This window comes from Pelobates fuscus, chromosome 2, assembly GCF_036172605.1.
Source record: "Pelobates fuscus isolate aPelFus1 chromosome 2, aPelFus1.pri, whole genome shotgun sequence".
NCBI lineage: Eukaryota > Metazoa > Chordata > Amphibia > Anura > Pelobatidae > Pelobates > Pelobates fuscus.
In genome coordinates, this window is record NC_086318.1 from 17,722,573 (window position 1) to 17,858,816 (window position 136,244).

The 136,244-nt window shown below is 42.3% G+C and overlaps 46 non-coding genes across 46 annotated transcripts; all 46 read left to right on the top strand.

Moving 5' to 3' along the window:
* The first annotated feature begins 26,633 nt into the window (after positions 1-26,633).
* TRNAN-GUU (transfer RNA asparagine (anticodon GUU)) lies at positions 26,634-26,707 on the top strand. Its single transcript has one exon. It is a non-coding gene; the product is annotated as a tRNA-Asn (tRNA).
* A 1,470-nt stretch (positions 26,708-28,177) lies between these two features.
* TRNAT-GGU (transfer RNA threonine (anticodon GGU)) lies at positions 28,178-28,251 on the top strand. The gene has a single exon. It is a non-coding gene; the product is annotated as a tRNA-Thr (tRNA).
* A 1,470-nt stretch (positions 28,252-29,721) lies between these two features.
* TRNAN-GUU (transfer RNA asparagine (anticodon GUU)) lies at positions 29,722-29,795 on the top strand. The gene has a single exon. It is a non-coding gene; the product is annotated as a tRNA-Asn (tRNA).
* A 1,470-nt stretch (positions 29,796-31,265) lies between these two features.
* On the top strand, positions 31,266-31,339 carry TRNAN-GUU (transfer RNA asparagine (anticodon GUU)). The gene has a single exon. It is a non-coding gene; the product is annotated as a tRNA-Asn (tRNA).
* Positions 31,340-32,808: 1,469 nt separating this feature from the next.
* On the top strand, positions 32,809-32,882 carry TRNAN-GUU (transfer RNA asparagine (anticodon GUU)). The gene has a single exon. It is a non-coding gene; the product is annotated as a tRNA-Asn (tRNA).
* A 1,470-nt stretch (positions 32,883-34,352) lies between these two features.
* On the top strand, positions 34,353-34,426 carry TRNAN-GUU (transfer RNA asparagine (anticodon GUU)). Its single transcript has one exon. It is a non-coding gene; the product is annotated as a tRNA-Asn (tRNA).
* A 1,469-nt stretch (positions 34,427-35,895) lies between these two features.
* TRNAN-GUU (transfer RNA asparagine (anticodon GUU)) lies at positions 35,896-35,969 on the top strand. The gene has a single exon. It is a non-coding gene; the product is annotated as a tRNA-Asn (tRNA).
* A 6,633-nt stretch (positions 35,970-42,602) lies between these two features.
* TRNAN-GUU (transfer RNA asparagine (anticodon GUU)) lies at positions 42,603-42,676 on the top strand. The gene has a single exon. It is a non-coding gene; the product is annotated as a tRNA-Asn (tRNA).
* A 1,469-nt stretch (positions 42,677-44,145) lies between these two features.
* On the top strand, positions 44,146-44,219 carry TRNAN-GUU (transfer RNA asparagine (anticodon GUU)). The gene has a single exon. It is a non-coding gene; the product is annotated as a tRNA-Asn (tRNA).
* Positions 44,220-45,688: 1,469 nt separating this feature from the next.
* Positions 45,689-45,762, top strand: TRNAN-GUU (transfer RNA asparagine (anticodon GUU)). The gene has a single exon. It is a non-coding gene; the product is annotated as a tRNA-Asn (tRNA).
* Positions 45,763-47,231: 1,469 nt separating this feature from the next.
* TRNAN-GUU (transfer RNA asparagine (anticodon GUU)) lies at positions 47,232-47,305 on the top strand. The gene has a single exon. It is a non-coding gene; the product is annotated as a tRNA-Asn (tRNA).
* Positions 47,306-50,318: 3,013 nt separating this feature from the next.
* Positions 50,319-50,392, top strand: TRNAN-GUU (transfer RNA asparagine (anticodon GUU)). Its single transcript has one exon. It is a non-coding gene; the product is annotated as a tRNA-Asn (tRNA).
* Positions 50,393-51,861: 1,469 nt separating this feature from the next.
* Positions 51,862-51,935, top strand: TRNAN-GUU (transfer RNA asparagine (anticodon GUU)). Its single transcript has one exon. It is a non-coding gene; the product is annotated as a tRNA-Asn (tRNA).
* A 1,469-nt stretch (positions 51,936-53,404) lies between these two features.
* TRNAN-GUU (transfer RNA asparagine (anticodon GUU)) lies at positions 53,405-53,478 on the top strand. The gene has a single exon. It is a non-coding gene; the product is annotated as a tRNA-Asn (tRNA).
* Positions 53,479-54,947: 1,469 nt separating this feature from the next.
* On the top strand, positions 54,948-55,021 carry TRNAN-GUU (transfer RNA asparagine (anticodon GUU)). The gene has a single exon. It is a non-coding gene; the product is annotated as a tRNA-Asn (tRNA).
* Positions 55,022-56,490: 1,469 nt separating this feature from the next.
* On the top strand, positions 56,491-56,564 carry TRNAN-GUU (transfer RNA asparagine (anticodon GUU)). The gene has a single exon. It is a non-coding gene; the product is annotated as a tRNA-Asn (tRNA).
* A 1,469-nt stretch (positions 56,565-58,033) lies between these two features.
* On the top strand, positions 58,034-58,107 carry TRNAN-GUU (transfer RNA asparagine (anticodon GUU)). Its single transcript has one exon. It is a non-coding gene; the product is annotated as a tRNA-Asn (tRNA).
* Positions 58,108-59,576: 1,469 nt separating this feature from the next.
* Positions 59,577-59,650, top strand: TRNAN-GUU (transfer RNA asparagine (anticodon GUU)). The gene has a single exon. It is a non-coding gene; the product is annotated as a tRNA-Asn (tRNA).
* A 1,469-nt stretch (positions 59,651-61,119) lies between these two features.
* On the top strand, positions 61,120-61,193 carry TRNAN-GUU (transfer RNA asparagine (anticodon GUU)). Its single transcript has one exon. It is a non-coding gene; the product is annotated as a tRNA-Asn (tRNA).
* A 1,469-nt stretch (positions 61,194-62,662) lies between these two features.
* TRNAN-GUU (transfer RNA asparagine (anticodon GUU)) lies at positions 62,663-62,736 on the top strand. The gene has a single exon. It is a non-coding gene; the product is annotated as a tRNA-Asn (tRNA).
* Positions 62,737-64,206: 1,470 nt separating this feature from the next.
* TRNAN-GUU (transfer RNA asparagine (anticodon GUU)) lies at positions 64,207-64,280 on the top strand. The gene has a single exon. It is a non-coding gene; the product is annotated as a tRNA-Asn (tRNA).
* A 1,470-nt stretch (positions 64,281-65,750) lies between these two features.
* Positions 65,751-65,824, top strand: TRNAN-GUU (transfer RNA asparagine (anticodon GUU)). Its single transcript has one exon. It is a non-coding gene; the product is annotated as a tRNA-Asn (tRNA).
* A 1,469-nt stretch (positions 65,825-67,293) lies between these two features.
* On the top strand, positions 67,294-67,367 carry TRNAN-GUU (transfer RNA asparagine (anticodon GUU)). The gene has a single exon. It is a non-coding gene; the product is annotated as a tRNA-Asn (tRNA).
* A 1,470-nt stretch (positions 67,368-68,837) lies between these two features.
* Positions 68,838-68,911, top strand: TRNAN-GUU (transfer RNA asparagine (anticodon GUU)). The gene has a single exon. It is a non-coding gene; the product is annotated as a tRNA-Asn (tRNA).
* A 1,469-nt stretch (positions 68,912-70,380) lies between these two features.
* On the top strand, positions 70,381-70,454 carry TRNAN-GUU (transfer RNA asparagine (anticodon GUU)). The gene has a single exon. It is a non-coding gene; the product is annotated as a tRNA-Asn (tRNA).
* A 1,470-nt stretch (positions 70,455-71,924) lies between these two features.
* Positions 71,925-71,998, top strand: TRNAN-GUU (transfer RNA asparagine (anticodon GUU)). The gene has a single exon. It is a non-coding gene; the product is annotated as a tRNA-Asn (tRNA).
* A 3,013-nt stretch (positions 71,999-75,011) lies between these two features.
* Positions 75,012-75,085, top strand: TRNAN-GUU (transfer RNA asparagine (anticodon GUU)). The gene has a single exon. It is a non-coding gene; the product is annotated as a tRNA-Asn (tRNA).
* A 1,470-nt stretch (positions 75,086-76,555) lies between these two features.
* Positions 76,556-76,629, top strand: TRNAN-GUU (transfer RNA asparagine (anticodon GUU)). The gene has a single exon. It is a non-coding gene; the product is annotated as a tRNA-Asn (tRNA).
* Positions 76,630-79,642: 3,013 nt separating this feature from the next.
* Positions 79,643-79,716, top strand: TRNAN-GUU (transfer RNA asparagine (anticodon GUU)). Its single transcript has one exon. It is a non-coding gene; the product is annotated as a tRNA-Asn (tRNA).
* A 1,469-nt stretch (positions 79,717-81,185) lies between these two features.
* TRNAN-GUU (transfer RNA asparagine (anticodon GUU)) lies at positions 81,186-81,259 on the top strand. Its single transcript has one exon. It is a non-coding gene; the product is annotated as a tRNA-Asn (tRNA).
* Positions 81,260-82,728: 1,469 nt separating this feature from the next.
* Positions 82,729-82,802, top strand: TRNAN-GUU (transfer RNA asparagine (anticodon GUU)). The gene has a single exon. It is a non-coding gene; the product is annotated as a tRNA-Asn (tRNA).
* A 1,470-nt stretch (positions 82,803-84,272) lies between these two features.
* TRNAN-GUU (transfer RNA asparagine (anticodon GUU)) lies at positions 84,273-84,346 on the top strand. The gene has a single exon. It is a non-coding gene; the product is annotated as a tRNA-Asn (tRNA).
* A 1,469-nt stretch (positions 84,347-85,815) lies between these two features.
* TRNAN-GUU (transfer RNA asparagine (anticodon GUU)) lies at positions 85,816-85,889 on the top strand. The gene has a single exon. It is a non-coding gene; the product is annotated as a tRNA-Asn (tRNA).
* Positions 85,890-87,359: 1,470 nt separating this feature from the next.
* On the top strand, positions 87,360-87,433 carry TRNAN-GUU (transfer RNA asparagine (anticodon GUU)). Its single transcript has one exon. It is a non-coding gene; the product is annotated as a tRNA-Asn (tRNA).
* Positions 87,434-88,902: 1,469 nt separating this feature from the next.
* TRNAN-GUU (transfer RNA asparagine (anticodon GUU)) lies at positions 88,903-88,976 on the top strand. The gene has a single exon. It is a non-coding gene; the product is annotated as a tRNA-Asn (tRNA).
* A 1,470-nt stretch (positions 88,977-90,446) lies between these two features.
* TRNAN-GUU (transfer RNA asparagine (anticodon GUU)) lies at positions 90,447-90,520 on the top strand. Its single transcript has one exon. It is a non-coding gene; the product is annotated as a tRNA-Asn (tRNA).
* A 3,013-nt stretch (positions 90,521-93,533) lies between these two features.
* On the top strand, positions 93,534-93,607 carry TRNAN-GUU (transfer RNA asparagine (anticodon GUU)). Its single transcript has one exon. It is a non-coding gene; the product is annotated as a tRNA-Asn (tRNA).
* A 1,469-nt stretch (positions 93,608-95,076) lies between these two features.
* Positions 95,077-95,150, top strand: TRNAN-GUU (transfer RNA asparagine (anticodon GUU)). Its single transcript has one exon. It is a non-coding gene; the product is annotated as a tRNA-Asn (tRNA).
* A 1,469-nt stretch (positions 95,151-96,619) lies between these two features.
* On the top strand, positions 96,620-96,693 carry TRNAN-GUU (transfer RNA asparagine (anticodon GUU)). The gene has a single exon. It is a non-coding gene; the product is annotated as a tRNA-Asn (tRNA).
* A 1,469-nt stretch (positions 96,694-98,162) lies between these two features.
* TRNAN-GUU (transfer RNA asparagine (anticodon GUU)) lies at positions 98,163-98,236 on the top strand. The gene has a single exon. It is a non-coding gene; the product is annotated as a tRNA-Asn (tRNA).
* A 3,013-nt stretch (positions 98,237-101,249) lies between these two features.
* On the top strand, positions 101,250-101,323 carry TRNAN-GUU (transfer RNA asparagine (anticodon GUU)). Its single transcript has one exon. It is a non-coding gene; the product is annotated as a tRNA-Asn (tRNA).
* Positions 101,324-102,792: 1,469 nt separating this feature from the next.
* TRNAN-GUU (transfer RNA asparagine (anticodon GUU)) lies at positions 102,793-102,866 on the top strand. The gene has a single exon. It is a non-coding gene; the product is annotated as a tRNA-Asn (tRNA).
* A 4,704-nt stretch (positions 102,867-107,570) lies between these two features.
* Positions 107,571-107,644, top strand: TRNAN-GUU (transfer RNA asparagine (anticodon GUU)). The gene has a single exon. It is a non-coding gene; the product is annotated as a tRNA-Asn (tRNA).
* A 2,623-nt stretch (positions 107,645-110,267) lies between these two features.
* TRNAN-GUU (transfer RNA asparagine (anticodon GUU)) lies at positions 110,268-110,341 on the top strand. The gene has a single exon. It is a non-coding gene; the product is annotated as a tRNA-Asn (tRNA).
* A 2,623-nt stretch (positions 110,342-112,964) lies between these two features.
* On the top strand, positions 112,965-113,038 carry TRNAN-GUU (transfer RNA asparagine (anticodon GUU)). Its single transcript has one exon. It is a non-coding gene; the product is annotated as a tRNA-Asn (tRNA).
* Positions 113,039-114,508: 1,470 nt separating this feature from the next.
* On the top strand, positions 114,509-114,582 carry TRNAN-GUU (transfer RNA asparagine (anticodon GUU)). The gene has a single exon. It is a non-coding gene; the product is annotated as a tRNA-Asn (tRNA).
* The last annotated feature ends 21,662 nt before the right edge of the window (positions 114,583-136,244 follow it).

A 136,244-nucleotide genomic window follows, 5' to 3' on the forward strand; every position in this document is an offset into this window, starting at 1 on the left:
AATACTCCCCCCAGACACTCTGTATTACTGCAGATACTCCCCCCAGACACTCTGTGTTACTGCAGATACTCCCTCCAGACACTCTGTGTTACTGCAGATACTCCCCCCAGACATTCTGTGTTACTGCAGATACTCCCTCCAGACACCCTGTGTTACTGCAGATACTCCCTCCAGACACTCTGTATTACTGAAGATACTCCCCCCAGACACTGACACAGAGCAGAATAGGGACTGTTCCTCCAACATAGGGTCACTTGGCAGATATGGATTGACACCTATCCTAAGGATCCCTGATACACACTGACACAGAGCAGAATAGGGACTGTTCCCCCTACATAGGGTCACTTGGCAGATATGGATTGACACCTATCCTAAGGATCCCTAATACACACTGACACAGAGCAGAATAGGGACTGTTCACCCTACATAGGGTCACTTGGCAGATATGGATTGACACCTGTCCTCAGAGACCCTGATACACACTGGGGGGGAACCTACTGTCCTCCCCCCCGCCCCATCCCTGCGCGGTGGGTGGGGGCCATAAAAATAATGAGGGGGGGACCTACTGTCCTCCCCCCGGCCCCCACCCCTGCGCGGTGGGTGGGGGCCATAAATCACAATGGGGGGGACCTACTGTCCTCCCCCCGCACCCACCCCTGCGCTGTGTAAAATGACAAAGAGCACTCTAATTGGTGGGCTTGGAATCTAACCTATCAGAGTGCTCTGTGTCATTTTACACAGTGTGGGAAAGTTCTTTGGAATTTTACCACGCTGTGTAAAATGACAAAGAGCACTCTGATTGGTGGGCTTGGAATCTAACCAATCAGAGTGCTCTGTGTCATTTTACACAGCGTGGGAAAGTTCTTTAGAATTTTCCCACGCTGTGTAAAATGACAAAGAGCACTCTGATTGGCTTAAACCAGTCAATCAGAGTGTTGTTAGCCTAATTGCAGTTTGTGGCAAGGCTTTATAAGCCTTCCCCCGCCCTGCAGAGCTCAGTCTGCGCGGAGCCCTCCATAGGTGAAGATGGATTTTTTTTTTTGGCGCTCGTTTTTTTTTTTTTTTGAATTGCGTCGGTTCTTATGGCTTTTTATTTGGCCTTTTTTGGGGCTGAAAAAAGAAGATTTTAGAAAAAAGAAGACATCAAATGGTAAGTTGAATTTTTCTTTACAGGTTAGTTATTTTATTCCCCCCTCACTATTTTTTAGGGTGAGGGGGGTAGGTAGGGGGTAACTTCTTTTTGGGTGGGGGGTGGGTGACTAGGGGCTTGGGGAACCCTAGTCACCTTTGATTAGGGGGGATTTTTATTTAGGGCCCCCACCCACCACTTAGGGGTGGGGGCAAGAGGGGACAGTAGGCCCCCCCCTTATTGTTTTTTTTAGGGCCCCCACCCACTGCTCAGGGGTGGGGGCCGGGGGGAGGACAGTAGGTCCCACCCTCATTATTTTTATGGCCACCACCCACCGTGCAGGGATGGAGCGGGGGGAGGACAGTAGGTCTTCTACCCATTGTGATTTATGGCCCCCAACCACCGCGCAGGGGTGGGGGCTGGGGGGGAGGGCAGTAGGTCCCCCTCCTCATTATTTTTATGGCCCCCACCCACCGCGCAGGGGTGGGGGCCGGGGTGGGGAGGACAGTAGGTCCCCCCTCATTAAGTGTTCTTGCATAGCAAGACCACTTACTGTTATCTCACATATATATTATTGTAGCCAAATTTGCCACCCTAACTCCTCCCACAGTTTTTGCACTACATAGACAAAAATTTACCAAAACGTGCAGATTGTTCCCGATCGGATTGCTATTACTTTGTGGAACGTTTCACCGAATGGTTCACGGAATATCGTCGTTCTTGTGCCGAAAATTGTCCCATAGGAATGAATGGCAAAGCTAGAGTGGGAGCTGGCAAAAGCTGAAAAATCAGGACATAGAAACATAGAAACATAGAATGTGATGGCAGATAAGAACCATTCGGCCCATCTAGTCTGCCCAGTTTTCTAAATACTTTCATTAGTCCCTGGCCTTATCTTATAGTTAGGATAGCCTTATGCCTATCCCACGCATGCTTAAACTCCTTTACTGTGTTAACCTCTACCACTTCTGCTGGAAGGCTATTCCATGCATCCACTACCCTCTCAGTAAAGTAATACTTCCTGATATTATTTTTAAACCTTTGTCCCTCTAATTTAAGACTATGTCCTCTTGTTGTGGTAGTTTTTCTTCTTTTAAATATAGTCTCCTCCTTTACTGTGTTGATTCCCTTTATGTATTTAAATGTTTCTATCATATCCCCCCTGTCTCGTCTTTCATCCATGCTATACATGTTAAGATCCTTTAACCTTTCCTGGTAAGTTTTATCCTGCAATCCATGAACCAGTTTAGTAGCCCTTCTTTGAACTCTCTCTAAGGTATCAATATCCTTCTGAAGATATGCTCTCCAGTACTGTGTACAGTACTCCAAGTGAGGTCTCACCAGTGTTCTGTACAATGGCATGAGCACTTCCTTCTTTCTACTGCTAATACCTCTCCCTATACAACCAAGCATTCTGCTAGCATTTCCTGCTGCTCTATTACATTGTCTGCCTACCTTTAAGTCATCAGAAATAATCACCCCTAAATCCCTTTCCTCAGATGTTGAGGTTAGGACTCTGCCCTTGGGTTTTTACGTCCAAGATGCATTATCTTGCACTTATCCACATTAAATGTCAGTTGCCACAACTCTGACCATTTTTCTAGTTTACCTAAATCATTAGCCATTTGGCTTATCCCTCCTGGAACATCAACCCTGTTACATATCTTAGTATCATCCGCAAAAAGACACACCTTACCATCAAGACCTTCTGCAATATCACTAATAAAAATATTAAAGAGAATGGGTCCAAGTACAGATCCCTGAGGTACCCCACTGGTGACAAGCCCAAGCTTCGAATATACTCCATTGACTACAACCCTCTGTTGCCTGTCACTCAGCCACTGCCTTACCCATTTAACAATATTGGAATCCAAACTCAAAGATTGTAGTTTATTGATAAGCCTTCTATGTACAACAGTGTCAAAAGCCTTACTGAAATCTAGGTAAGCAATGTCTACTGCACCACCCTGATCTATAATTTTAGTTACCCAATCAAAAAAATCAATAAGATTAGTTTGGCATGATCTCCCTGAGGTAAACCCATGTTGTCTCTGATCTTGAAATCCATGTGTTTTTAGATGTTCAACAATCCTATCCTTTAACATGGTTTCCATCACTTTCCCTACTACTGAAGTAAGGCTTACTGGCCTATAGTTGCCCGACTCCTCCCTATTACCTTTCTTGTGAATGGGCACAACATTCGCTAACTTCCAATCTTCTGGGACTACTCCTGTTATCAATGATTGGTTAAATAAATCTGTTAATGGTTTTGCTAGTACACCACTAAGCTCTTTTAATAGCTTTGGGTGTATTCCATCAGGTCCCATTGACTTATTTGTCTTTACTTTTGACAGTTGAAATAGAACCTCTTCCTCTGTAAACTCACGTGTAATAAATGACTAATTTATCCTTTTTCTTAACTTAGGTCCCTTTCCTTCATTTTCATCTGTAAATACCGAACAAACATATTCATTGAGGCAGTCAGCTAGACCTTTATCCTCATCTACATACCTTCCTTCTTTTGTTTTTAATCTAACTAATCCTTGTTTTACTTTTCTTTTCTCATTTATGTATCTAAAAAAAGTTTTGTCCCCCTTTTTTACTGACTGTGCTATTTTCTCTTCTGTGTGGGATTTGGAAGCTCTTATAACTTGCTTAGCCTCTTTCTGCCTAATCTTATAGGTCATTCTGTCTTCCTCACTCTGTTTTTTTTATAATTACTAAATGCTAACTTTTTGTTTTTTACTATTTTGGCCACATCTGCGGAGTACCACAGTGGTTTCTTGAATTTTTTGCTTTTACTGACAAGCCTAATGCAATTTTCTGTTGCCTTCAGTAGTGCAACTTTTAAATAATCCCATTTCTTTTGGACTCCATATAAATTGCTCCAGTCTGATAATGACTCCTTTACACATATTCTAATTTTAGAAAAGTCTGTTTTTCTAAAGTCTAAAACTTTTGTTTTTGTGTGGTGTGACTCAGTCACTGTTCTTATATTAAACCACACTGACTGATGATCACTGGATCCTAAACTTTCACCTATAGTAATATCTGATACCAAATCTCCATTTGTTAACACTAAATCCAGTATGGCCTCTTTACGAGTTGGCTCCTTAACGACTTGTTTAAGAGACAATTCCAGTAGGGAGTTTAGAATATGTGTGCTCCTGGCACAAGTAGCTATTTTTGTTTTCCAATTCACATCAGGAAGATTAAAGTCACCCATGATGATAACTTCCCCCTTCATTGTCATTTTAGCTATTTCTTCAACTAGTAGATTATCTAACTCTTCAATTTGTCCTGGGGGCCTATAAATCACACCTACACGAGTTACTGTGTGATTACCAAATTCTAACGTAACCCAAACGGACTCTATGTTCGCCTCACTAACCTTTATTAGGCTAGATTTTATGCTATCCTTTACATACAGGGCCACCCCTCCCCCTTTCTTGCCTTCCCTGTCTTTTCTATATAAAGAGTACCCTGGTATTGCTATGTTACAGTCATTTTTCTCATTATACCATGTCTCAGTAACAGCGACTAAATCTACACTATCAGTTGCCATTATTGCCACAAGTTCATGGATCTTATTCCCTAAACTGTGAGCATTTGTAGACATGACTCTAAGCTTATCATTTTTTAACACACTTGCTACAGGCACCTTCTGTCCTTGTTTTGGGGGACAATTGGATTGATGTTTTATCACCCTTTTGCCCCCCCCCCCTCCTAGTTTAAATACATCCTAGCAAAACCTCTGAACTGCTCACTGAGAACATTTGTTCCCTTTTGAGAAAGATGCAAACCATCTTTTTGTACAGTTTATTTCCATTCCAAATAGAGCTACCATGAGCAATAAAGCCAAATCCTTGCTCCCGACACCATTCACCAAGCCACAAGTTAAAGTCCCTAATACGCATCCGCCTGTCGTTCTGAGTGTTATGCACAGGCAGAACTTCAGAGAATGACAGTGTGGAAGCAACCTGCCGTATATCATTGGCAAAAACACTAAAAACTTCCTTAACCTCTGAAACCTCATTGCAAGCCAAGTCATTTGTCCCTAAATGGACAAGTACATCCAATTCCCCTTCCTGCTTTGCTTGCTTAACAATATTAATGATACGTCTCCTGTCTCTGTGAGCAGTAGCTCCGGGAAGACACCTCACAAGACCACCATTGTCCATCTCCACACCTCTTATGATGGAATCCCCCAACAACAACTGCTTTCTATTAGGCCTCATCATAGTCTTCAAGCCTCTCTGCACAACACCACTAGCCTCAGTGCCTCTCTGCACAACACCACTAGCCTCAGTGCCTCTCTGCACAACACCACTAGCCTCAGTGCCTCTCTGCACAACACCACTAGCCTCAGTGCCTCTCTCCACAACACCACTAGCCTCAATGCCTCTCTTCACAACACCACTAGCCTCAATGCCTCTCTTCACAACACCACTAGCCTCAATGCCTCTCTTCACAACACCACTAGCCTCAGTGCCTCTCTTCCCAACACCACTAGCCTCAGTGCCTCTCTGCACAACACCACTAGCCTCAGTGCCTCTCTGCACAACACCACTAGCCTCAGTGCCTCTCTGCACAACACCACTAGCCTTAGTGCCTCTCTGCACAGCACCACTAGCCTCAGTGCCTCTCTGCACAACACCACTAGCCTCAGTGCCTCTCTGCACAACACAACTACACTCTGAAAGTGCAGAAAATGAATTATGTAGAGCAACAGACTGTGCAATATGCCTTTTATCCACAACTCCAAGTCTACCAGATCCTACAGTAATCCATCTGCCATTCCTAGTATGTCTCTGCGGCAGTGGCTTTGCAGCAGTTCCAGCCTGAGTTTGTTTACCAGATAATTTACAAATCTCAGACTTCAAAAATACAATCTCCTGACATGATTTCTAAACTGCCACCACCCTCATTTTCAGGCCCACCTACACAAATCAAAACGCTCACCTCTTAGATCAAAACGTTCAGCTATCCCTGCTGCCACTAAAAATGTCCACGGCTAAGCCATAGTCCTGATAGTCTTCCTAATATAACCATTTGTTTACAACTCACGCCATCCATTGACATTCATTGAAACTCCACTCTGCAAAGTTCACATTTGAAGGGCAATTTCTAAACTGCGACTGTGCCTTCATTGTTAATATTGCAGAGACATAATATGCATCAAAATGTAGGTCTGGGTCTTGTGATTCTCACAATATAAAGCTCTTCGCTGTAGGATTTATAGTTTTTAAAATACGACCGTTTGAAGATGGCAACCGCCAAAATACTCTGACCTGTGCCAGGCTGCAGCAGCAAGTGATGTCATAGACAAAGCCTTTTGTACACCTGCTAAAGTTTTTATAAATGTATGTTTTAATGTAACTGTGCAACAACGTTGCAATTAAATGTGCTATATAAATGATAACAGTTACTCCGCCCACTCCAGTTGTAGACTACTGATGGAGGCAAGAACACTTCACACAATTTCCCCAGAAATTGTAGCTTTTCTAGTTATTTTTATGGCCCCCACCCAACGCTCATGGGTGGGGGCGGGGGGGGAGGACAGTAGGTCTTCTACCCATTGTGATTTATGGCCCCCACCCACCGCGCAGGGGTGGGGGCCGGGGGGGAGGACAGTAGGTCCCCCCTCATTATTTTTATGGCCCCCACACAATGCTCATGGGTGGGGGCGGGGGGGAGGACAGTAGGTCCCCCCAACCCATTGTGATTTATGGCCCCCACCCACCGCGCAGCGGTGGGGGCCGGGGTGGGGAGGACAGTAGGTCCCCCCCTCATTATTTTTATGGCCCCCACCCAACACTCATGCGTGGGGGCGGGGGGGAGGATAGTAGGTCCCCCCAACCCATTGTGATTTATGGCCCCCACCCACCGCGCAGGAGTGGGCGCCGGGGGGAGGACAGTAGGTCCCCCCCTCATTATTTTTATGGCCCCCACCCACCACGCAGGGGTGGGGGCAGGGGGAGGACAGTAGGTCCCCCTAAAGTGTGTATCAGGGTCCCTGAGGACAGGTGTCAATCCATATCTGCCAAGTGACCCTATGTAGGGCTAACAGTCCCTATTCTGCTCTGTGTCAGTGTGTATCAGGGTCCCTGAGGACAGGTGTCAATCCATATCTGCCAAGTGACCCTATGTAGGGGGAACAGTCCCTATTCTGCTCTGTGTCAGTGTGTATCATGGTCTCTGAGGACAGGTGTCAATCCATATCTGCCAAGTGACCCTATGTAGGGGGAACAGTCTATATTCTGCTCTGTGTCAGTGTGTATCATGATCTCTGAGGACAGGTGTCAATCCATATCTGCAAAGTGACCCTATGTAGGGGGAACAGTCCCTATTCTGCTCTGTTTCAGTGTGTATCAGGGATCCTTAGGATAGGTGTCAATCCATATCTGCCAAGTGACCCTATGTAGGGGGAACAGTCCCTATCCTGCTCTGTGTCAGTGTGTATCAGGGTCTCTGAGGACAGGTGTCAATCCATATGTCAAGGTGTCAATATGTCATATGTCAGGTTTCAATCCATATCCATTGTGATTTAGGAATGTTAGGTGATTTATGCCCTTTATGGATTAAAACCAGACTCTGCATCAACTGTGTAATTTTCCATTGGAGTTTTGCCATGGATCCCCCTCCGGCATGCCACAGTCCAGGTTTTAGTCCTCTTGAAACAACTTTTCCATCACTATTGTGGCCAGAAAGAGTCCCTGTGGGTTTTAAAATTCGCCTGCCCATTGAAGTCTATGGTGGTTCGCGAACGTTTGCGGAAGTTCACGTTCGCCGTTCGCGAACCGAAAATGTTATGTTCGCGACATCACTATTCTTCACATGGTTAGACCTGGATGAGTAGCTTTGCAAGGTTCCATTGTATCCAAGCACTTTGTGTAGGAAATCTTTCAGTGTTACTAGTAGTTCAAACTGCCATACCGACAAGCCCTATACTAACCTCACCACCATGCCCTCTTCCCATTCTTGGTTCAAATGTTGAAAGGTATGGTTTATCACAGGCTTCCCCAAACTCCTGCCCTCCAGATGTTGATGAACTACAACTCCCATTATTCTCAGGCTATCTATTTCATTCATAGAAACATGGGAGTTGTAGTTCAGCAGCATCTGGAGGGCCGGAGTTTGGGGAAGCCTGGTTTATCATAATATGAAGTAAAAGACAACTAGCTTTTTGATTACATACAAAAAAAATCTAAGAAAAATTAAATTCTAAGTAACGTAGTTAAATGTACAGAGTTATTTATAGAGTAAGAATTGTCAGGAATTTAAATTGAACTTCAAACGCAAGACCAAATAGCCGAATGGGAAGCATAGATGAGAAATGTTCTAGTTTGTCTATTTTGCTTTCAGTTTGAAATTTACTTTGAATTCACTTTGAACAATTCTTCCTTTAGTGAATAACCATGTTTGACTTAAAAATGTAAAAATATAATCCGGTATGCTCTCTTAATGACCTCATCTTTTCTCAATATTCTGTTTTTTGTGCTTGAAGAAGTGATTACATTTTAGAGGGGGATAAAATTATAAAAGGTTTACGCACAGTTTCCAATTCCCATGACCATGACCATGGCCAATACATTAACCAACTGCTATCACTCACACCCATGTGACAGAGCTTCCAGTATTTATCGAGTGCCACTCAGAGTGAGAGGATACTAATAATTATGTAACATACAATTCTGAATTCACCAATGGTCGATCACAGTGACAAGTCATTGGTCACCATGTGTTAAAAGGACACTTTAATCAGAAAATGAAACAGTGTTTTAATCATTTATACAAATAACGCATTAAAATAGCAATTATTCAGACAGAATGATATATAACTAGGTGTAATGATACAAGGCAGTAGGCCCACTGTCTACTTTAAAATATCACAGATGTTTGTAAATGACACAATATAAACATTTACTCTCAAATTGTATTTAGTTCCTTGTTTTTTCTTTTTTCCGTTTCTTAAAAGGACATGTGTAGCTAGTACTATCCATCATTTTTTTTTTAGCAATTATCACTGGGTTAGTAAATTAATTAAAGGCATCCTATAGTGCTCGGGAAACACACCCATTTTCCTGGCACTATAGGCTCCTGGAGTGCCCCCCTCCCTTGCGCCACTTACCCCTTCAGCCACTTACCTGAATCCAGGCTCCGCCCATGCTTCTCCCCCACCGATGGCAGCCGGTAGGGAGACTTAATGCACATGCGCAGCAATGGTCACGCGCGCATTAGACCTCTGACCTTCTTCAATGCTTTCCTATGGGGAAAATCTGATGCTGGAGGTAAGTGAGGACGTCCGGTGTCAGATAATGGACCAACAGTCTGTTTGGATTCCGGAAGCCCTCTAGTGGCTTTCTGGTAGACAGACACAGAGGGCAGACTTAGAGCTGCAATGTTAATATTGCAGTTCTCTGTAGTTGCAATGTTTTACATTGCAGCACTAAGTGCAAAAGGGACACAGCACCCAGATTACTTCAATAAGCTGAAGTGGTCTGGGTGTCTACAGTGTCACTTTAATATTAAAGTTGAATAGACCAACATCTATTCCAAGATGATGTTCTATATGCTTTTGAATATATGGGTTTTTTGCATTTTAGGCTTATGTTCATTAACGTTTTTCGATCTTTAGAGTTTTTTCATTTCTGTCATCTAATAGACCTCTCTGATATTTTTCTTTCAAACAATCTTTTCATACATAGTTACAAAGTTATACAGGTTGGAAAGAGGCTTGTGTCAGCCTTTTTAACATTAGTGATGTACCGAACGGTTCGCTGGCGAATAGTTCCTGGCAAACATATGCACGGTTCGATCCAGCCCCTATTTGTCATCATTGAGTAAACTTTGACCCTGTGCCTCACAGTCAGCAGACACATTCCAGCCAATCAGCAGCAGACCCTCCCTTCCAGAGCCTCCCACCTCCTGTACAGCATCCATTTTAGATTCATTCTGAAGCTGCATTCTTAGATAGAGGAGGGAAAGTGTAGCTGCTGCTCATTTAATAGGGAAATGGATAGCTAGGCTAGTGTAGTCAGTGTCCACTACAGTCCTAAAGGACTCATCTGATCTCTGTTGTAAGGACAGCAACCCAAAAAGCCCTTTTTAGGGCTAGAACATCAGTCTGCTTTTTTTTCCTGTGTAATCTAATTGCAGTTGCCTGCCTGCCAGCTTCTGTGTCAGGCTCACAGTGGATACTGTGCCCACTTGCCCAGTGCCACCACTCATATCTGGTGTCACAATAGCTTGCATTTAAAAACAAAACATTTTTTTCACTGTTATAGATTGAATAGCAGTTAGAGTCTGTGTGTCAGGCCTACGGCGTGTACTCTGCCAACCTCTGCCAGTGCACAGTGCCACTCATATCTGGTGTTACAATAGCGTGCATTGAAAAACAAAAGAAAAATTCACTGTTATAAATTGAATAGCAGTTAGTTGTCTGCAAGCGTCTGTGTGTCAGGCCAACAGTGTGTACTCTTCCAACCTCTGCCAGTGCACAGTGCAACTCATATCTGGTGTCACAATAGCGTGCATTTAAAAACCCAAAAACTGTTTTCACTGTTATAGATTGAATAGCAGTTAGTTGTCTTCAAGTGGGTGTCAGGCCTACAGAGTGTACTCTGCCAACCTCTGCCAGTGCACATTGCAACTCATATTTGGTGTCACAATAGCGTGCATTTAAAACCCCATTTTTTTTACACTGTTATAGATTGAATAGCAGTTAGTTGTCTTCAAGCGTGTGTGTCAAGCCTACAGCGTGTACTCTGCCAACCTCTGCCAGTGCACAGTGCCACTCATATCTGGTCTCACAGTAGCTTGCATGCATAGTACCATTATTCCCAAAAAAATGACAGGCAGAGGCAGGCCACCCCGTAGGGGCCATCGTGGTCGTGGTGCTGTGAATCCCTTTTGCCCTAGAATAATGCCCAGTTTTCAGAGGCCACGTACCCTAAACTTGAAAAGTTCTGAGGACATAGTTGACTGGCTAACACAGGACACCCAATCTTCTACAGCTTCCGCTCGGAACCTTGACGCACCATCCTCCTCCAGCTTAGCTTCGGGCACCTCTCAAGATACCACTCACCCACCTGCCGCCACCACCAACACTAGCACCACAGCCGCTTCATTTTAACTGTCAGAGGAGTTATTTACACATCCGTTTGAAGAAATGAGTGATGCGCAACCATTATTGCCAGAGGATGTAGATAACAGGGATATGTCTCAGTCAGGCAGCATTACACACATGGACATACGGTGTGATGATGATGATGTTGTACACGCTGCTGCTTCCTTTGCTGAGTTGTCAGATACAAGTGAAGTGGTTGATGATGACGATGCGTCCATGGATGTCACGTGGGTGCCCGCTCGGCAAGAAGAAGAACAGGGCGAAAGTTCAGATGGGGAGAGACGAGAGGAGGAGGAGACGAGTTGGAAGCAGGGGGAGGTCGTCGCAAGGAGCTAGTGGCACAGTCAGACAGCATGCATCGGCACCCGGGTTCAGCCCGACAGCACGCCAATCAATGCATGCTGTGTCCACCACCAGAATGCCGTCATTGCAGAGCTCAGCAGTGTGGAATTTTTTTGTGTGTCTGCCTCTGACAACAGCGATGCCATTTGCAACCTGTGCCAAAAGAAACTGAGTCGTGGGAAGTCCAACACCCACCTAGGTACAACTGCTTTGCGTAGGCACATGATCGCACATCACAAACGCCTATGGGATCAACACATGAGTACAAGCAGCACACAAACTTATAGCCGCCATCCTCCTCCTGGTCCAGCATCTTCAGCCACATCAACCACTGCTGTCCTCCTTGCCCCCTCTCAACCATCCGCCACTCCGTCTCTCGCCTTGAGCAGTTCCCACTCATCTGCCCACAGTCAGGTGTCTGTCAAGGACATGTTTGAGCGTAAGAAGCCAATGTCAGAAAGTCACCCCCTTGCCCAGCGTCTGACAGCTGGCTTGTCTGAACTATTAGCCTGCCAGCTTTTACCATACAAGCTGGTGGAGTCTGAGGCGTTCAAAAAATTTGTAGCTATTGGGACACCGCAGTCTAAGGTACCCGGACGAAATGTCTTTTTACAAAAGGCAATCCCCAACCTGTACTCAATTGTGCAAAAGGAAGTAATGTCATGTCTGGCACACAGTGTTGGGGCAAGGGTCCATCTGACCACTGATGCCTGGTCTGCAAAGCATGGTCAGGGCAGGTATATCACCTACACTGCGCATTGGGTAAACCTGCTGACGGCTGCCAAGCATGGAATGCGTGGCTCTGCAGAGGAATTGGTGACACCGCCACGACTTGCAGGCAGGCCTGCTGCCACCTCCTCTACTCCTCCTACTCCATCCTCTTCCATAACCTCCTCGGCTGAGTCCTCTTCTGCTGCTGTGTCTTGCTCCACATCAACGGCACCCCCCCTGCTCCCCAAGTACTGTTCCACATCCTGGATACGGCAGTGTCACGCCGTCTTGGGGTTGACTTGCCTGAAAGCAGAGAGTCACACCGGACAAGCACTCCTGTCTGCCCTGAATGCACAGGTGGATCAGTGGCTGACTCCGCACCAACTGGAGATCAGCAAAGTGGTTTGTGACAATGGAAGAAATTTGTTGGCAGCATTGCATTTGGGCAAGTTGACACATGTGCCGTGCATGGCACATGTGTGTAATATGATCGTACAACGCTTTGTGCATAAGTACCCAGGCTTACAGGATGTCCTTAATCAGGCCAGGAAGGTGTGTGGCCATTTCAGGCGTTCCTACACGGCCATGACGCACTTTTCCGATATCCAGCGGCGAAACAACATGCCAGTGAGGCGCTTGATTTGCGACAGCCCGACACTTTGGAATTCAACACTTCTAATGTTCGACCGCCTGCTCCAACAAGAAAAAGCCGTTAACAAGTATTTGTATGCGTCCTTTTGAGGAGGTGACAAACCTAGTCAGTCGCACCGACGGCACTATCAGCGACATCATACCATTTGTTTTCTTCCTGGAGCGTGCCCTGCGAAGAGTGCTGGATCAGGCCATAGATGAGCGTGAAGAGGAAGAGTTGTGGTCACCATCACCACCAGAAACAGCCTTATCAGCATCGCTTGCTGGACCTGCGGCAACGCTGGAAGAGGATTGTGAGGAAGAGGAGTCAGAGGAGGAATGTGGCTTTGAGGAGGAGGAGGAAGACCAACCACAACAGGCATCCCAGGGTGCTCGTTGTCACCTATCTGGTGGTGTTGTACGTGGCTGGGGGGAAGAACATACCTTCTGAGAGATCACTGAGGATGAGGAACAGGACATAAGTAGCTCGGCATCCAACCTTGTGCAAATGGGGTCTTTCATGCTGTCGTGCCTGTTGAGGGACCCTCGTATAAAAAGGCTGAAGGAGAACGACCTGTACTGGGTGTCCATGCTACTAGACCCCCGGTATAAGCAGAAAGTGCCTGAAATGTTACCGAATTATGGCAAGTTGGAAAGGATGCAGCAGTTCCGAAATCAATTAAAAAGTATGCTTTACACAGCGTATAAGTGTGATGTCACAGCACAACGGGAATCTAACAGGGGAAGAGGTGAAAGTAATCCTCCTCCTCCCATGACCACCAGGGCCGCCATCAGGGGGTGACAACCGTGACAGTTGTCACGGGCCCGGCGGCCCTGGGGGGCCCGGACTGCTCTGGCAGTCCTGGGCCCCACTTTCCCTCCCTGCACACATAGATCGCGAATATCGCGATCTATGTGTGCAGCCGCGGGCCCCCGGCTCCCTGTTACCGCAGAGGGGGCCCAGGCCTCCAGCCTCTTCTCTTCTCCTCCCTGCTAATAACTCTCGCGAGACCCGGTTGCCATGGCAACGCTCCGCGGGTCTCGCGAGAGTTATTGGAGGAGAGAAGAGGAGAAGCTGGAGGCCTGGGCCCCCTCTGCGGTAACAGGGAGCCGGGGGGCCCCACCATGCCACCGGACCACCGGGGATGGAATCTCCCCCCTCCCTAGACACAGGTAAGCAGGGAGGGGGGAGAAACAATTTAATTAATTAATTTTTTTATTTTTTTTTAAATAATGTTAAAATGACCCCCCCTCTCCCTCCTCATTGCAAATTTACACACACACACACTACATACACTGACACAACACACACACACTGCATACACTGACACAACACACACACACACACACTACATACACTAACACACACTACATACACTGACACAACACACACACTGCACATACCAACACAACACACACTGCATACACTAACACAACACACACTCTGCATACACTGACACAACACACTCTGCATGCACTGACACAACACACACTGCATACACTTACACAACCCACACTTTGCATACATTGACACAACACACTCACCGCATACACTAACACAACACACACTCTGCATACACTGACACAACACACACACCGCATACACTAACACAACACACACACACCGCATACACTGACACAACACACACACCGCATACACTAACACAACACACACACACTGCATACACTGACACAACACACACTCTGCATACACTGACACAACACACTGCATACACTAACACAACACACACTGCATACACTAACACAACACACTCTGCATACACTGACACAACACACACTGCATACACAAACACACACACTGCATACACTAATACAACACACACTGCATACACTAACACACACAGTGCATACACTAATACAATACACACACTGCATTCACTAATACAACATGCACTCTGCATACACTACACACTAACACACTCACTGCATCCACTATACTGACACACACTCTGCATTCGCTACACATTACCACACTCTGCATTCACTACACTAACACACACTCTGCATCCGCTACACACTAACACACTCTGCATTCACTACACTAACACACACTGTGCATCCGCTACACACTAACACACTCTCTGCATTCACTACACTAACACAGACTCTGCATCCGCTACACACTAACACACTCTCTGCATTCACTACACATTAACACACTCTCTGCATTCACTACACATTAACACACTCTCTGCATTCACTACACTAACACACTCTCTGCATTCACTACACATTAACACACTCTCTGCATTCACTACACATTAACACACTCTCTGCATTCACTACACTAACACACTCTCTGCATTCACTACACTAACACACTCTCTGCATTCACTACACTAAGACACTCTCTGCATTCACTACACATTAACACACACTCTGCATTCACTACAAATTTACACACACACTACATTCATTACACTGACACACTCTGCATTCACTACACCCTAACACACACTCTGCATTTATTACACACTAACACACACTCTGCATTCACTAAACTATGCACACACTCTGGATTCACTATACTGACACACACTCTGCATTCACTACACTAACATACACTCTGCATCACCTGTACACACAGCATCCACTACACAAACATCCTGTATTCACAGTACACACACTACATCCACCACAAATTGAAACATTCTGCATTCACTATACACAGACACTGTGTCTAATACACACACTACATCCACTACATACACTGCATCCACTAAACACATTTCATCTAGTACATACAAACACTACATCCACTACACAAACACACACTACATCACTGTACACACACTACATCCACTACTCAAACACTCTCTGCATTCACTACACATTAACACTCTGCATTCACTACACTAACACACACTCTGCATCCGCTACACACTAACACACCCTCTGCATTCACTACACATTAACACACACTCTGCATTCACTACACATTTACAAACACTCTGCATTCGCTGCACTAACACACACACACTACATTCATTACACTGACACACTCTGCATTCACTACACACTAACACACACTCTGCATTCATTACACACTAACACACACTCTGCATTCACTAAACTATGCACACACTCTGCATTCACTAAACTATGCACACACTCTGGATTCACTATACGACACACACTCTGCATTAACTGTACACACAGCATCCACTACACAAACATCCTGTATTCACAGTACACACACTACATCCACCACAAATTGAAACACTCTGCATTCACTATACACAGACACTGCGTCTAATACACACACTACATCAACTACAGACACTGCATCCACTAAACACATTTCATCTAGTACATACAAACACTACATCCACTACACAAACACACACTACATCACTGTACACACACTACATCCACTACTCAAACACACTCTGCGTTCACTATACACACTGCATCTGCTACACTAACACACTCTGCATTCACTGCACAAACAGTATCTAATACACACAAACACTACATCCATTACACACATTCTAATTCACTTACACTATACACACCACATTCAGTCCCGCATCATTGTCAGCGGACTAGGTAGGGCGTGGGCGGGCCCGGGAGGGAGGGGTCGGGTGGGGGGGGCCCAGACCTTGTGCTTTGTCAGGGGCCCCAAAATTTCTGATGGCAGCCCTGATGACCACGCCGGCAAGGACAGGACGCTTTTACATACCTGTTGTTGATGGAGGACATGCGGAGCTTTTTAAGTCCTACGCATCGCCACAGCCCTTAGGGGTCCACCCTCAGAGAACGACTCGACCGACAGGTAGCAGACTACCTCGCCTTAACTGCAGATATCGACACTCTGAGGAGCGATGAACCCCTTGACTACTGGGTGTGCAGGCTTGACCTGTGGCCTGAGCTATCCCAATTTGCGATAGAACTTCTGGCCTGCCCCGCTTCAAGTGTCCTGTCAGAAAAGACCTTCAGTGCAGCAGGAGGTATTGTCACTGAGAATACCTAAGTCGCCTAGGTCAAAAAAGTCTAGATTACCTCACCTTTATTAAGATGAATGAGGGATGGATCCCGAAGGGACTGACAGTGGGCGATACATTTGACTAAAAAAGGCCTGATGAGGGGGACTGCTTAACACACCACTCCTATCTGGTGGCACATTAGATTGCACGCGCAGTGCCCCAAGTTTGAAGTAGGAGGACAGACCAAGCATGTATTTCCATCTCCCGCTTCCTAAAATCGATGCCTTATATGCACGTCCCCTGAAAGGGGACGTAACAAGGATTAAACTGATAAGAATAGTACTACTTAACACACCACTCCTATCTGGTGGCACATTAGATTGCACGCGCAGTGCCCCAAATTTAAAGTAGGAAGACCGACCAAGCATCTTTTTCCATCGCCCACTTCCTAAATTCGATGCCTTATATACACGTCCCCTGATGGTGGACGTAACTGGGATTAAATTGATTGGAATAGTACTACTTAACACACCACTCCTATCCGGTGGCACATTAGATTGCACGCGCAGTGCCCCAAATTTGAAGTAGGAGGACCGACCAAGCATCTTTTTCCATCTCCCGCTTCCTAAAATTGATGCCTTATATACACGTCCCCTGATAGGGGACGTAGCAGGGATTAAACTGATAGGAATAGTACTACTTAACACACCACTCCTATCTGGTGACACATTAGATTGCACGTGCAGTGCCCCAAATTTGAAGTAGGAGGACTGACCAAGCATCTTTTTCCATCTCCCGCTTTCTAAAATCGATGCCTTATATACACGTCCCCTGATAGGGGACGTAACAGGGATTAAACTGATAGGAATAATACTACTTAACACACCTAATAATAACGCAGAGAGAGGCAACGCAGAGAGAGGAGTCTGAAGAAGAGGAGTCAGAGGAGGAAGGTGGCTTTGAGGAGGTGGAAGACCAAAACACAGCAGGCGTCCCAGGGGGCTTGTTGTCACCTTTCGGGGACCCTTGGTGTAGTACGTGGCTGGGTGGAGGAAGAGACCTTCAATTACATCAGTGAGGACAAGGAACGGGACATGGCTAGCTTTGGTATCCAACCTTGTGCAAATGGGGAGTTTGCGGTTGTGCAAATGGACTGTTTGCAGTTGTTTGCAGTGCGTTAAACGGGGAGTTTGATCTGTCACTGTGAAGCAGGCGTAACCCTTACACTACCTGATCGATACAACATCATACCTGATGTTTTAAAGCTGGTTATTCCAAACAATTTAGGAATGTTAGGTGATTTATGCCCTTTATGGATTAAAACCAGACTCTGCATCAACTGTGTAATTTTCCATGGGAGTTTTGCCATGGATCCCCGTCCGGCATGCCACAGTCCAGGTGTTAGTCCCCTTGAAACAACTTTTCCATCACTATTGTGGCCAGAAAGAGTCCCTGTGGGTTTTAAAATTCGCCTGCCCATTGAAGTCTATTGCAGTTTGCCTGGTTCGCCCGTTCGCGAGCATTTGCGGAAGTTCGCAATTTTATTTTCGCAACATCACTAGTGACCAGACGGCAGGCTAGTTGTGATAGCACAAAGAGACTGAGAAAGGAAAACAACATTACATTCCATTTACTTTACTTCTTGCTGACTTACGGAGCCACATTGTTTTTACGTGTGTTCCAGGGAGAGAGATAGAGAGATAAGGGGGAGAGAGAGTGCGATTTGCTTTTTTTTTTCTGCAATCTGTCTGTATTCTGTTTTTCTTTTTCTTTTTTTAAGAGGGGGTGAGAGAGTGTGTGTCTTTGCAAGCCAGCCTGAATGCCAGAGTCAGTGTCTCTCTGCTGCACTGTGATTTTACTGAAGTAATTAATTTTGTGTTTTTAGCTGTTGGCAGGTAGCCTGATTGATTGCCAGGGTGTCTCTTTGTTGCATTGTGACTTTGCTACAGTGATACATTTTGTATTTATCTTTTTTCTGTGATTTAATTTAAATAAAAAATTCATAACAGAAAATAAATCAGAATGGACTGTCCACGTCCTCCAAGTCCTCACATTCTCCCCTCAAGCAAAGTGACTGAGGAAACTGGTAGCCGCCACATCGCTGCTGGTAGTACCACTAATAGCTCCTCCACCAGTACAGGTAGTGGTACACTTGCTTCCTCTTCAACTCACCTGAAGCGGAGGCAAATGAAACAGCAGGAGCTGCTAGTGCTTCCGATTCCTGCAACCAAAGCCAGCAGTAGCACTAGAAAGAGTTCAAGCCGAGTTAGCCCACCTATGAAACTGAAGAGGGCAGAGAGGGAAACTGCAGGTCTCAATGTTCAGCCATTTGGCACCAAAAATCAGCAGCAGATGCCTTCCAGTGGCAGGGTTGAGAGGTCCCCTAGGTCCACAAAGCAGCCACCATCCAAATCTCGTAGACAGCTGTTTACTCCTCTCACAACCACCAGCATTGCTAGTAGTGACAGTAGTACCTCTACCTACACTACTGCCAGCTCCACTGCTATGTTTTACAGCAGCTTGGCAGTTTCAACACAGCCTGTTACCGCTACTCATCCATTTAGGCAGCCTAAGAGGGAGATATTGGAGTTAGAGGAGGAAAGAAATGCAAGTGCAACTCATGCCACTACCACTACTACCCCTGCTACTGCCACCATCTCTCATAGCAGCAGCAGCACAATAATTGATGACATAATACAAGAAGATATTGTAGTTCCCAGTAGCCAGAGAGAAGAGGGAATTGATCAGTTTGCCCCAATTTCAGCTGCTGGTGACATATCTTTGTTTCTCAGCAGCAGAGATATGGACCAAGGCTCTGGTCTAGGAAATGAGCAACTAGACTATGATGATGAGCCTGAGGATCTCTCTTTTGAAGATAGTCCACCACTTTCCACTCAATCTCCCCTATGATATCTGCCCCCCAGCAGTGCCAACTGCCTCTCCAGTTGATTGTGAAATTGCACAGTCTTCCCCACCCATAACTAGTAGTGGCACTCGTCGTTCCACAGTGTGGGAACATTTTTCAACAATTGGAGATGGCCGTCTGGCAAAATTTAAACTGTGCGGCAGGGGGCCGTGGGAAGGTGTTGGGTCATCTTACTAACTCTGGGATGAACCAACATCTTCGTACACACCACAAGGCCATCTTGCTAAGGCAAGAAAGCAGTGTGGCTCCTCCATCTAGCAGTACTAGGAGAAGTAGTAGTGCCACTACCACTAGCCATATCAAGAGGAAGGGGGATCATCGAACTTCTGCTGCAGGGCATAGTGCCACCAGTCATCCAATTCATGCTGCACAGCCTACCCTAGAAAGTTTTTGTGGGGTTCACTCTAGGAGGATGTCCAGGCAGCAATCCAGGAAAATTACTCGGCTCATTGCTGAGCTGATAGTCATTGGAGGTGCCCCTTTTAACATGGTAGAAAAGGGAACCCTTCAAGCATCTTATGGCGGCTGTTTCACCGCAATATGTAATTCCATCGTGCACAACTTTTAGCAGGAACATAGTGCCCTCACTCTACCGTTCCTGTGTTGCAGTGTTGAAGGAGCATCTGGCAAAGGCTGTTGGCCAGTCAGTGCACTTCACAACTGATTTGTGGAGTGCTCCTAGTGGACAGCATGCTTTCCTGTCCTAGACAGGACATTGGTGGCAGCCCAAGGTGTCAGGAGATGTCACCACGTCATGCACAGAGAGCAAGCACTGCTCCTTCCTCCTGCTCCTTCCTCCTCCATGCTGAGATGATGGACGAAGAACATACCTCAGCAAATATTTTGCAGGCACTAAAAAAGATGGTGGTTCACTGGTTAGGACAGCAGTCAAACACACAGATGGGTTTTGTGGTGACTGACGGAGCAGCAAACATGGTGAAGGCTCTCCGTGCGTTGCTCAGCTCATATCCTTCATTTAGTAGTGAAGGCTGCTATTGAAAACGAACGTATTGGACGGTTGGAAACCCTGCTTGAGAAATGCAGAAAGATTGCTGGCCACTTCCACCGTAGCGTGAAGGATAGCCAGCTCCTGAGAAATGAGCAAAAGAAGACAGGCATTGAACAGCATCGTCTCAAGCAAGATGTAGGGACTAGATGGAACTCCACTTTGGAGATGCTGGAGCGCATCCTGGAGCAGCAGAAAGCAATCAATGCCATGTCCTATGAGCATTACATCGGGATCGATAGCCCCTTAGTCAGGGAGGATTGGTTAATGATTGGGCAGCTAGTGGCAGTCCTTAGGCCATTCAGGGATGTTACAGAGAATTTAAGCCAAGAAAATGCGAGCCTTGGTCAAGTAATTCCCTTGTTCACCCACCTCTCAAATAAGCTGAGTCACTTAATTTCTAAAAAGGAATTGGTACCTGGTGGCCAACTACTTGGTGATGTTGCTGCACTTGTTAGGAGGCTCGAGCAGCTTCTAACACGTAGGTTCAATGAGCCCATGGAGTCCTGCCAAGAGTTGATGCTTGCGTGTATGTGTGACCCAAGAATAAAGGGCAAGATGGCACTCCACATGAATTCCCTAAACGCTTGGAGGGATAAATTGATTGACAGGGTGCTTGATGTGCAAAGAAAGAGGATAAGGTTGTTTGAGGAAGAAGAACTGGAGGAGCCTGATAGTGTAGCACCATTATCTACCAGTGTAAGCAGCACTGCTCAATCCACTGGAGCATCTGCGTTTTGGGCTGAAGCCCTGGATACTTTTGTGGGACCCCCTACGGTTCCCTCAAGAAAAGGAAGTAGTGCTGAAGAGATGGTGAAGGCTTTCCTTGGTAAACCACCTATGCCCTCTACTACAGATCTTTTGAGCTTTTGGGATGAGAAAATGGATGTGTGGCCTGCTCTCTCTCTTTTATCCCAGGAGCTCCTTTCTTGTCCCCCAACCACTGTCCAGAGTGAACGTGTGTTTTCTGTTACGGGAAACATACTTTGCCCTCAGCGGTCCCAACTGGCACCGCGGCTCATTGAGCAAATGGCTTTCCTAAAAGTCAATCTGCCCAAGTTGGGTTACCCCACTCTTAGCTTTGACACAGATTAAACTACTTTGTCTATACCCTCTGTCTGTTTTTCTCTCTTTTGTCATTATTCTATACTTCTAAATTAAGCCCCGCCACTCTAAGGACCGGTAATACGTTTACTATCTTTCCTTAGTAGATATCTGTGTCTCAGGTTTGCGTGTTGGGATATACCTTCATTGATAGTGATGTCGCGAACATAACATTTTCGGTTTGCGAACGGCGAATGCGAACTTCCGCAAATGTTCGTGAACAGGCGAACCGGGCGAACCGCCATAGACTTCAATGGGCAGGTGAATTTTAAAACCCACAGGGACTCTTTCTGGCCACAAAAGTGATGGAAAAGTTGTTTCAAGGGGACTAACACCTGGACTGTGGCATGCCGGAGGGGGATCCATGGCAAAACTCCCATGGAAAATTACACAGTTGATGCAGAGTCTGGTTTTAATCCATAAAGGGCATAAATCACCTAACATTCCTAAATCACAATGGATATGGATTGACACCTGACATATGACATATTGACACCTTGACATATGGATTGACACCTGTCCTCAGAGACCCTGATACACACTGACACAGAACAGAATAGGGACTGTTCCCCCTACATAGGGTCACTTGGCAGATATGGATTGACACCTGTCCTCAGGGACCCTGATACACACTGACACAGAGCAGAATAGGGACTGTTCCCCCTACATATGGTCATTTGGCATATATGGATTGACACCTATCCTAAGGATCCCTGATACACACTGACACAGAGCAGAATAGAGACTGTTCCCCCTACATAGGGTCACTTGGCAGATATGGATTGACACCTGTCCTCAGGGACCGTGATACACACTGACACAGAGCAAAATAGGGACTGTTCCCCCTACATAGGGTCACTTGGCAGATATGGATTGACACCTGTCCTCAGAGACCCTGATACACACTGACACAGAGCCGAATAGGGACTGTTCCCCCTACATAGGGTCACTTGGCAGATATGGATTGACACCTGTCCTCAGGGACTCTGATACACACTGACACAGATCAGAATAGGGACTGTTCCCCCTACATAGGGTCACTTGGCAGATATGGATTGACACCTGTCCTCAGGGACCCTGATACACACTGACACAGAGCAGAATAGGGAATATTCACTAAATGCCAAACATTGTTATACAGGGGAATAGTAAGTAAATAAGGATAAGGGGGGGACCTACTGTCCACCCCCCGGCCCCCACCACTGCGTGGTGGGTGGGGGCCATAAATCACAATGGGGGGACCTACTGTCCTCCCGCCCGCCCCCACCCGTGAGCGGTGGGTGGGGGCCATAAAAATAATGAAGGGGGGGCCTACTGTATGATGTTGTATCGATCAGGTAGTGTAAGGGTTACGCCCGCTTCACAGTGACAGACCAAACTCCACGTTTAACGCACCGCAAAAAAACGCAAACAGTCCATTTGCACAACCGTAAACTCCCCATTTGCACAAGGTTGGATACCAAGCTAGCCATGTCCGTTCCTTGTCCTCACTGATGTCATTGAAGGTCTCTTCCTCCACCCAGCCACGTAAAACACCAAGGGTCCCCGAAAGGTGACAACAAGCCCCGTGGGACGCCTGCTGTGTTTGGTCTTCCACCTCCTCAAAGCCACCTTCCTCCTCTGACTCCTCTTCTTCAGGCTCCTCTCTCTGCGTTGCCTCTCTCTGCGTTATTATTAGGTGTTTTAAGTAGTACTATTCTAATCAGTTTAATCCCTGTTACGAGTAGAGGACTATTTCCTTGTTTCGCCAAACCCCTTCAAAGATGGAAAAAGCGGTATGAGTGGAAGAAACGAGGAAATGTGGTCAGGTGGTGGTGCCAGCCCCACCGAGGGCTTGTACCCAGGTATGCTAATAAACTGAAAAAAGAAAAAATCTCCCAAGAAGGAGATCTAAAACTGGCATAGGAAAAGGTTAGACAACTATAATAAAGTTATACATACAGATCCTAGAGAGCATATGTGTATAATAGAGGGAGAAAGGGAAAGCAGAGTAATGCTTCCTAATACCCTTTACTCTAATACCCTTTGTTAAAGTAAATTGAGTAATGGACAAAAGTCTTTATTGTATCATTTATAAATAACAAAGGGATACTATACTCATTCCCTTATAGTGTCTAATTGTGTAATAATGGTAATACTATTACCTATTATATAATATTGCCAGGGGCAAGGGAATTCCCTCTAAATAGATGGGTATAGGCAGAGAGTATGGAGACCGGAGTGATGCTATCATAAAAAGTGTCAATAAGGTGATATAAAGTTAAATGTATCACAGACACACAGCCACCCTTTCTCTTAGCTAGTTTCCAGAAATGCTGGATAGGTAGAAGGGCTATAAAGACTCAGAGAGGTCTAAGAAGAATCCTCTAAACTAGCCCTAATCTCCTTAACCCCTTAAGAACCAAACTTCTGGAATAACAGGGAATCATGACATGCCACACATGTCATGTGTCCTTAAGGGGTTAAACACCTTCAAGGGTGTTCTATGCTAAAGCTCAATCTAAAAGTTTAGATGACTGCCTGATTTCCCATCCCATCACGGATGCTGGCTAGGAATAACAGTGTGCAAGACAAAGAGTGGGTCTAAGTGCCCATAGTGCAGTAAAGTGTCCCTAGTGAAGTGAAAAAGAGAATAATGAGCTGGCGCCCAAGAGAATAACGAGCTGGCGCCCTATCAGGGGACGTGTATATGGCATCGATTTTAGGAACCGGGAGATGGAAAAAGATGCTTGGTCGGTCCTCCTACTTCAAATTTGGGGCACTGCGCGTGCAATCTAATGTGCCACCAGAGGAGTGGTGTGTTAAGTAGTACTATTCCTATCAGTTTAATCCCTGTTCTGTGCCTTTTTTTGGGTTTGGTTTTTGAAGCCACAGTGCAGCACCAGAGGCCCGAAAAATTAGGCATGTACACATGCCTGAAAAATTAGGTATTGTTGCAGCCGCTGCTGTAGCAGCGGCCAGAAAAATTGATGTTTGTTTCCCAGGCAGAAAGTGCCCTAAAACATTGCGGCTTGAACCCTAGTTGGTGGCGGATAAGTCACGCAAGTCAACTTGCATTCAGAGCTAAAATACAGCAGCGTGTGGACCATTTTTAGCCCAAGGCAGCTCATCTCATCAGGCCTTGAGCTACGTGGATTAACAAGATTTTGCTCTCACGATGTCTAAATGCTTTTTCAGAGGTTACGACATCCTCTGCTTTCAAATGCAGCTATCTTTCTTTATCTGCATGCAAATGGACGTGGAGCCAGCTTCTCCCTACAGATTGTATAGAAGAAAACAAATAACAACCCCAAAGACATTCATTAAACATGTTAAGTGAGGATGTAAAGGAGATCTCTATAGAAATGTTTGGAAATCTGTTACGTCACACAGACATGTTGACAGAGTGGTCAGAAAGTGCAATTTTTCTTGAAATTAACAGGCAAGCTATCATCGATTGACTTAAAACCAATAAAACCTAAGATGTGGATGGTAATGTAACGAAAAGCAGTGAAAACCCATGGAAAAGTGAATTTCTCTTAAGAAGGTGTGACAGACCCATCCGTCTGGACTAAACATACTGGGTTCTTCTGATTTGCCCAGTGCTTATGGTCCCTGGGAGATAATGTGAAGGATTGGTACTTTTTGTAAATGACACTTCGGACACAGTCGAAGCTGTCGAAGTGCCAAAGTTACCGAAGCTGTCGAAGTGCCGAAGTTACCGGAGTGGCCGGCATCAGACAAAGGACCACGTGGCGGTGGGCATTTTAACTTCGAACACGCCGACCGGTACCATCGACTTCACTTCGACACTTCGACTAAAGTCGAAGTACCGGCCACACTTCGAACGGGACTTAGCCGATTTTATGCCAGAAAGTGACCGACCGCACAGCCCGAATCCATGGAACTGTTTTGGGCAAGAAAAGGTGCTTGCGGTCGGTCATCAAAGGACTTCCGTGTAACTTTTTATTTACTGAAGGGATTGGTATGATTTTTGAGAGTGTTTATGTTTAAAGTATGCTGAGTCTGAATATGTGATGTTTATGTGAATATGATGTATGGTTTTAAAGTTATGAAAGTTGTGTAAAAGTATATTTCAAACTGTATGCATAATGGGATTATGTGTCACACCAAGGGGAGGGGATGTGTGGGATGTAACATCTATGTCATTATTTTATGCCTCCCCCTGGGTGTGGCCTGTATGTGTGAGATGGAAATAAAAGCCAGGCTGGATGAGCCACTCCTCAGTTCATGTTTTACCCTCATAATGGAGCTTGGTCTCGTTATTGGGGAAAACGGTATTACCAGCGACTAAAGACTGCTTATGGGGATTATATGCCGCTTAGGTCCTATTGCTGTTCGGCTGTAAGTGGCGATTCGTACGATTGGAGCTCGGAAGACGGTACCGTAACAGAAGGTTTGAGGATTTGATTGCCAACGGAATTACAAACTTGGACAAAAAACAAGCAACTCGCTTAGCAGAGGATGGTTTCGATCCATCGACCTCTGGGTTATGGGCCCAGCACGCTTCCGCTGCGCCACTCTGCTGCTGTCACACCTTTCTCTGTGCATTTTGAAAGGGAGAAGCTGGCTCCACCTACATTTGCATGCAGATAAAGAACCATAGCTGCATTTGAAAGCAGAGGATGCCGTAACCTCTGAAAAAGCATTTAGACATTGTGAGAGCAAAATCTTGTTAGTCCACGTAGCTCTCTCGACTCACGTGCTTAGTCTCTGTGGCGCAATTGGTTAGCGCGTTCGGCTGTTAACCGAAAGGTTGGTGGTTCAAGCCCACCCAGGGACGTTTTGAGACACTTGAGTTTTTTTTAACCGAAAAGCAAAAAAGGAGCCAGAAATAGTTACCTTTCAAACGCAAATACGGTGACTGCAAATTGATTAACATAGGTGGAGACCCTTCACAAAACCATGCTTAAAAGGAAGGGTGACGTCATATCTATGACGGTGCTTTCCAATTGAAACTTCATCAAAAGCACGTAAAACATCATCAGAAGTGAACAGGAAGTTCATTCTTCATTCCGTTGTCAACCGATTGGCCAGAAAATTGGGCTCGATCAAAGGGAACCTGAACAGGGGACTGCTCCTATCCATCGTCATTCATTGGGAAAGTGTCTGCAATTTCAAACACATTGCATTTCTCATATCAGCATGTGATGAGCGCCCGAAGCGTGCTGTTGAAACCCCACTCCGGGACCATTCCTTTTTCAATGCAGGAGGGGCAAAGCATTTGCTAACCAATAAGCAAAAAAATATGAAAATCCTCATCTTTCCCACAAAAACATCAAAAACAACAGCAAAAACATTGAAGACGGCTGGCTGCAAACGGAATAGAGAAATATCATACAAGCATGTTAAAAGCGTTGGAAGACAATTTTTTAAGGAAAGTGTTTTGAAACTTGAAGACACGCACGGACGTGCCAGATGATCAGAAAGTGCCATTTCACTCGGAGTTAACAGTCCAAATACAAGCAATCGACTTTAATGCCTCACTGCATCAAGCTTAGCAACGTTTGATGGGCACGGAAAGTTTGGTGATCAACTCCACTCTGGGATGATTCATTTTTAACATGGAATGGGCAAAGCATGCGCTAACCAAACAGAAAAAAAAGGAAAGAAAAACAGCAGCAAAGAGTAAAATTAGCTTTAATGTTTCTGCAACAACACATTACATTCAAACGGAGGCTACAGATTGTATAGAAGAAAACAAATAACAACCCCAAAGACATTCATTAAACATGTTAAGTGAGGACGTAAAGGAGATCTCTATAGAAATGTTTGGAAATCTGTTACGTCACACAGACATGTTGACAGAGTGGTCAGAAAGTGCAATTTTTCTTGAAATTAACAGGCAAGCTATCATCGATTGACTTAAAACCAATAAAACCTCAGATGTGGATGGTAACATAACGAAAGCAGTGAAAACCCATGGAAAAGTGAATTTCTCTTAAGGTTTGGGGATTTGATTGCCATGGAATTACAAATTTGAACAAAAACAAATTGCTTAGCAGAGGATGGTTTCGATCCATCGACCTCTGGGTTATGGGCCCAGCACGCTTCCGCTGCGCCACTCTGCTGCTGTCACACCTTTCTCTGTGCATTTTGAAAGGGAGAAGCTGGCTCCACCTACATTTGCATGCAGATAAAGAACCATAGCTGCATTTGAAAGCAGAGGATGCCGTAACCTCTGAAAAAGCATTTAGACATTGTGAGAGCAAAATCTTGTTAGTCCACGTAGCTCTCTCGCCTCACGTGCTTAGTCTCTGTGGCGCAATTGGTTTGCGCGTTCGGCTGGTAACCGAAAGGTTGGTGGTTCAAGCCCACCCAGGGACGTTTTGAGACACTTGAGTTTTTTTTAACCGAGAAGCAAAAAAGGAGCCCAAAATAGTTACCTTTCAAACGCAAATACGGTGACTGCAAATTGATTAACATAGGTGGAGACCCTTCACAAAACCATGTTTAAAAGGAAGGGTGACGTCATATCTATGACGGTGCTTTCCAATTGAAACTTCATCAAAAGCACGTAAAACATCATCAGAAGTGAACAGGAAGTTCATTCTTCATTCCGTTGTCAACCGATTGGCCAGAAAATTGGGCTCGATCAAAGGGAACCTGAACAGGGGACTGCTCCTATCCATCGTCATTCATTGGGAAAGTGTCTGCAATTTCAAACACATTGCATTTCTCATATCAGCATGTGATGAGCGCCCGAAGCGTGCTGTTGAAACCCCACTCCGGGACCATTCCTTTTTCAATGCAGGAGGGGCAAAGCATTTGCTAACCAATAAGCAAAAAAATATGAAAATCCTCATCTTTCCCACAAAAACATCAAAAACAACAGCAAAAACATTGAAGACGGCTGGCTGCAAACGGAATAGAGAAATATCATACAAGCATGTTAAAAGCGTTGGAAGACAATTTTTTAAGGAAAGTGTTTTGAAACTTGAAGACACGCACGGACGTGCCAGATGATCAGAAAGTGCCATTTCACTCGGAGTTAACAGTCCAAATACAAGCAATCGACTTTAATGCCTCACTGCATCAAGCTTAGCAACGTTTGATGGGCACGGAAAGTTTGGTGATCAACTCCACTCTGGGATGATTCATTTTTAACATGGAATGGGCAAAGCATGCGCTAACCAAACAGAAAAAAAAGGAAAGAAAAACAGCAGCAAAGTGTAAAATTAGCTTTAATGTTTCTGCAACAACACATTACATTCAAACGGAGGCTACAGATTGTATAGAAGAAAACAAATAACAACCCCAAAGACATTCATTAAACATGTTAAGTGAGGACGTAAAGGAGATCTCTATAGAAATGTTTGGAAATCTGTTACGTCACACAGACATGTTGACAGAGTGGTCAGAAAGTGCAATTTTTCTTGAAATTAACAGGCAAGCTATCATCGATTGACTTAAAACCAATAAAACCTCAGATGTGGATGGTAACATAACGAAAGCAGTGAAAACCCATGGAAAAGTGAATTTCTCTTAAGGTTTGGGGATTTGATTGCCATGGAATTACAAATTTGAACAAAAACAAATTGCTTAGCAGAGGATGGTTTCGATCCATCGACCTCTGGGTTATGGGCCCAGCACGATTCCGCTGCGCCACTCTGCTGCTGTCACACCTTTCTCTGTGCATTTTGAAAGGGAGAAGCTGGCTCCACCTACATTTGCATGCAGATAAAGAACCATAGCTGCATTTGAAAGCAGAGGATGCCGTAACCTCTGAAAAAGCATTTAGACATTGTGAGAGCAAAATCTTGTTAGTCCACGTAGCTCTCTCGCCTCACGTGCTTAGTCTCTGTGGCGCAATTGGTTAGCGCGTTCGGCTGTTAACCGAAAGGTTGGTGGTTCAAGCCCACCCAGGGACGTTTTGAGACACTTGAGTTTTTTTTAACCGAAAAGCAAAAAAGGAGCCAGAAATAGTTACCTTTCAAACGCAAATACGGTGACTGCAAATTGATTAACATAGGTGGAGACCCTTCACAAAACCATGCTTAAAAGGAAGGGTGACGTCATATCTATGACGGTGCTTTCCAATTGAAACTTCATCAAAAGCACGTAAAACATCATCAGAAGTGAACAGGAAGTTCATTCTTCATTCCGTTGTCAACCGATTGGCCAGAAAATTGGGCTCGATCAAAGGGAACCTGAACAGGGGACTGCTCCTATCCATCGTCATTCATTGGGAAAGTGTCTGCAATTTCAAACACATTGCATTTCTCATATCAGCATGTGATGAGCGCCCGAAGCGTGCTGTTGAAACCCCACTCCGGGACCATTCCTTTTTCAATGCAGGAGGGGCAAAGCATTTGCTAACCAATAAGCAAAAAAATATGAAAATCCTCATCTTTCCCACAAAAACATCAAAAACAACAGCAAAAACATTGAAGACGGCTGGCTGCAAACGGAATAGAGAAATATCATACAAGCATGTTAAAAGCGTTGGAAGACAATTTTTTAAGGAAAGTGTTTTGAAACTTGAAGACACGCACGGACGTGCCAGATGATCAGAAAGTGCCATTTCACTCGGAGTTAACAGTCCAAATACAAGCAATCGACTTTAATGCCTCACTGCATCAAGCTTAGCAACGTTTGATGGGCACGGAAAGTTTGGTGATCAACTCCACTCTGGGATGATTCATTTTTAACATGGAATGGGCAAAGCATGCGCTAACCAAACAGAAAAAAAAGGAAAGAAAAACAGCAGCAAAGAGTAAAATTAGCTTTAATGTTTCTGCAACAACACATTACATTCAAACGGAGGCTACAGATTGTATAGAAGAAAACAAATAACAACCCCAAAGACATTCATTAAACATGTTAAGTGAGGACGTAAAGGAGATCTCTATAGAAATGTTTGGAAATCTGTTACGTCACACAGACATGTTGACAGAGTGGTCAGAAAGTGCAATTTTTCTTGAAATTAACAGGCAAGCTATCATCGATTGACTTAAAACCAATAAAACCTCAGATGTGGATGGTAACATAACGAAAGCAGTGAAAACCCATGGAAAAGTGAATTTCTCTTAAGGTTTGGGGATTTGATTGCCATGGAATTACAAATTTGAACAAAAACAAATTGCTTAGCAGAGGATGGTTTCGATCCATCGACCTCTGGGTTATGGGCCCAGCACGCTTCCGCTGCGCCACTCTGCTGCTGTCACACCTTTCTCTGTGCATTTTGAAAGGGAGAAGCTGGCTCCACCTACATTTGCATGCAGATAAAGAACCATAGCTGCATTTGAAAGCAGAGGATGCCGTAACCTCTGAAAAAGCATTTAGACATTGTGAGAGCAAAATCTTGTTAGTCCACGTAGCTCTCTCGCCTGACGTGCTTAGTCTCTGTGGCGCAATTGGTTAGCGCGTTCGGCTGTTAACCGAAAGGTTGGTGGTTCAAGCCCACCCAGGGACGTTTTGAGACACTTGAGTTTTTTTAACCGAAAAGCAAAAAAGGAGCCCAAAATAGTTACCTTTCAAACGCAAATACGGTGACTGCAAATTGATTAACATAGGTGGAGACCCTTCACAAAACCATGCTTAAAAGGAAGGGTGACGTCATATCTATGACGGTGCTTTCCAATTGAAACTTCATCAAAAGCACGTAAAACATCATCAGAAGTGAACAGGAAGTTCATTCTTCATTCCGTTGTCAACCGATTGGCCAGAAAATTGGGCTCGATCAAAGGGAACGTGAACAGGGGACTGCTCCTATCCATCGTCATTCATTGGGAAAGTGTCTGCAATTTCAAACACATTGCATTTCTCATATCAGCATGTGATGAGCGCCCGAAGCGTGCTGTTGAAACCCCACTCCGGGACCATTCCTTTTTCAATGCAGGAGGGGCAAAGCATTTGCTAACCAATAAGCAAAAAAATATGAAAATCCTCATCTTTCCCACAAAAACATCAAAAACAACAGCAAAAACATTGAAGACGGCTGGCTGCAAACGGAATAGAGAAATATCATACAAGCATGTTAAAAGCGTTGGAAGACAATTTTTTAAGGAAAGTGTTTTGAAACTTGAAGACACGCACGGACGTGCCAGATGATCAGAAAGTGCCATTTCACTCGGAGTTAACAGTCCAAATACAAGCAATCGACTTTAATGCCTCACTGCATCAAGCTTAGCAACGTTTGATGGGCACGGAAAGTTTGGTGATCAACTCCACTCTGGGATGATTCATTTTTAACATGGAATGGGCAAAGCATGCGCTAACCAAACAGAAAAAAAAGGAAAGAAAAACAGCAGCAAAGTGTAAAATTAGCTTTAATGTTTCTGCAACAACACATTACATTCAAACGGAGGCTACAGATTGTATAGAAGAAAACAAATAACAACCCCAAAGACATTCATTAAACATGTTAAGTGAGGACGTAAAGGAGATCTCTATAGAAATGTTTGGAAATCTGTTACGTCACACAGACATGTTGACAGAGTGGTCAGAAAGTGCAATTTTTCTTGAAATTAACAGGCAAGCTATCATCGATTGACTTAAAACCAATAAAACCTCAGATGTGGATGGTAACATAACGAAAGCAGTGAAAACCCATGGAAAAGTGAATTTCTCTTAAGGTTTGGGGATTTGATTGCCATGGAATTACAAATTTGAACAAAAACAAATTGCTTAGCAGAGGATGGTTTCGATCCATCAACCTCTGGGTTATGGGCCCAGCACGCTTCCGCTGCGCCACTCTGCTGCTGTCACACCTTTCTCTGTGCATTTTGAAAGGGAGAAGCTGGCTCCACCTACATTTGCATGCAGATAAAGAACCATAGCTGCATTTGAAAGCAGAGGATGCCGTAACCTCTGAAAAAGCATTTAGACATTGTGAGAGCAAAATCTTGTTAGTCCACGTAGCTCTCTCGCCTCACGTGCTTAGTCTCTGTGGCGCAATTGGTTAGCGCGTTCGGCTGTTAACCGAAAGGTTGGTGGTTCAAGCCCACCCAGGGACGTTTTGAGACACTTGAGTTTTTTTAACCGAAAAGCAAAAAAGGAGCCCAAAATAGTTACCTTTCAAACGCAAATACGGTGACTGCAAATTGATTAACATAGGTGGAGACCCTTCACAAAACCATGCTTAAAAGGAAGGGTGACGTCATATCTATGACGGTGCTTTCCAATTGAAACTTCATCAAAAGCACGTAAAACATCATCAGAAGTGAACAGGAAGTTCATTCTTCATTCCGTTGTCAACCGATTGGCCAGAAAATTGGGCTCGATCAAAGGGAACCTGAACAGGGGACTGCTCCTATCCATCGTCATTCATTGGGAAAGTGTCTGCAATTTCAAACACATTGCATTTCTCATATCAGCATGTGATGAGCGCCCGAAGCGTGCTGTTGAAACCCCACTCCGGGACCATTCCTTTTTCAATGCAGGAGGGGCAAAGCATTTGCTAACCAATAAGCAAAAAAATATGAAAATCCTCATCTTTCCCACAAAAACATCAAAAACAACAGCAAAAACATTGAAGACGGCTGGCTGCAAACGGAATAGAGAAATATCATACAAGCATGTTAAAAGCGTTGGAAGACAATTTTTTAAGGAAAGTGTTTTGAAACTTGAAGACACGCACGGACGTGCCAGATGATCAGAAAGTGCCATTTCACTCGGAGTTAACAGTCCAAATACAAGCAATCGACTTTAATGCCTCACTGCATCAAGCTTAGCAACGTTTGATGGGCACGGAAAGTTTGGTGATCAACTCCACTCTGGGATGATTCATTTTTAACATGGAATGGGCAAAGCATGCGCTAACCAAACAGAAAAAAAAGGAAAGAAAAACAGCAGCAAAGTGTAAAATTAGCTTTAATGTTTCTGCAACAACACATTACATTCAAACGGAGGCTACAGATTGTATAGAAGAAAACAAATAACAACCCCAAAGACATTCATTAAACATGTTAAGTGAGGACGTAAAGGAGATCTCTATAGAAATGTTTGGAAATCTGTTACGTCACACAGACATGTTGACAGAGTGGTCAGAAAGTGCAATTTTTCTTGAAATTAACAGGCAAGCTATCATCGATTGACTTAAAACCAATAAAACCTCAGATGTGGATGGTAACATAACGAAAGCAGTGAAAACCCATGGAAAAGTGAATTTCTCTTAAGGTTTGGGGATTTGATTGCCAACGGAATTACAAATTTGAACAAAAACAAATTGCTTATCAGAGGATGGTTTCGATCCATCGACCTCTGGGTTATGGGCCCAGCACGCTTCCGCTGCGCCACTCTGCTGCTGTCACACCTTTCTCTGTGCATTTTGAAAGGGAGAAGCTGGCTCCACCTACATTTGCATGCAGATAAAGAACCATAGCTGCATTTGAAAGCAGAGGATGCCGTAACCTCTGAAAAAGCATTTAGACATTGTGAGAGCAAAATCTTGTTAGTCCACGTAGCTCTCTCGCCTCACGTGCTTAGTCTCTGTGGCGCAATTGGTTAGCGCGTTCGGCTGTTAACCGAAAGGTTGGTGGTTCAAGCCCACCCAGGGACGTTTTGAGACACTTGAGTTTTTTTAACCGAAAAGCAAAAAAGGAGCCCAAAATAGTTACCTTTCAAACGCAAATACGGTGACTGCAAATTGATTAACATAGGTGGAGACCCTTCACAAAACCATGCTTAAAAGGAAGGGTGACGTCATATCTATGACGGTGCTTTCCAATTGAAACTTCATCAAAAGCACGTAAAACATCATCAGAAGTGAACAGGAAGTTCATTCTTCATTCCGTTGTCAACCGATTGGCCAGAAAATTGGGCTCGATCAAAGGGAACCTGAACAGGGGACTGCTCCTATCCATCGTCATTCATTGGGAAAGTGTCTGCAATTTCAAACACATTGCATTTCTCATATCAGCATGTGATGAGCGCCCGAAGCGTGCTGTTGAAACCCCACTCCGGGACCATTCCTTTTTCAATGCAGGAGGGGCAAAGCATTTGCTAACCAATAAGCAAAAAAATATGAAAATCCTCATCTTTCCCACAAAAACATCAAAAACAACAGCAAAAACATTGAAGACGGCTGGCTGCAAACGGAATAGAGAAATATCATACAAGCATGTTAAAAGCGTTGGAAGACAATTTTTTAAGGAAAGTGTTTTGAAACTTGAAGACACGCACGGACGTGCCAGATGATCAGAAAGTGCCATTTCACTCGGAGTTAACAGTCCAAATACAAGCAATCGACTTTAATGCCTCACTGCATCAAGCTTAGCAACGTTTGATGGGCACGGAAAGTTTGGTGATCAACTCCACTCTGGGATGATTCATTTTTAACATGGAATGGGCAAAGCATGCGCTAACCAAACAGAAAAAAAAGGAAAGAAAAACAGCAGCAAAGTGTAAAATTAGCTTTAATGTTTCTGCAACAACACATTACATTCAAACGGAGGCTACAGATTGTATAGAAGAAAACAAATAACAACCCCAAAGACATTCATTAAACATGTTAAGTGAGGACGTAAAGGAGATCTCTATAGAAATGTTTGGAAATCTGTTACGTCACACAGACATGTTGACAGAGTGGTCAGAAAGTGCAATTTTTCTTGAAATTAACAGGCAAGCTATCATCGATTGACTTAAAACCAATAAAACCTCAGATGTGGATGGTAACATAACGAAAGCAGTGAAAACCCATGGAAAAGTGAATTTCTCTTAAGGTTTGGGGATTTGATTGCCATGGAATTACAAATTTGAACAAAAACAAATTGCTTAGCAGAGGATGGTTTCGATCCATCGACCTCTGGGTTATGGGCCCAGCACGCTTCCGCTGCGCCACTCTGCTGCTGTCACACCTTTCTCTGTGCATTTTGAAAGGGAGAAGCTGGCTCCACCTACATTTGCATGCAGATAAAGAACCATAGCTGCATTTGAAAGCAGAGGATGCCGTAACCTCTGAAAAAGCATTTAGACATTGTGAGAGCAAAATCTTGTTAGTCCACGTAGCTCTCTCGCCTCACGTGCTTAGTCTCTGTGGCGCAATTGGTTAGCGCGTTCGGCTGTTAACCGAAAGGTTGGTGGTTCAAGCCCACCCAGGGACGTTTTGAGACACTTGAGTTTTTTTAACCGAAAAGCAAAAAAGGAGCCCAAAATAGTTACCTTTCAAACGCAAATACGGTGACTGCAAATTGATTAACATAGGTGGAGACCCTTCACAAAACCATAGAAACATAGAAACATAGAATGTGACGGCAGATAAGAACCATTCGGCCCATCTAGTCTGCCCAGTTTTCTAAATACTTTCATTAGTCCCTGGCCTTATCTTATAGTTAGGATAGCCTTATGCCTATCCCACGCATGCTTAAACTCCTTTACTGTGTTAACCTCTACCACTTCAGCTGGAAGGCTATTCCATGCATCCACTACCCTCTCAGTAAAGTAATACTTCCTGATATTATTTTTAAACCTTTGTCCCTCTAATTTAAGACTATGTCCTCTTGTTGTGGTAGTTTTTCTTCTTTTAAATATAGTCTACTCCTTTACTGTGTTGATTCCCTTTATGTATTTAAATGTTTCTATCATATCCCCCCTGTCTCGTCTTTCCTCCATGCTATACATGTTAAGATCCTTTAACCTTTCCTGGTAAGTTTTATCCTGCAATCCATGAACCAGTTTAGTAGCCCTTCTTTGAACTCTCTCTAAGGTATCAATATCCTTCTGAAGATAGGGTCTCCAGTACTGTGTACAGTACTCCAAGTGAGGTCTCACCAGTGTTCTGTACAATGGCATGAGCACTTCCCTCTTTCTACTGCTAATACCTCTCCCTATACAACCAAGCATTCTGCTAGCATTTCCTGCTGCTCTATTACATTGTCTGCCTACCTTTAAGTCCTCAGAAATAATCACCCCTAAATCCCTTTCCTCAGATGTTGAGGTTAGGACTCTATCAAATATTCTGTACTCTGCCCTTGGGTTTTTACGTCCAAGATGCATTATCTTGCACTTATCCACATTAAATGTCAGTTGCCACAACTCTGACCATTTTTCTAGTCTACCTAAATCATTTTCCATTTGGCTTATCCCTCCTGGAACATCAACCCTGTTACATATCTTAGTATCATCCGCAAAAAGACACACCTTACCATCAAGACCTTCTGCAATATCACTAATAAAAATATTAAAGAGAATGGGTCCAAGTACAGATCCCTGAGGTATCCCACTGGTGACAAGCCCAAGCTTCGAATATACTCCATTGACTACAACCCTCTGTTGCCTGTCACTCAGCCACTGCCTTACCCATTCAACAATATTGGAATCCAAACTCAAAGATTGTAGTTTGTTGATAAGCCTTCTATGTGCAACAGTGTCAAAAGCCTTACTGAAATCGAGGTAAGCAATGTCTACTGCACCACCCTGATCTATAATTTTAGTTACCCAATCAAAAAAATCAATAAGATTAGTTTGGCATGATCTCCCTGAAGTAAACCCATGTTGTCTCTGATCTTGAAATCCATGTGTTTTTAGATGTTCAACAATCCTATCCTTTAACATGGTTTCCATCACTTTCCCCACTACTGAAGTTAGGCTTACTGGCCTATAGTTGCCCGACTCCTCCCTATTACCTTTCTTGTGAATGGGCACAACATTCGCTAACTTCCAATCTTCTGGGACTACTCCTGTTATCAATGATTGGTTAAATAAATCTGTTAATGGTTTTGCTAGTACACCACTAAGCTCTTTTAATAGCTTTGGGTGTATTCCATCAGGTCCCATTGACTTATTTGTCTTTACTTTTGACAGTTGAAATAGAACCTCTTCCTCTGTAAACTCACGTGTAATAAATGACTCATTTATCCTTTTTCTTAACTGAGGTCCCTTTCCTTCATTTTCATCTGTAAATACCGAACAAAAATATTCATTGAGGCAGTCAGCTAGACCTTTATCCTCATCTACATACCTTCCTTCTTTTGTTTTTAATCTAACTAATCCTTGTTTTACTTTTCTTTTCTCATTTATGTATCTAAAAAAGGTTTTGTCCCCCTTTTTTACTGACTGTGCTATTTTCTCTTCTGTGTGGGATTTGGAAGCTCTTATAACTTGCTTAGCCTCTTTCTGCCTAATCTTATAGGTCATTCTGTCTTCATCACTCTGGGTTTTTTTATAATTACTAAATGCTAACTTTTTGTTTTTTACTATTTTGGCTACATCTGTGGAGTACCACAGTGGTTTCTTGAATTTTTTGCTTTTACTGACAAGCCTAATGCAATTTTCTGTTGCCTTCAGTAGTGCAACTTTTAAATAATCCCATTTCTTTTGGACTCCATTTAAATTGCTCCAGTCTGATAATGACTCCTTTACACATATTCTAATTTTGGAAAAGTCTGTTTTTCTAAAGTCTAAAACTTTTGTTTTTGTGTGGTGTGACTCAGTCACTGTTCTTATCTTAAACCACACTGACTGATGATCACTGGATCCTAAACTTTCACCTACAGTAATATCTGATACCAAATCTCCATTTGTTAACACTAAATCTAGTATGGCCTCTTTACGAGTTGGCTCCTCAACGACTTGTTTTAGAGACAATCCCAGTAGGGAGTTTAGAATATGTGTGCTCCTGGCACAAGTAGCTATTTTTGTTTTCCAATTTATATCAGGAAGATTAAAGTCACCCATGATGATAACTTCCCCCTTCATTGTCATTTTAGCAATTTCTTCAACTAGTAGATTATCTAACTCTTCAATTTGTCCTGGGGGCCTATAAATCACACCTACACGAGTTACTGTGTGATTACCAAATTCTAACGTAACCCAAACTGACTCTATGTTCGCCTCACTAACCTTTATTAGGCTAGATTTTATGCTATTCTTTACATACAGGGCCACCCCTCCCCCTTTCTTGCCTTCCCTGTCTTTTCTATATAAAGAGTACCCTGGTATTGCTATGTCCCAGTCATTTTTCTCATTATACCATGTCTCAGTAACAGCGACTAAATCTACACTATCAGTTGCCATTATTGCCACAAGTTCATGGATCTTATTCCCTAAACTGCGAGCATTTGTAGACATGACTCTAAGCTTATCATTTTTTAACACACTTGCTACAGGCACCTTCTGTCCTTGTTTTGGGGGACAATTGGATTGATGTTTTATCACCCTTTTGCCCCCCCCTCCTAGTTTAAATACATCCTAGCAAAACCTCTGAACTGCTCACTGAGAACATTTGTTCCCTTTTGAGAAAGATGCAAACCATCTTTTTTGTACAGTTTATTTCCATTCCAAACAGAGCTACCATGAGCAATAAAGCCAAATCCTTGCTCCCGACACCATTCACCAAGCCACAAGTTAAAGTCCCTAATACGCATCCGCCTGTCATTCTGAGTGTTATGCACAGGCAGAACTTCAGAGAATGACAATGTGGAAGCAACCTGCCGTATATCATTGGCAAAAACACTAAAAACTTCCTTAACCTCTGAAACCTCATTGCAAGCCAAGTCATTTGTCCCTAAATGGACAAGTACATCCAATTCCCCTTCCTGCTTTGCTTGCTTAACAATATTACCGATACGTCTCCTGTCTCTGTGAGCAGTAGCTCCGGGAAGACACCTCACAAGACCACCATTGTCCATCTCCACACCTCTTATGATGGAATCCCCCACCAACAACTGCTTTCTATTAGGCCTCACCAAGCCTCTCTGCACAACACCACTAGCCTCAGTGCCTCTCTGCACAACACCACTAGCCTCAATGCCTCTCTTCACAACACCACTAGCCTCAGTGCCTCTCTTCACAACACCACTAGCCTCAGTGCCTCTCTTCACAACACCACTAGCCTCAGTGCCTCTCTGCACAACACCACTAGCCTCAGTGCCTCTCTGCACAACACCACTAGCCTCAGTGCCTCTCTGCACAACACCACTAGCCTCAGTGCCTCTCTGCACAACACCACTAGCCTCAGTGCCTCTCTGCACAACACCACTAGCCTCAGTGCCTCTCTGCACAACACCACTAGCCTCAGTGCCTCTCTGCACAACACCACTAGCCTCAGTGCCTCTCTGCACAACACCACTAGCCTCAGTGCCTCTCTGCACAACACCACTAGCCTCAGTGCCTCTCTGCACAACACCACTAGCCTCAGTGCCTCTCTGCACAACACCACTAGCCTCAATGCCTCTCTTCACAACACCACTAGCCTCAGTGCCTCTCTTCACAACACCACTAGCCTCAGTGCCTCTCTTCACAACACCACTAGCCTCAGTGCCTCTCTGCACAACACCACTAGCCTCAGTGCCTCTCTGCACAACACCACTAGCCTCAGTGCCTCTCTGCACAACACCACTAGCCTCAGTGCCTCTCTGCACAACACCACTAGCCTCAGTGCCTCTCTGCACAACACCACTAGCCTCAGTGCCTCTCTGCACAACACCACTAGCCTCAGTGCCTCTCTGCACAACACCACTAGCCTCAGTGCCTCTCTGCACAACACCACTAGCCTCAGTGCCTCTCTGCACAACACCACTAGCCTCAGTGCCTCTCTGCACAACACCACTAGCCTCAGTGCCTCTCTCCACGACACCACTACACTCTGAAAGTGCAGAAAATGAATTATGTAGAGCAACAGACTGTGCAATATGCCTTTTATCCACAACTCCAAGTCTACCAGATCCTACAGTAATCCATCTGCCATTCCTAGTATGTCTCTGCGGCAGTGGCTTTGCAGCAGTTCCAGCCTGAGTTTGTTTACCAGATAATTTACAAATCTCAGACTTCAAAAATACAATCTCCTGCCGCAAAATAGAGAACTGTCTACAGATTAGACAACAACCAAACCTCCAAAAAGTGGAACGTGAAACAAATGCAAAGCAACTATTACACTGAACTAAGTCTGCCATTCCAATGAGGTGAATAATTGAAATCAAACAAACCTTAACTTTTTATTTATCCTCCTGAATACCTCGGATTACCTCCAGTTTATCTCCAGAATATCTCCAACCACACACACACTTAGAAGCAACACTTTGATGAAGCAACCAAGCTCTATTAGCCAAGCTAATGACAACTACCCTTATATACTCCTAAAATCACCTCCCACTAGGAATGTTTAACACCTGGGTAGGCCTCTGCTTATTAGCAAACAATAGCTAATTTAAATAGCAATCAATAGCAAGTAGCTACCTAATCCAATCAAATGCCTTATAATTACCAACAGGAAATCAAACCTTGTGCAGTCAGTAACCTTTTCCTACAGATGAATCTTACCTGTAACAGTAAAAAAAGAACTCTTAGCACAGCTCTTAGACAGTTGAAGCTTCTGTAAAACTCTCCAGAATATCTCCAACCACACACACACTTAGAAGCAACACTTAGATGAAGCAACCAAGCTCTAACCATGCTTAAAAGGAAGGGTGACGTCATATCTATGACGGTGCTTTCCAATTGAAACTTCATCAAAAGCACGTAAAACATCATCAGAAGTGAACAGGAAGTTCATTCTTCATTCCGTTGTCAACCGATTGGCCAGAAAATTGGGCTCGATCAAAGGGAACCTGAACAGGGGACTGCTCCTATCCATCGTCATTCATTGGGAAAGTGTCTGCAATTTCAAACACATTGCATTTCTCATATCAGCATGTGATGAGCGCCCGAAGCGTGCTGTTGAAACCCCACTCCGGGACCATTCCTTTTTCAATGCAGGAGGGGCAAAGCATTTGCTAACCAATAAGCAAAAAAATATGAAAATCCTCATCTTTCCCACAAAAACATCAAAAACAACAGCAAAAACATTGAAGACGGCTGGCTGCAAACGGAATAGAGAAATATCATACAAGCATGTTAAAAGCGTTGGAAGACAATTTTTTAAGGAAAGTGTTTTGAAACTTGAAGACACGCACGGACGTGCCAGATGATCAGAAAGTGCCATTTCACTCGGAGTTAACAGTCCAAATACAAGCAATCGACTTTAATGCCTCACTGCATCAAGCTTAGCAACGTTTGATGGGCACGGAAAGTTTGGTGATCAACTCCACTCTGGGATGATTCATTTTTAACATGGAATGGGCAAAGCATGCGCTAACCAAACAGAAAAAAAAGGAAAGAAAAACAGCAGCAAAGTGTAAAATTAGCTTTAATGTTTCTGCAACAACACATTACATTCAAACGGAGGCTACAGATTGTATAGAAGAAAACAAATAACAACCCCAAAGACATTCATTAAACATGTTAAGTGAGGACGTAAAGGAGATCTCTATAGAAATGTTTGGAAATCTGTTACGTCACACAGACATGTTGACAGAGTGGTGAGAAAGTGCAATTTTTCTTGAAATTAGCAGGCAAGCTATCATCGATTGACTTAAAACCAATAAAACCTCAGATGTGCATGGTAACATAACGAAAGCAGTGAAAACCCATGGAAAAGTGAATTTCTCTTAAGGTTTGGGGATTTGATTGCCATGTAATTACAAATTTGAACAAAAACAAATTGCTTAGCAGAGGATGGTTTCGATCCATCGACCTCTGGGTTATGGGCCCAGCACGCTTCCGCTGCGCCACTCTGCTGCTGTCACACCTTTCTCTGTGCATTTTGAAAGGGAGAAGCTGGCTCCACCTACATTTGCATGCAGATAAAGAACCATAGCTGCATTTGAAAGCAGAGGATGCCGTAACCTCTGAAAAAGCATTTAGACATTGTGAGAGCAAAATCTTGTTAGTCCACGTAGCTCTCTCGCCTCACGTGCTTAGTCTCTGTGGCGCAATTGGTTAGCGCGTTCGGCTGTTAACCGAAAGGTTGGTGGTTCAAGCCCACCCAGGGACGTTTTGAGACACTTGAGTTTTTTTAACCGAAAAGCAAAAAAGGAGCCCAAAATAGTTACCTTTCAAACGCAAATACGGTGACTGCAAATTGATTAACATAGGTGGAGACCCTTCACAAAACCATGCTTAAAAGGAAGGGTGACGTCATATCTATGACGGTGCTTTCCAATTGAAACTTCATCAAAAGCACGTAAAACATCATCAGAAGTGAACAGGAAGTTCATTCTTCATTCCGTTGTCAACCGATTGGCCAGAAAATTGGGCTCGATCAAAGGGAACCTGAACAGGGGACTGCTCCTATCCATCGTCATTCATTGGGAAAGTGTCTGCAATTTCAAACACATTGCATTTCTCATATCAGCATGTGATGAGCGCCCGAAGCGTGCTGTTGAAACCCCACTCCGGGACCATTCCTTTTTCAATGCAGGAGGGGCAAAGCATTTGCTAACCAATAAGCAAAAAAATATGAAAATCCTCATCTTTCCCACAAAAACATCAAAAACAACAGCAAAAACATTGAAGACGGCTGGCTGCAAACGGAATAGAGAAATATCATACAAGCATGTTAAAAGCGTTGGAAGACAATTTTTTAAGGAAAGTGTTTTGAAACTTGAAGACACGCACGGACGTGCCAGATGATCAGAAAGTGCCATTTCACTCGGAGTTAACAGTCCAAATACAAGCAATCGACTTTAATGCCTCACTGCATCAAGCTTAGCAACGTTTGATGGGCACGGAAAGTTTGGTGATCAACTCCACTCTGGGATGATTCATTTTTAACATGGAATGGGCAAAGCATGCGCTAACCAAACAGAAAAAAAAGGAAAGAAAAACAGCAGCAAAGAGTAAAATTAGCTTTAATGTTTCTGCAACAACACATTACATTCAAACGGAGGCTACAGATTGTATAGAAGAAAACAAATAACAACCCCAAAGACATTCATTAAACATGTTAAGTGAGGACGTAAAGGAGATCTCTATAGAAATGTTTGGAAATCTGTTACGTCACACAGACATGTTGACAGAGTGGTCAGAAAGTGCAATTTTTCTTGAAATTAACAGGCAAGCTATCATCGATTGACTTAAAACCAATAAAACCTCAGATGTGGATGGTAACATAACGAAAGCAGTGAAAACCCATGGAAAAGTGAATTTCTCTTAAGGTTTGGGGATTTGATTGCCATGGAATTACAAATTTGAACAAAAACAAATTGCTTAGCAGAGGATGGTTTCGATCCATCGACCTCTGGGTTATGGGCCCAGCACGCTTCCGCTGCGCCACTCTGCTGCTGTCACACCTTTCTCTGTGCATTTTGAAAGGGAGAAGCTGGCTCCACCTACATTTGCATGCAGATAAAGAACCATAGCTGCATTTGAAAGCAGAGGATGCCGTAACCTCTGAAAAAGCATTTAGACATTGTGAGAGCAAAATCTTGTTAGTCCACGTAGCTCTCTCGCCTGACGTGCTTAGTCTCTGTGGCGCAATTGGTTAGCGCGTTCGGCTGTTAACCGAAAGGTTGGTGGTTCAAGCCCACCCAGGGACGTTTTGAGACACTTGAGTTTTTTTAACCGAAAAGCAAAAAAGGAGCCCAAAATAGTTACCTTTCAAACGCAAATACGGTGACTGCAAATTGATTAACATAGGTGGAGACCCTTCACAAAACCATGCTTAAAAGGAAGGGTGACGTCATATCTATGACGGTGCTTTCCAATTGAAACTTCATCAAAAGCACGTAAAACATCATCAGAAGTGAACAGGAAGTTCATTCTTCATTCCGTTGTCAACCGATTGGCCAGAAAATTGGGCTCGATCAAAGGGAACGTGAACAGGGGACTGCTCCTATCCATCGTCATTCATTGGGAAAGTGTCTGCAATTTCAAACACATTGCATTTCTCATATCAGCATGTGATGAGCGCCCGAAGCGTGCTGTTGAAACCCCACTCCGGGACCATTCCTTTTTCAATGCAGGAGGGGCAAAGCATTTGCTAACCAATAAGCAAAAAAATATGAAAATCCTCATCTTTCCCACAAAAACATCAAAAACAACAGCAAAAACATTGAAGACGGCTGGCTGCAAACGGAATAGAGAAATATCATACAAGCATGTTAAAAGCGTTGGAAGACAATTTTTTAAGGAAAGTGTTTTGAAACTTGAAGACACGCACGGACGTGCCAGATGATCAGAAAGTGCCATTTCACTCGGAGTTAACAGTCCAAATACAAGCAATCGACTTTAATGCCTCACTGCATCAAGCTTAGCAACGTTTGATGGGCACGGAAAGTTTGGTGATCAACTCCACTCTGGGATGATTCATTTTTAACATGGAATGGGCAAAGCATGCGCTAACCAAACAGAAAAAAAAGGAAAGAAAAACAGCAGCAAAGTGTAAAATTAGCTTTAATGTTTCTGCAACAACACATTACATTCAAACGGAGGCTACAGATTGTATAGAAGAAAACAAATAACAACCCCAAAGACATTCATTAAACATGTTAAGTGAGGACGTAAAGGAGATCTCTATAGAAATGTTTGGAAATCTGTTACGTCACACAGACATGTTGACAGAGTGGTCAGAAAGTGCAATTTTTCTTGAAATTAACAGGCAAGCTATCATCGATTGACTTAAAACCAATAAAACCTCAGATGTGGATGGTAACATAACGAAAGCAGTGAAAACCCATGGAAAAGTGAATTTCTCTTAAGGTTTGGGGATTTGATTGCCATGGAATTACAAATTTGAACAAAAACAAATTGCTTAGCAGAGGATGGTTTCGATCCATCAACCTCTGGGTTATGGGCCCAGCACGCTTCCGCTGCGCCACTCTGCTGCTGTCACACCTTTCTCTGTGCATTTTGAAAGGGAGAAGCTGGCTCCACCTACATTTGCATGCAGATAAAGAACCATAGCTGCATTTGAAAGCAGAGGATGCCGTAACCTCTGAAAAAGCATTTAGACATTGTGAGAGCAAAATCTTGTTAGTCCACGTAGCTCTCTCGCCTCACGTGCTTAGTCTCTGTGGCGCAATTGGTTAGCGCGTTCGGCTGTTAACCGAAAGGTTGGTGGTTCAAGCCCACCCAGGGACGTTTTGAGACACTTGAGTTTTTTTAACCGAAAAGCAAAAAAGGAGCCCAAAATAGTTACCTTTCAAACGCAAATACGGTGACTGCAAATTGATTAACATAGGTGGAGACCCTTCACAAAACCATGCTTAAAAGGAAGGGTGACGTCATATCTATGACGGTGCTTTCCAATTGAAACTTCATCAAAAGCACGTAAAACATCATCAGAAGTGAACAGGAAGTTCATTCTTCATTCCGTTGTCAACCGATTGGCCAGAAAATTGGGCTCGATCAAAGGGAACCTGAACAGGGGACTGCTCCTATCCATCGTCATTCATTGGGAAAGTGTCTGCAATTTCAAACACATTGCATTTCTCATATCAGCATGTGATGAGCGCCCGAAGCGTGCTGTTGAAACCCCACTCCGGGACCATTCCTTTTTCAATGCAGGAGGGGCAAAGCATTTGCTAACCAATAAGCAAAAAAATATGAAAATCCTCATCTTTCCCACAAAAACATCAAAAACAACAGCAAAAACATTGAAGACGGCTGGCTGCAAACGGAATAGAGAAATATCATACAAGCATGTTAAAAGCGTTGGAAGACAATTTTTTAAGGAAAGTGTTTTGAAACTTGAAGACACGCACGGACGTGCCAGATGATCAGAAAGTGCCATTTCACTCGCAGTTAACAGTCCAAATACAAGCAATCGACTTTAATGCCTCACTGCATCAAGCTTAGCAACGTTTGATGGGCACGGAAAGTTTGGTGATCAACTCCACTCTGGGATGATTCATTTTTAACATGGAATGGGCAAAGCATGCGCTAACCAAACAGAAAAAAAAGGAAAGAAAAACAGCAGCAAAGAGTAAAATTAGCTTTAATGTTTCTGCAAAAACACATTACATTCAAACGGAGGCTACAGATTGTATAGAAGAAAACAAATAACAACCCCAAAGACATTCATTAAACATGTTAAGTGAGGACGTAAAGGAGATCTCTATAGAAATGTTTGGAAATCTGTTACGTCACACAGACATGTTGACAGAGTGGTCAGAAAGTGCAATTTTTCTTGAAATTAACAGGCAAGCTATCATCGATTGACTTAAAACCAATAAAACCTCAGATGTGGATGGTAACATAACGAAAGCAGTGAAAACCCATGGAAAAGTGAATTTCTCTTAAGGTTTGGGGATTTGATTGCCATGGAATTACAAATTTGAACAAAAACAAATTGCTTAGCAGAGGATGGTTTCGATCCATCAACCTCTGGGTTATGGGCCCAGCACGCTTCCGCTGCGCCACTCTGCTGCTGTCACACCTTTCTCTGTGCATTTTGAAAGGGAGAAGCTGGCTCCACCTACATTTGCATGCAGATAAAGAACCATAGCTGCATTTGAAAGCAGAGGATGCCGTAACCTCTGAAAAAGCATTTAGACATTGTGAGAGCAAAATCTTGTTAGTCCACGTAGCTCTCTCGCCTCACGTGCTTAGTCTCTGTGGCGCAATTGGTTAGCGCGTTCGGCTGTTAACCGAAAGGTTGGTGGTTCAAGCCCACCCAGGGACGTTTTGAGACACTTGAGTTTTTTTAACCGAAAAGCAAAAAAGGAGCCCAAAATAGTTACCTTTCAAACGCAAATACGGTGACTGCAAATTGATTAACATAGGTGGAGACCCTTCACAAAACCATGCTTAAAAGGAAGGGTGACGTCATATCTATGACGGTGCTTTCCAATTGAAACTTCATCAAAAGCACGTAAAACATCATCAGAAGTGAACAGGAAGTTCATTCTTCATTCCGTTGTCAACCGATTGGCCAGAAAATTGGGCTCGATCAAAGGGAACCTGAACAGGGGACTGCTCCTATCCATCGTCATTCATTGGGAAAGTGTCTGCAATTTCAAACACATTGCATTTCTCATATCAGCATGTGATGAGCGCCCGAAGCGTGCTGTTGAAACCCCACTCCGGGACCATTCCTTTTTCAATGCAGGAGGGGCAAAGCATTTGCTAACCAATAAGCAAAAAAATATGAAAATCCTCATCTTTCCCACAAAAACATCAAAAACAACAGCAAAAACATTGAAGACGGCTGGCTGCAAACGGAATAGAGAAATATCATACAAGCATGTTAAAAGCGTTGGAAGACAATTTTTTAAGGAAAGTGTTTTGAAACTTGAAGACACGCACGGACGTGCCAGATGATCAGAAAGTGCCATTTCACTCGCAGTTAACAGTCCAAATACAAGCAATCGACTTTAATGCCTCACTGCATCAAGCTTAGCAACGTTTGATGGGCACGGAAAGTTTGGTGATCAACTCCACTCTGGGATGATTCATTTTTAACATGGAATGGGCAAAGCATGCGCTAACCAAACAGAAAAAAAAGGAAAGAAAAACAGCAGCAAAGAGTAAAATTAGCTTTAATGTTTCTGCAACAACACATTACATTCAAACGGAGGCTACAGATTGTATAGAAGAAAACAAATAACAACCCCAAAGACATTCATTAAACATGTTAAGTGAGGACGAAAAGGAGATCACTATAGAAATGTTTGGAAATCTGTTACGTCACACAGACATGTTGACAGAGTGGTCAGAAAGTGCAATTTTTCTTGAAATTAACAGGCAAGCTATCATCGATTGACTTAAAACCAATAAAACCTCAGATGTGGATGGTAACATAACGAAAGCAGTGAAAACCCATGGAAAAGTGAATTTCTCTTAAGGTTTGGGGATTTGATTGCCATGGAATTACAAATTTGAACAAAAACAAATTGCTTAGCAGAGGATGGTTTCGATCCATCGACCTCTGGGTTATGGGCCCAGCACGCTTCCGCTGCGCCACTCTGCTGCTGTCACACCTTTCTCTGTGCATTTTGAAAGGGAGAAGCTGGCTCCACCTACATTTGCATGCAGATAAAGAACCATAGCTGCATTTGAAAGCAGAGGATGCCGTAACCTCTGAAAAAGCATTTAGACATTGTGAGAGCAAAATCTTGTTAGTCCACGTAGCTCTCTCGCCTCACGTGCTTAGTCTCTGTGGCGCAATTGGTTAGCGCGTTCGGCTGTTAACCAAAAGGTTGGTGGTTCAAGCCCACCCAGGGACGTTTTGAGACACTTGAGTTTTTTTTAACCGAGAAGCAAAAAAGGAGCCCAAAATAGTTACCTTTCAAACGCAAATACGGTGACTGCAAATTGATTAACATAGGTGGAGACCCTTCACAAAACCATGTTTAAAAGGAAGGGTGACGTCATATCTATGACGGTGCTTTCCAATTGAAACTTCATCAAAAGCACGTAAAACATCATCAGAAGTGAACAGGAAGTTCATTCTTCATTCCGTTGTCAACCGATTGGCCAGAAAATTGGGCTCGATCAAAGGGAACCTGAACAGGGGACTGCTCCTATCCATCGTCATTCATTGGGAAAGTGTCTGCAATTTCAAACACATTGCATTTCTCATATCAGCATGTGATGAGCGCCCGAAGCGTGCTGTTGAAACCCCACTCCGGGACCATTCCTTTTTCAATGCAGGAGGGGCAAAGCATTTGCTAACCAATAAGCAAAAAAATATGAAAATCCTCATCTTTCCCACAAAAACATCAAAAACAACAGCAAAAACATTGAAGACGGCTGGCTGCAAACGGAATAGAGAAATATCATACAAGCATGTTAAAAGCGTTGGAAGACAATTTTTTAAGGAAAGTGTTTTGAAACTTGAAGACACGCACGGACGTGCCAGATGATCAGAAAGTGCCATTTCACTCGGAGTTAACAGTCCAAATACAAGCAATCGACTTTAATGCCTCCCTGCATCAAGCTTAGCAACGTTTGATGGGCACGGAAAGTTTGGTGATCAACTCCACTCTGGGATGATTCATTTTTAACATGGAATGGGCAAAGCATGCGCTAACCAAACAGAAAAAAAAGGAAAGAAAAACAGCAGCAAAGTGTAAAATTAGCTTTAATGTTTCTGCAACAACACATTACATTCAAACGGAGGCTACAGATTGTATAGAAGAAAACAAATAACAACCCCAAAGACATTCATTAAACATGTTAAGTGAGGACGTAAAGGAGATCTCTATAGAAATGTTTGGAAATCTGTTACGTCACACAGACATGTTGACAGAGTGGTCAGAAAGTGCAATTTTTCTTGAAATTAACAGGCAAGCTATCATCGATTGACTTAAAACCAATAAAACCTCAGATGTGGATGGTAACATAACGAAAGCAGTGAAAACCCATGGAAAAGTGAATTTCTCTTAAGGTTTGGGGATTTGATTGCCATGGAATTACAAATTTGAACAAAAACAAATTGCTTAGCAGAGGATGGTTTCGATCCATCAACCTCTGGGTTATGGGCCCAGCACGCTTCCGCTGCGCCACTCTGCTGCTGTCACACCTTTCTCTGTGCATTTTGAAAGGGAGAAGCTGGCTCCACCTACATTTGCATGCAGATAAAGAACCATAGCTGCATTTGAAAGCAGAGGATGCCGTAACCTCTGAAAAAGCATTTAGACATTGTGAGAGCAAAATCTTGTTAGTCCACGTAGCTCTCTCGCCTCACGTGCTTAGTCTCTGTGGCGCAATTGGTTAGCGCGTTCGGCTGTTAACCGAAAGGTTGGTGGTTCAAGCCCACCCAGGGACGATTTGAGACACTTGAGTTTTTTTAACCGAGAAGCAAAAAAGGAGCACAAAATAGTTACCTTTCAAACGCAAATACGGTGACTGCAAATTGATTAACATAGGTGGAGACCCTTCACAAAACCATGTTTAAAAGGAAGGTTCACATCATATCTATGACGTTGCTTTCCAATTGAAACTTCATCAAAAGCACGTAAAACATCATCAGAAGTGAACAGGAAGTTCATTCTTCATTCCGTTGTCAACCGATTGGCCAGAAAATTGGGCTCGATCAAAGGGAACCTGAACAGGGGACTGCTCCTATCCATCGTCATTCATTGGGAAAGTGTCTGCAATTTCAAACACATTGCATTTCTCATATCAGCATGTGATGAGCGCCCGAAGCGTGCTGTTGAAACCCCACTCCGGGACCATTCCTTTTTCAATGCAGGAGGGGCAAAGCATTTGCTAACCAATAAGCAAAAAAATATGAAAATCCTCATCTTTCCCACAAAAACATCAAAAACAACAGCAAAAACATTGAAGACGGCTGGCTGCAAACGGAATAGAGAAATATCATACAAGCATGTTAAAAGCGTTGGAAGACAATTTTTTAAGGAAAGTGTTTTGAAACTTGAAGACACGCACGGACGTGCCAGATGATCAGAAAGTGCCATTTCACTCGCAGTTAACAGTCCAAATACAAGCAATCGACTTTAATGCCTCACTGCATCAAGCTTAGCAACGTTTGATGGGCACGGAAAGTTTGGTGATCAACTCCACTCTGGGATGATTCATTTTTAACATGGAATGGGCAAAGCATGCGCTAACCAAACAGAAAAAAAAGGAAAGAAAAACAGCAGCAAAGAGTAAAATTAGCTTTAATGTTTCTGCAAAAACACATTACATTCAAACGGAGGCTACAGATTGTATAGAAGAAAACAAATAACAACCCCAAAGACATTCATTAAACATGTTAAGTGAGGACGTAAAGGAGATCTCTATAGAAATGTTTGGAAATCTGTTACGTCACACAGACATGTTGACAGAGTGGTCAGAAAGTGCAATTTTTCTTGAAATTAACAGGCAAGCTATCATCGATTGACTTAAAACCAATAAAACCTCAGATGTGGATGGTAACATAACGAAAGCAGTGAAAACCCATGGAAAAGTGAATTTCTCTTAAGGTTTGGGGATTTGATTGCCATGGAATTACAAATTTGAACAAAAACAAATTGCTTAGCAGAGAATGGTTTCGATCCATCAACCTCTGGGTTATGGGCCCAGCACGCTTCCGCTGCGCCACTCTGCTGCTGTCACACCTTTCTCTGTGCATTTTGAAAGGGAGAAGCTGGCTCCACCTACATTTGCATGCAGATAAAGAACCATAGCTGCATTTGAAAGCAGAGGATGCCGTAACCTCTGAAAAAGCATTTAGACATTGTGAGAGCAAAATCTTGTTAGTCCACGTAGCTCTCTCGCCTCACGTGCTTAGTCTCTGTGGCGCAATTGGTTAGCGCGTTCGGCTGTTAACCGAAAGGTTGGTGGTTCAAGCCCACCCAGGGACGTTTTGAGACACTTGAGTTTTTTTAACCGAAAAGCAAAAAAGGAGCCCAAAATAGTTACCTTTCAAACGCAAATACGGTGACTGCAAATTGATTAACATAGGTGGAGACCCTTCACAAAACCATGCTTAAAAGGAAGGGTGACGTCATATCTATGACGGTGCTTTCCAATTGAAACTTCATCAAAAGCACGTAAAACATCATCAGAAGTGAACAGGAAGTTCATTCTTCATTCCGTTGTCAACCGATTGGCCAGAAAATTGGGCTCGATCAAAGGGAACCTGAACAGGGGACTGCTCCTATCCATCGTCATTCATTGGGAAAGTGTCTGCAATTTCAAACACATTGCATTTCTCATATCAGCATGTGATGAGCGCCCGAAGCGTGCTGTTGAAACCCCACTCCGGGACCATTCCTTTTTCAATGCAGGAGGGGCAAAGCATTTGCTAACCAATAAGCAAAAAAATATGAAAATCCTCATCTTTCCCACAAAAACATCAAAAACAACAGCAAAAACATTGAAGACGGCTGGCTGCAAACGGAATAGAGAAATATCATACAAGCATGTTAAAAGCGTTGGAAGACAATTTTTTAAGGAAAGTGTTTTGAAACTTGAAGACACGCACGGACGTGCCAGATGATCAGAAAGTGCCATTTCACTCGCAGTTAACAGTCCAAATACAAGCAATCGACTTTAATGCCTCACTGCATCAAGCTTAGCAACGTTTGATGGGCACGGAAAGTTTGGTGATCAACTCCACTCTGGGATGATTCATTTTTAACATGGAATGGGCAAAGCATGCGCTAACCAAACAGAAAAAAAAGGAAAGAAAAACAGCAGCAAAGAGTAAAATTAGCTTTAATGTTTCTGCAACAACACATTACATTCAAACGGAGGCTACAGATTGTATAGAAGAAAACAAATAACAACCCCAAAGACATTCATTAAACATGTTAAGTGAGGACGAAAAGGAGATCACTATAGAAATGTTTGGAAATCTGTTACGTCACACAGACATGTTGACAGAGTGGTCAGAAAGTGCAATTTTTCTTGAAATTAACAGGCAAGCTATCATCGATTGACTTAAAACCAATAAAACCTCAGATGTGGATGGTAACATAACGAAAGCAGTGAAAACCCATGGAAAAGTGAATTTCTCTTAAGGTTTGGGGATTTGATTGCCATGGAATTACAAATTTGAACAAAAACAAATTGCTTAGCAGAGGATGGTTTCGATCCATCGACCTCTGGGTTATGGGCCCAGCACGCTTCCGCTGCGCCACTCTGCTGCTGTCACACCTTTCTCTGTGCATTTTGAAAGGGAGAAGCTGGCTCCACCTACATTTGCATGCAGATAAAGAACCATAGCTGCATTTGAAAGCAGAGGATGCCGTAACCTCTGAAAAAGCATTTAGACATTGTGAGAGCAAAATCTTGTTAGTCCACGTAGCTCTCTCGCCTCACGTGCTTAGTCTCTGTGGCGCAATTGGTTAGCGCGTTCGGCTGTTAACCGAAAGGTTGGTGGTTCAAGCCCACCCAGGGACATTTTGAGACACTTTAGTTTTTTTTAACCGAGAAGCAAAAAAGGAGCCCAAAATAGTTACCTTTCAAACGCAAATACGGTGACTGCAAATTGATTAACATAGGTGGAGACCCTTCACAAAACCATGTTTAAAAGGAAGGGTGACGTCATATCTATGACGGTGCTTTCCAATTGAAACTTCATCAAAAGCACGTAAAACATCATCAGAAGTGAACAGGAAGTTCATTCTTCATTCGTTGTCAACCGATTGGCCAGAAAATTGGGCTCGATCAAAGGGAACCTGAACAGGGGACTGCTCCTATCCATCGTCATTCATTGGGAAAGTGTCTGCAATTTCAAACACATTGCATTTCTCATATCAGCATGTGATGAGCGCCCGAAGCGTGCTGTTGAAACCCCACTCCGGGACCATTCCTTTTTCAATGCAGGAGGGGCAAAGCATTTGCTAACCAATAAGCAAAAAAATATGAAAATCCTCATCTTTCCCACAAAAACATCAAAAACAACAGCAAAAACATTGAAGACGGCTGGCTGCAAACGGAATAGAGAAATATCATACAAGCATGTTAAAAGCGTTGGAAGACAATTTTTTAAGGAAAGTGTTTTGAAACTTGAAGACACGCACGGACGTGCCAGATGATCAGAAAGTGCCATTTCACTCGGAGTTAACAGTCCAAATACAAGCAATCGACTTTAATGCCTCACTGCATCAAGCTTAGCAACGTTTGATGGGCACGGAAAGTTTGGTGATCAACTCCACTCTGGGATGATTCATTTTTAACATGGAATGGGCAAAGCATGCGCTAACCAAACAGAAAAAAAAGGAAAGAAAAACAGCAGCAAAGTGTAAAATTAGCTTTAATGTTTCTGCAACAACACATTACATTCAAACGGAGGCTACAGATTGTATAGAAGAAAACAAATAACAACCCCAAAGACATTCATTAAACATGTTAAGTGAGGACGAAAAGGAGATCACTATAGAAATGTTTGGAAATCTGTTACGTCACACAGACATGTTGACAGAGTGGTCAGAAAGTGCAATTTTTCTTGAAATTAACAGGCAAGCTATCATCGATTGACTTAAAACCAATAAAACCTCAGATGTGGATGGTAACATAACGAAAGCAGTGAAAACCCATGGAAAAGTGAATTTCTCTTAAGGTTTGGGGATTTGATTGCCATGGAATTACAAATTTGAACAAAAACAAATTGCTTAGCAGAGGATGGTTTCAATCCATCGACCTCTGGGTTATGGGCCCAGCACGCTTCCGCTGCGCCACTCTGCTGCTGTCACACCTTTCTCTGTGCATTTTGAAAGGGAGAAGCTGGCTCCACCTACATTTGCATGCAGATAAAGAACCATAGCTGCATTTGAAAGCAGAGGATGCCGTAACCTCTGAAAAAGCATTTAGACATTGTGAGAGCAAAATCTTGTTAGTCCACGTAGCTCTCTCGCCTCACGTGCTTAGTCTCTGTGGCGCAATTGGTTAGCGCGTTCGGCTGTTAACCGAAAGGTTGGTGGTTCAAGCCCACCCAGGGACGTTTTGAGACACTTGAGTTTTTTTTAACCGAGAAGCAAAAAAGGAGCCCAAAATAGTTACCTTTCAAACGCAAATACGGTGACTGCAAATTGATTAACATAGGTGGAGACCCTTCACAAAACCATGTTTAAAAGGAAGGGTGACGTCATATCTATGACGGTGCTTTCCAATTGAAACTTCATCAAAAGCACGTAAAACATCATCAGAAGTGAACAGGAAGTTCATTCTTCATTCGTTGTCAACCGATTGGCCAGAAAATTGGGCTCGATCAAAGGGAACCTGAACAGGGGACTGCTCCTATCCATCGTCATTCATTGGGAAAGTGTCTGCAATTTCAAACACATTGCATTTCTCATATCAGCATGTGATGAGCGCCCGAAGCGTGCTGTTGAAACCCCACTCCGGGACCATTCCTTTTTCAATGCAGGAGGGGCAAAGCATTTGCTAACCAATAAGCAAAAAAATATGAAAATCCTCATCTTTCCCACAAAAACATCAAAAACAACAGCAAAAACATTGAAGACGGCTGGCTGCAAACGGAATAGAGAAATATCATACAAGCATGTTAAAAGCGTTGGAAGACAATTTTTTAAGGAAAGTGTTTTGAAACTTGAAGACACGCACGGACGTGCCAGATGATCAGAAAGTGCCATTTCACTCGGAGTTAACAGTCCAAATACAAGCAATCGACTTTAATGCCTCACTGCATCAAGCTTAGCAACGTTTGATGGGCACGGAAAGTTTGGTGATCAACTCCACTCTGGGATGATTCATTTTTAACATGGAATGGGCAAAGCATGCGCTAACCAAACAGAAAAAAAAGGAAAGAAAAACAGCAGCAAAGTGTAAAATTAGCTTTAATGTTTCTGCAACAACACATTACATTCAAACGGAGGCTACAGATTGTATAGAAGAAAACAAATAACAACCCCAAAGACATTCATTAAACATGTTAAGTGAGGACGTAAAGGAGATCTCTATAGAAATGTTTGGAAATCTGTTACGTCACACAGACATGTTGACAGAGTGGTCAGAAAGTGCAATTTTTCTTGAAATTAACAGGCAAGCTATCATCGATTGACTTAAAACCAATAAAACCTCAGATGTGGATGGTAACATAACGAAAGCAGTGAAAACCCATGGAAAAGTGAATTTCTCTTAAGGTTTGGGGATTTGATTGCCATGGAATTACAAATTTGAACAAAAACAAATTGCTTAGCAGAGGATGGTTTCGATCCATCGACCTCTGGGTTATGGGCCCAGCACGCTTCCGCTGCGCCACTCTGCTGCTGTCACACCTTTCTCTGTGCCTTTTGAAAGGGAGAAGCTGGCTCCACCTACATTTGCATGCAGATAAAGAACCATAGCTGCATTTGAAAGCAGAGGATGCCGTAACCTCTGAAAAAGCATTTAGACATTGTGAGAGCAAAATCTTGTTAGTCCACGTAGCTCTCTCGCCTCACGTGCTTAGTCTCTGTGGCGCAATTGGTTAGCGCGTTCGGCTGTTAACCGAAAGGTTGGTGGTTCAAGCCCACCCAGGGACGTTTTGAGACACTTGAGTTTTTTTAACCGAAAAGCAAAAAAGGAGCCCAAAATAGTTACCTTTCAAACGCAAATACGGTGACTGCAAATTGATTAACATAGGTGGAGACCCTTCACAAAACCATGCTTAAAAGGAAGGGTGACGTCATATCTATGACGGTGCTTTCCAATTTAAACTTCATCAAAAGCACGTAAAACATCATCAGAAGTGAACAGGAAGTTCATTCTTCATTCCGTTGTCAACCGATTGGCCAGAAAATTGGGCTCGATCAAAGGGAACCTGAACAGGGGACTGCTCCTATCCATCGTCATTCATTGGGAAAGTGTCTGCAATTTCAAACACATTGCATTTCTCATATCAGCATGTGATGAGCGCCCGAAGCGTGCTGTTGAAACCCCACTCCGGGACCATTCCTTTTTCAATGCAGGAGGGGCAAAGCATTTGCTAACCAATAAGCAAAAAAATATGAAAATCCTCATCTTTCCCACAAAAACATCAAAAACAACAGCAAAAACATTGAAGACGGCTGGCTGCAAACGGAATAGAGAAATATCATACAAGCATGTTAAAAGCGTTGGAAGACAATTTTTTAAGGAAAGTGTTTTGAAACTTGAAGACACGCACGGACGTGCCAGATGATCAGAAAGTGCCATTTCACTCGGAGTTAACAGTCCAAATACAAGCAATCGACTTTAATGCCTCACTGCATCAAGCTTAGCAACGTTTGATGGGCACGGAAAGTTTGGTGATCAACTCCACTCTGGGATGATTCATTTTTAACATGGAATGGGCAAAGCATGCGCTAACCAAACAGAAAAAAAAGGAAAGAAAAACAGCAGCAAAGTGTAAAATTAGCTTTAATGTTTCTGCAACAACACATTACATTCAAACGGAGGCTACAGATTGTATAGAAGAAAACAAATAACAACCCCAAAGACATTCATTAAACATGTTAAGTGAGGACGTAAAGGAGATCTCTATAGAAATGTTTGGAAATCTGTTACGTCACACAGACATGTTGACAGAGTGGTCAGAAAGTGCAATTTTTCTTGAAATTAACAGGCAAGCTATCATCGATTGACTTAAAACCAATAAAACCTCAGATGTGGATGGTAACATAACGAAAGCAGTGAAAACCCATGGAAAAGTGAATTTCTCTTAAGGTTTGGGGATTTGATTGCCATGGAATTACAAATTTGAACAAAAACAAATTGCTTAGCAGAGGATGGTTTCGATCCATCGACCTCTGGGTTATGGGCCCAGCACGCTTCCGCTGCGCCACTCTGCTGCTGTCACACCTTTCTCTGTGCCTTTTGAAAGGGAGAAGCTGGCTCCACCTACATTTGCATGCAGATAAAGAACCATAGCTGCATTTGAAAGCAGAGGATGCCGTAACCTCTGAAAAAGCATTTAGACATTGTGAGAGCAAAATCTTGTTAGTCCACGTAGCTCTCTCGCCTCACGTGCTTAGTCTCTGTGGCGCAATTGGTTAGCGCGTTCGGCTGTTAACCGAAAGGTTGGTGGTTCAAGCCCACCCAGGGACGTTTTGAGACACTTGAGTTTTTTTAACCGAAAAGCAAAAAAGGAGCCCAAAATAGTTACCTTTCAAACGCAAATACGGTGACTGCAAATTGATTAACATAGGTGGAGACCCTTCACAAAACCATGCTTAAAAGGAAGGGTGACGTCATATCTATGACGGTGCTTTCCAATTGAAACTTCATCAAAAGCACGTAAAACATCATCAGAAGTGAACAGGAAGTTCATTCTTCATTCCGTTGTCAACCGATTGGCCAGAAAATTGGGCTCGATCAAAGGGAACCTGAACAGGGGACTGCTCCTATCCATCGTCATTCATTGGGAAAGTGTCTGCAATTTCAAACACATTGCATTTCTCATATCAGCATGTGATGAGCGCCCGAAGCGTGCTGTTGAAACCCCACTCCGGGACCATTCCTTTTTCAATGCAGGAGGGGCAAAGCATTTGCTAACCAATAAGCAAAAAAATATGAAAATCCTCATCTTTCCCACAAAAACATCAAAAACAACAGCAAAAACATTGAAGACGGCTGGCTGCAAACGGAATAGAGAAATATCATACAAGCATGTTAAAAGCGTTGGAAGACAATTTTTTAAGGAAAGTGTTTTGAAACTTGAAGACACGCACGGACGTGCCAGATGATCAGAAAGTGCCATTTCACTCGGAGTTAACAGTCCAAATACAAGCAATCGACTTTAATGCCTCACTGCATCAAGCTTAGCAACGTTTGATGGGCACGGAAAGTTTGGTGATCAACTCCACTCTGGGATGATTCATTTTTAACATGGAATGGGCAAAGCATGCGCTAACCAAACAGAAAAAAAAGGAAAGAAAAACAGCAGCAAAGTGTAAAATTAGCTTTAATGTTTCTGCAACAACACATTACATTCAAACGGAGGCTACAGATTGTATAGAAGAAAACAAATAACAACCCCAAAGACATTCATTAAACATGTTAAGTGAGGACGTAAAGGAGATCTCTATAGAAATGTTTGGAAATCTGTTACGTCACACAGACATGTTGACAGAGTGGTCAGAAAGTGCAATTTTTCTTGAAATTAACAGGTAAGCTATCATCGATTGACTTAAAACCAATAAAACCTCAGATGTGGATGGTAACATAACGAAAGCAGTGAAAACCCATGGAAAAGTGAATTTCTCTTAAGGTTTGGGGATTTGATTGCCATGGAATTACAAATTTGAACAAAAACAAATTGCTTAGCAGAGGATGGTTTCGATCCATCGACCTCTGGGTTATGGGCCCAGCACGCTTCCGCTGCGCCACTCTGCTGCTGTCACACCTTTCTCTGTGCCTTTTGAAAGGGAGAAGCTGGCTCCACCTACATTTGCATGCAGATAAAGAACCATAGCTGCATTTGAAAGCAGAGGATGCCGTAACCTCTGAAAAAGCATTTAGACATTGTGAGAGCAAAATCTTGTTAGTCCACGTAGCTCTCTCGCCTCACGTGCTTAGTCTCTGTGGCGCAATTGGTTAGCGCGTTCGGCTGTTAACCGAAAGGTTGGTGGTTCAAGCCCACCCAGGGACGTTTTGAGACACTTGAGTTTTTTTAACCGAAAAGCAAAAAAGGAGCCCAAAATAGTTACCTTTCAAACGCAAATACGGTGACTGCAAATTGATTAACATAGGTGGAGACCCTTCACAAAACCATGCTTAAAAGGAAGGGTGACGTCATATCTATGACGGTGCTTTCCAATTGAAACTTCATCAAAAGCACGTAAAACATCATCAGAAGTGAACAGGAAGTTCATTCTTCATTCCGTTGTCAACCGATTGGCCAGAAAATTGGGCTCGATCAAAGGGAACCTGAACAGGGGACTGCTCCTATCCATCGTCATTCATTGGGAAAGTGTCTGCAATTTCAAACACATTGCATTTCTCATATCAGCATGTGATGAGCGCCCGAAGCGTGCTGTTGAAACCCCACTCCGGGACCATTCCTTTTTCAATGCAGGAGGGGCAAAGCATTTGCTAACCAATAAGCAAAAAAATATGAAAATCCTCATCTTTCCCACAAAAACATCAAAAACAACAGCAAAAACATTGAAGACGGCTGGCTGCAAACGGAATAGAGAAATATCATACAAGCATGTTAAAAGCGTTGGAAGACAATTTTTTAAGGAAAGTGTTTTGAAACTTGAAGACACGCACGGACGTGCCAGATGATCAGAAAGTGCCATTTCACTCGGAGTTAACAGTCCAAATACAAGCAATCGACTTTAATGCCTCACTGCATCAAGCTTAGCAACGTTTGATGGGCACGGAAAGTTTGGTGATCAACTCCACTCTGGGATGATTCATTTTTAACATGGAATGGGCAAAGCATGCGCTAACCAAACAGAAAAAAAAGGAAAGAAAAACAGCAGCAAAGTGTAAAATTAGCTTTAATGTTTCTGCAACAACACATTACATTCAAACGGAGGCTACAGATTGTATAGAAGAAAACAAATAACAACCCCAAAGACATTCATTAAACATGTTAAGTGAGGACGTAAAGGAGATCTCTATAGAAATGTTTGGAAATCTGTTACGTCACACAGACATGTTGACAGAGTGGTCAGAAAGTGCAATTTTTCTTGAAATTAACAGGCAAGCTATCATCGATTGACTTAAAACCAATAAAACCTCAGATGTGGATGGTAACATAACGAAAGCAGTGAAAACCCATGGAAAAGTGAATTTCTCTTAAGGTTTGGGGATTTGATTGCCATGGAATTACAAATTTGAACAAAAACAAATTGCTTAGCAGAGGATGGTTTCGATCCATCGACCTCTGGGTTATGGGCCCAGCACGCTTCCGCTGCGCCACTCTGCTGCTGTCACACCTTTCTCTGTGCATTTTGAAAGGGAGAAGCTGGCTCCACCTACATTTGCATGCAGATAAAGAACCATAGCTGCATTTGAAAGCAGAGGATGCCGTAACCTCTGAAAAAGCATTTAGACATTGTGAGAGCAAAATCTTGTTAGTCCACGTAGCTCTCTCGCCTCACGTGCTTAGTCTCTGTGGCGCAATTGGTTAGCGCGTTCGGCTGTTAACCGAAAGGTTGGTGGTTCAAGCCCACCCAGGGACGTTTTGAGACACTTGAGTTTTTTTAACCGAAAAGCAAAAAAGGAGCCCAAAATAGTTACCTTTCAAACGCAAATACGGTGACTGCAAATTGATTAACATAGGTGGAGACCCTTCACAAAACCATGCTTAAAAGGAAGGGTGACGTCATATCTATGACGGTGCTTTCCAATTTAAACTTCATCAAAAGCACGTAAAACATCATCAGAAGTGAACAGGAAGTTCATTCTTCATTCCGTTGTCAACCGATTGGCCAGAAAATTGGGCTCGATCAAAGGGAACCTGAACAGGGGACTGCTCCTATCCATCGTCATTCATTGGGAAAGTGTCTGCAATTTCAAACACATTGCATTTCTCATATCAGCATGTGATGAGCGCCCGAAGCGTGCTGTTGAAACCCCACTCCGGGACCATTCCTTTTTCAATGCAGGAGGGGCAAAGCATTTGCTAACCAATAAGCAAAAAAATATGAAAATCCTCATCTTTCCCACAAAAACATCAAAAACAACAGCAAAAACATTGAAGACGGCTGGCTGCAAACGGAATAGAGAAATATCATACAAGCATGTTAAAAGCGTTGGAAGACAATTTTTTAAGGAAAGTGTTTTGAAACTTGAAGACACGCACGGACGTGCCAGATGATCAGAAAGTGCCATTTCACTCGGAGTTAACAGTCCAAATACAAGCAATCGACTTTAATGCCTCACTGCATCAAGCTTAGCAACGTTTGATGGGCACGGAAAGTTTGGTGATCAACTCCACTCTGGGATGATTCATTTTTAACATGGAATGGGCAAAGCATGCGCTAACCAAACAGAAAAAAAAGGAAAGAAAAACAGCAGCAAAGTGTAAAATTAGCTTTAATGTTTCTGCAACAACACATTACATTCAAACGGAGGCTACAGATTGTATAGAAGAAAACAAATAACAACCCCAAAGACATTCATTAAACATGTTAAGTGAGGACGTAAAGGAGATCTCTATAGAAATGTTTGGAAATCTGTTACGTCACACAGACATGTTGACAGAGTGGTCAGAAAGTGCAATTTTTCTTGAAATTAACAGGCAAGCTATCATCGATTGACTTAAAACCAATAAAACCTCAGATGTGGATGGTAACATAACGAAAGCAGTGAAAACCCATGGAAAAGTGAATTTCTCTTAAGGTTTGGGGATTTGATTGCCATGGAATTACAAATTTGAACAAAAACAAATTGCTTAGCAGAGGATGGTTTCGATCCATCGACCTCTGGGTTATGGGCCCAGCACGCTTCCGCTGCGCCACTCTGCTGCTGTCACACCTTTCTCTGTGCATTTTGAAAGGGAGAAGCTGGCTCCACCTACATTTGCATGCATATAAAGAACCATAGCTGCATTTGAAAGCAGAGGATGCCGTAACCTCTGAAAAAGCATTTAGACATTGTGAGAGCAAAATCTTGTTAGTCCACGTAGCTCTCTCGCCTCACGTGCTTAGTCTCTGTGGCGCAATTGGTTAGCGCGTTCGGCTGTTAACCGAAAGGTTGGTGGTTCAAGCCCACCCAGGGACGTTTTGAGACACTTTAGTTTTTTTTAACCGAGAAGCAAAAAAGGAGCCCAAAATAGTTACCTTTCAAACGCAAATACGGTGACTGCAAATTGATTAACATAGGTGGAGACCCTTCACAAAACCATGCTTAAAAGGAATGGTGACGTCATATCTATGACGGTGCTTTCCAATTGAAACTTCATCAAAAGCACGTAAAACATCATCAGAAGTGAACAGGAAGTTCATTCTTCATTCCGTTGTCAACCGATTGGCCAGAAAATTGGGCTCGATCAAAGGGAACCTGAACAGGGGACTGCTTCTATCCATCGTCATTCATTGGGAAAGTGTCTGCAATTTCAAACACATTGCATTTCTCATATCAGCATGTGATGAGCGCCCGAAGCGTGCTGTTGAAACCCCACTCCGGGACCATTCCTTTTTCAATGCAGGAGGGGCAAAGCATTTGCTAACCAATAAGCAAAAAAATATGAAAATCCTCATCTTTCCCACAAAAACATCAAAAACAACAGCAAAAACATTGAAGACGGCTGGCTGCAAACGGAATAGAGAAATATCATACAAGCATGTTAAAAGCGTTGGAAGACAATTTTTTAAGGAAAGTGTTTTGAAACTTGAAGACACGCACGGACGTGCCAGATGATCAGAAAGTGCCATTTCACTCGGAGTTAACAGTCCAAATACAAGCAATCGACTTTAATGCCTCACTGCATCAAGCTTAGCAACGTTTGATGGGCACGGAAAGTTTGGTGATCAACTCCACTCTGGGATGATTCATTTTTAACATGAAATGGGCAAAGCATGCGCTAACCAAACAGAAAAAAAAGGAAAGAAAAACAGCAGCAAAGAGTAAAATTAGCTTTAATGTTTCTGCAACAACACATTACATTCAAACGGAGGCTACAGATTGTATAGAAGAAAACAAATAACAACCCCAAAGACATTCATTAAACATGTTAAGTGAGGACGTAAAGGAGATCTCTATAGAAATGTTTGGAAATCTGTTACGTCACACAGACATGTTGACAGAGTGGTCAGAAAGTGCAATATTTCTTGAAATTAACAGGCAAGCTATCATCGATTGACTTAAAACCAATAAAACCTCAGATGTGGATGGTAACATAACGAAAGCAGTGAAAACCCATGGAAAAGTGAATTTCTCTTAAGGTTTGGGGATTTGATTGCCATGGAATTACAAATTTGAACAAAAACAAATTGCTTAGCAGAGGATGGTTTCGATCCATCGACCTCTGGGTTATGGGCCCAGCACGCTTCCGCTGCGCCACTCTGCTGCTGTCACACTTTTCTCTGTGCATTTTGAAAGGGAGAAGCTGGCTCCACCTACATTTGCATGCAGATAAAGAACCATAGCTGCATTTGAAAGCAGAGGATGCCGTAACCTCTGAAAAAGCATTTAGACATTGTGAGAGCAAAATCTTGTTAGTCCACGTAGCTCTCTCGCCTCACGTGCTTAGTCTCTGTGGCGCAATTGGTTAGCGCGTTCGGCTGTTAACCGAAAGGTTGGTGGTTCAAGCCCACCCAGGGACGTTTTGAGACACTTGAGTTTTTTTTAACCGAGAAGCAAAAAAGGAGCCCAAAATAGTTACCTTTCAAACGCAAATACGGTGACTGCAAATTGATTAACATAGGTGGAGACCCTTCACAAAACCATGTTTAAAAGGAAGGGTGACGTCATATCTATGACGGTGCTTTCCAATTGAAACTTCATCAAAAGCACGTAAAACATCATCAGAAGTGAACAGGAAGTTCATTCTTCATTCCGTTGTCAACCGATTGGCCAGAAAATTGGGCTCGATCAAAGGGAACCTGAACAGGGGACTGCTCCTATCCATCGTCATTCATTGGGAAAGTGTCTGCAATTTCAAACACATTGCATTTCTCATATCAGCATGTGATGAGCGCCCGAAGCGTGCTGTTGAAACCCCACTCCGGGACCATTCCTTTTTCAATGCAGGAGGGGCAAAGCATTTGCTAACCAATAAGCAAAAAAATATGAAAATCCTCATCTTTCCCACAAAAACATCAAAAACAACAGCAAAAACATTGAAGACGGCTGGCTGCAAACGGAATAGAGAAATATCATACAAGCATGTTAAAAGCGTTGGAAGACAATTTTTTAAGGAAAGTGTTTTGAAACTTGAAGACACGCACGGACGTGCCAGATGATCAGAAAGTGCCATTTCACTCGGAGTTAACAGTCCAAATACAAGCAATCGACTTTAATGCCTCACTGCATCAAGCTTAGCAACGTTTGATGGGCACGGAAAGTTTGGTGATCAACTCCACTCTGGGATGATTCATTTTTAACATGGAATGGGCAAAGCATGCGCTAACCAAACAGAAAAAAAAGGAAAGAAAAACAGCAGCAAAGTGTAAAATTAGCTTTAATGTTTCTGCAACAACACATTACATTCAAACGGAGGCTACAGATTGTATAGAAGAAAACAAATAACAACCCCAAAGACATTCATTAAACATGTTAAGTGAGGACGTAAAGGAGATCTCTATAGAAATGTTTGGAAATCTGTTACGTCACACAGACATGTTGACAGAGTGGTCAGAAAGTGCAATTTTTCTTGAAATTAACAGGCAAGCTATCATCGATTGACTTAAAACCAATAAAACCTCAGATGTGGATGGTAACATAACGAAAGCAGTGAAAACCCATGGAAAAGTGAATTTCTCTTAAGGTTTGGGGATTTGATTGCCATGGAATTACAAATTTGAACAAAAACAAATTGCTTAGCAGAGGATGGTTTCGATCCATCGACCTCTGGGTTATGGGCCCAGCACGCTTCCGCTGCGCCACTCTGCTGCTGTCACACCTTTCTCTGTGCATTTTGAAAGGGAGAAGCTGGCTCCACCTACATTTGCATGCAGATAAAGAACCATAGCTGCATTTGAAAGCAGAGGATGCCGTAACCTCTGAAAAAGCATTTAGACATTGTGAGAGCAAAATCTTGTTAGTCCACGTAGCTCTCTCGCCTCACGTGCTTAGTCTCTGTGGCGCAATTGGTTAGCGCGTTCGGCTGTTAACCGAAAGGTTGGTGGTTCAAGCCCACCCAGGGACGTTTTGAGACACTTGAGTTTTTTTAACCGAAAAGCAAAAAAGGAGCCCAAAATAGTTACCTTTCAAACGCAAATACGGTGACTGCAAATTGATTAACATAGGTGGAGACCCTTCACAAAACCATGCTTAAAAGGAAGGGTGACGTCATATCTATGACGGTGCTTTCCAATTGAAACTTCATCAAAAGCACGTAAAACATCATCAGAAGTGAACAGGAAGTTCATTCTTCATTCCGTTGTCAACCGATTGGCCAGAAAATTGGGCTCGATCAAAGGGAACCTGAACAGGGGACTGCTCCTATCCATCGTCATTCATTGGGAAAGTGTCTGCAATTTCAAACACATTGCATTTCTCATATCAGCATGTGATGAGCGCCCAAAGCGTGCTGTTGAAACCCCACTCCGGGACCATTCCTTTTTCAATGCAGGAGGGGCAAAGCATTTGCTAACCAATAAGCAAAAAAATATGAAAATCCTCATCTTTCCCACAAAAACATCAAAAACAACAGCAAAAACATTGAAGACGGCTGGCTGCAAACGGAATAGAGAAATATCATACAAGCATGTTAAAAGCGTTGGAAGACAATTTTTTAAGGAAAGTGTTTTGAAACTTGAAGACACGCACGGACGTGCCAGATGATCAGAAAGTGCCATTTCACTCGGAGTTAACAGTCCAAATACAAGCAATCGACTTTAATGCCTCACTGCATCAAGCTTAGCAACGTTTGATGGGCACGGAAAGTTTGGTGATCAACTCCACTCTGGGATGATTCATTTTTAACATGAAATGGGCAAAGCATGCGCTAACCAAACAGAAAAAAAAGGAAAGAAAAACAGCAGCAAAGAGTAAAATTAGCTTTAATGTTTCTGCAACAACACATTACATTCAAACGGAGGCTACAGATTGTATAGAAGAAAACAAATAACAACCCCAAAGACATTCATTAAACATGTTAAGTGAGGACGTAAAGGAGATCTCTATAGAAATGTTTGGAAATCTGTTACGTCACACAGACATGTTGACAGAGTGGTCAGAAAGTGCAATATTTCTTGAAATTAACAGGCAAGCTATCATCGATTGACTTAAAACCAATAAAACCTCAGATGTGGATGGTAACATAACGAAAGCAGTGAAAACCCATGGAAAAGTGAATTTCTCTTAAGGTTTGGGGATTTGATTGCCATGGAATTACAAATTTGAACAAAAACAAATTGCTTAGCAGAGGATGGTTTCAATCCATCGACCTCTGGGTTATGAGCCCAGCACGCTTCCGCTGCGCCACTCTGCTGCTGTCACACCTTTCTCTGTGCGTTTTGAAAGGGAGAAGCTGGCTCCACCTACATTTGCATGCAGATAAAGAACCATAGCTGCATTTGAAAGCAGAGGATGCCGTAACCTCTGAAAAAGCATTTAGACATTGTGAGAGCAAAATCTTGTTAGTCCACGTAGCTCTCTCGCCTCACGTGCTTAGTCTCTGTGGCGCAATTGGTTAGCGCGTTCGGCTGTTAACCGAAAGGTTGGTGGTTCAAGCCCACCCAGGGACGTTTTGAGACACTTGAGTTTTTTTTAACCGAGAAGCAAAAAAGGAGCCCAAAATAGTTACCTTTCAAACGCAAATACGGTGACTGCAAATTGATCAACATAGGTGGAGACCCTTCACAAAACCATGTTTAAAAGGAAGGGTGACGTCATATCTATGACGGTGCTTTCCAATTGAAACTTCATCAAAAGCACGTAAAACATCATCAGAAGTGAACAGGAAGTTCATTCTTCATTCCGTTGTCAACCGATTGGCCAGAAAATTGGGCTCGATCAAAGGGAACCTGAACAGGGGACTGCTCCTATCCATCGTCATTCATTGGGAAAGTGTCTGCAATTTCAAACACATTGCATTTCTCATATCAGCATGTGATGAGCGCCCGAAGCGTGCTGTTGAAACCCCACTCCGGGACCATTCCTTTTTCAATGCAGGAGGGGCAAAGCATTTGCTAACCAATAAGCAAAAAAATATGAAAATCCTCATCTTTCCCACAAAAACATCAAAAACAACAGCAAAAACATTGAAGACGGCTGGCTGCAAACGGAATAGAGAAATATCATACAAGCATGTTAAAAGCGTTGGAAGACAATTTTTTAAGGAAAGTGTTTTGAAACTTGAAGACACGCACGGACGTGCCAGATGATCAGAAAGTGCCATTTCACTCGGAGTTAACAGTCCAAATACAAGCAATCGACTTTAATGCCTCACTGCATCAAGCTTAGCAACGTTTGATGGGCACGGAAAGTTTGGTGATCAACTCCACTCTGGGATGATTCATTTTTAACATGGAATGGGCAAAGCATGCGCTAACCAAACAGAAAAAAAAGGAAAGAAAAACAGCAGCAAAGTGTAAAATTAGCTTTAATGTTTCTGCAACAACACATTACATTCAAACGGAGGCTACAGATTGTATAGAAGAAAACAAATAACAACCCCAAAGACATTCATTAAACATGTTAAGTGAGGACGTAAAGGAGATCTCTATAGAAATGTTTGGAAATCTGTTACGTCACACAGACATGTTGACAGAGTGGTCAGAAAGTGCAATTTTTCTTGAAATTAACAGGCAAGCTATCATCGATTGACTTAAAACCAATAAAACCTCAGATGTGGATGGTAACATAACGAAAGCAGTGAAAACCCATGGAAAAGTGAATTTCTCTTAAGGTTTGGGGATTTGATTGCCATGGAATTACAAATTTGAACAAAAACAAATTGCTTAGCAGAGGATGGTTTCGATCCATCGACCTCTGGGTTATGGGCCCAGCACGCTTCCGCTGCGCCACTCTGCTGCTGTCACACCTTTCTCTGTGCATTTTGAAAGGGAGAAGCTGGCTCCACCTACATTTGCATGCAGATAAAGAACCATAGCTGCATTTGAAAGCAGAGGATGCCGTAACCTCTGAAAAAGCATTTAGACATTGTGAGAGCAAAATCTTGTTAGTCCACGTAGCTCTCTCGCCTCACGTGCTTAGTCTCTGTGGCGCAATTGGTTAGCGCGTTCGGCTGTTAACCGAAAGGTTGGTGGTTCAAGCCCACCCAGGGACGTTTTGAGACACTTGAGTTTTTTTAACCGAAAAGCAAAAAAGGAGCCCAAAATAGTTACCTTTCAAACGCAAATACGGTGACTGCAAATTGATTAACATAGGTGGAGACCCTTCACAAAACCATGCTTAAAAGGAAGGGTGACGTCATATCTATGACGGTGCTTTCCAATTTAAACTTCATCAAAAGCACGTAAAACATCATCAGAAGTGAACAGGAAGTTCATTCTTCATTCCGTTGTCAACCGATTGGCTAGAAAATTGGGCTCGATCAAAGGGAACCTGAACAGGGGACTGCTCCTATCCATCGTCATTCATTGGGAAAGTGTCTGCAATTTCAAACACATTGCATTTCTCATATCAGCATGTGATGAGCGCCCGAAGCGTGCTGTTGAAACCCCACTCCGGGACCATTCCTTTTTCAATGCAGGAGGGGCAAAGCATTTGCTAACCAATAAGCAAAAAAATATGAAAATCCTCATCTTTCCCACAAAAACATCAAAAACAACAGCAAAAACATTGAAGACGGCTGGCTGCAAACGGAATAGAGAAATATCATACAAGCATGTTAAAAGCGTTGGAAGACAATTTTTTAAGGAAAGTGTTTTGAAACTTGAAGACACGCACGGACGTGCCAGATGATCAGAAAGTGCCATTTCACTCGGAGTTAACAGTCCAAATACAAGCAATCGACTTTAATGCCTCACTGCATCAAGCTTAGCAACGTTTGATGGGCACGGAAAGTTTGGTGATCAACTCCACTCTGGGATGATTCATTTTTAACATGGAATGGGCAAAGCATGCGCTAACCAAACAGAAAAAAAAGGAAAGAAAAACAGCAGCAAAGAGTAAAATTAGCTTTAATGTTTCTGCAACAACACATTACATTCAAACGGAGGCTACAGATTGTATAGAAGAAAACAAATAACAACCCCAAAGACATTCATTAAACATGTTAAGTGAGGACGTAATGGAGATCTCTATAGAAATGTTTGGAAATCTGTTACGTCACACAGACATGTTGACAGAGTGGTTAGAAAGTGCAATATTTCTTGAAATTAACAGGCAAGCTATCATCGATTGACTTAAAACCAATAAAACCTCAGATGTGGATGGTAACATAACGAAAGCAGTGAAAACCCATGGAAAAGTGAATTTCTCTTAAGGTTTGGGGATTTGATTGCCATGGAATTACAAATTTGAACAAAAACAAATTGCTTAGCAGAGGATGGTTTCAATCCATCGACCTCTGGGTTATGGGCCCAGCACGCTTCCGCTGCGCCACTCTGCTGCTGTCACACCTTTCTCTGTGCGTTTTGAAAGGGAGAAGCTGGCTCCACCTAAATTTGCATGCAGATAAAGAACCATAGCTGCATTTGAAAGCAGAGGATGCCGTAACCTCTGAAAAAGCATTTAGACATTGTGAGAGCAAAATCTTGTTAGTCCACGTAGCTCTCTCGCCTCACGTGCTTAGTCTCTGTGGCGCAATTGGTTAGCGCGTTCGGCTGTTAACCGAAAGGTTGGTGGTTCAAGCCCACCCAGGGACGTTTTGAGACACTTGAGTTTTTTTTAACCGAGAAGCAAAAAAGGAGCCCAAAATAGTTACCTTTCAAACGCAAATACGGTGACTGCAAATTGATTAACATAGGTGGAGACCCTTCACAAAACCATGTTTAAAAGGAAGGGTGACGTCATATCTATGACGGTGCTTTCCAATTGAAACTTCATCAAAAGCACGTAAAACATCATCAGAAGTGAACAGGAAGTTCATTCTTCATTCCGTTGTCAACCGATTGGCCAGAAAATTGGGCTCGATCAAAGGGAACCTGAACAGGGGACTGCTCCTATCCATCGTCATTCATTGGGAAAGTGTCTGCAATTTCAAACACATTGCATTTCTCATATCAGCATGTGATGAGCGCCCGAAGCGTGCTGTTGAAACCCCACTCCGGGACCATTCCTTTTTCAATGCAGGAGGGGCAAAGCATTTGCTAACCAATAAGCAAAAAAATATGAAAATCCTCATCTTTCCCACAAAAACATCAAAAACAACAGCAAAAACATTGAAGACGGCTGGCTGCAAACGGAATAGAGAAATATCATACAAGCATGTTAAAAGCGTTGGAAGACAATTTTTTAAGGAAAGTGTTTTGAAACTTGAAGACACGCACGGACGTGCCAGATGATCAGAAAGTGCCATTTCACTCGGAGTTAACAGTCCAAATACAAGCAATCGACTTTAATGCCTCACTGCATCAAGCTTAGCAACGTTTGATGGGCACGGAAAGTTTGGTGATCAACTCCACTCTGGGATGATTCATTTTTAACATGGAATGGGCAAAGCATGCGCTAACCAAACAGAAAAAAAAGGAAAGAAAAACAGCAGCAAAGTGTAAAATTAGCTTTAATGTTTCTGCAACAACACATTACATTCAAACGGAGGCTACAGATTGTATAGAAGAAAACAAATAACAACCCCAAAGACATTCATTAAACATGTTAAGTGAGGACGTAAAGGAGATCTCTATAGAAATGTTTGGAAATCTGTTACGTCACACAGACATGTTGACAGAGTGGTCAGAAAGTGCAATTTTTCTTGAAATTAACAGGCAAGCTATCATCGATTGACTTAAAACCAATAAAACCTCAGATGTGGATGGTAACATAACGAAAGCAGTGAAAACCCATGGAAAAGTGAATTTCTCTTAAGGTTTGGGGATTTGATTGCCATGGAATTACAAATTTGAACAAAAACAAATTGCTTAGCAGAGGATGGTTTCGATCCATCGACCTCTGGGTTATGGGCTCAGCACGCTTCCGCTGCGCCACTCTGCTGCTGTCACACCTTTCTCTGTGCATTTTGAAAGGGAGAAGCTGGCTCCACCTACATTTGCATGCAGATAAAGAACCATAGCTGCATTTGAAAGCAGAGGATGCCGTAACCTCTGAAAAAGCATTTAGACATTGTGAGAGCAAAATCTTGTTAGTCCACGTAGCTCTCTCGCCTCACGTGCTTAGTCTCTGTGGCGCAATTGGTTAGCGCGTTCGGCTGTTAACCGAAAGGTTGGTGGTTCAAGCCCACCCAGGGACGTTTTGAGACACTTGAGTTTTTTTTAACCGAGAAGCAAAAAAGGAGCCCAAAATAGTTACCTTTCAAACGCAAATACGGTGACTGCAAATTGATTAACATAGGTGGAGACCCTTCACAAAACCATGTTTAAAAGGAAGGGTGACGTCATATCTATGACGGTGCTTTCCAATTGAAACTTCATCAAAAGCACGTAAAACATCATCAGAAGTGAACAGGAAGTTCATTCTTCATTCCGTTGTCAACCGATTGGCCAGAAAATTGGGCTCGATCAAAGGGAACCTGAACAGGGGACTGCTCCTATCCATCGTCATTCATTGGGAAAGTGTCTGCAATTTCAAACACATTGCATTTCTCATATCAGCATGTGATGAGCGCCCGAAGCGTGCTGTTGAAACCCCACTCCGGGACCATTCCTTTTTCAATGCAGGAGGGGCAAAGCATTTGCTAACCAATAAGCAAAAAAATATGAAAATCCTCATCTTTCCCACAAAAACATCAAAAACAACAGCAAAAACATTGAAGACGGCTGGCTGCAAACGGAATAGAGAAATATCATACAAGCATGTTAAAAGCGTTGGAAGACAATTTTTTAAGGAAAGTGTTTTGAAACTTGAAGACACGCACGGACGTGCCAGATGATCAGAAAGTGCCATTTCACTCGGAGTTAACAGTCCAAATACAAGCAATCGACTTTAATGCCTCACTGCATCAAGCTTAGCAACGTTTGATGGGCACGGAAAGTTTGGTGATCAACTCCACTCTGGGATGATTCATTTTTAACATGGAATGGGCAAAGCATGCGCTAACCAAACAGAAAAAAAAGGAAAGAAAAACAGCAGCAAAGTGTAAAATTAGCTTTAATGTTTCTGCAACAACACATTACATTCAAACGGAGGCTACAGATTGTATAGAAGAAAACAAATAACAACCCCAAAGACATTCATTAAACATGTTAAGTGAGGACGTAAAGGAGATCTCTATAGAAATGTTTGGAAATCTGTTACGTCACACAGACATGTTGACAGAGTGGTCAGAAAGTGCAATTTTTCTTGAAATTAACAGGCAAGCTATCATCGATTGACTTAAAACCAATAAAACCTCAGATGTGGATGGTAACATAACGAAAGCAGTGAAAACCCATGGAAAAGTGAATTTCTCTTAAGGTTTGGGGATTTGATTGCCATGGAATTACAAATTTGAACAAAAACAAATTGCTTAGCAGAGGATGGTTTCGATCCATCGACCTCTGGGTTATGGGCCCAGCACACTTCCGCTGCGCCACTCTGCTGCTGTCACACCTTTCTCTGTGCATTTTGAAAGGGAGAAGCTGGCTCCACCTACATTTGCATGCAGATAAAGAACCATAGCTGCATTTGAAAGCAGAGGATGCCATAACCTCTGAAAAAGCATTTAGACATTGTGAGAGCAAAATCTTGTTAGTCCACGTAGCTCTCTCGCCTCACGTGCTTAGTCTCTGTGGCGCAATTGGTTAGCGCATTCGGCTGTTAACCGAAAGGTTGGTGGTTCAAGCCCACCCAGGGACGTTTTGAGACACTTGAGTTTTTTTAACCGAAAAGCAAAAAAGGAGCCCAAAATAGTTACCTTTCAAACGCAAATACGGTGACTGCAAATTGATTAACATAGGTGGAGACCCTTCACAAAACCATGCTTAAAAGGAAGGGTGACGTCATATCTATGACGGTGCTTTCCAATTGAAACTTCATCAAAAGCACGTAAAACATCATCAGAAGTGAACAGGAAGTTCATTCTTCATTCCGTTGTCAACCGATTGGCCAGAAAATTGGGCTCGATCAAAGGGAACCTGAACAGGGGACTGCTCCTATCCATCGTCATTCATTGGGAAAGTGTCTGCAATTTCAAACACATTGCATTTCTCATATCAGCATGTGATGAGCGCCCGAAGCGTGCTGTTGAAACCCCACTCCGGGACCATTCCTTTTTCAATGCAGGAGGGTCAAAGCATTTGCTAACCAATAAGCAAAAAAATATGAAAATCCTCATCTTTCCCACAAAAACATCAAAAACAACAGCAAAAACATTGAAGACGGCTGGCTGCAAACGGAATAGAGAAATATCATACAAGCATGTTAAAAGCGTTGGAAGACAATTTTTTAAGGAAAGTGTTTTGAAACTTGAAGACACGCACGGACGTGCCAGATGATCAGAAAGTGCCATTTCACTCGGAGTTAACAGTCCAAATACAAGCAATCGACTTTAATGCCTCACTGCATCAAGCTTAGCAACGTTTGATGGGCACGGAAAGTTTGGTGATCAACTCCACTCTGGGATGATTCATTTTTAACATGGAATGGGCAAAGCATGCGCTAACCAAACAGAAAAAAAAGGAAAGAAAAACAGCAGCAAAGAGTAAAATTAGCTTTAATGTTTCTGCAACAACACATTACATTCAAACGGAGGCTACAGATTGTATAGAAGAAAACAAATAACAACCCCAAAGACATTCATTAAACATGTTAAGTGAGGACGTAAAGGAGATCTCTATAGAAATGTTTGGAAATCTGTTACGTCACACAGACATGTTGACAGAGTGGTCAGAAAGTGCAATATTTCTTGAAATTAACAGGCAAGCTATCATCGATTGACTTAAAACCAATAAAACCTCAGATGTGGATGGTAACATAACGAAAGCAGTGAAAACCCATGGAAAAGTGAATTTCTCTTAAGGTTTGGGGATTTGATTGCCATGGAATTACAAGTTTGAACAAAAACAAATTGCTTAGCAGAGGATGGTTTCGATCCATCGACCTCTGGGTTATGGGCCCAGCACGCTTCCGCTGCGCCACTCTGCTGCTGTCACACCTTTCTCTGTGCATTTTGAAAGGGAGAAGCTGGCTCCACCTACATTTGCATGCAGATAAAGAACCATAGCTGCATTTGAAAGCAGAGGATGCCGTAACCTCTGAAAAAGCATTTAGACATTGTGAGAGCAAAATCTTGTTAGTCCACGTAGCTCTCTCGCCTCACGTGCTTAGTCTCTGTGGCGCAATTGGTTAGCGCGTTCGGCTGTTAACCGAAAGGTTGGTGGTTCAAGCCCACCCAGGGACGTTTTGAGACACTTTAGTTTTTTTTAACCGAGAAGCAAAAAAGGAGCCCAAAATAGTTACCTTTCAAACGCAAATACGGTGACTGCAAATTGATTAACATAGGTGGAGACCCTTCACAAAACCATGCTTAAAAGGAATGGTGACGTCATATCTATGACGGTGCTTTCCAATTGAAACTTCATCAAAAGCACGTAAAACATCATCAGAAGTGAACAGGAAGTTCATTCTTCATTCCGTTGTCAACCGATTGGCCAGAAAATTGGGCTCGATCAAAGGGAACCTGAACAGGGGACTGCTCCTATCCATCGTCATTCATTGGGAAAGTGTCTGCAATTTCAAACACATTGCATTTCTCATATCAGCATGTGATGAGCGCCCGAAGCGTGCTGTTGAAACCCCACTCCGGGACCATTCCTTTTTCAATGCAGGAGGGGCAAAGCATTTGCTAACCAATAAGCAAAAAAATATGAAAATCCTCATCTTTCCCACAAAAACATCAAAAACAACAGCAAAAACATTGAAGACGGCTGGCTGCAAACGGAATAGAGAAATATCATACAAGCATGTTAAAAGCGTTGGAAGACAATTTTTTAAGGAAAGTGTTTTGAAACTTGAAGACACGCACGGACGTGCCAGATGATCAGAAAGTGCCATTTCACTCGGAGTTAACAGTCCAAATACAAGCAATCGACTTTAATGCCTCACTGCATCAAGCTTAGCAACGTTTGATGGGCACGGAAAGTTTGGTGATCAACTCCACTCTGGGATGATTCATTTTTAACATGGAATGGGCAAAGCATGCGCTAACCAAACAGAAAAAAAAGGAAAGAAAAACAGCAGCAAAGTGTAAAATTAGCTTTAATGTTTCTGCAACAACACATTACATTCAAACGGAGGCTACAGATTGTATAGAAGAAAACAAATAACAACCCCAAAGACATTCATTAAACATGTTAAGTGAGGACGTAAAGGAGATCTCTATAGAAATGTTTGGAAATCTGTTACGTCACACAGACATGTTGACAGAGTGGTCAGAAAGTGCAATTTTTCTTGAAATTAACAGGCAAGCTATCATCGATTGACTTAAAACCAATAAAACCTCAGATGTGGATGGTAACATAACGAAAGCAGTGAAAACCCATGGAAAAGTGAATTTCTCTTAAGGTTTGGGGATTTGATTGCCATGGAATTACAAATTTGAACAAAAACAAATTGCTTAGCAGAGGATGGTTTCGATCCATCGACCTCTGGGTTATGGGCTCAGCACGCTTCCGCTGCGCCACTCTGCTGCTGTCACACCTTTCTCTGTGCATTTTGAAAGGGAGAAGCTGGCTCCACCTACATTTGCATGCAGATAAAGAACCATAGCTGCATTTGAAAGCAGAGGATGCCGTAACCTCTGAAAAAGCATTTAGACATTGTGAGAGCAAAATCTTGTTAGTCCACGTAGCTCTCTCGCCTCACGTGCTTAGTCTCTGTGGCGCAATTGGTTAGCGCGTTCGGCTGTTAACCGAAAGGTTGGTGGTTCAAGCCCACCCAGGGACGTTTTGAGACACTTGAGTTTTTTTTAACCGAGAAGCAAAAAAGGAGCCCAAAATAGTTACCTTTCAAACGCAAATACGGTGACTGCAAATTGATTAACATAGGTGGAGACCCTTCACAAAACCATGTTTAAAAGGAAGGGTGACGTCATATCTATGACGGTGCTTTCCAATTGAAACTTCATCAAAAGCACGTAAAACATCATCAGAAGTGAACAGGAAGTTCATTCTTCATTCCGTTGTCAACCGATTGGCCAGAAAATTGGGCTCGATCAAAGGGAACCTGAACAGGGGACTGCTCCTATCCATCGTCATTCATTGGGAAAGTGTCTGCAATTTCAAACACATTGCATTTCTCATATCAGCATGTGATGAGCGCCCGAAGCGTGCTGTTGAAACCCCACTCCGGGACCATTCCTTTTTCAATGCAGGAGGGGCAAAGCATTTGCTAACCAATAAGCAAAAAAATATGAAAATCCTCATCTTTCCCACAAAAACATCAAAAACAACAGCAAAAACATTGAAGACGGCTGGCTGCAAACGGAATAGAGAAATATCATACAAGCATGTTAAAAGCGTTGGAAGACAATTTTTTAAGGAAAGTGTTTTGAAACTTGAAGACACGCACGGACGTGCCAGATGATCAGAAAGTGCCATTTCACTCGGAGTTAACAGTCCAAATACAAGCAATCGACTTTAATGCCTCACTGCATCAAGCTTAGCAACGTTTGATGGGCACGGAAAGTTTGGTGATCAACTCCACTCTGGGATGATTCATTTTTAACATGGAATGGGCAAAGCATGCGCTAACCAAACAGAAAAAAAAGGAAAGAAAAACAGCAGCAAAGTGTAAAATTAGCTTTAATGTTTCTGCAACAACACATTACATTCAAACGGAGGCTACAGATTGTATAGAAGAAAACAAATAACAACCCCAAAGACATTCATTAAACATGTTAAGTGAGGACGTAAAGGAGATCTCTATAGAAATGTTTGGAAATCTGTTACGTCACACAGACATGTTGACAGAGTGGTCAGAAAGTGCAATTTTTCTTGAAATTAACAGGCAAGCTATCATCGATTGACTTAAAACCAATAAAACCTCAGATGTGGATGGTAACATAACGAAAGCAGTGAAAACCCATGGAAAAGTGAATTTCTCTTAAGGTTTGGGGATTTGATTGCCATGGAATTACAAATTTGAACAAAAACAAATTGCTTAGCAGAGGATGGTTTCGATCCATCGACCTCTGGGTTATGGGCCCAGCACGCTTCCGCTGCGCCACTCTGCTGCTGTCACACCTTTCTCTGTGCATTTTGAAAGGGAGAAGCTGGCTCCACCTACATTTGCATGCAGATAAAGAACCATAGCTGCATTTGAAAGCAGAGGATGCCATAACCTCTGAAAAAGCATTTAGACATTGTGAGAGCAAAATCTTGTTAGTCCACGTAGCTCTCTCGCCTCACGTGCTTAGTCTCTGTGGCGCAATTGGTTAGCGCATTCGGCTGTTAACCGAAAGGTTGGTGGTTCAAGCCCACCCAGGGACGTTTTGAGACACTTGAGTTTTTTTAACCGAAAAGCAAAAAAGGAGCCCAAAATAGTTACCTTTCAAACGCAAATACGGTGACTGCAAATTGATTAACATAGGTGGAGACCCTTCACAAAACCATGCTTAAAAGGAAGGGTGACGTCATATCTATGACGGTGCTTTCCAATTGAAACTTCATCAAAAGCACGTAAAACATCATCAGAAGTGAACAGGAAGTTCATTCTTCATTCCGTTGTCAACCGATTGGCCAGAAAATTGGGCTCGATCAAAGGGAACCTGAACAGGGGACTGCTCCTATCCATCGTCATTCATTGGGAAAGTGTCTGCAATTTCAAACACATTGCATTTCTCATATCAGCATGTGATGAGCGCCCGAAGCGTGCTGTTGAAACCCCACTCCGGGACCATTCCTTTTTCAATGCAGGAGGGTCAAAGCATTTGCTAACCAATAAGCAAAAAAATATGAAAATCCTCATCTTTCCCACAAAAACATCAAAAACAACAGCAAAAACATTGAAGACGGCTGGCTGCAAACGGAATAGAGAAATATCATACAAGCATGTTAAAAGCGTTGGAAGACAATTTTTTAAGGAAAGTGTTTTGAAACTTGAAGACACGCACGGACGTGCCAGATGATCAGAAAGTGCCATTTCACTCGGAGTTAACAGTCCAAATACAAGCAATCGACTTTAATGCCTCACTGCATCAAGCTTAGCAACGTTTGATGGGCACGGAAAGTTTGGTGATCAACTCCACTCTGGGATGATTCATTTTTAACATGGAATGGGCAAAGCATGCGCTAACCAAACAGAAAAAAAAGGAAAGAAAAACAGCAGCAAAGAGTAAAATTAGCTTTAATGTTTCTGCAACAACACATTACATTCAAACGGAGGCTACAGATTGTATAGAAGAAAACAAATAACAACCCCAAAGACATTCATTAAACATGTTAAGTGAGGACGTAAAGGAGATCTCTATAGAAATGTTTGGAAATCTGTTACGTCACACAGACATGTTGACAGAGTGGTCAGAAAGTGCAATATTTCTTGAAATTAACAGGCAAGCTATCATCGATTGACTTAAAACCAATAAAACCTCAGATGTGGATGGTAACATAACGAAAGCAGTGAAAACCCATGGAAAAGTGAATTTCTCTTAAGGTTTGGGGATTTGATTGCCATGGAATTACAAGTTTGAACAAAAACAAATTGCTTAGCAGAGGATGGTTTCGATCCATCGACCTCTGGGTTATGGGCCCAGCACGCTTCCGCTGCGCCACTCTGCTGCTGTCACACCTTTCTCTGTGCATTTTGAAAGGGAGAAGCTGGCTCCACCTACATTTGCATGCAGATAAAGAACCATAGCTGCATTTGAAAGCAGAGGATGCCGTAACCTCTGAAAAAGCATTTAGACATTGTGAGAGCAAAATCTTGTTAGTCCACGTAGCTCTCTCGCCTCACGTGCTTAGTCTCTGTGGCGCAATTGGTTAGCGCGTTCGGCTGTTAACCGAAAGGTTGGTGGTTCAAGCCCACCCAGGGACGTTTTGAGACACTTGAGTTTTTTTAACCGAAAAGCAAAAAAGGAGCCCAAAATAGTTACCTTTCAAACGCAAATACGGTGACTGCAAATTGATTAACATAGGTGGAGACCCTTCACAAAACCATGCTTAAAAGGAAGGGTGACGTCATATCTATGACGGTGCTTTCCAATTGAAACTTCATCAAAAGCACGTAAAACATCATCAGAAGTGAACAGGAAGTTCATTCTTCATTCCGTTGTCAACCGATTGGCCAGAAAATTGGGCTCGATCAAAGGGAACCTGAACAGGGGACTGCTCCTATCCATCGTCATTCATTGGGAAAGTGTCTGCAATTTCAAACACATTGCATTTCTCATATCAGCATGTGATGAGCGCCCGAAGCGTGCTGTTGAAACCCCACTCCGGGACCATTCCTTTTTCAATGCAGGAGGGGCAAAGCATTTGCTAACCAATAAGCAAAAAAATATGAAAATCCTCATCTTTCCCACAAAAACATCAAAAACAACAGCAAAAACATTGAAGACGGCTGGCTGCAAACGGAATAGAGAAATATCATACAAGCATGTTAAAAGCGTTGGAAGACAATTTTTTAAGGAAAGTGTTTTGAAACTTGAAGACACGCACGGACGTGCCAGATGATCAGAAAGTGCCATTTCACTCGGAGTTAACAGTCCAAATACAAGCAATCGACTTTAATGCCTCACTGCATCAAGCTTAGCAACGTTTGATGGGCACGGAAAGTTTGGTGATCAACTCCACTCTGGGATGATTCATTTTTAACATGGAATGGGCAAAGCATGCGCTAACCAAACAGAAAAAAAAGGAAAGAAAAACAGCAGCAAAGAGTAAAATTAGCTTTAATGTTTCTGCAACAACACATTACATTCAAACGGAGGCTACAGATTGTATAGAAGAAAACAAATAACAACCCCAAAGACATTCATTAAACATGTTAAGTGAGGACGTAAAGGAGATCTCTATAGAAATGTTTGGAAATCTGTTACGTCACACAGACATGTTGACAGAGTGGTCAGAAAGTGCAATATTTCTTGAAATTAACAGGCAAGCTATCATCGATTGACTTAAAACCAATAAAACCTCAGATGTGGATGGTAACATAACGAAAGCAGTGAAAACCCATGGAAAAGTGAATTTCTCTTAAGGTTTGGGGATTTGATTGCCATGGAATTACAAGTTTGAACAAAAACAAATTGCTTAGCAGAGGATGGTTTCGATCCATCGACCTCTGGGTTATGGGCCCAGCACGCTTCCGCTGCGCCACTCTGCTGCTGTCACACCTTTCTCTGTGCATTTTGAAAGGGAGAAGCTGGCTCCACCTACATTTGCATGCAGATAAAGAACCATAGCTGCATTTGAAAGCAGAGGATGCCGTAACCTCTGAAAAAGCATTTAGACATTGTGAGAGCAAAATCTTGTTAGTCCACGTAGCTCTCTCGCCTCACGTGCTTAGTCTCTGTGGCGCAATTGGTTAGCGCGTTCGGCTGTTAACCGAAAGGTTGGTGGTTCAAGCCCACCCAGGGACGTTTTGAGACACTTGAGTTTTTTTAACCGAAAAGCAAAAAAGGAGCCCAAAATAGTTACCTTTCAAACGCAAATACGGTGACTGCAAATTGATTAACATAGGTGGAGACCCTTCACAAAACCATGCTTAAAAGGAAGGGTGACGTCATATCTATGACGGTGCTTTCCAATTGAAACTTCATCAAAAGCACGTAAAACATCATCAGAAGTGAACAGGAAGTTCATTCTTCATTCCGTTGTCAACCGATTGGCCAGAAAATTGGGCTCGATCAAAGGGAACCTGAACAGGGGACTGCTCCTATCCATCGTCATTCATTGGGAAAGTGTCTGCAATTTCAAACACATTGCATTTCTCATATCAGCATGTGATGAGCGCCCGAAGCGTGCTGTTGAAACCCCACTCCGGGACCATTCCTTTTTCAATGCAGGAGGGGCAAAGCATTTGCTAACCAATAAGCAAAAAAATATGAAAATCCTCATCTTTCCCACAAAAACATCAAAAACAACAGCAAAAACATTGAAGACGGCTGGCTGCAAACGGAATAGAGAAATATCATACAAGCATGTTAAAAGCGTTGGAAGACAATTTTTTAAGGAAAGTGTTTTGAAACTTGAAGACACGCACGGACGTGCCAGATGATCAGAAAGTGCCATTTCACTCGGAGTTAACAGTCCAAATACAAGCAATCGACTTTAATGCCTCACTGCATCAAGCTTAGCAACGTTTGATGGGCACGGAAAGTTTGGTGATCAACTCCACTCTGGGATGATTCATTTTTAACATGGAATGGGCAAAGCATGCGCTAACCAAACAGAAAAAAAAGGAAAGAAAAACAGCAGCAAAGTGTAAAATTAGCTTTAATGTTTCTGCAACAACACATTACATTCAAACGGAGGCTACAGATTGTATAGAAGAAAACAAATAACAACCCCAAAGACATTCATTAAACATGTTAAGTGAGGACGTAAAGGAGATCTCTATAGAAATGTTTGGAAATCTGTTACGTCACACAGACATGTTGACAGAGTGGTCAGAAAGTGCAATTTTTCTTGAAATTAACAGGCAAGCTATCATCGATTGACTTAAAACCAATAAAACCTCAGATGTGGATGGTAACATAACGAAAGCAGTGAAAACCCATGGAAAAGTGAATTTCTCTTAAGGTTTGGGGATTTGATTGCCATGGAATTACAAATTTGAACAAAAACAAATTGCTTAGCAGAGGATGGTTTCGATCCATCGACCTCTGGGTTATGGGCCCAGCACGCTTCCGCTGCGCCACTCTGCTGCTGTCACACCTTTCTCTGTGCATTTTGAAAGGGAGAAGCTGGCTCCACCTACATTTGCATGCAGATAAAGAACCATAGCTGCATTTGAAAGCAGAGGATGCCGTAACCTCTGAAAAAGCATTTAGACATTGTGAGAGCAAAATCTTGTTAGTCCACGTAGCTCTCTCGCCTCACGTGCTTAGTCTCTGTGGCGCAATTGGTTAGCGCGTTCGGCTGTTAACCGAAAGGTTGGTGGTTCAAGCCCACCCAGGGACGTTTTGAGACACTTGAGTTTTTTTTAACCGAGAAGCAAAAAAGGAGCCCAAAATAGTTACCTTTCAAACGCAAATACGGTGACTGCAAATTGATTAACATAGGTGGAGACCCTTCACAAAACCATGTTTAAAAGGAAGGGTGACGTCATATCTATGACGGTGCTTTCCAATTGAAACTTCATCAAAAGCACGTAAAACATCATCAGAAGTGAACAGGAAGTTCATTCTTCATTCCGTTGTCAACCGATTGGCCAGAAAATTGGGCTCGATCAAAGGGAACCTGAACAGGGGACTGCTCCTATCCATCGTCATTCATTGGGAAAGTGTCTGCAATTTCAAACACATTGCATTTCTCATATCAGCATGTGATGAGCGCCCGAAGCGTGCTGTTGAAACCCCACTCCGGGACCATTCCTTTTTCAATGCAGGAGGGGCAAAGCATTTGCTAACCAATAAGCAAAAAAATATGAAAATCCTCATCTTTCCCACAAAAACATCAAAAACAACAGCAAAAACATTGAAGACGGCTGGCTGCAAACGGAATAGAGAAATATCATACAAGCATGTTAAAAGCGTTGGAAGACAATTTTTTAAGGAAAGTGTTTTGAAACTTGAAGACACGCACGGACGTGCCAGATGATCAGAAAGTGCCATTTCACTCGGAGTTAACAGTCCAAATACAAGCAATCGACTTTAATGCCTCACTGCATCAAGCTTAGCAACGTTTGATGGGCACGGAAAGTTTGGTGATCAACTCCACTCTGGGATGATTCATTTTTAACATGGAATGGGCAAAGCATGCGCTAACCAAACAGAAAAAAAAGGAAAGAAAAACAGCAGCAAAGTGTAAAATTAGCTTTAATGTTTCTGCAACAACACATTACATTCAAACGGAGGCTACAGATTGTATAGAAGAAAACAAATAACAACCCCAAAGACATTCATTAAACATGTTAAGTGAGGACGTAAAGGAGATCTCTATAGAAATGTTTGGAAATCTGTTACGTCACACAGACATATTGACAGAGTGGTCAGAAAGTGCAATTTTTCTTGAAATTAACAGGCAAGCTATCATCGATTGACTTAAAACCAATAAAACCTCAGATGTGGATGGTAACATAACGAAAGCAGTGAAAACCCATGGAAAAGTGAATTTCTCTTAAGGTTTGGGGATTTGATTGCCATGGAATTACAAATTTGAACAAAAACAAATTGCTTAGCAGAGGATGGTTTCAATCCATCGACCTCTGGGTTATGGGCCCAGCACGCTTCCGCTGCGCCACTCTGCTGCTGTCACACCTTTCTCTGTGCATTTTGAAAGGGAGAAGCTGGCTCCACCTACATTTGCATGCAGATAAAGAACCATAGCTGCATTTGAAAGCAGAGGATGCCGTAACCTCTGAAAAAGCATTTAGACATTGTGAGAGCAAAATCTTGTTAGTCCACGTAGCTCTCTCGCCTCACGTGCTTAGTCTCTGTGGCGCAATTGGTTAGCGCGTTCGGCTGTTAACCGAAAGGTTGGTGGTTCAAGCCCACCCAGGGACGTTTTGAGACACTTGAGTTTTTTTAACCGAAAAGCAAAAAAGGAGCCCAAAATAGTTACCTTTCAAACGCAAATACGGTGACTGCAAATTGATTAACATAGGTGGAGACCCTTCACAAAACCATGCTTAAAAGGAAGGGTGACGTCATATCTATGACGGTGCTTTCCAATTGAAACTTCATCAAAAGCACGTAAAACATCATCAGAAGTGAACAGGAAGTTCATTCTTCATTCCGTTGTCAACCGATTGGCCAGAAAATTGGGCTCGATCAAAGGGAACCTGAACAGGGGACTGCTCCTATCCATCGTCATTCATTGGGAAAGTGTCTGCAATTTCAAACACATTGCATTTCTCATATCAGCATGTGATGAGCGCCCGAAGCGTGCTGTTGAAACCCCACTCCGGGACCATTCCTTTTTCAATGCAGGAGGGGCAAAGCATTTGCTAACCAATAAGCAAAAAAATATGAAAATCCTCATCTTTCCCACAAAAACATCAAAAACAACAGCAAAAACATTGAAGACGGCTGGCTGCAAACGGAATAGAGAAATATCATACAAGCATGTTAAAAGCGTTGGAAGACAATTTTTTAAGGAAAGTGTTTTGAAACTTGAAGACACGCACGGACGTGCCAGATGATCAGAAAGTGCCATTTCACTCGGAGTTAACAGTCCAAATACAAGCAATCGACTTTAATGCCTCACTGCATCAAGCTTAGCAACGTTTGATGGGCACGGAAAGTTTGGTGATCAACTCCACTCTGGGATGATTCATTTTTAACATGAAATGGGCAAAGCATGCGCTAACCAAACAGAAAAAAAAGGAAAGAAAAACAGCAGCAAAGAGTAAAATTAGCTTTAATGTTTCTGCAACAACACATTACATTCAAACGGAGGCTACAGATTGTATAGAAGAAAACAAATAACAACCCCAAAGACATTCATTAAACATGTTAAGTGAGGACGTAAAGGAGATCTCTATAGAAATGTTTGGAAATCTGTTACGTCACACAGACATGTTGACAGAGTGGTCAGAAAGTGCAATATTTCTTGAAATTAACAGGCAAGCTATCATCGATTGACTTAAAACCAATAAAACCTCAGATGTGGATGGTAACATAACGAAAGCAGTGAAAACCCATGGAAAAGTGAATTTCTCTTAAGGTTTGGGGATTTGATTGCCATGGAATTACAAATTTGAACAAAAACAAATTGCTTAGCAGAGGATGGTTTCAATCCATCGACCTCTGGGTTATGAGCCCAGCACGCTTCCGCTGCGCCACTCTGCTGCTGTCACACCTTTCTCTGTGCGTTTTGAAAGGGAGAAGCTGGCTCCACCTACATTTGCATGCAGATAAAGAACCATAGCTGCATTTGAAAGCAGAGGATGCCGTAACCTCTGAAAAAGCATTTAGACATTGTGAGAGCAAAATCTTGTTAGTCCACGTAGCTCTCTCGCCTCACGTGCTTAGTCTCTGTGGCGCAATTGGTTAGCGCGTTCGGCTGTTAACCGAAAGGTTGGTGGTTCAAGCCCACCCAGGGACGTTTTGAGACACTTGAGTTTTTTTTAACCGAGAAGCAAAAAAGGAGCCCAAAATAGTTACCTTTCAAACGCAAATACGGTGACTGCAAATTGATCAACATAGGTGGAGACCCTTCACAAAACCATGTTTAAAAGGAAGGGTGACGTCATATCTATGACGGTGCTTTCCAATTGAAACTTCATCAAAAGCACGTAAAACATCATCAGAAGTGAACAGGAAGTTCATTCTTCATTCCGTTGTCAACCGATTGGCCAGAAAATTGGGCTCGATCAAAGGGAACCTGAACAGGGGACTGCTCCTATCCATCGTCATTCATTGGGAAAGTGTCTGCAATTTCAAACACATTGCATTTCTCATATCAGCATGTGATGAGCGCCCGAAGCGTGCTGTTGAAACCCCACTCCGGGACCATTCCTTTTTCAATGCAGGAGGGGCAAAGCATTTGCTAACCAATAAGCAAAAAAATATGAAAATCCTCATCTTTCCCACAAAAACATCAAAAACAACAGCAAAAACATTGAAGACGGCTGGCTGCAAACGGAATAGAGAAATATCATACAAGCATGTTAAAAGCGTTGGAAGACAATTTTTTAAGGAAAGTGTTTTGAAACTTGAAGACACGCACGGACGTGCCAGATGATCAGAAAGTGCCATTTCACTCGGAGTTAACAGTCCAAATACAAGCAATCGACTTTAATGCCTCACTGCATCAAGCTTAGCAACGTTTGATGGGCACGGAAAGTTTGGTGATCAACTCCACTCTGGGATGATTCATTTTTAACATGGAATGGGCAAAGCATGCGCTAACCAAACAGAAAAAAAAGGAAAGAAAAACAGCAGCAAAGTGTAAAATTAGCTTTAATGTTTCTGCAACAACACATTACATTCAAACGGAGGCTACAGATTGTATAGAAGAAAACAAATAACAACCCCAAAGACATTCATTAAACATGTTAAGTGAGGACGTAAAGGAGATCTCTATAGAAATGTTTGGAAATCTGTTACGTCACACAGACATGTTGACAGAGTGGTCAGAAAGTGCAATTTTTCTTGAAATTAACAGGCAAGCTATCATCGATTGACTTAAAACCAATAAAACCTCAGATGTGGATGGTAACATAACGAAAGCAGTGAAAACCCATGGAAAAGTGAATTTCTCTTAAGGTTTGGGGATTTGATTGCCATGGAATTACAAATTTGAACAAAAACAAATTGCTTAGCAGAGGATGGTTTCGATCCATCGACCTCTGGGTTATGGGCCCAGCACGCTTCCGCTGCGCCACTCTGCTGCTGTCACACCTTTCTCTGTGCATTTTGAAAGGGAGAAGCTGGCTCCACCTACATTTGCATGCAGATAAAGAACCATAGCTGCATTTGAAAGCAGAGGATGCCGTAACCTCTGAAAAAGCATTTAGACATTGTGAGAGCAAAATCTTGTTAGTCCACGTAGCTCTCTCGCCTCACGTGCTTAGTCTCTGTGGCGCAATTGGTTAGCGCGTTCGGCTGTTAACCGAAAGGTTGGTGGTTCAAGCCCACCCAGGGACGTTTTGAGACACTTGAGTTTTTTTAACCGAAAAGCAAAAAAGGAGCCCAAAATAGTTACCTTTCAAACGCAAATACGGTGACTGCAAATTGATTAACATAGGTGGAGACCCTTCACAAAACCATGCTTAAAAGGAAGGGTGACGTCATATCTATGACGGTGCTTTCCAATTTAAACTTCATCAAAAGCACGTAAAACATCATCAGAAGTGAACAGGAAGTTCATTCTTCATTCCGTTGTCAACCGATTGGCTAGAAAATTGGGCTCGATCAAAGGGAACCTGAACAGGGGACTGCTCCTATCCATCGTCATTCATTGGGAAAGTGTCTGCAATTTCAAACACATTGCATTTCTCATATCAGCATGTGATGAGCGCCCGAAGCGTGCTGTTGAAACCCCACTCCGGGACCATTCCTTTTTCAATGCAGGAGGGGCAAAGCATTTGCTAACCAATAAGCAAAAAAATATGAAAATCCTCATCTTTCCCACAAAAACATCAAAAACAACAGCAAAAACATTGAAGACGGCTGGCTGCAAACGGAATAGAGAAATATCATACAAGCATGTTAAAAGCGTTGGAAGACAATTTTTTAAGGAAAGTGTTTTGAAACTTGAAGACACGCACGGACGTGCCAGATGATCAGAAAGTGCCATTTCACTCGGAGTTAACAGTCCAAATACAAGCAATCGACTTTAATGCCTCACTGCATCAAGCTTAGCAACGTTTGATGGGCACGGAAAGTTTGGTGATCAACTCCACTCTGGGATGATTCATTTTTAACATGGAATGGGCAAAGCATGCGCTAACCAAACAGAAAAAAAAGGAAAGAAAAACAGCAGCAAAGAGTAAAATTAGCTTTAATGTTTCTGCAACAACACATTACATTCAAACGGAGGCTACAGATTGTATAGAAGAAAACAAATAACAACCCCAAAGACATTCATTAAACATGTTAAGTGAGGACGTAATGGAGATCTCTATAGAAATGTTTGGAAATCTGTTACGTCACACAGACATGTTGACAGAGTGGTCAGAAAGTGCAATATTTCTTGAAATTAACAGGCAAGCTATCATCGATTGACTTAAAACCAATAAAACCTCAGATGTGGATGGTAACATAACGAAAGCAGTGAAAACCCATGGAAAAGTGAATTTCTCTTAAGGTTTGGGGATTTGATTGCCATGGAATTACAAATTTGAACAAAAACAAATTGCTTAGCAGAGGATGGTTTCAATCCATCGACCTCTGGGTTATGGGCCCAGCACGCTTCCGCTGCGCCACTCTGCTGCTGTCACACCTTTCTCTGTGCGTTTTGAAAGGGAGAAGCTGGCTCCACCTAAATTTGCATGCAGATAAAGAACCATAGCTGCATTTGAAAGCAGAGGATGCCGTAACCTCTGAAAAAGCATTTAGACATTGTGAGAGCAAAATCTTGTTAGTCCACGTAGCTCTCTCGCCTCACGTGCTTAGTCTCTGTGGCGCAATTGGTTAGCGCGTTCGGCTGTTAACCGAAAGGTTGGTGGTTCAAGCCCACCCAGGGACGTTTTGAGACACTTGAGTTTTTTTTAACCGAGAAGCAAAAAAGGAGCCCAAAATAGTTACCTTTCAAACGCAAATACGGTGACTGCAAATTGATTAACATAGGTGGAGACCCTTCACAAAACCATGTTTAAAAGGAAGGGTGACGTCATATCTATGACGGTGCTTTCCAATTGAAACTTCATCAAAAGCACGTAAAACATCATCAGAAGTGAACAGGAAGTTCATTCTTCATTCCGTTGTCAACCGATTGGCCAGAAAATTGGGCTCGATCAAAGGGAACCTGAACAGGGGACTGCTCCTATCCATCGTCATTCATTGGGAAAGTGTCTGCAATTTCAAACACATTGCATTTCTCATATCAGCATGTGATGAGCGCCCGAAGCGTGCTGTTGAAACCCCACTCCGGGACCATTCCTTTTTCAATGCAGGAGGGGCAAAGCATTTGCTAACCAATAAGCAAAAAAATATGAAAATCCTCATCTTTCCCACAAAAACATCAAAAACAACAGCAAAAACATTGAAGACGGCTGGCTGCAAACGGAATAGAGAAATATCATACAAGCATGTTAAAAGCGTTGGAAGACAATTTTTTAAGGAAAGTGTTTTGAAACTTGAAGACACGCACGGACGTGCCAGATGATCAGAAAGTGCCATTTCACTCGGAGTTAACAGTCCAAATACAAGCAATCGACTTTAATGCCTCACTGCATCAAGCTTAGCAACGTTTGATGGGCACGGAAAGTTTGGTGATCAACTCCACTCTGGGATGATTCATTTTTAACATGGAATGGGCAAAGCATGCGCTAACCAAACAGAAAAAAAAGGAAAGAAAAACAGCAGCAAAGTGTAAAATTAGCTTTAATGTTTCTGCAACAACACATTACATTCAAACGGAGGCTACAGATTGTATAGAAGAAAACAAATAACAACCCCAAAGACATTCATTAAACATGTTAAGTGAGGACGTAAAGGAGATCTCTATAGAAATGTTTGGAAATCTGTTACGTCACACAGACATGTTGACAGAGTGGTCAGAAAGTGCAATTTTTCTTGAAATTAACAGGCAAGCTATCATCGATTGACTTAAAACCAATAAAACCTCAGATGTGGATGGTAACATAACGAAAGCAGTGAAAACCCATGGAAAAGTGAATTTCTCTTAAGGTTTGGGGATTTGATTGCCATGGAATTACAAATTTGAACAAAAACAAATTGCTTAGCAGAGGATGGTTTCGATCCATCGACCTCTGGGTTATGGGCCCAGCACGCTTCCGCTGCGCCACTCTGCTGCTGTCACACCTTTCTCTGTGCATTTTGAAAGGGAGAAGCTGGCTCCACCTACATTTGCATGCAGATAAAGAACCATAGCTGCATTTGAAAGCAGAGGATGCCGTAACCTCTGAAAAAGCATTTAGACATTGTGAGAGCAAAATCTTGTTAGTCCACGTAGCTCTCTCGCCTCACGTGCTTAGTCTCTGTGGCGCAATTGGTTAGCGCGTTCGGCTGTTAACCGAAAGGTTGGTGGTTCAAGCCCACCCAGGGACGTTTTGAGACACTTGAGTTTTTTTTAACCGAGAAGCAAAAAAGGAGCCCAAAATAGTTACCTTTCAAACGCAAATACGGTGACTGCAAATTGATTAACATAGGTGGAGACCCTTCACAAAACCATGTTTAAAAGGAAGGGTGACGTCATATCTATGACGGTGCTTTCCAATTGAAACTTCATCAAAAGCACGTAAAACATCATCAGAAGTGAACAGGAAGTTCATTCTTCATTCCGTTGTCAACCGATTGGCCAGAAAATTGGGCTCGATCAAAGGGAACCTGAACAGGGGACTGCTCCTATCCATCGTCATTCATTGGGAAAGTGTCTGCAATTTCAAACACATTGCATTTCTCATATCAGCATGTGATGAGCGCCCGAAGCGTGCTGTTGAAACCCCACTCCGGGACCATTCCTTTTTCAATGCAGGAGGGGCAAAGCATTTGCTAACCAATAAGCAAAAAAATATGAAAATCCTCATCTTTCCCACAAAAACATCAAAAACAACAGCAAAAACATTGAAGACGGCTGGCTGCAAACGGAATAGAGAAATATCATACAAGCATGTTAAAAGCGTTGGAAGACAATTTTTTAAGGAAAGTGTTTTGAAACTTGAAGACACGCACGGACGTGCCAGATGATCAGAAAGTGCCATTTCACTCGGAGTTAACAGTCCAAATACAAGCAATCGACTTTAATGCCTCACTGCATCAAGCTTAGCAACGTTTGATGGGCACGGAAAGTTTGGTGATCAACTCCACTCTGGGATGATTCATTTTTAACATGGAATGGGCAAAGCATGCGCTAACCAAACAGAAAAAAAAGGAAAGAAAAACAGCAGCAAAGTGTAAAATTAGCTTTAATGTTTCTGCAACAACACATTACATTCAAACGGAGGCTACAGATTGTATAGAAGAAAACAAATAACAACCCCAAAGACATTCATTAAACATGTTAAGTGAGGACGTAAAGGAGATCTCTATAGAAATGTTTGGAAATCTGTTACGTCACACAGACATGTTGACAGAGTGGTCAGAAAGTGCAATTTTTCTTGAAATTAACAGGCAAGCTATCATCGATTGACTTAAAACCAATAAAACCTCAGATGTGGATGGTAACATAACGAAAGCAGTGAAAACCCATGGAAAAGTGAATTTCTCTTAAGGTTTGGGGATTTGATTGCCATGGAATTACAAATTTGAACAAAAACAAATTGCTTAGCAGAGGATGGTTTCGATCCATCGACCTCTGGGTTATGGGCCCAGCACGCTTCCGCTGCGCCACTCTGCTGCTGTCACACCTTTCTCTGTGCATTTTGAAAGGGAGAAGCTGGCTCCACCTACATTTGCATGCAGATAAAGAACCATAGCTGCATTTGAAAGCAGAGGATGCCATAACCTCTGAAAAAGCATTTAGACATTGTGAGAGCAAAATCTTGTTAGTCCACGTAGCTCTCTCGCCTCACGTGCTTAGTCTCTGTGGCGCAATTGGTTAGCGCATTCGGCTGTTAACCGAAAGGTTGGTGGTTCAAGCCCACCCAGGGACGTTTTGAGACACTTGAGTTTTTTTAACCGAAAAGCAAAAAAGGAGCCCAAAATAGTTACCTTTCAAACGCAAATACGGTGACTGCAAATTGATTAACATAGGTGGAGACCCTTCACAAAACCATGCTTAAAAGGAAGGGTGACGTCATATCTATGACGGTGCTTTCCAATTGAAACTTCATCAAAAGCACGTAAAACATCATCAGAAGTGAACAGGAAGTTCATTCTTCATTCCGTTGTCAACCGATTGGCCAGAAAATTGGGCTCGATCAAAGGGAACCTGAACAGGGGACTGCTCCTATCCATCGTCATTCATTGGGAAAGTGTCTGCAATTTCAAACACATTGCATTTCTCATATCAGCATGTGATGAGCGCCCGAAGCGTGCTGTTGAAACCCCACTCCGGGACCATTCCTTTTTCAATGCAGGAGGGTCAAAGCATTTGCTAACCAATAAGCAAAAAAATATGAAAATCCTCATCTTTCCCACAAAAACATCAAAAACAACAGCAAAAACATTGAAGACGGCTGGCTGCAAACAGAATAGAGAAATATCATACAAGCATGTTAAAAGCGTTGGAAGACAATTTTTTAAGGAAAGTGTTTTGAAACTTGAAGACACGCACGGACGTGCCAGATGATCAGAAAGTGCCATTTCACTCGGAGTTAACAGTCCAAATACAAGCAATCGACTTTAATGCCTCACTGCATCAAGCTTAGCAACGTTTGATGGGCACGGAAAGTTTGGTGATCAACTCCACTCTGGGATGATTCATTTTTAACATGGAATGGGCAAAGCATGCGCTAACCAAACAGAAAAAAAAGGAAAGAAAAACAGCAGCAAAGAGTAAAATTAGCTTTAATGTTTCTGCAACAACACATTACATTCAAACGGAGGCTACAGATTGTATAGAAGAAAACAAATAACAACCCCAAAGACATTCATTAAACATGTTAAGTGAGGACGTAAAGGAGATCTCTATAGAAATGTTTGGAAATCTGTTACGTCACACAGACATGTTGACAGAGTGGTCAGAAAGTGCAATATTTCTTGAAATTAACAGGCAAGCTATCATCGATTGACTTAAAACCAATAAAACCTCAGATGTGGATGGTAACATAACGAAAGCAGTGAAAACCCATGGAAAAGTGAATTTCTCTTAAGGTTTGGGGATTTGATTGCCATGGAATTACAAGCTTGAACAAAAACAAATTGCTTAGCAGAGGATGGTTTCGATCCATCGACCTCTGGGTTATGGGCCCAGCACGCTTCCGCTGCGCCACTCTGCTGCTGTCACACCTTTCTCTGTGCATTTTGAAAGGGAGAAGCTGGCTCCACCTACATTTGCATGCAGATAAAGAACCATAGCTGCATTTGAAAGCAGAGGATGCCGTAACCTCTGAAAAAGCATTTAGACATTGTGAGAGCAAAATCTTGTTAGTCCACGTAGCTCTCTCGCCTCACGTGCTTAGTCTCTGTGGCGCAATTGGTTAGCGCGTTCGGCTGTTAACCGAAAGGTTGGTGGTTCAAGCCCACCCAGGGACGTTTTGAGACACTTGAGTTTTTTTAACCGAAAAGCAAAAAAGGAGCCCAAAATAGTTACCTTTCAAACGCAAATACGGTGACTGCAAATTGATTAACATAGGTGGAGACCCTTCACAAAACCATGCTTAAAAGGAAGGGTGACGTCATATCTATGACGGTGCTTTCCAATTGAAACTTCATCAAAAGCACGTAAAACATCATCAGAAGTGAACAGGAAGTTCATTCTTCATTCCGTTGTCAACCGATTGGCCAGAAAATTGGGCTCGATCAAAGGGAACCTGAACAGGGGACTGCTCCTATCCATCGTCATTCATTGGGAAAGTGTCTGCAATTTCAAACACATTGCATTTCTCATATCAGCATGTGATGAGCGCCCGAAGCGTGCTGTTGAAACCCCACTCCGGGACCATTCCTTTTTCAATGCAGGAGGGGCAAAGCATTTGCTAACCAATAAGCAAAAAAATATGAAAATCCTCATCTTTCCCACAAAAACATCAAAAACAACAGCAAAAACATTGAAGACGGCTGGCTGCAAACGGAATAGAGAAATATCATACAAGCATGTTAAAAGCGTTGGAAGACAATTTTTTAAGGAAAGTGTTTTGAAACTTGAAGACACGCACGGACGTGCCAGATGATCAGAAAGTGCCATTTCACTCGGAGTTAACAGTCCAAATACAAGCAATCGACTTTAATGCCTCACTGCATCAAGCTTAGCAACGTTTGATGGGCACGGAAAGTTTGGTGATCAACTCCACTCTGGGATGATTCATTTTTAACATGGAATGGGCAAAGCATGCGCTAACCAAACAGAAAAAAAAGGAAAGAAAAACAGCAGCAAAGTGTAAAATTAGCTTTAATGTTTCTGCAACAACACATTACATTCAAACGGAGGCTACAGATTGTATAGAAGAAAACAAATAACAACCCCAAAGACATTCATTAAACATGTTAAGTGAGGACGTAAAGGAGATCTCTATAGAAATGTTTGGAAATCTGTTACGTCACACAGACATGTTGACAGAGTGGTCAGAAAGTGCAATTTTTCTTGAAATTAACAGGCAAGCTATCATCGATTGACTTAAAACCAATAAAACCTCAGATGTGGATGGTAACATAACGAAAGCAGTGAAAACCCATGGAAAAGTGAATTTCTCTTAAGGTTTGGGGATTTGATTGCCATGGAATTACAAATTTGAACAAAAACAAATTGCTTAGCAGAGGATGGTTTCGATCCATCGACCTCTGGGTTATGGGCTCAGCACGCTTCCGCTGCGCCACTCTGCTGCTGTCACACCTTTCTCTGTGCATTTTGAAAGGGAGAAGCTGGCTCCACCTACATTTGCATGCAGATAAAGAACCATAGCTGCATTTGAAAGCAGAGGATGCCGTAACCTCTGAAAAAGCATTTAGACATTGTGAGAGCAAAATCTTGTTAGTCCACGTAGCTCTCTCGCCTCACGTGCTTAGTCTCTGTGGCGCAATTGGTTAGCGCGTTCGGCTGTTAACCGAAAGGTTGGTGGTTCAAGCCCACCCAGGGACGTTTTGAGACACTTGAGTTTTTTTAACCGAAAAGCAAAAAAGGAGCCCAAAATAGTTACCTTTCAAACGCAAATACGGTGACTGCAAATTGATTAACATAGGTGGAGACCCTTCACAAAACCATGCTTAAAAGGAAGGGTGACGTCATATCTATGACGGTGCTTTCCAATTGAAACTTCATCAAAAGCACGTAAAACATCATCAGAAGTGAACAGGAAGTTCATTCTTCATTCCGTTGTCAACCGATTGGCCAGAAAATTGGGCTCGATCAAAGGGAACCTGAACAGGGGACTGCTCCTATCCATCGTCATTCATTGGGAAAGTGTCTGCAATTTCAAACACATTGCATTTCTCATATCAGCATGTGATGAGCGCCCGAAGCGTGCTGTTGAAACCCCACTCCGGGACCATTCCTTTTTCAATGCAGGAGGGGCAAAGCATTTGCTAACCAATAAGCAAAAAAATATGAAAATCCTCATCTTTCCCACAAAAACATCAAAAACAACAGCAAAAACATTGAAGACGGCTGGCTGCAAACGGAATAGAGAAATATCATACAAGCATGTTAAAAGCGTTGGAAGACAATTTTTTAAGGAAAGTGTTTTGAAACTTGAAGACACGCACGGACGTGCCAGATGATCAGAAAGTGCCATTTCACTCGGAGTTAACAGTCCAAATACAAGCAATCGACTTTAATGCCTCACTGCATCAAGCTTAGCAACGTTTGATGGGCACGGAAAGTTTGGTGATCAACTCCACTCTGGGATGATTCATTTTTAACATGGAATGGGCAAAGCATGCGCTAACCAAACAGAAAAAAAAGGAAAGAAAAACAGCAGCAAAGTGTAAAATTAGCTTTAATGTTTCTGCAACAACACATTACATTCAAACGGAGGCTACAGATTGTATAGAAGAAAACAAATAACAACCCCAAAGACATTCATTAAACATGTTAAGTGAGGACGTAAAGGAGATCTCTATAGAAATGTTTGGAAATCTGTTACGTCACACAGACATGTTGACAGAGTGGTCAGAAAGTGCAATTTTTCTTGAAATTAACAGGCAAGCTATCATCGATTGACTTAAAACCAATAAAACCTCAGATGTGGATGGTAACATAACGAAAGCAGTGAAAACCCATGGAAAAGTGAATTTCTCTTAAGGTTTGGGGATTTGATTGCCATGGAATTACAAATTTGAACAAAAACAAATTGCTTAGCAGAGGATGGTTTCGATCCATCGACCTCTGGGTTATGGGCCCAGCACGCTTCCGCTGCGCCACTCTGCTGCTGTCACACCTTTCTCTGTGCATTTTGAAAGGGAGAAGCTGGCTCCACCTACATTTGCATGCAGATAAAGAACCATAGCTGCATTTGAAAGCAGAGGATGCCGTAACCTCTGAAAAAGCATTTAGACATTGTGAGAGCAAAATCTTGTTAGTCCACGTAGCTCTCTCGCCTCACGTGCTTAGTCTCTGTGGCGCAATTGGTTAGCGCGTTCGGCTGTTAACCGAAAGGTTGGTGGTTCAAGCCCACCCAGGGACGTTTTGAGACACTTGAGTTTTTTTAACCGAAAAGCAAAAAAGGAGCCCAAAATAGTTACCTTTCAAACGCAAATACGGTGACTGCAAATTGATTAACATAGGTGGAGACCCTTCACAAAACCATGCTTAAAAGGAAGGGTGACGTCATATCTATGACGGTGCTTTCCAATTTAAACTTCATCAAAAGCACGTAAAACATCATCAGAAGTGAACAGGAAGTTCATTCTTCATTCCGTTGTCAACCGATTGGCCAGAAAATTGGGCTCGATCAAAGGGAACCTGAACAGGGGACTGCTCCTATCCATCGTCATTCATTGGGAAAGTGTCTGCAATTTCAAACACATTGCATTTCTCATATCAGCATGTGATGAGCGCCCGAAGCGTGCTGTTGAAACCCCACTCCGGGACCATTCCTTTTTCAATGCAGGAGGGGCAAAGCATTTGCTAACCAATAAGCAAAAAAATATGAAAATCCTCATCTTTCCCACAAAAACATCAAAAACAACAGCAAAAACATTGAAGACGGCTGGCTGCAAACGGAATAGAGAAATATCATACAAGCATGTTAAAAGCGTTGGAAGACAATTTTTTAAGGAAAGTGTTTTGAAACTTGAAGACACGCACGGACGTGCCAGATGATCAGAAAGTGCCATTTCACTCGGAGTTAACAGTCCAAATACAAGCAATCGACTTTAATGCCTCACTGCATCAAGCTTAGCAACGTTTGATGGGCACGGAAAGTTTGGTGATCAACTCCACTCTGGGATGATTCATTTTTAACATGGAATGGGCAAAGCATGCGCTAACCAAACAGAAAAAAAAGGAAAGAAAAACAGCAGCAAAGTGTAAAATTAGCTTTAATGTTTCTGCAACAACACATTACATTCAAACGGAGGCTACAGATTGTATAGAAGAAAACAAATAACAACCCCAAAGACATTCATTAAACATGTTAAGTGAGGACGTAAAGGAGATCTCTATAGAAATGTTTGGAAATCTGTTACGTCACACAGACATGTTGACAGAGTGGTCAGAAAGTGCAATTTTTCTTGAAATTAACAGGCAAGCTATCATCGATTGACTTAAAACCAATAAAACCTCAGATGTGGATGGTAACATAACGAAAGCAGTGAAAACCCATGGAAAAGTGAATTTCTCTTAATGTTTGGGGATTTGATTGCCATGGAATTACAAATTTGAACAAAAACAAATTGCTTAGCAGAGGATGGTTTCGATCCATCGACCTCTGGGTTATGGGCCCAGCACGCTTCCGCTGCGCCACTCTGCTGCTGTCACACCTTTCTCTGTGCATTTTGAAAGGGAGAAGCTGGCTCCACCTACATTTGCATGCAGATAAAGAACCATAGCTGCATTTGAAAGCAGAGGATGCCGTAACCTCTGAAAAAGCATTTAGACATTGTGAGAGCAAAATCTTGTTAGTCCACGTAGCTCTCTCGCCTCACGTGCTTAGTCTCTGTGGCGCAATTGGTTAGCGCGTTCGGCTGTTAACCGAAAGGTTGGTGGTTCAAGCCCACCCAGGGACGTTTTGAGACACTTGAGTTTTTTTAACCGAAAAGCAAAAAAGGAGCCCAAAATAGTTACCTTTCAAACGCAAATACGGTGACTGCAAATTGATTAACATAGGTGGAGACCCTTCACAAAACCATGCTTAAAAGGAAGGGTGACGTCATATCTATGACGGTGCTTTCCAATTGAAACTTCATCAAAAGCACGTAAAACATCATCAGAAGTGAACAGGAAGTTCATTCTTCATTCCGTTGTCAACCGATTGGCCAGAAAATTGGGCTCGATCAAAGGGAACCTGAACAGGGGACTGCTCCTATCCATCGTCATTCATTGGGAAAGTGTCTGCAATTTCAAACACATTGCATTTCTCATATCAGCATGTGATGAGCGCCCGAAGCGTGCTGTTGAAACCCCACTCCGGGACCATTCCTTTTTCAATGCAGGAGGGTCAAAGCATTTGCTAACCAATAAGCAAAAAAATATGAAAATCCTCATCTTTCCCACAAAAACATCAAAAACAACAGCAAAAACATTGAAGACGGCTGGCTGCAAACGGAATAGAGAAATATCATACAAGCATGTTAAAAGCGTTGGAAGACAATTTTTTAAGGAAAGTGTTTTGAAACTTGAAGACACGCACGGACGTGCCAGATGATCAGAAAGTGCCATTTCACTCGGAGTTAACAGTCCAAATACAAGCAATCGACTTTAATGCCTCACTGCATCAAGCTTAGCAACGTTTGATGGGCACGGAAAGTTTGGTGATCAACTCCACTCTGGGATGATTCATTTTTAACATGGAATGGGCAAAGCATGCGCTAACCAAACAGAAAAAAAAGGAAAGAAAAACAGCAGCAAAGAGTAAAATTAGCTTTAATGTTTCTGCAACAACACATTACATTCAAACGGAGGCTACAGATTGTATAGAAGAAAACAAATAACAACCCCAAAGACATTCATTAAACATGTTAAGTGAGGACGTAAAGGAGATCTCTATAGAAATGTTTGGATATCTGTTACGTCACACAGACATGTTGACAGAGTGGTCAGAAAGTGCAATATTTCTTGAAATTAACAGGCAAGCTATCATCGATTGACTTAAAACCAATAAAACCTCAGATGTGGATGGTAACATAACGAAAGCAGTGAAAACCCATGGAAAAGTGAATTTCTCTTAAGGTTTGGGGATTTGATTGCCATGGAATTACAAATTTGAACAAAAACAAATTGCTTAGCAGAGGATGGTTTCAATCCATCGACCTCTGGGTTATGGGCCCAGCACGCTTCCGCTGCGCCACTCTGCTGCTGTCACACCTTTCTCTGTGCGTTTTGAAAGGGAGAAGCTAGCTCCACCTACATTTGCATGCAGATAAAGAACCATAGCTGCATTTGAAAGCAGAGGATGCCGTAACCTCTGAAAAAGCATTTAGACATTGTGAGAGCAAAATCTTGTTAGTCCACGTAGCTCTCTCGCCTCACGTGCTTAGTCTCTGTGGTGCAATTGGTTAGCGCGTTCGGCTGTTAACCGAAAGGTTGGTGGTTCAAGCCCACCCAGGGACGTTTTGAGACACTTGAGTTTTTTTTAACCGAGAAGCAAAAAAGGAGCCCAAAATAGTTACCTTTCAAACGCAAATACGGTGACTGCAAATTGATTAACATAGGTGGAGACCCTTCACAAAACCATGTTTAAAAGGAAGGGTGACGTCATATCTATGACGGTGCTTTCCAATTGAAACTTCATCAAAAGCACGTAAAACATCATCAGAAGTGAACAGGAAGTTCATTCTTCATTCCGTTGTCAACCGATTGGCCAGAAAATTGGGCTCGATCAAAGGGAACCTGAACAGGGGACTGCTCCTATCCATCGTCATTCATTGGGAAAGTGTCTGCAATTTCAAACACATTGCATTTCTCATATCAGCATGTGATGAGCGCCCGAAGCGTGCTGTTGAAACCCCACTCCGGGACCATTCCTTTTTCAATGCAGGAGGGGCAAAGCATTTGCTAACCAATAAGCAAAAAAATATGAAAATCCTCATCTTTCCCACAAAAACATCAAAAACAACAGCAAAAACATTGAAGACGGCTGGCTGCAAACGGAATAGAGAAATATCATACAAGCATGTTAAAAGCGTTGGAAGACAATTTTTTAAGGAAAGTGTTTTGAAACTTGAAGACACGCACGGACGTGCCAGATGATCAGAAAGTGCCATTTCACTCGGAGTTAACAGTCCAAATACAAGCAATCGACTTTAATGCCTCACTGCATCAAGCTTAGCAACGTTTGATGGGCACGGAAAGTTTGGTGATCAACTCCACTCTGGGATGATTCATTTTTAACATGGAATGGGCAAAGCATGCGCTAACCAAACAGAAAAAAAAGGAAAGAAAAACAGCAGCAAAGTGTAAAATTAGCTTTAATGTTGCTGCAACAACACATTACATTCAAACGGAGGCTACAGATTGTATAGAAGAAAACAAATAACAACCCCAAAGACATTCATTAAACATGTTAAGTGAGGACGTAAAGGAGATCTCTATAGAAATGTTTGGAAATCTGTTACGTCACACAGACATGTTGACAGAGTGGTCAGAAAGTGCAATTTTTCTTGAAATTAACAGGCAAGCTATCATCGATTGACTTAAAACCAATAAAACCTCAGATGTGGATGGTAACATAACGAAAGCAGTGAAAACCCATGGAAAAGTGAATTTCTCTTAAGGTTTGGGGATTTGATTGCCATGGAATTACAAATTTGAACAAAAACAAACTGCTTAGCAGAGGATGGTTTCGATCCATCGACCTCTGGGTTATGGGCCCAGCACGCTTCCGCTGCGCCACTCTGCTGCTGTCACACCTTTCTCTGTGCATTTTGAAAGGGAGAAGCTGGCTCCACCTACATTTGCATGCAGATAAAGAACCATAGCTGCATTTGAAAGCAGAGGATGCCGTAACCTCTGAAAAAGCATTTAGACATTGTGAGAGCAAAATCTTGTTAGTCCACGTAGCTCTCTCGCCTCACGTGCTTAGTCTCTGTGGCGCAATTGGTTAGCGCGTTCGGCTGTTAACCGAAAGGTTGGTGGTTCAAGCCCACCCAGGGACGTTTTGAGATACTTGAGTTTTTTTAACTGAAAAGCAAAAAAGGAGCCCAAAATAGTTACCTTTCAAACGCAAATACGGTGACTGCAAATTGATTAACATAGGTGGAGACCCTTCACAAAACCATGCTTAAAAGGAAGGGTGACGTCATATCTATGACGGTGCTTTCCAATTGAAACTTCATCAAAAGCACGTAAAACATCATCAGAAGTGAACAGGAAGTTCATTCTTCATTCTGTTGTCAACCGATTGGCCAGAAAATTGGGCTCGATCAAAGGGAACCTGAACAGGGGACTGCTCCTATCCATCGTCATTCATTGGGAAAGTGTCTGCAATTTCAAACACATTGCATTTCTCATATCAGCATGTGATGAGCGCCCGAAGCGTGCTGTTGAAACCCCACTCCGGGACCATTCCTTTTTCAATGCAGGAGGGGCAAAGCATTTGCTAACCAATAAGCAAAAAAATATGAAAATCCTCATCTTTCCCACAAAAACATCAAAAACAACAGCAAAAACATTGAAGACGGCTGGCTGCAAACGGAATAGAGAAATATCATACAAGCATGTTAAAAGCGTTGGAAGACAATTTTTTAAGGAAAGTGTTTTGAAACTTGAAGACACGCACGGACGTGCCAGATGATCAGAAAGTGCCATTTCACTCGGAGTTAACAGTCCAAATACAAGCAATCGACTTTAATGCCTCACTGCATCAAGCTTAGCAACGTTTGATGGGCACGGAAAGTTTGGTGATCAACTCCACTCTGGGATGATTCATTTTTAACATGGAATGGGCAAAGCATGCGCTAACCAAACAGAAAAAAAAGGAAAGAAAAACAGCAGCAAAGAGTAAAATTAGCTTTAATGTTTCTGCAACAACACATTACATTCAAACGGAGGCTACAGATTGTATAGAAGAAAACAAATAACAACCCCAAAGACATTCATTAAACATGTTAAGTGAGGACGTAAAGGAGATCTCTATAGAAATGTTTGGAAATCTGTTACGTCACACAGACATGTTGACAGAGTGGTCAGAAAGTGCAATTTTTCTTGAAATTAACAGGCAAGCTATCATCGATTGACTTAAAACCAATAAAACCTCAGATGTGGATGGTAACATAACGAAAGCAGTGAAAACCCATGGAAAAGTGAATTTCTCTTAAGGTTTGGGGATTTGATTGCCATGGAATTACAAATTTGAACAAAAACAAACTGCTTAGCAGAGGATGGTTTCGATCCATCGACCTCTGGGTTATGGGCCCAGCACGCTTCCGCTGCGCCACTCTGCTGCTGTCACACCTTTCTCTGTGCATTTTGAAAGGGAGAAGCTGGCTCCACCTACATTTGCATGCAGATAAAGAACCATAGCTGCATTTGAAAGCAGAGGATGCCGTAACCTCTGAAAAAGCATTTAGACATTGTGAGAGCAAAATCTTGTTAGTCCACGTAGCTCTCTCGCCTCACGTGCTTAGTCTCTGTGGCGCAATTGGTTAGCGCGTTCGGCTGTTAACCGAAAGGTTGGTGGTTCAAGCCCACCCAGGGACGTTTTGAGACACTTGAGTTTTTTTAACCGAAAAGCAAAAAAGGAGCCCAAAATAGTTACCTTTCAAACGCAAATACGGTGACTGCAAATTGATTAACATAGGTGGAGACCCTTCACAAAACCATGCTTAAAAGGAAGGGTGACGTCATATCTATGACGGTGCTTTCCAATTGAAACTTCATCAAAAGCACGTAAAACATCATCAGAAGTGAACAGGAAGTTCATTCTTCATTCTGTTGTCAACCGATTGGCCAGAAAATTGGGCTCGATCAAAGGGAACCTGAACAGGGGACTGCTCCTATCCATCGTCATTCATTGGGAAAGTGTCTGCAATTTCAAACACATTGCATTTCTCATATCAGCATGTGATGAGCGCCCGAAGCGTGCTGTTGAAACCCCACTCCGGGACCATTCCTTTTTCAATGCAGGAGGGGCAAAGCATTTGCTAACCAATAAGCAAAAAAATATGAAAATCCTCATCTTTCCCACAAAAACATCAAAAACAACAGCAAAAACATTGAAGACGGCTGGCTGCAAACGGAATAGAGAAATATCATACAAGCATGTTAAAAGCGTTGGAAGACAATTTTTTAAGGAAAGTGTTTTGAAACTTGAAGACACGCACGGACGTGCCAGATGATCAGAAAGTGCCATTTCACTCGGAGTTAACAGTCCAAATACAAGCAATCGACTTTAATGCCTCACTGCATCAAGCTTAGCAACGTTTGATGGGCACGGAAAGTTTGGTGATCAACTCCACTCTGGGATGATTCATTTTTAACATGGAATGGGCAAAGCATGCGCTAACCAAACAGAAAAAAAAGGAAAGAAAAACAGCAGCAAAGAGTAAAATTAGCTTTAATGTTTCTGCAACAACACATTACATTCAAACGGAGGCTACAGATTGTATAGAAGAAAACAAATAACAACCCCAAAGACATTCATTAAACATGTTAAGTGAGGACGTAAAGGAGATCTCTATAGAAATGTTTGGAAATCTGTTACGTCACACAGACATGTTGACAGAGTGGTCAGAAAGTGCAATATTTCTTGAAATTAACAGGCAAGCTATCATCGATTGACTTAAAACCAATAAAACCTCAGATGTGGATGGTAACATAACGAAAGCAGTGAAAACCCATGGAAAAGTGAATTTCTCTTAAGGTTTGGGGATTTGATTGCCAACGGAATTACAAATTTGAACAAAAACAAATTGCTTAGCAGAGGATGGTTTCGATCCATCGACCTCTGGGTTATGGGCCCAGCACGCTTCCGCTGCGCCACTCTGCTGCTGTCACACCTTTCTCTGCGCATTTTGAAAGGGAGAAGCTGGCTCCACCTACATTTGCATGCAGATAAAGAACCATAGCTGCATTTGAAAGCAGAGGATGCCGTAACCTCTGAAAAAGCATTTAGACATTGTGAGAGCAAAATCTTGTTAGTCCACGTAGCTCTCGCGCCTCACGTGCTTAGTCTCTGTGGCGCAATTGGTTAGCGCGTTCGGCTGTTAACCGAAAGGTTGGTGGTTCAAGCCCACCCAGGGATGTTTTGAGACACTTGAGTTTTTTTAACCGAGAAGCAAAAAAGGAGCACAAAATAGTTACCTTTCAAACGCAAATACGGTGACTGCAAATTGATTAACATAGGTGGAGACCCTTCACAAAACCATGCTTAAAAGGAAGGGTGACGTCATATCTATGACGGTGCTTTCCAATTGAAACTTCATCAAAAGCACGTAAAACATCATCAGAAGTGAACAGGAAGTTTATTCTTCATTCCGTTGTCAACCGATTGGCCAGAAAATTGGGCTCGATCAAAGGGAACCTGAACAGGGGACTGTTTGCATGCAGATAAAGAACCATAGCTGCATTTGAAAGCAGAGGATGCCGTAACCTCTGAAAAAGCATTTAGACATTGTGAGAGCAAAATCTTGTTAGTCCATGTAGCTCTTTTGCCTCACGTGCTTAGTCACGTGCTTAGAACCTGAACAGGGGACTGCTCCTATCCATCGTCATTCATTGGGAAAGTGTCTGCAATTTCAAACACATTGCATTTCTCATATCAGCATGTGATGAGCGCCCGAAGCGTGCTGTTGAAACCCCACTCCGGGACCATTCCTTTTTCAATGCAGGAGGGGCAAAGCATTTGCTAACCAATAAGCAAAAAAATATGAAAATCCTCATCTTTCCCACAAAAACATCAAAAACAACAGCAAAAACATTGAAGACGGCTGGCTGCAAACGGAATAGAGAAAAATCATACAAGCATGTTAAAAGTGTTGGAAGACAATTTTTTAAGGAAAGTGTTTTGAAACTTGAAGACACGCACGGACGTGCCAGATGATCAGAAAGTGCCATTTCACTCGGAGTTAACAGTCCAAATACAAGCAATCGACTTTAATGCCTCACTGCATCAAGCTTAGCAACGTTTGATGGGCACGGAAAGTTTGGTGATCAACTCCACTCTGAGATGATTCATTTTTAACATGGAATGGGCAAAGCATGCGCTAACCAAACAGAAAAAAAAGGAAAGAAAAACAGCAGCAAAGAGTAAAATTAGCTTTAATGTTTCTGCAACAACACATTACATTCAAACGGAGGCTACAGATTGTATAGAAGAAAACAAATAACAACCCCAAAGACATTCATTAAACATGTTAAGTGAGGACGTAAAGGAGATCTCTATAGAAATGTTTGGAAATCTGTTACGTCACACAGACATGTTGACAGAGTGGTCAGAAAGTGCAATTTTTCTTGAAATTAACAGGCAAGCTATCATCGATTGACTTAAAACCAATAAAACCTCAGATGTGGATGGTAACATAACGAAAGCAGTGAAAACCCATGGAAAAGTGAATTTCTCTTATGGTTTGGGGATTTGATTGCCATGGAATTACAAATTTGAACAAAACCAAACTGCTTAGCAGAGGATGGTTTCGATCCATCGACCTCTGGGTTATGGGCCCAGCACGCTTCCGCTGCGCCACTCTGCTGCTGTCACACCTTTCTCTGTGCATTTTGAAAGGGAGAAGCTGGCTCCACCTACATTTGCATGCAGATAAAGAACCATAGCTGCATTTGAAAGCAGAGGATGCCGTAACCTCTGAAAAAGCATTTAGACATTGTGAGAGCAAAATCTTGTTAGTCCACGTAGCTCTCTCACCTCACGTGCTTAGTCTCTGTGGCGCAATTGGTTAGCGCGTTCGGCTGTTAATCGAAAGGTTGGTGGTTCAAGCCCACCCAGGGACGTTTTGAGACACTTGAGTTTTTTTAACCGAGAAGCAAAAAAGGAGCCCAAAATAGTTACCTTTCAAACGCAAATACGGTGACTGCAAATTGATTCACATAGGTGGAGACCCTTCACAAAACCATGTTTAAAAGGAAGGGTGACGTCATATCTATGACGGTGCTTTCCAATTGAAACTTCCTCAAAAGCACGTAAAACATCATCAGAAGTGAACAGGAATTTCATTCTTCATTCCGTTGTCAACCGATTGGCCAGAAAATTGGTCTCGATCAAAGGGGACTGCTTCTTATCCATCGTCATTCATTGGGAAAGTGTCTGCAATTTCAAACACATTGCATTTCTCATATCAGCATGTGATGAGCGCCCGAAGCGTGCTGTTGAATCCCCACTCCGGGACCATTCCTTTTTCAATGCAGGAGGGGCAAAGCATTTGCTAACCAATAAGCAAAAAAATATGAAAATCCTCATCTTTCCCACAAAAACATCAAAAACAACAGCAAAAACATTGAAGACGGCTGGCTGCAAACGGAATAGAGAAATATCATACAAGCATGTTAAAAGCGTTGGAAGATAATTTTTTAAGGAAAGTGTTTTGAAACTTGAAGACACGCACGGACGTGCCAGATGATCAGAAAGTGCCATTTCACTCGGAGTTAACAGTCCAAATACAAGCAATCGACTTTAATGCCTCACTGCATCAAGCTTAGCAACGTTTGATGGGCACGGAAAGTTTGGTGATCAACTCCACTCTGGGATGATTCATTTTTAACATGGAATGGGCAAAGCATGCGCTAACCAAACAGAAAAAAAAGGAAAGAAAAACAGCAGCAAAGAGTAAAATTAGCTTTAATGTTTCTGCAACAACACATTACATTCAAACGGAGGCTACAGATTGTATAGAAGAAAACAAATAACAACCCCAAAGACATTCATTAAACATGTTAAGTGAGGACGTAAAGGAGATCTCTATAGAAATGTTTGGAAATCTGTTACGTCACACAGACATGTTGACAGAGTGGTCAGAAAGTGCAATTTTTCTTGAAATTAACAGGCAAGCTATCATCGATTGACTTAAAACCAATAAAACCTCAGATGTGGATGGTAACATAACGAAAGCAGTGAAAACCCATGGAAAAGTGAATTTCTCTTAAGGTTTGGGGATTTGATTGCCAACGGAATTACAAATTTGAACAAAAACAAATTGCTTAGCAGAGGATGGTTTCGATCCATCGACCTCTGGGTTATGGGCCCAGCACGCTTCCGCTGCGCCACTCTGCTGCTGTCACACCTTTCTCTGCGCATTTTGAAAGGGAGAAGCTGGCTCCACCTACATTTGCATGCAGATAAAGAACCATAGCTGCATTTGAAAGCAGAGGATGCCGTAACCTCTGAAAAAGCATTTAGACATTGTGAGAGCAAAATCTTGTTAGTCCACGTAGCTCTCTCACATCACGTGCTTAGTCTCTGTGGCGCAATTGGTTAGCGCGTTCGGCTGTTAACCGAAAGGTTGGTGGTTCAAGCCCACCCAGGGACGTTTTGAGACACTTGAGTTTTTTTAACCGAGAAGCAAAAAAGGAGCACAAAATAGTTACCTTTCAAACGCAAATACGGTGACTGCAAATTGATTAACATAGGTGGAGACCCTTCACAAAACCATGCTTAAAAGGAAGGGTGACGTCATATCTATGACGGTGCTTTCCAATTGAAACTTCATCAAAAGCACGTAAAACATCATCAGAAGTGAACAGGAAGTTTATTCTTCATTCCGTTGTCAACCGATTGGCCAGAAAATTGGGCTCGATCAAAGGGAACCTGAACAGGGGACTGTTTGCATGCAGATAAAGAACCATAGCTGCATTTGAAAGCAGAGGATGCCGTAACCTCTGAAAAAACATTTAGACATTGTGAGAGCAAAATCTTGTTAGTCCATGTAGCTCTCTCGCCTCACGTGCTTAGTCACGTGCTTAGAACCTGAACAGGGGACTGCTCCTATCCATCGTCATTCATTGGGAAAGTGTCTGCAATTTCAAACACATTGCATTTCTCATATCAGCATGTGATGAGCGCCCGAAGCGTGCTGTTGAAACCCCACTCCGGGACCATTCCTTTTTCAATGCAGGAGGGGCAAAGCATTTGCTAACCAATAAGCAAAAAAATATGAAAATCCTCATCTTTCCCACAAAAACATCAAAAACAACAGCAAAAACATTGAAGACGGCTGGCTGCAAACGGAATAGAGAAAAATCATACAAGCATGTTAAAAGCGTTGGAAGACAATTTTTTAAGGAAAGTGTTTTGAAACTTGAAGACACGCACGGACGTGCCAGATGATCAGAAAGTGCCATTTCACTCGGAGTTAACAGTCCAAATACAAGCAATCGACTTTAATGCCTCACTGCATCAAGCTTAGCAACGTTTGATGGGCACGGAAAGTTTGGTGATCAACTCCACTCTGAGATGATTCATTTTTAACATGGAATGGGCAAAGCATGCGCTAACCAAACAGAAAAAAAAGGAAAGAAAAACAGCAGCAAAGAGTAAAATTAGCTTTAATGTTTCTGCAACAACACATTACATTCAAACGGAGGCTACAGATTGTATAGAAGAAAACAAATAACAACCCCAAAGACATTCATTAAACATGTTAAGTGAGGACGTAAATGAGATCTCTATAGAAATGTTTGGAAATCTGTTACGTCACACAGACATGTTGACAGAGTGGTCAGAAAGTGCAATTTTTCTTGAAATTAACAGGCAAGCTATCATCGATTGACTTAAAACCAATAAAACCTCAGATGTGGATGGTAACATAACGAAAGCAGTGAAAACCCATGGAAAAGTGAATTTCTCTTAAGGTTTGGGGATTTGATTGCCATGGAATTACAAATTTGAACAAAACCAAACTGCTTAGCAGAGGATGGTTTCGATCCATCGACCTCTGGGTTATGGGCCCAGCACGCTTCCGCTGCGCCACTCTGCTGCTGTCACACCTTTCTCTGTGCATTTTGAAAGGGAGAAGCTGGCTCCACCTACATTTGCATGCAGATAAAGAACCATAGCTGCATTTGAAAGCAGAGGATGCCGTAACCTCTGAAAAAGCATTTAGACATTGTGAGAGCAAAATCTTGTTAGTCCACGTAGCTCTCTCGCCTCACGTGCTTAGTCTCTGTGGCGCAATTGGTTCGCGCTTTCGGCTGTTAACCGAAAGGTTGGTGGTTGCAAACGGAATAGAGAAATATCATACAAGCATGTTAAAAGCGTTGGAAGACAATTTTTTAAGGAAAGTGTTTTGAAACTTGAAGACACGCACGGACGTGCCAGATGATCAGAAAGTGCCATTTCACTCAGAGTTAACAGTCCAAATACAAGCAATCGACTTTAATGCCTCACTGCATCAAGCTTAGCAACGTTTGATGGGCACGGAAAGTTTGGTGATCAACTCCACTCTGGGATGATTCATTTTTAACATGGAATGGGCAAAGCATGCGCTAACCAAACAGAAAAAAAAGGAAAGAAAAACAGCAGCAAAGAGTAAAATTAGCTTTAATGTTTCTGCAACAACACATTACATTCAAACGGAGGCTACAGATTGTATAGAAGAAAACAAATAACAACCCCAAAGACATTCATTAAACATGTTAAGTGAGGACGTAAAGGAGATCTCTATAGAAATGTTTGGAAATCTGTTACGTCACACAGACATGTTGACAGAGTGGTCAGAAAGTGCAATTTTTCTTGAAATTAACAGGCAAGCTATCATCGATTGACTTAAAACCAATAAAACCTCAGATGTGGATGGTAACATAACGAAAGCAGTGAAAACCCATGGAAAAGTGAATTTCTCTTAAGGTTTGGGGATTTGATTGCCAACGGAATTACAAATTTGAACAAAAACAAATTGCTTAGCAGAGGATGGTTTCGATCCATCGACCTCTGGGTTATGGGCCCAGCACGCTTCCGCTGCGCCACTCTGCTGCTGTCACACCTTTCTCTGCGCATTTTGAAAGGGAGAAGCTGGCTCCACCTACATTTGCAGGCAGATAAAGAACCATAGCTGCATTTGAAAGCAGAGGATGCCGTAACCTCTGAAAAAGCATTTAGACATTGTGAGAGCAAAATCTTGTTAGTCCACGTAGCTCTCTCGCATCACGTGCTTAGTCTCTGTGGCGCAATTGGTTAGCGCGTTCGGCTGTTAACCGAAAGGTTGGTGGTTCAAGCCCACCCAGGGACGTTTTGAGACACTTGAGTTTTTTTAACCGAGAAGCAAAAAAGGAGCACAAAATAGTTACCTTTCAAACGCAAATACGGTGACTGCAAATTGATTAACATAGGTGGAGACCCTTCACAAAACCATGCTTAAAAGGAAGGGTGACGTCATATCTATGACGGTGCTTTCCAATTGAAACTTCATCAAAAGCACGTAAAACATCATCAGAAGTGAACAGGAAGTTTATTCTTCATTCCGTTGTCAACCGATTGGCCAGAAAATTGGGCTCGATCAAAGGGAACCTGAACAGGGGACTGTTTGCATGCAGATAAAGAACCATAGCTGCATTTGAAAGCAGAGGATGCCGTAACCTCTGAAAAAGCATTTAGACATTGTGAGAGCAAAATCTTGTTAGTCCATGTAGCTCTCTCGCCTCACGTGCTTAGTCACGTGCTTAGAACCTGAACAGGGGACTGCTCCTATCCATCGTCATTCATTGGGAAAGTGTCTGCAATTTCAAACACATTGCATTTCTCATATCAGCATGTGATGAGCGCCCGAAGCGTGCTGTTGAAACCCCACTCCGGGACCATTCCTTTTTCAATGCAGGAGGGGCAAAGCATTTGCTAACCAATAAGCAAAAACATATGAAAATCCTCATCTTTCCCACAAAAACATCAAAAACAACAGCAAAAACATTGAAGACGGCTGGCTGCAAACGGAATAGAGAAAAATCATACAAGCATGTTAAAAGCGTTGGAAGACAATTTTTTAAGGAAAGTGTTTTGAAACTTGAAGACACGCACGGACGTGCCAGATGATCAGAAAGTGCCATTTCACTCGGAGTTAACAGTCCAAATACAAGCAATCGACTTTAATGCCTCACTGCATCAAGCTTAGCAACGTTTGATGGGCACGGAAAGTTTGGTGATCAACTCCACTCTGAGATGATTCATTTTTAACATGGAATGGGCAAAGCATGCGCTAACCAAACAGAAAAAAAAGGAAAGAAAAACAGCAGCAAAGAGTAAAATTAGCTTTAATGTTTCTGCAACAACACATTACATTCAAACGGAGGCTACAGATTGTATAGAAGAAAACAAATAACAACCCCAAAGACATTCATTAAACATGTTAAGTGAGGACGTAAATGAGATCTCTATAGAAATGTTTGGAAATCTGTTACGTCACACAGACATGTTGACAGAGTGGTCAGAAAGTGCAATTTTTCTTGAAATTAACAGGCAAGCTATCATCGATTGACTTAAAACCAATAAAACCTCAGATGTGGATGGTAACATAATGAAAGCAGTGAAAACCCATGGAAAAGTGAATTTCTCTTAAGGTTTGGGGATTTGATTGCCATGGAATTACAAATTTGAACAAAACCAAACTGCTTAGCAGAGGATGGTTTCGATCCATCGACCTCTGGGTTATGGGCCCAGCACGCTTCCGCTGCGCCACTCTGCTGCTGTCACACCTTTCTCTGTGCATTTTGAAAGGGAGAAGCTGGCTCCACCTACATTTGCATGCAGATAAAGAACCATAGCTGCATTTGAAAGCAGAGGATGCCGTAACCTCTGAAAAAGCATTTAGACATTGTGAGAGCAAAATCTTGTTAGTCCACGTAGCTCTCTCGCCTCACGTGCTTAGTCTCTGTGGCGCAATTGGTTAGCGCATTCGGCTGTTAACCGAAAGGTTGGTGGTTGCAAACGGAATAGAGAAATATCATACAAGCATGTTAAAAGCGTTGGAAGACAATTTTTTAAGGAAAGTGTTTTGAAACTTGAAGACACGCACGGACGTGCCAGATGATCAGAAAGTGCCATTTCACTCAGAGTTAACAGTCCAAATACAAGCAATCGACTTTAATGCCTCACTGCATCAAGCTTAGCAACGTTTGATGGGCACGGAAAGTTTGGTGATCAACTCCACTCTGGGATGATTCATTTTTAACATGGAATGGGCAAAGCATGCGCTAACCAAACAGAAAAAAAAGGAAAGAAAAACAGCAGCAAAGAGTAAAATTAGCTTTAATGTTTCTGCAACAACACATTACATTCAAACGGAGGCTACAGATTGTATAGAAGAAAACAAATAACAACCCTAAAGACATTCATTAAACATGTTAAGTGAGGACGTAAAGGAGATCTCTATAGAAATGTTTGGAAATCTGTTACGTCACACAGACATGTTGACAGAGTGGTCAGAAAGTGCAATTTTTCTTGAAATTAACAGGCAAGCTATCATCGATTGACTTAAAACCAATAAAACCTCAGATGTGGATGGTAACATAACGAAAGCAGTGAAAACCCATGGAAAAGTGAATTTCTCTTAAGGTTTGGGGATTTGATTGCCAACGGAATTACAAATTTGAACAAAAACGAATTGCTTAGCAGAGGATGGTTTCGATCCATCGACCTCTGGGTTATGGGCCCAGCACGCTTCCGCTGCGCCACTCTGCTGCTGTCACACCTTTATCTGCGCATTTTGAAAGGGAGAAGCTGGCTCCACCTACATTTGCATGCAGATAAAGAACCATAGCTGCATTTGAAAGCAGAGGATGCCGTAACCTCTGAAAAAGCATTTAGACATTGTGAGAGCAAAATCTTGTTAGTCCACGTAGCTCTCTCGCATCACGTGCTTAGTCTCTGTGGCGCAATTGGTTAGCGCGTTCGGCTGTTAACCGAAAGGTTGGTGGTTCAAGCCCACCCAGGGACGTTTTGAGACACTTGAGTTTTTTTAACCGAGAAGCAAAAAAGGAGCACAAAATAGTTACCTTTCAAACGCAAATACGGTGACTGCAAATTGATTAACATAGGTGGAGACCCTTCACAAAACCATGTTTAAAAGGAAGGGTGACGTCATATCTATGACCGTGCTTTCCAATTGAAAATTCATCAAAAGCACGTAAAACATCATCAGAATTGAACAGGAAGTTCATTCTTCATTCCGTTGTCAACCGATTGGCCAGAAAATTGGGCTCGATCAAAGGGAACCTGAACAGGGGAATGCTCCTATCCATCGTCATTCATTGGGAAAGTGTCTGCAATTTCAAACACATTGCATTTCTCATATAAGCATGTGATGAGCGCCCGAAGCGTGCTGTTGAAACCCCACTCCGGGACCATTCCTTTTTCAATGCAGGAGGGGCAAAGCATTTGCTAACCAATAAGCAAAAAAATATGAAAATCCTCATCTTTCCCACAAAAACAGCAAAAACAACAGCAAAAACATTGAAGACGGCTGGCTGCAAACGGAATAGAGAAATATCATACAAGCATGTTAAAAGCGTTGGAAGACAATTTTTTAAGGAAAGTGTTTTGAAACTTGAAGACACGCACGGACGTGCCAGATGATCAGAAAGTGCCATTTCACTCGGAGTTAACAGTCCAAATACAAGCAATCGACTTTAATGCCTCACTGCATCAAGCTTAGCAACGTTTGATGGGCACGGAAAGTTTGGTGATCAACTCCACTCTGGGATGATTCATTTTTAACATGGAATGGGCAAAGCATGCGCTAACCAAACAGAAAAAAAAGGAAAGAAAAACAGCAGCAAAGAGTAAAATTAGCTTTAATGTTTCTGCAACAACACATTACATTCAAACGGAGGCTACAGATTGTATAGAAGAAAACAAATAACAACCCCAAAGACATTCATTAAACATGTTAAGTGAGGACGTAAAGGAGATCTCTATAGAAATGTTTGGAAATCTGTTACGTCACACAGACATGTTGACAGAGTGGTCAGAAAGTGCAATTTTTCTTGAAATTAACAGGCAAGCTATCATCGATTGACTTAAAACCAATAAAACCTCAGATGTGGATGGTAACATAACGAAAGCAGTGAAAACCCATGGAAAAGTGAATTTCTCTTAAGGTTTGGGGATTTGATTGCCAACGGAATTACAAATTTGAACAAAAACAAATTGCTTAGCAGAGGATGGTTTCGATCCATCGACCTCTGGGTTATGGGCCCAGCACGCTTCCGCTGCGCCACTCTGCTGCTGTCACACCTTTCTCTGCGCATTTTGAAAGCGAGAAGCTGGCTCCACCTACATTTGCATGCAGATAAAGAACCATAGCTGCATTTGAAAGCAGAGGATGCCGTAACCTCTGAAAAAGCATTTAGACATTGTGAGAGCAAAATCTTGTTAGTCCACGTAGCTCTCTCGCATCACGTGCTTAGTCTCTGTGGCGCAATTGGTTAGCGCGTTCGGCTGTTAACCGAAAGGTTGGTGGTTCAAGCCCACCCAGGGACGTTTTGAGACATTTGAGTTTTTTTAACCGAGAAGCAAAAAAGGAGCACAAAATAGTTACCTTTCAAACGCAAATACGGTGACTGCAAATTGATTAACATAGGTGGAGACCCTTCACAAAACCATGTTTAAAAGGAAGGGTGACGTCATATCTATGACGGTGCTTTCCAATTGAAAATTCATCAAAAGCACGTAAAACATCATCAGAAGTGAACAGGAAGTTCATTCTTCATTCCGTTGTCAACCGATTGGCCAGAAAATTGGGCTCGATCAAAGGGAACCTGAACAGGGGACTGCTCCTATCCATCGTCATTCATTGGGAAAGTGTCTGCAATTTCAAACACATTGCATTTCTCATATCAGCATGTGATGAGCGCCCGAAGCGTGCTGTTGAAACCCCACTCCGGGACCATTCCTTTTTCAATGCAGGAGGGGCAAAGCATTTGCTAACCAATAAGCAAAAAAATATGAAAATCCTCATCTTTCCCACAAAAACATCAAAAACAACAGCAAAAACATTGAAGACGGCTGGCTGCAAACGGAATAGAGAAATATCATACAAGCATGTTAAAAGCGTTGGAAGACAATTTTTTAAGGAAAGTGTTTTGAAACTTGAAGACACGCACGGACGTGCCAGATGATCAGAAAGTGCCATTTCACTCGGAGTTAACAGTCCAAATACAAGCAATCGACTTTAATGCCTCACTGCATCAAGCTTAGCAACGTTTGATGGGCACGGAAAGTTTGGTGATCAACTCCACTCTGGGATGATTCATTTTTAACATGGAATGGGCAAAGCATGCGCTAACCAAACAGAAAAAAAAGGAAAGAAAAACAGCAGCAAAGAGTAAAATTAGCTTTAATGTTTCTGCAACAACACATTACATTCAAACGGAGGCTACAGATTGTATAGAAGAAAACAAATAACAACCCCAAAGACATTCATTAAACATGTTAAGTGAGGACGTAAAGGAGATCTCTATAGAAATGTTTGGAAATCTGTTACGTCACACAGACATGTTGACAGAGTGGTCAGAAAGTGCAATTTTTCTTGAAATTAACAGGCAAGCTATCATCGATTGACTTAAAACCAATAAAACCTCAGATGTGGATGGTAACATAACGAAAGCAGTGAAAACCCATGGAAAAGTGAATTTCTCTTAAGGTTTGGGGATTTGATTGCCATGGAATTACAAATTTGAACAAAAACAAATTGCTTAGCAGAGGATGGTTTTGATCCATCGACCTCTGGGTTATGGGCCCAGCACGCTTCCGCTGCGCCACTCTGCTGCTGTCACACCTTTCTCTGTGCATTTTGAAAGGGAGAAGCTGGCTCCACCTACATTTGCATGCAGATAAAGAACCATAGCTGCATTTGAAAGCAGAGGATGCCGTAACCTCTGAAAAAGCATTTAGACATTGTGAGAGCAAAATCTTGTTAGTCCACGTAGCTCTCTCGCCTCACGTGCTTAGTCTCTGTGGCGCAATTGGTTAGCGCGTTCGGCTGTTAATCGAAAGGTTGGTGGTTCAAGCCCACCCACGGACGTTTTGAGACACTTGAGTTTTTTTAACCGAGAAGCAAAAAAGGAGCACAAAATAGTTACCTTTCAAACGCAAATACGGTGACTGCAAATTGATTAACATAGGTGGAGACCCTTCACAAAACCATGTTTAAAAGGAAGGGTGACGTCATATCTATGACGGTGCTTTCCAATTGAAACTTCATCAAAAGCACGTAAAACATCATCAGAAGTGAACAGGAAGTTCATTCTTCATTCCGTTGTCAACCGATTGGCCAGAAAATTGGGCTCGATCAAAGGGAACCTGAACAGGGGACTGCTCCTATCCATCGTCATTCATTGGGAAAGTGTCTGCAATTTCAAACACATTGCATTTCTCATATCAGCATGTGATGAGCGCCCGAAGCGTGCTGTTGAAACCCCACTCCGGGACCATTCCTTTTTCAATGCAGGAGGGGCAAAGCATTTGCTAACCAATAAGCAAAAAAATATGAAAATCCTCATCTTTCCCACAAAAACATCAAAAACAACAGCAAAAACATTGAAGACGGCTGGCTGCAAACGGAATAGAGAAATATCATACAAGCATGTTAAAAGCGTTGGAAGACAATTTTTTAAGGAAAGTGTTTTGAAACTTGAAGACACGCACGGACGTGCCAGATGATCAGAAAGTGCCATTTCACTCGGAGTTAACAGTCCAAATACAAGCAATCGACTTTAATGCCTCACTGCATCAAGCTTAGCAACGTTTGATGGGCACGGAAAGTTTGGTGATCAACTCCACTCTGGGATGATTCATTTTTAACATGGAATGGGCAAAGCATGCGCTAACCAAACAGAAAAAAAAGGAAAGAAAAACAGCAGCAAAGAGTAAAATTAGCTTTAATGTTTCTGCAACAACACATTACATTCAAACGGAGGCTACAGATTGTATAGAAGAAAACAAATAACAACCCCAAAGACATTCATTAAACATGTTAAGTGAGGACGTAAAGGAGATCTCTATAGAAATGTTTGGAAATCTGTTACGTCACACAGACATGTTGACAGAGTGGTCAGAAAGTGCAATTTTTCTTGAAATTAACAGGCAAGCTATCATCGATTGACTTAAAACCAATAAAACCTCAGATGTGGATGGTAACATAACGAAAGCAGTGAAAACCCATGGAAAAGTGAATTTCTCTTAAGGTTTGGGGATTTGATTGCCAAAGGAATTACAAATTTGAACAAAAACAAATTGCTTAGCAGAGGATGGTTTCGATCCATCGACCTCTGGGTTATGGGCCCAGCACGCTTCCGCTGCGCCACCCTGCTGCTGTCACACCTTTCTCTGCGCATTTTGAAAGGGAGAAGCTGGCTCCACCTACATTTGCATGCAGATAAAGAACCATAGCTGCATTTGAAAGCAGAGGATGCCGTAACCTCTGAAAAAGCATTTAGACATTGTGAGAGCAAAATCTTGTTAGTCCACGTAGCTCTCTCGCATCACGTGCTTAGTCTCTGTGGCGCAATTGGTTAGCACGTTCGGCTGTTAACCGAAAGGTTGGGGGTTCAAGCCCACCCAGGGACGTTTTGAGACACTTGAGTTTTTTTAACCGAGAAGCAAAAAAGGAGCACAAAATAGTTACCTTTCAAACGCAAATACGGTGACTGCAAATTGATTAACATAGGTGGAGACCCTTCACAAAACCATGTTTAAAAGGAAGGGTGACGTCATATCTATGACGGTGCTTTCCAATTGAAACTTCATCAAAAGCACGTAAAACATCATCAGAAGTGAACAGGAAGTTCATTCTTCATTCCGTTGTCAACCGATTGGCCAGAAAATTGGGCTCGATCAAAGGGAACCTGAACAGGGGACTGCTCCTATCCATCGTCATTCATTGGGAAAGTGTCTGCAATTTCAAACACATTGCATTTCTCATATCAGCATGTGATGAGCGCCCGAAGCGTGCTGTTGAAACCCCACTCCGGGACCATTCCTTTTTCAATGCAGGAGGGGCAAAGCATTTGCTAACCAATAAGCAAAAAAATATGAAAATCCTCATCTTTCCCACAAAAACATCAAAAACAACAGCAAAAACATTGAAGACGGCTGGCTGCAAACGGAATAGAGAAATATCATACAAGCATGTTAAAAGCGTTGGAAGACAATTTTTTAAGGAAAGTGTTTTGAAACTTGAAGACACGCACGGACGTGCCAGATGATCAGAAAGTGCCATTTCACTCGGAGTTAACAGTCCAAATACAAGCAATCGACTTTAATGCCTCACTGCATCAAGCTTAGCAACGTTTGATGGGCACGGAAAGTTTGGTGATCAACTCCACTCTGGGATGATTCATTTTTAACATGGAATGGGCAAAGCATGCGCTAACCAAACAGAAAAAAAAGGAAAGAAAAACAGCAGCAAAGAGTAAAATTAGCTTTAATGTTTCTGCAACAACACATTACATTCAAACGGAGGCTACAGATTGTATAGAAGAAAACAAATAACAACCCCAAAGACATTCATTAAACATGTTAAGTGAGGACGTAAAGGAGATCTCTATAGAAATGTTTGGAAATCTGTTACGTCACACAGACATGTTGACAGAGTGGTCAGAAAGTGCAATTTTTCTTGAAATTAACAGGCAAGCTATCATCGATTGACTTAAAACCAATAAAACCTCAGATGTGGATGGTAACATAACGAAAGCAGTGAAAACCCATGGAAAAGTGAATTTCTCTTAAGGTTTGGGTATTTGATTGCCAACGGAATTACAAATTTGAACAAAAACAAATTGCTTAGCAGAGGACGGTTTCGATCCATCGACCTCTGGGTTATGGGCCCAGCACGCTTCCGCTGCGCCACTCTGCTGCTGTCACACCTTTCTCTGTGCATTTTGAAAGGGAGAAGCTGGCTCCACCTACATTTGCATGCAGATAAAGAACCATAGCTGCATTTGAAAGCAGAGGATGCCGTAACCTCTGAAAAAGCATTTAGACATTGTGAGAGCAAAATCTTGTTAGTCCACGTAGCTCTCTCGCCTCACGTGCTTAGTCTCTGTGGCGCAATTGGTTAGCGCGTTTGGCTGTTAACCGAAAGGTTGGTGGTTCAAGCCCACCCAGGGACGTTTTGAGACACTTGAGTTTTTTTAACCGAGAAGCAAAAAAGGAGCACAAAATAGTTACCTTTCAAACGCAAATACGGTGACTGCAAATTGATTAACATAGGTGGAGACCCTTCACAAAACCATGTTTAAAAGGAAGGGTGACGTCATATCTATGACGGTGCTTTCCAATTGAAACTTCATCAAAAGCACGTAAAACATCATCAGAAGTGAACAGGAAGTTCATTCTTCATTCCGTTGTCAACCGATTGGCCAGAAAATTGGGCTCGATCAAAGGGAACCTGAACAGGGGACTGCTCCTATCCATCGTCATTCATTGGGAAAGTGTCTGCAATTTCAAACACATTGCATTTCTCATATCAGCATGTGATGAGCGCCCGAAGCGTGCTGTTGAAACCCCACTCCGGGACCATTCCTTTTTCAATGCAGGAGGGGCAAAGCATTTGCTAACCAATAAGCAAAAAAATATGAAAATCCTCATCTTTCCCACAAAAACATCAAAAACAACAGCAAAAACATTGAAGACGGCTGGCTGCAAACGGAATAGAGAAATATCATACAAGCATGTTAAAAGCGTTGGAAGACAATTTTTTAAGGAAAGTGTTTTGAAACTTGAAGACACGCACGGACGTGCCAGATGATCAGAAAGTGCCATTTCACTCGGAGTTAACAGTCCAAATACAAGCAATCGACTTTAATGCCTCACTGCATCAAGCTTAGCAACGTTTGATGGGCACGGAAAGTTTGGTGATCAACTCCACTCTGGGATGATTCATTTTTAACATGGAATGGGCAAAGCATGCGCTAACCAAACAGAAAAAAAAGGAAAGAAAAACAGCAGCAAAGAGTAAAATTAGCTTTAATGTTTCTGCAACAACACATTACATTCAAAAGGAGGCTACAGATTGTATAGAAGAAAACAAATAACAACCCCAAAGACATTCATTAAACATGTTAAGTGAGGACGTAAAGGAGATCTCTATAGAAATGTTTGGAAATCTGTTACGTCACACAGACATGTTGACAGAGTGGTCAGAAAGTGCAATTTTTCTTGAAATTAACAGGCAAGCTATCATCGATTGACTTAAAACCAATAAAACCTCAGATGTGGATGGTAACATAACGAAAGCAGTGAAAACCCATGGAAAAGTGAATTTCTCTTAAGGTTTGGGGATTTGATTGCCAACGGAATTACAAATTTGAACAAAAACAAATTGCTTAGCAGAGGATGGTTTCGATCCATCGACCTCTGGGTTATGGGCCCAGCACGCTTCCGCTGCGCCACTCTGCTGCTGTCACACCTTTCCCAGTGCATTTTGAAAGGGAGAAGCTGGCTCCACCTACATTTGCATGCAGATAAAGAACCATAGCTGCATTTGAAAGCAGAGGATGCCGTAACCTCTGAAAAAGCATTTAGACATTGTAAGAGCAAAATCTTGTTAGTCCACGTAGCTCTCTCGCCTCACGTGCTTAGTCTCTGTGGCGCAATTGGTTAGCGCGTTTGGCTGTTAACCGAAAGGTTGGTGGTTCAAGCCCACCCAGGGACGTTTTGAGACACTTGAGTTTTTTTAACCGAGAAGCAAAAAAGGAGCACAAAATAGTTACCTTTCAAACGCAAATACGGTGACTGCAAATTGATTAACATAGGTGGAGACCCTTCACAAAACCATGTTTAAAAGGAAGGGTGACGTCATATCTATGACGGTGCTTTCCAATTGAAACTTCATCAAAAGCACGTAAAACATCATCAGAAGTGAACAGGAAGTTCATTCTTCATTCCGTTGTCAACCGATTGGCCAGAAAATTGGGCTCGATCAAAGGGAACCTGAACAGGGGACTGCTCCTATCCATCGTCATTCATTGGGAAAGTGTCTGCAATTTCAAACACATTGCATTTCTCATATCAGCATGTGATGAGCGCCCGAAGCGTGCTGTTGAAACCCCACTCCGGGACCATTCCTTTTTTAATGCAGGAGGGGCAAAGCATTTGCTAACCAATAAGCAAAAAAATATGAAAATCCTCATCTTTCCCACAAAAACATCAAAAACAACAGCAAAAACATTGAAGACGGCTGGCTGCAAACGGAATAGAGAAATATCATACAAGCATGTTAAAAGCGTTGGAAGACAATTTTTTAAGGAAAGTGTTTTGAAACTTGAAGACACGCACGGACGTGCCAGATGATCAGAAAGTGCCATTTCACTCGGAGTTAACAGTCCAAATACAAGCAATCGACTTTAATGCCTCACTGCATCAAGCTTAGCAACGTTTGATGGGCACGGAAAGTTTGGTGATCAACTCCACTCTGGGATGATTCATTTTTAACATGGAATGGGCAAAGCATGCGCTAACCAAACAGAAAAAAAAGGAAAGAAAAACAGCAGCAAAGAGTAAAATTAGCTTTAATGTTTCTGCAACAACACATTACATTCAAACGGAGGCTACAGATTGTATAGAAGAAAACAAATAACAACCCCAAAGACATTCATTAAACATGTTAAGTGAGGACGTAAAGGAGATCTCTATAGAAATGTTTGGAAATCTGTTACGTCACACAGACATGTTGACAGAGTGGTCAGAAAGTGCAATTTTTCTTGAAATTAACAGGCAAGCTATCATCGATTGACTTAAAACCAATAAAACCTCAGATGTGGATGGTAACATAACGAAAGCAGTGAAAACCCATGGAAAAGTGAATTTCTCTTAAGGTTTGGGGATTTGATTGCCAACGGAATTACAAATTTGAACAAAAACAAATTGCTTATCAGAGGATGGTTTCGATCCATCGACCTCTGGGTTATGGGCCCAGCACGCTTCCGCTGCGCCACTCTGCTGCTGTCACACCTTTCTCTGTGCATTTTGAAAGGGAGAAGCTGGCTCCACCTACATTTGCATGCAGATAAAGAACCATAGCTGCATTTGAAAGCAGAGGATGCCGTAACCTCTGAAAAAGCATTTAGACATTGTGAGAGCAAAATCTTGTTAGTCCACGTAGCTCTCTCGCCTCACGTGCTTAGTCTCTGTGGCGCAATTGGTTAGCGCGTTCGGCTGTTAACCGAAAGGTTGGTGGTTGCAAACGGAATAGAGAAATATCATACAAGCATGTTAAAAGCGTTGGAAGATAATTTTTTAAGGAAAGTGTTTTGAAACTTGAAGACACGCACGGACGTGCCAGATGATCAGAAAGTGCCATTTCACTCGGAGTTAACAGTCCAAATACAAGCAATCGACTTTAATGCCTCACTGCATCAAGCTTAGCAACGTTTGATGGGCACGGAAAGTTTGGTGATCAACTCCACTCTGGGATGATTCATTTTTAACATGGAATGGGCAAAGCATGCGCTAACCAAACAGAAAAAAAAGGAAAGAAAAACAGCAGCAAAGAGTAAAATTAGCTTTAATGTTTCTGCAACAACACATTACATTCAAAAGGAGGCTACAGATTGTATAGAAGAAAACAAATAACAACCCCAAAGACATTCATTAAACATGTTAAGTGAGGACGTAAAGGAGATCTCTATAGAAATGTTTGGAAATCTGTTACGTCACACAGACATGTTGACAGAGTGGTCAGAAAGTGCAATTTTTCTTGAAATTAACAGGCAAGCTATCATCGATTGACTTAAAACCAATAAAACCTCAGATGTGGATGGTAACATAACGAAAGCAGTGAAAACCCATGGAAAAGTGAATTTCTCTTAAGGTTTGGGTATTTGATTGCCAACGGAATTACAAATTTGAACAAAAACAAATTGCTTAGCAGAGGACGGTTTCGATCCATCGACCTCTGGGTTATGGGCCCAGCACGCTTCCGCTGCGCCACTCTGCTGCTGTCACACCTTTCTCTGTGCATTTTGAAAGGGAGAAGCTGGCTCCACCTACATTTGCATGCAGATAAAGAACCATAGCTGCATTTGAAAGCAGAGGATGCCGTAACCTCTGAAAAAGCATTTAGACATTGTGAGAGCAAAATCTTGTTAGTCCACGTAGCTCTCTCGCCTCACGTGCTTAGTCTCTGTGGCGCAATTGGTTAGCGCGTTTGGCTGTTAACCGAAAGGTTGGTGGTTCAAGCCCACCCAGGGACGTTTTGAGACACTTGAGTTTTTTTAACCGAGAAGCAAAAAAGGAGCACAAAATAGTTACCTTTCAAACGCAAATACGGTGACTGCAAATTGATTAACATAGGTGGAGACCCTTCACAAAACCATGTTTAAAAGGAAGGGTGACGTCATATCTATGACGGTGCTTTCCAATTGAAACTTCATCAAAAGCACGTAAAACATCATCAGAAGTGAACAGGAAGTTCATTCTTCATTCCGTTGTCAACCGATTGGCCAGAAAATTGGGCTCGATCAAAGGGAACCTGAACAGGGGACTGCTCCTATCCATCGTCATTCATTGGGAAAGTGTCTGCAATTTCAAACACATTGCATTTCTCATATCAGCATGTGATGAGCGCCCGAAGCGTGCTGTTGAAACCCCACTCCGGGACCATTCCTTTTTCAATGCAGGAGGGGCAAAGCATTTGCTAACCAATAAGCAAAAAAATATGAAAATCCTCATCTTTCCCACAAAAACATCAAAAACAACAGCAAAAACATTGAAGACGGCTGGCTGCAAACGGAATAGAGAAATATCATACAAGCATGTTAAAAGCGTTGGAAGACAATTTTTTAAGGAAAGTGTTTTGAAACTTGAAGACACGCACGGACGTGCCAGATGATCAGAAAGTGCCATTTCACTCGGAGTTAACAGTCCAAATACAAGCAATCGACTTTAATGCCTCACTGCATCAAGCTTAGCAACGTTTGATGGGCACGGAAAGTTTGGTGATCAACTCCACTCTGGGATGATTCATTTTTAACATGGAATGGGCAAAGCATGCGCTAACCAAACAGAAAAAAAAGGAAAGAAAAACAGCAGCAAAGAGTAAAATTAGCTTTAATGTTTCTGCAACAACACATTACATTCAAAAGGAGGCTACAGATTGTATAGAAGAAAACAAATAACAACCCCAAAGACATTCATTAAACATGTTAAGTGAGGACGTAAAGGAGATCTCTATAGAAATGTTTGGAAATCTGTTACGTCACACAGACATGTTGACAGAGTGGTCAGAAAGTGCAATTTTTCTTGAAATTAACAGGCAAGCTATCATCGATTGACTTAAAACCAATAAAACCTCAGATGTGGATGGTAACATAACGAAAGCAGTGAAAACCCATGGAAAAGTGAATTTCTCTTAAGGTTTGGGGATTTGATTGCCAACGGAATTACAAATTTGAACAAAAACAAATTGCTTAGCAGAGGATGGTTTCGATCCATCGACCTCTGGGTTATGGGCCCAGCACGCTTCCGCTGCGCCACTCTGCTGCTGTCACACCTTTCCCAGTGCATTTTGAAAGGGAGAAGCTGGCTCCACCTACATTTGCATGCAGATAAAGAACCATAGCTGCATTTGAAAGCAGAGGATGCCGTAACCTCTGAAAAAGCATTTAGACATTGTAAGAGCAAAATCTTGTTAGTCCACGTAGCTCTCTCGCCTCACGTGCTTAGTCTCTGTGGCGCAATTGGTTAGCGCGTTTGGCTGTTAACCGAAAGGTTGGTGGTTCAAGCCCACCCAGGGACGTTTTGAGACACTTGAGTTTTTTTAACCGAGAAGCAAAAAAGGAGCACAAAATAGTTACCTTTCAAACGCAAATACGGTGACTGCAAATTGATTAACATAGGTGGAGACCCTTCACAAAACCATGTTTAAAAGGAAGGGTGACGTCATATCTATGACGGTGCTTTCCAATTGAAACTTCATCAAAAGCACGTAAAACATCATCAGAAGTGAACAGGAAGTTCATTCTTCATTCCGTTGTCAACCGATTGGCCAGAAAATTGGGCTCGATCAAAGGGAACCTGAACAGGGGACTGCTCCTATCCATCGTCATTCATTGGGAAAGTGTCTGCAATTTCAAACACATTGCATTTCTCATATCAGCATGTGATGAGCGCCCGAAGCGTGCTGTTGAAACCCCACTCCGGGACCATTCCTTTTTTAATGCAGGAGGGGCAAAGCATTTGCTAACCAATAAGCAAAAAAATATGAAAATCCTCATCTTTCCCACAAAAACATCAAAAACAACAGCAAAAACATTGAAGACGGCTGGCTGCAAACGGAATAGAGAAATATCATACAAGCATGTTAAAAGCGTTGGAAGACAATTTTTTAAGGAAAGTGTTTTGAAACTTGAAGACACGCACGGACGTGCCAGATGATCAGAAAGTGCCATTTCACTCGGAGTTAACAGTCCAAATACAAGCAATCGACTTTAATGCCTCACTGCATCAAGCTTAGCAACGTTTGATGGGCACGGAAAGTTTGGTGATCAACTCCACTCTGGGATGATTCATTTTTAACATGGAATGGGCAAAGCATGCGCTAACCAAACAGAAAAAAAAGGAAAGAAAAACAGCAGCAAAGAGTAAAATTAGCTTTAATGTTTCTGCAACAACACATTACATTCAAACGGAGGCTACAGATTGTATAGAAGAAAACAAATAACAACCCCAAAGACATTCATTAAACATGTTAAGTGAGGACGTAAAGGAGATCTCTATAGAAATGTTTGGAAATCTGTTACGTCACACAGACATGTTGACAGAGTGGTCAGAAAGTGCAATTTTTCTTGAAATTAACAGGCAAGCTATCATCGATTGACTTAAAACCAATAAAACCTCAGATGTGGATGGTAACATAACGAAAGCAGTGAAAACCCATGGAAAAGTGAATTTCTCTTAAGGTTTGGGGATTTGATTGCCAACGGAATTACAAATTTGAACAAAAACAAATTGCTTATCAGAGGATGGTTTCGATCCATCGACCTCTGGGTTATGGGCCCAGCACGCTTCCGCTGCGCCACTCTGCTGCTGTCACACCTTTCTCTGTGCATTTTGAAAGGGAGAAGCTGGCTCCACCTACATTTGCATGCAGATAAAGAACCATAGCTGCATTTGAAAGCAGAGGATGCCGTAACCTCTGAAAAAGCATTTAGACATTGTGAGAGCAAAATCTTGTTAGTCCACGTAGCTCTCTCGCCTCACGTGCTTAGTCTCTGTGGCGCAATTGGTTAGCGCGTTCGGCTGTTAACCGAAAGGTTGGTGGTTGCAAACGGAATAGAGAAATATCATACAAGCATGTTAAAAGCGTTGGAAGATAATTTTTTAAGGAAAGTGTTTTGAAACTTGAAGACACGCACGGACGTGCCAGATGATCAGAAAGTGCCATTTCACTCGGAGTTAACAGTCCAAATACAAGCAATCGACTTTAATGCCTCACTGCATCAAGCTTAGCAACGTTTGATGGGCACGGAAAGTTTGGTGATCAACTCCACTCTGGGATGATTCATTTTTAACATGGAATGGGCAAAGCATGCGCTAACCAAACAGAAAAAAAAGGAAAGAAAAACAGCAGCAAAGAGTAAAATTAGCTTTAATGTTTCTGCAACAACACATTACATTCAAAAGGAGGCTACAGATTGTATAGAAGAAAACAAATAACAACCCCAAAGACATTCATTAAACATGTTAAGTGAGGACGTAAAGGAGATCTCTATAGAAATGTTTGGAAATCTGTTACGTCACACAGACATGTTGACAGAGTGGTCAGAAAGTGCAATTTTTCTTGAAATTAACAGGCAAGCTATCATCGATTGACTTAAAACCAATAAAACCTCAGATGTGGATGGTAACATAACGAAAGCAGTGAAAACCCATGGAAAAGTGAATTTCTCTTAAGGTTTGGGGATTTGATTGCCAACGGAATTACAAATTTAAACAAAAACAAATTGCTTAGCAGAGGATGGTTTCGATCCATCGACCTCTGGGTTATGGGCCCAGCACGCTTCCGCTGCGCCACTCTGCTGCTGTCACACCTTTCTCTGTGCATTTTGAAAGGGAGAAGCTGGCTCCACCTACATTTGCATGCAGATAAAGAACCATAGCTGCATTTGAAAGCAGAGGATGCCGTAACCTCTGAAAAAGCATTTAGACATTGTGAGAGCAAAATCTTGTTAGTCCACGTAGCTCTCTCGCCTCACGTGCTTAGTCTCTGTGGCGCAATTGGTTAGCGCGTTCGGCTGTTAACCGAAAGGTTGGTGGTTGCAAACGGAATAGAGAAATATCATACAAGCATGTTAAAAGCGTTGGAAGACAATTTTTTAAGGAAAGTGTTTTGAAACTTGAAGACACGCACGGACGTGCCAGATGATCAGAAAGTGCCATTTCACTCGGAGTTAACAGTCCAAATACAAGCAATCGACTTTAATGCCTCACTGCATCAAGCTTAGCAACGTTTGATGGGCACGGAAAGTTTGGTGATCAACTCCACTCTGGGATGATTCATTTTTAACATGGAATGGGCAAAGCATGCGCTAACCAAACAGAAAAAAAAGGAAAGAAAAACAGCAGCAAAGAGTAAAATTAGCTTTAATGTTTCTGCAACAACACATTACATTCAAACGGAGGCTACAGATTGTATAGAAGAAAACAAATAACAACCCCAAAGACATTCATTAAACATGTTAAGTGAGGACGTAAAGGAGATCTCTATAGAAATGTTTGGAAATCTGTTACGTCACACAGACATGTTGACAGAGTGGTCAGAAAGTGCAATTTTTCTTGAAATTAACAGGCAAGCTATCATCGATTGACTTAAAACCAATAAAACCTCAGATGTGGATGGTAACATAACGAAAGCAGTGAAAACCCATGGAAAAGTGAATTTCTCTTAAGGTTTGGGGATTTGATTGCCAAAGGAATTACAAATTTGAACAAAAACAAATTGCTTAGCAGAGGATGGTTTCGATCCATCGACCTCTGGGTTATGGGCCCAGCACGCTTCCGCTGCGCCACTCTGCTGCTGTCACACCTTTCTCTGCGCATTTTGAAAGGGAGAAGCTGGCTCCACCTACATTTGCATGCAGATAAAGAACCATAGCTGCATTTGAAAGCAGAGGATGCCGTAACCTCTGAAAAAGCATTTAGACATTGTGAGAGCAAAATCTTGTTAGTCCACGTAGCTCGCTCGCATCACGTGCTTAGTCTCTGTGGCGCAATTGGTTAGCACGTTCGGCTGTTAACCGAAAGGTTGGGGGTTCAAGCCCACCCAGGGACGTTTTGAGACACTTGAGTTTTTTTAACCGAGAAGCAAAAAAGGAGCACAAAATAGTTACCTTTCAAACGCAAATACGGTGACTGCAAATTGATTAACATAGGTGGAGACCCTTCACAAAACCATGTTTAAAAGGATGGTGACGTCATATCTATGACGGTGCTTTCCAATTGAAACTTCATCAAAAGCACGTAAAACATCATCAGAAGTGAACAGGAAGTTCATTCTTCATTCCGTTGTCAACCGATTGGCCAGAAAATTGGGCTCGATCAAAGGGAACCTGAACAGGGGACTGCTCCTATCCATCGTCATTCATTGGGAAAGTGTCTGCAATTTCAAACACATTGCATTTCTCATATCAGCATGTGATGAGCGCCCGAAGCGTGCTGTTGAAACCCCACTCCGGGACCATTCCTTTTTCAATGCAGGAGGGGCAAAGCATTTGCTAACCAATAAGCAAAAAAATATGAAAATTCTCATCTTTCCCACAAAAACATCAAAAACAACAGCAAAAACATTGAAGACGGCTGGCTGCAAACGGAATAGAGAAATATCATACAAGCATGTTAAAAGCGTTGGAAGACAATTTTTTAAGGAAAGTGTTTTGAAACTTGAAGACACGCACGGACGTGCCAGATGATCAGAAAGTGCCATTTCACTCGGAGTTAACAGTCCAAATACAAGCAATCGACTTTAATGCCTCACTGCATCAAGCTTAGCAACGTTTGATGGGCACGGAAAGTTTGGTGATCAACTCCACTCTGGGATGATTCATTTTTAACATGGAATGGGCAAAGCATGCGCTAACCAAACAGAAAAAAAAGGAAAGAAAAACAGCAGCAAAGAGTAAAATTAGCTTTAATGTTTCTGCAACAACACATTACATTCAAACGGAGGCTACAGATTGTATAGAAGAAAACAAATAACAACCCCAAAGACATTCATTAAACATGTTAAGTGAGGACGTAAAGGAGATCTCTATAGAAATGTTTGGAAATCTGTTACGTCACACAGACATGTTGACAGAGTGGTCAGAAAGTGCAATTTTTCTTGAAATTAACAGGCAAGCTATCATCGATTGACTTAAAACCAATAAAACCTCAGATGTGGATGGTAACATAACGAAAGCAGTGAAAACCCATGGAAAAGTGAATTTCTCTTAAGGTTTGGGGATTTGATTGCCAACGGAATTACAAATTTGAACAAAAACAAATTGCTTAGCAGAGGACGGTTTCGATCCATCGACCTCTGGGTTATGGGCCCAGCACGCTTCCGCTGCGCCACTCTGCTGCTGTCACACCTTTCTCTGTGCATTTTGAAAGGGAGAAGCTGGCTCCACCTACATTTGCATGCAGATAAAGAACCATAGCTGCATTTGAAAGCAGAGGATGCCGTAACCTCTGAAAAAGCATTTAGACATTGTGAGAGCAAAATCTTGTTAGTCCACGTAGCTCTCTCGCCTCACGTGCTTAGTCTCTGTGGCGCAATTGGTTAGCGCGTTTGGCTGTTAACCGAAAGGTTGGTGGTTCAAGCCCACCCAGGGACGTTTTGAGACACTTGAGTTTTTTTAACCGAGAAGCAAAAAAGGAGCACAAAATAGTTACCTTTCAAACGCAAATACGGTGACTGCAAATTGATTAACATAGGTGGAGACCCTTCACAAAACCATGTTTAAAAGGAAGGGTGACGTCATATCTATGACGGTGCTTTCCAATTGAAACTTCATCAAAAGCACGTAAAACATCATCAGAAGAGAACAGGAAGTTCATTCTTCATTCCGTTGTCAACCGATTGGCCAGAAAATTGGGCTCGATCAAAGGGAACCTGAACAGGGGACTGCTCCTATCCATCGTCATTCATTGGGAAAGTGTCTGCAATTTCAAACACATTGCATTTCTCATATCAGCATGTGATGAGCGCCCGAAGCGTGCTGTTGAAACCCCACTCCGGGACCATTCCTTTTTTAATGCAGGAGGGGCAAAGCATTTGCTAACCAATAAGCAAAAAAATATGAAAATCCTCATCTTTCCCACAAAAACATCAAAAACAACAGCAAAAACATTGAAGACGGCTGGCTGCAAACGGAATAGAGAAATATCATACAAGCATGTTAAAAGCGTTGGAAGACAATTTTTTAAGGAAAGTGTTTTGAAACTTGAAGACACGCACGGACGTGCCAGATGATCAGAAAGTGCCATTTCACTCGGAGTTAACAGTCCAAATACAAGCAATCGACTTTAATGCCTCACTGCATCAAGCTTAGCAACGTTTGATGGGCACGGAAAGTTTGGTGATCAACTCCACTCTGGGATGATTCATTTTTAACATGGAATGGGCAAAGCATGCGCTAACCAAACAGAAAAAAAAGGAAAGAAAAACAGCAGCAAAGAGTAAAATTAGCTTTAATGTTTCTGCAACAACACATTACATTCAAACGGAGGCTACAGATTGTATAGAAGAAAACAAATAACAACCCCAAAGACATTCATTAAACATGTTAAGTGAGGACGTAAAGGAGATCTCTATAGAAATGTTTGGAAATCTGTTACGTCACACAGACATGTTGACAGAGTGGTCAGAAAGTGCAATTTTTCTTGAAATTAACAGGCAAGCTATCATCGATTGACTTAAAACCAATAAAACCTCAGATGTGGATGGTAACATAACGAAAGCAGTGAAAACCCATGGAAAAGTGAATTTCTCTTAAGGTTTGGGGATTTGATTGCCAACGGAATTACAAATTTGAACAAAAACAAATTGCTTATCAGAGGACGGTTTCGATCCATCGACCTCTGGGTTATGGGCCCAGCACGCTTCCGCTGCGCCACTCTGCTGCTGTCACACCTTTCTCTGTGCATTTTGAAAGGGAGAAGCTGGCTCCACCTACATTTGCATGCAGATAAAGAACCATAGCTGCATTTGAAAGCAGAGGATGCCGTAACCTCTGAAAAAGCATTTAGACATTGTGAGAGCAAAATCTTGTTAGTCCACGTAGCTCTCTCGCCTCACGTGCTTAGTCTCTGTGGCGCAATTGGTTAGCGCGTTCGGCTGTTAACCGAAAGGTTGGTGGTTGCAAACGGAATAGAGAAATATCATACAAGCATGTTAAAAGCGTTGGAAGACAATTTTTTAAGGAAAGTGTTTTGAAACTTGAAGACACGCACGGACGTGCCAGATGATCAGAAAGTGCCATTTCACTCGGAGTTAACAGTCCAAATACAAGCAATCGACTTTAATGCCTCACTGCATCAAGCTTAGCAACGTTTGATGGGCACGGAAAGTTTGGTGATCAACTCCACTCTGGGATGATTCATTTTTAACATGGAATGGGCAAAGCATGCGCTAACCAAACAGAAAAAAAAGGAAAGAAAAACAGCAGCAAAGAGTAAAATTAGCTTTAATGTTTCTGCAACAACACATTACATTCAAACGGAGGCTACAGATTGTATAGAAGAAAACAAATAACAACCCCAAAGACATTCATTAAACATGTTAAGTGAGGACGTAAAGGAGATCTCTATAGAAATGTTTGGAAATCTGTTACGTCACACAGACATGTTGACAGAGTGGTCAGAAAGTGCAATTTTTCTTGAAATTAACAGGCAAGCTATCATCGATTGACTTAAAACCAATAAAACCTCAGATGTGGATGGTAACATAACGAAAGCAGTGAAAACCCATGGAAAAGTGAATTTCTCTTAAGGTTTGGGGATTTGATTGCCAACGGAATTACAAATTTAAACAAAAACAAATTGCTTAGCAGAGGATGGTTTTGATCCATCGACCTCTGGGTTATGGGCCCAGCACGCTTCCGCTGCGCCACTCTGCTGCTGTCACACCTTTCTCTGTGCATTTTGAAAGGGAGAAGCTGGCTCCACCTACATTTGCATGCAGATAAAGAACCATAGCTGCATTTGAAAGCAGAGGATGCCGTAACCTCTGAAAAAGCATTTAGACATTGTGAGAGCAAAATCTTGTTAGTCCACGTAGCTCTCTCGCCTCACGTGCTTAGTCTCTGTGGCGCAATTGGTTAGCGCGTTCGGCTGTTAACCGAAAAGTTGGTGGTTGCAAACGGAATAGAGAAATATCATACAAGCATGTTAAAAGCGTTGGAAGACAATTTTTTAAGGAAAGTGTTTTGAAACTTGAAGACACGCACGGACGTGCCAGATGATCAGAAAGTGCCATTTCACTCGGAGTTAACAGTCCAAATACAAGCAATCGACTTTAATGCCTCACTGCATCAAGCTTAGCAACGTTTGATGGGCACGGAAAGTTTGGTGATCAACTCCAATCTGGGATGATTCATTTTTAACATGGAATGGGCAAAGCATGCGCTAACCAAACAGAAAAAAAAGGAAAGAAAAACAGCAGCAAAGAGTAAAATTAGCTTTAATGTTTCTGCAACAACACATTACATTCAAACGGAGGCTACAGATTGTATAGAAGAAAACAAATAACAACCCCAAAGACATTCATTAAACATGTTAAGTGAGGACGTAAAGGAGATCTCTATAGAAATGTTTGGAAATCTGTTACGTCACACAGACATGTTGACAGAGTGGTCAGAAAGTGCAATTTTTCTTGAAATTAACAGGCAAGCTATCATCGATTGACTTAAAACCAATAAAACCTCAGATGTGGATGGTAACATAACGAAAGCAGTGAAAACCCATGGAAAAGTGAATTTCTCTTAAGGTTTGGGGATTTGATTGCCAACGGAATTACAAATTTGAACAAAAACAAATTGCTTAGCAGAGGACGGTTTCGATCCATCGACCTCTGGGTTATGGGCCCAGCACGCTTCCGCTGCGCCACTCTGCTGCTGTCACACCTTTCTCTGTGCATTTTGAAAGGGAGAAGCTGGCTCCACCTACATTTGCATGCAGATAAAGAACCATAGCTGCATTTGAAAGCAGAGGATGCCGTAACCTCTGAAAAAGCATTTAGACATTGTGAGAGCAAAATCTTGTTAGTCCACGTAGCTCTCTCACCTCACGTGCTTAGTCTCTGTGGCGCAATTGGTTAGCGCGTTTGGCTGTTAACCGAAAAGTTGGTGGTTCAAGCCCACCCAGGGACGTTTTGAGACACTTGAGTTTTTTTAACCGAGAAGCAAAAAAGGAGCACAAAATAGTTACCTTTCAAACGCAAATACGGTGACTGCAAATTGATTAACATAGGTGGAGACCCTTCACAAAACCATGTTTAAAAGGAAGGGTGACGTCATATCTATGACGGTGCTTTCCAATTGAAACTTCATCAAAAGCACGTAAAACATCATCAGAAGTGAACAGGAAGTTCATTCTTCATTCCGTTGTCAACCGATTGGCCAGAAAATTGGGCTCGATCAAAGGGAACCTGAACAGGGGACTGCTCCTATCCATCGTCATTCATTGGGAAAGTGTCTGCAATTTCAAACACATTGCATTTCTCATATCAGCATGTGATGAGCGCCCGAAGCGTGCTGTTGAAACCCCACTCCGGGACCATTCCTTTTTCAATGCAGGAGGGGCAAAGCATTTGCTAACCAATAAGCAAAAAAATATGAAAATCCTCATCTTTCCCACAAAAACATCAAAAACAACAGCAAAAACATTGAAGACGGCTGGCTGCAAACGGAATAGAGAAATATCATACAAGCATGTTAAAAGCGTTGGAAGACAATTTTTTAAGGAAAGTGTTTTGAAACTTGAAGACACGCACGGACGTGCCAGATGATCAGAAAGTGCCATTTCACTCGGAGTTAACAGTCCAAATACAAGCAATCGACTTTAATGCCTCACTGCATCAAGCTTAGCAACGTTTGATGGGCACGGAAAGTTTGGTGATCAACTCCACTCTGGGATGATTCATTTTTAACATGGAATGGGCAAAGCATGCGCTAACCAAACAGAAAAAAAAGGAAAGAAAAACAGCAGCAAAGAGTAAAATTAGCTTTAATGTTTCTGCAACAACACATTACATTCAAAAGGAGGCTACAGATTGTATAGAAGAAAACAAATAACAACCCCAAAGACATTCATTAAACATGTTAAGTGAGGACGTAAAGGAGATCTCTATAGAAATGTTTGGAAATCTGTTACGTCACACAGACATGTTGACAGAGTGGTCAGAAAGTGCAATTTTTCTTGAAATTAACAGGCAAGCTATCATCGATTGACTTAAAACCAATAAAACCTCAGATGTGGATGGTAACATAACGAAAGCAGTGAAAACCCATGGAAAAGTGAATTTCTCTTAAGGTTTGGGGATTTGATTGCCAACGGAATTACAAATTTGAACAAAAACAAATTGCTTAGCAGAGGATGGTTTCGATCCATCGACCTCTGGGTTATGGGCCCAGCACGCTTCCGCTGCGCCACTCTGCTGCTGTCACACCTTTCTCTGTGCATTTTGAAAGGGAGAAGCTGGCTCCACCTACATTTGCATGCAGATAAAGAACCATAGCTGCATTTGAAAGCAGAGGATGCCGTAACCTCTGAAAAAGCATTTAGACATTGTGAGAGCAAAATCTTGTTAGTCCACGTAGCTCTCTCGCCTCACGTGCTTAGTCTCTGTGGCGCAATTGGTTAGCGCGTTCGGCTGTTAACCGAAAGGTTGGTGGTTGCAAACGGAATAGAGAAATATCATACAAGCATGTTAAAAGCGTTGGAAGACAATTTTTTAAGGAAAGTGTTTTGAAACTTGAAGACACGCACGGACGTGCCAGATGATCAGAAAGTGCCATTTCACTCGGAGTTAACAGTCCAAATACAAGCAATCGACTTTAATGCCTCACTGCATCAAGCTTAGCAACGTTTGATGGGCACGGAAAGTTTGGTGATCAACTCCACTCTGGGATGATTCATTTTTAACATGGAATGGGCAAAGCATGCGCTAACCAAACAGAAAAAAAAGGAAAGAAAAACAGCAGCAAAGAGTAAAATTAGCTTTAATGTTTCTGCAACAACACATTACATTCAAACGGAGGCTACAGATTGTATAGAAGAAAACAAATAACAACCCCAAAGACATTCATTAAACATGTTAAGTGAGGACGTAAAGGAGATCTCTATAGAAATGTTTGGAAATCTGTTACGTCACACAGACATGTTGACAGAGTGGTCAGAAAGTGCAATTTTTCTTGAAATTAACAGGCAAGCTATCATCGATTGACTTAAAACCAATAAAACCTCAGATGTGGATGGTAACATAACGAAAGCAGTGAAAACCCATGGAAAAGTGAATTTCTCTTAAGGTTTGGGGATTTGATTGCCAACGGAATTACAAATTTAAACAAAAACAAATTGCTTAGCAGAGGATGGTTTTGATCCATCGACCTCTGGGTTATGGGCCCAGCACGCTTCCGCTGCGCCACTCTGCTGCTGTCACACCTTTCTCTGTGCATTTTGAAAGGGAGAAGCTGGCTCCACCTACATTTGCATGCAGATAAAGAACCATAGCTGCATTTGAAAGCAGAGGATGCCGTAACCTCTGAAAAAGCATTTAGACATTGTGAGAGCAAAATCTTGTTAGTCCACGTAGCTCTCTCGCCTCACGTGCTTAGTCTCTGTGGCGCAATTGGTTAGCGCGTTCGGCTGTTAACCGAAAGGTTGGTGGTTGCAAACGGAATAGAGAAATATCATACAAGCATGTTAAAAGCGTTGGAAGACAATTTTTTAAGGAAAGTGTTTTGAAACTTGAAGACACGCACGGACGTGCCAGATGATCAGAAAGTGCCATTTCACTCGGAGTTAACAGTCCAAATACAAGCAATCGACTTTAATGCCTCACTGCATCAAGCTTAGCAACGTTTGATGGGCACGGAAAGTTTGGTGATCAACTCCAATCTGGGATGATTCATTTTTAACATGGAATGGGCAAAGCATGCGCT